Source organism: Eleutherodactylus coqui, chromosome 6, assembly GCF_035609145.1.
Source record: "Eleutherodactylus coqui strain aEleCoq1 chromosome 6, aEleCoq1.hap1, whole genome shotgun sequence".
NCBI classification, from domain to species: Eukaryota; Metazoa; Chordata; class Amphibia; order Anura; family Eleutherodactylidae; genus Eleutherodactylus; species Eleutherodactylus coqui.
The window spans coordinates 36,590,089-36,734,267 of record NC_089842.1 but is presented as its reverse complement, the minus strand read 5'-3'; the positions used below and the strand labels follow the sequence as shown (position 1 = coordinate 36,734,267).

General features: G+C 46.2%; 2 protein-coding genes across 2 annotated transcripts; both read left to right on the top strand.

The window, feature by feature from the left end:
- The first annotated feature begins 36,397 nt into the window (after positions 1 to 36,397).
- SLC25A33 (solute carrier family 25 member 33) lies at positions 36,398 to 61,510 on the top strand. Its single transcript, XM_066606597.1, has 7 exons — positions 36,398 to 36,583; positions 52,701 to 52,883; positions 53,995 to 54,072; positions 55,436 to 55,536; positions 59,082 to 59,148; positions 59,228 to 59,511; positions 60,994 to 61,510. Exons 1-7 carry the CDS (start codon positions 36,540 to 36,542, stop codon positions 61,194 to 61,196), a joined length of 960 nt encoding a protein of 319 aa, XP_066462694.1. The 5' UTR covers positions 36,398 to 36,539; the 3' UTR covers positions 61,197 to 61,510.
- An 18,736-nt stretch (positions 61,511 to 80,246) lies between these two features.
- Positions 80,247 to 110,550, top strand: TMEM201 (transmembrane protein 201). The gene is made up of 11 exons (XM_066606596.1): positions 80,247 to 80,411; positions 85,994 to 86,114; positions 88,434 to 88,628; positions 89,948 to 90,124; positions 90,396 to 90,745; positions 91,195 to 91,398; positions 101,391 to 101,605; positions 105,828 to 105,899; positions 106,606 to 106,860; positions 107,310 to 107,444; positions 110,095 to 110,550. Exons 1-11 carry the CDS (start codon positions 80,320 to 80,322, stop codon positions 110,187 to 110,189), a joined length of 1,911 nt encoding a protein of 636 aa, XP_066462693.1. The 5' UTR covers positions 80,247 to 80,319; the 3' UTR covers positions 110,190 to 110,550.
- Positions 110,551 to 144,179: the final 33,629 nt, after the last annotated feature.

The following is a 144,179-nucleotide window of genomic DNA, read 5'->3' as shown; positions in this document are numbered from 1 at the left end:
CTTCCGTGGCGGGATACCGCAACGCCCGTGGACAGGGGGCCTAAATCGACCATGAAAGTCTATGGGAGCGTTAAAAACAAACAAACAGCAAACAGGGAGGCTACATGTGCGATTGCTGGGTTTTGTTTGTTTGTTTTTTTAATACACACACATTGCCAGAAGATTGTGGAAACAAAAAAAGTGACTTTAATTTGGCAATTTTTTTTTTTTTTTTTGCATGTGCGAAAAACTGATGAGACACAGATGGCACATAAGAAGATACAAAAAAAAATGTGCAACAAGAACACACGCAACACGCAGTGAAATCAGTCCATGTTTCATGGACCAAAATTGCTTTCGCCTGTGGGAATGAGCCCTTATTGTGAAAGAATGGGATGACGTTAAAGAACTGCTGGATAGTGATGGACGGTGCTCCGGGTACAACTATATCACATGTCAGATCCAGCACAGGTCCACCCAAACAAATCGCATTAACAATGATGGGGTCCGTCCAGCTTCCGGCATTCCAACTCTCCCAGACATAATAAGGCAGCATACTGCGCTATTTTGTCTGAGATCTTCTGTGGGATCTGTGCCTGAGGCTTCCAAATTAGTCCTTGGGAAGCAGTAGTCGTACGGTTGACAGCATAACTCTGCTAAGATAATCTGAAAATCTTCCAATAGTTTCAGGAAGAAATTTACTTTTCCCCAAGATTTTCTGGTCTGATGAAACCAAGATTGAACCTTTTAGCCTCCATTCCAAGCGTTGTCTGGAGAACCCAGTTGTTGCTTCTTACCAACACTGGATAGGAGCCACAGGTAAAGTAGCTGAGCTGGATCTGAAAATAGTCAGGAGTAAGCTGGAGATCACATTTGCAGTACAATGGATGAGGCCGAAAGCGTAGTCAGGTGGAAGCCAGGAATCGTTATCGGGTAGTCACATTTGCAGTATAAAGGATGAGGTGGGAGGTGTAGTCAGGTGGAAGCCAGGAGTGGTTATCGAGTAGTCTTTGCAGGAATAGTGGAGGAGCAGGTAACGTGGAGCTTGACTAAATGGTGCTGTGAAGCAGAATAATCACATAAGGAGGGAGGGACAAGGCCAGGCTTTTATAGAAAATCCCAATCAGTGGCAGGGTGGGACCAAGGCAGGAACTAGATCAGAAGAAATACAGAACAAGGCTAGGTTTCAGCAAAGGAACTGTCCAAGTCTTGGATGACCTAGTGGAGAGAGCTGCCGACTGGAAGGCAGGAGGTTGCGGGTTTGACACTAGTCACTGCTCCTCATCTGTCCAATACTATCCCTGCAGTGAAGCCTAGGGTGGCAGCATCATGTTGTGGGAGGTATTTAGTGGCTGGGACAGGGAGGCTGGTCAGGGTTAATGGAAAGCTGATCCAGAGTACAAGGAACCTCAGACTGTGTTGTCCTGGCTGTGTGCTTAGGGCCATTGTCTTGTTGGAGCATCTACACTCCAAACTGGTGAGCGTAGTTGCACATAAGCCTGTGTGTCTTTGTCCTTTCCGCAATTTGTACCCCGTGAGTGTGAAGAAGAATTCGAAAATATATGCCTTTCAATGCCCGTGTTTTATTGCGGATTCTGCAATTAAAATTCGTTCATGCGAGACCCCTCTTTTATGGTAAATATCTGGATTTTTCCAATAAGAAAACTGATGAACAAACAGCGTCAGTTTTTAATGATTTTAGGAATGACTGTGGGGGAGGGGGGACATTATTGTATGGAACAGCTTGCTAGAACAACTATCATGTAGAAACCTGTAGCAAAAACATCGATGTCATGTTACAGCACCCTCTACTGGACATTTCTTGAAAGGTCTGTCAGAAAGCTGTCATACTTTACATTGGCCACTAGATGGCCACTTGATTTCTATTGGGCCATTCACACCTGTGTTTTTCCACTTCGTCCAATCATGACAGCACTACTGGATGTTGCCGCTTTACCTGTGCAGGAAAATGAAGACTGATAGTTTAACCCTTTAAGGACATGGCCTGTTTTGGCCCAAAGGACGCAACGATTTTCGGGGGGATTTTTATCTCCGCTCTTTTCTCACTGTGGACACGCTAAAAACGCTTACTGTTGCCCTCATCCACTCCCGGCTCGATTATTGCAACTCGTTGCTGATCGGCCTCCCCTGCACCAGACTCGACCCTCTCCAATCCATCCTGAATGCGGCAGCCAGGCTCATCTTCCTGTCCAGTCGCTACTCGGACGCCTCTGCCCTGTGCCGGTCACTGCACTGGCTGCCCGTTAAATACAGAATTCAATTTAAACTCACCACCTTCATCCACAAAGCCCTCCACAGTGCAGCGCCCCCCTATATCGCCTCCCTCATCTCAATCCATCACCCAGCCCGGGCTCTCCGCTCTGCTAACGAAACCAGACAGCGCCCCTTTAATTCGAACTTCTCATTCCCGCCTCCAAGACTTCTCCAGAGCAGCACCGGTCCTCTGGAGCGCACTACCAAAGGCTACCCGAGCAATCCAGGACTCGCAGAACTTCAGGCGTGCTCTAAAAACGCACCTTTTCAGGGAGGCTTACCGCATTCCCTAAACAAACCCCTCTGTACTCCGCCTGATAACATGCTCCCTGACCTACTGACTGCAATCCCTGCTAGCCATCATAAACCGCTCCTGCAGTCATACGGTTTCTGCCGTCACACGGCTAAATGTCTGACCATTGTCTGTGTATAACATTGCTCACTCTCCACCCCCCATACAGTGCATATCTCCAGCCCTTTACCTTCTGTATCACCCCATTACTTGTAGTATGTAAGCTCGTTGGAGCAGGACCCGCACCCCTATTGTTTCCATCAATTGATTACTATGTAGCCGTGGTTCTGTAATGTTTGTACTTTTGTCTTTCTGTATCCCCTGTCTATGTAAGCGCTGCGGAATATGATGGCGCTATACAAATAAAGTTTATTATTATTTATCTCCACTTTTCAAAAGCCATAACTTTTTTATTTTTCCATCCACATGGCCATATGAGGGCTTGTTTATTTGCATGGCACACTGTAGTTTTTATTCGTACCAACTTCGGGTACATGTGATGTAAAACTTTTATTTTTTCACTGCGCACGAACACCCAGTGCGGACGTGCGCTCCTGTAAGGGCGTACGCTTCAGCATGGGTGTGCACTGTTGCACAAGGAGTCACACTATACCGCCATGTTTAAATTCCCTACTATCTGGGAACTAGACGGTGGACTCCATTTAGCCTGCAGCTGGTTAACAGTAAAGGCTTGGCTTGCCTCAGTAGCGCCATGGACATCCGTGAAGACGATGTGGAAACCCAGCAATCCATCCTCCTGGGCAAAGTCTATTAAACATTATTGTTTATATGGCAAAAAAGGGGGCTGCGCCTCTGTGACAGACAGCAGAGCCGCCCCCGCATGTCCGAAAACTGGTGCCAATGTTCAAGTCCAGTGCTGAATAGTCTGCAGCTCTCTCCTTCTGAGTGGTGGGTAGTAGTCAGTAGACCGACCCTGGACAAAGGGGGCGCTATACAGTCCGTGTGTGACTTCAGATGGGCATCTTACTTTATATTGTATATTATGTGAGATTTCTTTTGGTCCTTTTAGCTAAAGAAGCTCAGAAGTCCAAGTCTGACCCCAAAACGTGGATTATGGATCTTGTATCGTGAGGGACGCCTCAGTTGCTAATCTCACACCTGTTGCACAATCGGGCTCATTTATCTACTGAAGGGCCACGGGTTCAGGTCTCTCCAGCGCAATCAGACTATTTCTGAGCTGGACATATCGGATGGAAAGAAGCCAACTTTACAGACAAATCCTGCAGCCACTTCAGTAGCGCTCCAGGTAGATCTGGTTTAGCTCACCTGAAAACCATCCCCTGGTATGAAACCTTCTGGTTTGTCTCGTGCGTCCATCAAAGATGGGATTCAGGTGTGTACTAATCTGAGCAATGCCTAGTGTTACCACTGGGTGGAGTACTGGAGCTGGGGAAGTTAGGAACACCTCCAGAGTAGAATTGCCCTGCATGAGGGGTTGAATTCTGCATTTTCCTTTAACCCTACAAGAATGAAAAATGATAGGGGTTGGCTCTGTGTGCGTTTAATACCCAGGACCTGTATGGCCTTTGCCTAGCGCTGATTGCCTTCTATGCTTTGCCTTATAGCCTAATAGACTTTAGCCTGATAGCCCTTATGGTTTGGCCTTATAGCCTAATAACCTTTTATGTCTTTGCTTTATAACCTTATAGCCTATTATAGCTTTGGCTGGTAGCTTAATGACTTTGGTTTACAGCCTTAATGGCTCGGCTTCATAGGCTATTATAGCTTGGCCTAGTAGCCTTCATGACCTCATGACATATAGCCTTTATGGCTTATGGTCTCACCGCCCAGTAGCCTTTATGGCTTATGGCCCCACAGTCCAGTAGCCCTTTGAACAATACCACCTGGGTGTACCATGTCGGCTGCCTCGCCTACCAAGTGAGTGGACCCGCTTACAGATTCGGCTGTCCCACCTATTCAAATATGGCTCTGCTGGGACTGTGCCAATGTGAGGACAGGGCTTTCTGTTTACTAGACAACCCCTTTTCAATAGGGCCCCTTGGGATAAAATAAACAGAAAGATCATTACCCCTCGACAGACACCAAAAGCCAGAGCTGCAGCCTGCTGTGGTCCTGTAATGTCGCAGGAAATCATGTTCTTGAACCCCTAGCATCATGGCACTCAGGATGCGAGCTCCGATGCCAGGAGAACAGGCGGTGATGCTGCAGCAGTCACCTGGCATCAACTGTCACAGGACTGCTGCAGGCTGCAGCGCTGAGTTCCAGTATCCGCGGAGGGATAAGTATATCTCTTTCATTTTACCCCAGTGAAAAGGGATTGTCCAGTAACTGGACAACCCCTTTCGGTTACCCCGCTGCTGCTTACGCCTCCAGCATACTTGCTTATTTTAGGCCATGCACTGTCTCTTGTTAATCCACAGACAGCAGATGGCCCCATTCTAGCCTTCACATGGACCCATGGGCTGTGTAAAACCTCATGGTATGTCCTAGTCCTGCCTGTTTCATGCATGAAAAAGACTGTTAAGGGGCGACCTAATAACTACCGGTATGTATAATATATCATAGGACAATACAGAGGTCTCTTCCATCATCTACTTATACCCTGGACTGTGACAAGGGGCGCCCTCTATGTCTAGACTAAGGTGAATAGATTCACCCACAGTAGCCCCGGTAATAAAAATGACCCCACAATAGCCCTAGCAGAATTAGGGCCCCCGATACCGGCCCCAGCAATAAAATAGATCCCCACAATATCCTAGTAGTATTAGCGTCTCCCTTATACCAGCCCCAGCAATAATAGTGACCCCCCACAGTAGCCCTAGTCAGCAATAATAGAGCCCCCCCCCCAGTAGCTCCAGCAATAATAGTGACCACCCCCCCACAATGCTTGTCAATGTGCAGTGTCCAGGGATGGGTGTCTGCGTGCTGCAATGTGCGAGTTGTGCTTCAGTCTCTTGTGCACAACTTGCATTACGACTAGTCTGCACCCTGCTTACGTTATAGGCATTTGTGCAATCCCTGAGGACAGCAGACCTCAGGTGTTTTCTACATATACGATTGGCTTCTGTACACCAGACCGGAAGGGCTGCACCAGCTCACCTGGCTGAGCCATACACTAGAGATGAGCGAGCACCCAAATGCTCGGGTCTGCGTTATTCGAGTCGAGCTTTTCCTAAAATTCCTACAATGGGAGACTCAAGCATTTTTGTATGTGGGATGCTGGGTCCCGAGTTTTTTTTTTTTTTTTTCTTGGTTCTTTCTCTCTCTCTCTCTCTTTCGTTCTGTCTTTCGTTCTCTCGCTCGCTCTGTCGCTTGCGCGCTGCTGCAGCGGGGAGGGGCCAAAAACTGGGGCGGGGCCGAACACGACTTGATGCTTGTTCGAGTAATGAGCACCATTGAGTACGCTAATACTCGAACGAGCATCAAGCTCGGCAGAGTATGTTCGCTCAACTCTACCCTACACCTATGACCATGAAAAAGTGTAATTGTTTTTGGCTAAACAACTATCTTATCCACCCGCACTCACGACCGGTCCCCAGCAAATGGCAGAAAGGAAGCTGCATAGACCTCTTCTGCCTTGAACACTAAACTAGAATGACTTTTTGTTTTCACTTGGGCCAATTCATGACCCAACGTAAAGGAACGCCGATCAACAAGCATGTCAGTTGGCACTTGTTTGCTTTTGTTTACTGAGAACCATGTCCGTATGATCATTGGTCACCATAGGCTGGTGGTACATCTCCAGGTTCACACGGGGAGAACTATAGCTGGTCTTAGAGGATATTTCTGAAAAACAATCAGCCAAACGATCATTCGTTGGATGATCACTGACCCTATTACACGGCCCAATAGTAAAGCGGACGAACATTTTGAGGAATGTTCATGCCCTACAGTGTAAAAGGGCTATAAGTAGAGATGAGCGAGTATACTCGCTAAGGCACATTACTCGAGCGAGTAATGCCTTAGCCGAGTATCTCCCCGCTCGTCTCTAAAGATTTTGGGGCCGGCGTGGGTGACAGGTGAGTTGTGGGGGGGGGGGGGGGGAAAGAGATCTCCCCTCCGTTCCTCCCCGCTCTCCCCCCGACGGCCCCTGACTCTTTAGAGACGAGCGGGGAGATACTCGGCTAAGGCCCTACTCGCTCGAGTAATGTGCCTTAGCGAGTATACTCGCTCATCTCTAGCTATAAGTCCATGGAGGCATTAGCCGGGCTCTGAGGATGAAGAACATTTAGCTAGATGATGAACAAGGACTATAACTGACACAGCAGCCATTATAACATGAGAAAAACATGACCTTAGCTCCGCAGCCGCTTCTGGAATAGTTTAATAGTGCAGTAATACAACAGCCTACTTCTAGACTTCCCTGTGCAGGTACCTCGGGTGTGCGGACAAATTCAGCCAAAGGTGAAGAACACTCTAAATGGTACTCAGTACAAGTCATGGTGGAAATGTACCTGCACTAAACTTGCCCCTTTACCTATAAACTGTGATGATCTTATATTCGGTCTCCAACACCCCATGCACAAGGTGTTCTGCTGTCTTGTGTATACTGGAGGAAAGCTAATCATTAACTTGGGTGAGTGCATCCAACTGCCGGCACAATGATTAATCTACCTGTGTACCTGCTGACTACAGAGGTCCCGTCCAATGTGTGAAGCCAACAGCAAATCTAAGATACAAGGAAAGCTGTCTCCACTGTTCTAAGAACTGATGGCCTATTGCGAAGGCTTCATTCACACGAGCAGATGCCTTTTTACATTCGTTCGTACACAATTTTAATTCGCATGAATGGACGATTTTCTACAATCAAGTCCCGAGCTTAATTAGCGTTTTCTCATCCATTCACACGGTGATGAAAAAATACGCCGCAGCCCGGAAATCCCTCACTCAGCATAAATCCTCGGAATGACTTCAGATGCCTAAATAGAGGCACCTGTAAGCTTTTCCCTGCATTGGATGCTGCTAAACTACCTCCCCTCCGTTTTACTCCAGCTCCCATAGGAGTCTATGGGAGCCGCCATCGTATATTGGTCGAAAGATAGAACCAGGACTATCTTTTCTGGCCGCGTGTAAAACCACCCGCCGATTTCGGTCGCGTATGTTCTATCTTTTCTGGTGCAATGTTTTTACGCCCATGTGAATAAAGGCATTGGTATTCAATGCCTCAGATAGTTGCGTTTTTCGGCCGGGTTGTTAAAACGCAGCTTTATGTTTGCGATTCTTGCAAATAAAGCCTAAGATTGGAGAGTTGAAACGATGAGAAGTGCTCATGGCCAAAAGGGTAACCATCAACAAGCAGGGTGTTCAAGCTGCTTATGTTGAAGGGCATATTCATAGGATGACGTCCTATCAGTCAGTCTCGCACCAGTTACCACGGGGGTCTTGCGTTCTTCATTGTTGCCCTGGGCCGATGTGGGAGCGGATCTTCATCTATGGGAGATACTGACTATTGAGAACGCTCTCCTTTGGCTGTTCCCAGCACTCTCCTATGTCTTCTAAGGGTGCTTTCACACGGGCGGAATTAGTCTGCAGTCCGCATTGCCATCCGCTGTGGGATGAGTTGGCATCACCGGGGCAACCCTACTTTTCATGCTTTAAGGGGTTTTGTCAATAGAAAAAAAAAAGCCCACAATACTTCTCTCTTCCCATACAGTAAGCAGGCCAGAGATTGGGGCAGGCAGCAGAGAGAAGCATGGTCAGTATAACAAGCGGGGGTCCGGAGCGCAGAATACATCAGCCAGGAACCAGAGAATCGGAAAACACTTCACTAACATCTTAACCCCTTCAGAACCAGAGAGTTTTCATTTTCTTTCTAGTTTTGTTTTTTCGCCCCCGCCTTCCGAGTGGCATCACTTTTTGATTTTTCAGTTGACGTAGCTACATGAGGGCTTGTGATTTTTTTTTTCTGGGCGAATTGTGTTTTTTTTTTTTTAATTAATGGAACCATATAATGTACAGGAAAACATTTTAAAGGTGCATTCGCATGTTGCGGAAATGCTACAGATTTTCCACCGTGGTAATATTGCAGAAAAACCGCAGCGGAAATGTTTACCATTAAGGCTCCTGCACTCTTGCGTTTTTCTTGCGCGTTTTTTTCCCACGCTTGTCAATGGGACTTTCTAATGTTAAAAAAGCATCAGATCACACAAGCGTATTCCCGCGGCGTAAAAGCGCCCGGCCAGCAAATATAGCGCCAGGCAGGAGTACGTCGGCTGCTGCAAAGACTCATATGGGAGCCACTGACATAGGCCGGAGAAGGGAGGCGGGAGGGAGTTTAGCAGTGTGACTGCTAAACTCTCTCCCCCTTCTCCCCTCTAGCTGTTTGCAATGGGCAGGGCTGAGCTAAGCTCCACCCCATCCCGCCCCCTCCCATTGCTGTCTGTGGACAAGGGGCGGGAGATTAGCTCTGCCCCGTCCCACCCACTCCCATTGCAAACAGCCAGAGGAGAGAGGCAGAGAGCCGCCTAGGAGGAGGTAAGGCATTGCGGCCTCGGCGTATATATGCGCCGGGCTCGGACTGTCTGAATGGGCACCCAAACGTTGAATTTGTGCGCTCGTTCACGCGTTTTTACGTCAGCGGGCGAACGTAAAAACACAGACGCCCATGTGAATAAGCCCTAATTCTAACCAGCGGGTTTGCTGTGGGCCCGCTGAGGAAATTCCACAGCAAAACCGCAGCATTTCTGCAACCTGTGAATGGACCCTAAAAATGTTTCACACGGGCGTATGCGCATTTGCGCTTGCCTCAGTGCCACGTATTTGCACTTGACTTTTTTGTGCATGAATCGGCGTATCTCACTGTACTTTCGGCACCCGCAGGGCGAGTTTATTTGTGCGCAACAAAGATGCAACACTTGAAATGGCTAATTTAGTCAGATGTGTTCTTTTTCCAGGGGAATTACGCAGCCTTTTACGTATTACGCACATCTGCGAACCCCTACTGACTTCTATGAGAAGCCTTTGTGTGCAAATGTGCATAAAAGTAGAGCATGTTGCTTTTTTTTTTTTTTTGTGGGGGTGCTAACGGGGTGTTGGAAGGGGACCCCCTTGTTCCCGCTGACTGTTTAGACGTGTGGTCAGCTTTGACCACTGCACCTACACAGTTGACTGTGACTATCAGAGCTAACTCTGATCGCGATAGTTACCGGTGGCTGTCAGAAACAGACGCCGGGGATGGAGCAGACTCGGCTTTCACAACCAGGAGATATATATTTACGTTATGCAGTTGGGAAGGGGCTAAGCAGGACTGAAAGACCCCAAACTCCGGCACCGACCATAGGGGAAGGATGTCTAATATAGTCAAGGCTACCATATGATTAGCTGGAGAAGAATTTGCAAGGTGCATGCTGGCCCTTTAAAAGCGCAGATACGCACGTACTTGCACCCTCCAGGCTGCTGTCTGATACGGGGCAGACACAGGAGGAGGAGACATGCCGTGGCTGCAAGGGGAGGTAAGCTGGTGGCCGCGATCTGTAACATTGACCAAACATTTCAGCCCTTTATCCCAGATCATGGACCCCATCAATATGATCCTCTGACATATATCTAGTAGAACTAGTGGTGGGCTTTGCCTTTAAGATCCTATGTGATAAACAAGTTAGAGGACAGTTACAAAGTGCAGTGGGAGGGGACGTCCCATTGGACAGAAGTGGCCGCAATGTTTATGTCTCTCCAGGTATTTGATAGTTGGAGGGTGTGCAGCTCCTCCGCCAATGGAGGAAGCAGATCAGGGTTCACACTTGTTTATAGCGCCGCAGGGTCGCGGACGTCATCATCATATACAGGTGGTTTTTTGCAGTTAGGTAAAAGTGCAGAAGGATGACCGAGACAAGAGGGAGCATGGTGGTAAAAAACACAAGTCCGCTGGTAAACAGCACTGAACCCTGCAGAAAACACCTTCATAACACGTTTATAAAGTGCTCCGAGAACCTTCCTTATGAGTTCATTCACTGACATCAAGCAGAGATATTGGAAGCCATGAGGAAAGAAAACAAAAAGTTACATAATAGTCATTATGCAGTGAATTCTACATTGTTGCCTAATCTGCTGGTGAATAGATGGATTCTGATTAGTTTTAATGGAACCTATGGCAGTTCAACTATTCTGCATTTTATATATATATATATATATATATATATATATATATATATTACACAGGTTGAATCAAAATTATTCAACCCCATCTCAAATTAGGTTTATTTGCCAAATAAACAAACTTTCAGCTCTTTGCAAAAGAAAAAAGTCGATTCAGAACAACTTGGGCTGCCTCTCCACGGGCATTGCGGTATCCCGCGGCGGAGATCCGCCGCAGGATACCGCCTCCCGGGAGCAGGAGCCGGCAATGGATCTCCGCTGTCAGCCTGTCTGACAGAGAGGCTGACCGTGGAGAATCGCGGTAAATTCGCAGCATGCTGCCAATTGCCTCCCACGAGCGGCGAATCGCAATGATTCTCCGCTCGAGGACAGGGGGAAAGCGCTGTTCATAGCAACGCTATGGAGAGCTTTTATTCAAACCCGCCCGTGGACAGGCAGCCTAAGGGCTTATTTCCACTGGCATTAGCCATAGTTAATTTCTTTTCATTTTTCAAAAGCAACGAATATAGTTGATGGGGGTGCTGATGGGGTGCAGGAAGGGGCCCCCCTCCCGCTGACTGTTTAGATCCGTGGTCAGCTTTAACTGCAACACCTAAACGGCTGCAGGCAAAGCTAACTGTGATCATGGCAGTTACCGGTGGCTGTCAGCCGTCCGGTATGGGGTGGATATGGCTCCTGAGCTCGCTTCATACACCCTTCAGGACCAAAGGAGGTTTACAGTCATTTGGCGGTCCTGAAGTATTTAAAGGAGTTCTCAGAGGTTTTTTCTTATTTTTCCAAAAACATGTTCCACAAACTGGCTTCTACCCGGCTCTCTGCATCACTGCCTGGTCCTTCATACCTAATGTTGGTTTGCAAGCCGCAGTCAGCCTTTGCATGGCATGTCTCAAGCTGCTGCAGCCAATGACAGCGATTAGCGCTGCTGCAGTCTGTAAACATGATGTCACAGGGAAGCCCCCAGAGCGGTAGCACTGGAAACAGCGTGGAGCCGGGAGAGGTGTGTATATACCTGTTTGTTATGTGCTGCTCCCCCATTGCCGCTCCGGTAACTTTGTTTCTGTGGCCTTCAGTGGTCACATGATTGTTCACCTACATGACTGCTGCAGCCAATAGGAGCCCTGCAATAGAACGTCATCAATGACCTCCCTAAACTTGCAGAAGCTTGTACATTAGAGGCTAATGTGGCTGGTTTACAGGCTGTCACCAGGCTAGAAGACCAGGGACATCACGGGTCACATACAATGGTGCTCCGGCACCACAGTAAGTAAATGTATTGAATGTACTTTGGAGAGCCCAATGGTTAAAAAAAAATAACTGGGACAACCTGTTAAGTCTAACTTTAACTAGAAAACTTGCCTGTCCTACTTACGGTTTGCCGCATGGACACCTCCGTAAATAAACAAAGCTCTGACTGACAGATAAAATATCTTTTTGTCAATTTTACTTCAATTAGATGGATGATATTTAGAGATGGACTGGGATGCAGGACGGCGCTCGTCCCCAACACCAGAGGGAACCAGGCCAGTGCTACAGGCCAAGTCACACTAGGGGTAGGCACACACAAGGAGGCCAAATAAAAGTAGGCTTTCATGAGTGAGTTCTGGCCACTCCAATTAGGCTTCAGTTCATACAGTTGTTCCCTGAACTACGCCATTGACATGGCAGTATAGCGTGGACTACGAAGGTCCAGGAGAAAGGCTTTCAGCCCTGCTTTATAACTTTTAATACGGAATGGTAACTGCTTAGTGAACACTAGAGGCCGTTAACGGGCTGCAACAATAATTAGTGTTCCTGGTGACCGGGTCGGTAATAAAGAGTCTTTGTCCTTAATAAGTCCGCAGATAAAGAAAGTCTATCCGTAACAAAACAAACTCAGCCCAGGAACCGGTGTATTTAGTCCTGGCTTTCAGGCCTACGGTAGAAACTGTTACATCATCAACCAACTGAAGTTTAGTAGTGTAGAAGGTCTCGCCAAAGAAACTGACTCTGGACCTGTTACAGAAATGTGTCTTCCTGCCCATAGGGCTTCATATATTGTGATAGACATGATGATTAGTCAGTGTAAAATGTCTATCGATTTGTACTAAACTAGACGTATTATGTGTGTTTTGTGACTTCAGCCTAATGTGGAACTCTGCTGCATAAGGAAAGAGTTAAATCACAGTGTTATATGTTATTGCTTGTATTCAATACTGAGTGTTTCCCCAGTCCTTTCCCATCCCCCACACAGAAATTTCTCCATACTAACTTCTGCAACAAAGAGATACATGCGGTCAAAACTGAAAGTAGTAGAACAAAGGACAAATGAGACACACAGTGGACTTCGGAGAGGGGTGGGGGATTCTATATGATCCGACAAATGAGAATCCTATATGTTACTGATGTAATGTTGCACGCCCATTAAAGGGCAGGTGTTATGTCTTGCAATAAAAGGGGCTGTCTGGGTGTTTCTTTCCAGAGCCATTTTGGATATGAGACTAATAACTTGTGTCTGATCTGGTCGATGATGTGTGCACACTATACAATTTGGAAGCTACAAAATACCGCGAAACCTGCTGGAGAAAACCATAATCCAGCTCAATATACTTTTTTGCAATCTCAAAGGGCAAAACCACTTTATGACTTGAGCTCTGCAGCGGAGCTACTCCGCGTTCTTTGCTTGCGCTTTACCCATTCCTCACACTGTGCAACTTCCACTTTCCAGTCATGGAGTGCTATTAGAACCAACTGCTCCCCGAGAGCCCCTGAACACCACCCTTAAAGGAACAGGCACAACTGACTGAGCATTCCAATACTAAACATTCAAAAACAGAACATAAAAGCAAGCACGCTCCCCTCCCCACCATCACACATATACAATTTGGCAAGAGAGCCAGTGGAAGATCCCACTTATTTGAGTACTTAAAAACACCATTGGTCCATGCCGCATTGATTTTAATGGGTCCAAGTTTGCTACATTACAAACTTGGACGGAATTAGAATGAAACAAAAATTGACCCTAAGGCTGGGTTCACACGGGATAGATTTGCAGTGGAAATTCCGTGCGGAATTTCTTTGCGGCTCCTAATCCCGGGATTAGCCAGCCATATGGACGAGATTTTGCAGAACTCTCGCCCACACGGTTTGGACAATCCCTCGCGGCAAAGCCGAGTGGAACCGTCGATGCGGCGCGGAATTGACAGCCGCAGCATGTCAATTCTTTTATTTTTCCGTTGCGGCCTCACTCCTCTCTATTGGGAGAGAAAGCTGCAGCGGAATGCTGGCGGCCGAACCGCTCCAAAACCCACGGCAAGATGCCACGGATTTTGAAGCTGTGGCTCTCCAGCAGAAATCTCGCAGCTTTTCGGTACGGCCAAGCCACAAGATTTTCACGGGATTTCCGTCCCGTGGAAACCCAGCCTAAAGGAATATACTTGGAAGACTTGATAAGAAAACAGAAAGAAGCAGTCAGCAATAAAAAGGATGCAGTCACAGGATGCATGATGGTGAGAAAGCAGAAGTCCTCAACGGAAGATGGGATGTTTTGGAGACATATTAGATCACATGTTTACACCAGGAGTCAATAATCTACAGCATATAATAGTAATAATAATTATAATACCCTAATATTGTGTTGGAGCAATAGCAATGTGTAGGAAACAGAGATGTGGGCTACTGTATGTAGGGTCCTCACCATGCAAGCTGCAAAGTGCTTGGAGACCTGATATGGAACCCCGGCTGGTCAGCTGAGTGGGCACCTGCTAACAGTGCTGGTATACACTGGGGTCGGAGCGGAATGTGCAAATACGATCTCTGCAGGAGCAACTCCCATTGATTTCAATGAGTGTTGCAGTTACAAACGCTCATTGAGGATAGGTCATCAGTAGTATCTTCATGCAAAACCTCTTTAATCTTCAGAAGTCGGAGATGTTGAACATCTTCCTGCCTGCGGACGAGGTGGTGCATCTAAGTATGACTTGACCATTTAAGTGGGCTTCTACTTCCATTAACTATTTGGGGGCGCCTGGGGTGAACGGGGGGTTGCACGGGGGAAGCGAGGGGGGGGGGGAGAGTGAGCTCCCCCCTGTTCCCCACTGCTACCCCCCGCTCCACCCCACCGCACCCCGAATCTTTTAGCCCGATTAGGCAGTTACTCGAAAGAAGTGATGCTCAATCGAGTAATTGCCCTAAACGAGTACGTTCGCTCATCTCTAGTTCCTGCCTAGAAGCTGAGTAATCGCTTCGATAAAGGCGGCCCCACGGTCTTCTTTTTCATGGGCCCTGATTGTCCCTAGAGAGACCCCTGGAGAGATGAACCAATCAGCAAAGCAAAACAGAAATACAGCTGAAAAGTAAACCCCAACAACTTATCTAGATGTAGCTGTACACCCAACACAGAGGAACGCCAATATTTATCTATGGAGTTGAATAAGCAGCACAGAACACAAGGAGGGGTGAGAATATAAAGCTACTCCACACCTGAGGACTAGCACAGCAATTAGAGAAGCACACCTCCGACCTTCTCCCAGGCATGACTAATCCAGCATGCACCATGCAGCAAAGAGAGACAGCACTCAGCAGTCTCTGCACATGGTGCATTAACCCTTGTCCTGCATAACTAGGCGACAGGTGTTGGCCTGCATCGCGGCCACCAATGTCTCTCATCTTCCCTGCTGGCCGCCGTGGTACCAATCATGTCACCAGTGGCTGTATCTTGTCGGTTCAAGGGCTTCCTCACACTCACAAGCAAAGAGTGTCCACTCTTCAGCTCCTTCTCTTAAAGGGCTCAGCATGCGCGTCTAACCTTCATATCCTCAGCCAATCCAGATGGGTGCTTCTTCTATTTAAGACTGTCTCTCCAGTTGCTAAGTGCCTAACAATTAATCCCTCTTGTGTGTAAAGATATTCAAGTGCTTTGTCGGTTCTCCTGCTGTTGACTCATGCTTTTCACTTAACTGTCCCATCTTCTCTACTCCTGACCTCGGCTTATTATTTGAGCACAATATCCTCTGTCTGCTGCATGCCCTGCCCCTCAGCATGTTATATTGTTATCAAAGTACTCCTCTTATCTTGACCTCAGCTCCATTTACAAATATATCCAGGGGCGTAACTATAGGGGATGCGGTTGCACCCGGGCCCTGGAGCCTTAGGGGGGCTCATAAGCCCTCTCTTCTCCATATAGGAAGCCCAGTACTATGAATAAAGCATCATAGTTGGGGGTCCTGTTACAGGCTTTGCATTGGGGCCCAGAAGCTTCAAGTTACGCCTCTGAATACATCTTTGTCTATACCCTCCAGTACTGCATTACAGTTTCTGTTTTCTGTAAGCAAAGACAAGATCCAACTTGGTGGGATTAAACGATGGAAACTAGGAAACCCCAGCTGCAGTCTGCAGAACTCGCCCTAAGACAAATCAGTTGTGAATCACAGCAGATCCACATTTGCTGTCATGACAAGCATATAGAGAGCAGAGGGGAGGAGAGAACCAGAGACTCATTCACATAAGTGCCTACTGTTAATAGTAACTGATTGTTTACTGTGTTATTGCCACTTCTATCACATTTTCACTGCTCAGTACTACTCTGGTGTGGACCCTGATGTTGATGTCTGTGTTGCATGCAGAGTTGAATCTGCAGTTTTCTCCATGTGCAGTGTATAGATATAGAAGGTTCCACTCACCAGTTCAGAAGGAGCTGAAAATCACAGATACAGCCGGCAGAGAGTAAAACCAGAGATAACTGCTGGACACAAGTCATAATGACCAGATGTTGTGTTATACTTCATGTAGATACACATGACAGATTAGTTAGAAAAGTTTTTTTTAAACTCAGGCACATTTTATAGCTCCCTTTGTGCTCCACACATTATTAGTATTACACTCCACAAAGAAATAGCATCCCCACACAGTAATAATTCCCCCATAGTGTCCACCGCAAAAAAATAATACTCCCTCTGTATCCTCATAAAGTAATAATGCCCCAAAAACTAATAATGCCCCTACAAATTATTAGGGTCCATTCTGTGCCCCCGAAATACTGCCCCATGTTCCCTCACAAATAGTACCCCCCTCAGAGCCCCAACAGGCTAACAGTGCCCCCGTGTGCCACCACTAACTAGCAGAACCCCAAAAAGTAATAACTCCCTACCAGTGTATAGCCACCAGCTCTTACTGAAACAACATGGCGGAGTGTATACAGCCCATATTGACTCCTGCTCCATCTTTTTCTCTGAACTAAAGTATCAGACGGGAAGGAGTCAGGATAGGTTGTAGACACTCTGTGATAAAGGAGCTGGACAGAGTTTTGAGGAAGATGCTGCCACTACCATGAGGACTTGTCAATTCTTCCAGGAGTGCAGAAAGTTTTACGTGTTCACTAGAGGCTCCTGGATACACCGGGAGAGTTAGCAAGTACGAACTATACTGACCAACCATTGGTCTGAGACTGCTGTCGAATGGAAACACAACTGGCATGCACTCTCCACACATGCACCTGTGGAAGGTTGGGTGTAATTGCTGAGAAGGGTAGTAGCCTAGCAGTTGTGGTGAACCGTGGAGGCACCACGGCAACGACATAAAGAGCCTAGTGCAACCCCACAAATAATGCCTAGGCAGGGCTGCTGTGGTAGGGGTCCCTCCATAGTGGCCTGCAAGGTTCGGTCAAGAGCCATCAGTCATTCTGGATACAATTTAACCTCCAGGAAGATCTGTGGTGCTGCACCAGTAAGACATTGCTGATAATTCTGCAACTGTTCAGCTGTTCTCTTCATCAAGAGTATTCGCCTGTCTTGTGTCAGTGAAACCACCAAGCATATTGCACCTCTGAGGCCAACGCCACACGAATGTATGCACATGTGCGTGCGACTCAGTGCAACTTTTTACTTACTGAACTAGTTTTTTTGTATGCATATCGGCGTATTTTACTGTACTTTCTCCACCCAAACGCATTAGGACACCCCCCTCCCCCCTATTGACTTTTATAGGGACCTTTAGTGCACATAGGTGCAGAAAAGTAGAGTATGCTGTGGGTATTTTTGTGTGACCGAAATACGTACACAAAATATGGAAATGTGAAACAACCCATTAACGTCAATGGATTGTATTCTCTGTGCCTGTGTGACTAAGGGCTCACTTACATAGACATATGATGTCCGCGTATTACATGGTGCTAAAAGCCCATTGATCCTATTGGCCACTCATACCTGTGTTTCTTTTCACACATGTAATACACATGCTGTGGGAAATCTGTCTTTTCTGGCCGAACCCTTAAAGGCGTTATGTCCCCAGATAACCCTTTTAAAGTGACTGTCACCATTAAGCTAAGTGTGCCATTTAAAGTACAAGCAACAGGAAAGCTTGTTGAGCCTCTGCGTGAGAAAAATAAATTTTCTTGTTGTGCCCCACAAAGTGTTTGTGACATTCCAGTGGGGTGCCACATCCCACCTTACATATTGGCTATTGAGTTTAGCTCCAATTGATTTAGGTTTTGGGAGTTACAAGTATTCCCTGAACCTTGATCTCCACTGCGTCATCATTCTTGGACCTGTTCTCTGGAATCATGGAGAGGGAAGGTTCCTAATTTCACTTGTTCTAGCCCTTTGTATCCTTGCCAATGTCACATGGCAGGTAGATCATGCTGATCAATGCTATATGTCTTCATAAAAAGCCGTGCCATTGACCAGTACACTTTAGAAGTTGGTGCAACACATTGACCAACTTCTCTGACGTCACTGTTGGTGCAGGTTACACAAGATGCATCGATCCATGTTGTAACTTTTGCTACAGGTGGGGTGGTCTTTATTGCATCAGATCTTTGCTCTAAGGTTTACATAAGACTATCAAAATGGGGCAATCCAGGCAGGATGAAAGTTTGCCGGACTCAATACTCCGTGAGACCAATGGTCGATTATGAAAGCATGCAGGTTTCCCAATAAAAGGGTAAATACAAGTAGACAAAAAATCACAGGAAACGGTCATATGCTTACTGATATACTGATACAGGAGGGCAGGCATATATACCATTCTATTGAGGAGCAGAGGAGAGAAATTCAAAGCTGTCTATGATAAACCTGAGAAGTCGAAAGTGAGTCTTCAGCAGGAATTAGAAAATGTTACTGTGGAGCTTGGTCAGACTGGAGAAGAAACCGAAGCCGTGTGAAGAGAAAGTCAGGTCTGCGAGATGTGCCACTGAAGGTGAGCGGGCTGAAGAAAGGGCTCGTAAGAAAGAGACTGAGGCGCTAACCTTGACATGCACCCTGAAAGTGGTGTCAGAAGAAAAGAAGGTGTTTCAATAAGTTTGCCGAGAAGTTATGCGTAAAGATAAAACACTGGTTGCCGGTTAGTTGTGTTGCTGAAAAGAAGGTTCAGAGGCTAGAGAGGTCTAGGACCCAGTTCAGACAGCAAGTAAAAGAAAGGAAGATCTTGTTGAAGAATCCTAAAAATGGAATACAAGATTGGATCAGCACCAAGACGGATGCTGTAGAGATAACTCTGGTATGAGAAAAGCTCAAATACGTGTTCTAACAATCGGTAGCAGGAATGAAGACCGGTTGGAGAATATTAGAAATGAGATAAAAACAGTGAAGTACGCCAAAGGATGCTTAGAAAGTGACCTGGGCATTACAGGTGAACGGTTTGTGGAGACTGGCAAAGTCTTGAGGAAATAAATTGCCTCTGTGAATGAGAGTAAAGGGACTGAGCAACAGAAGGAAGCTGAGAAATCCTCTGAAGTAAAAGAGACCAAAGAGAAGGCAGATGGTGAGGCTGCTGAGGCTGAGGAAGCCACTGAAGCAGAGACTGGAAAAGACGCCTTAGAAGCTGCAGCAGAAATCTTGGAAAAACTATGGCAAGATATTGCTGTCAAGTCTGGACAGTTGGAGACCCTGAAGCAAGATAATGATAACCTCAAAAAACAAACCCAGAAAGTCAAGCAATAGTTTGTTCAACAGAAAGTAGGACAAGAAGCCTATCGGAAGGATGCGAAAACCAAAGACCAGCTCATCAGTGAACTGAAAGCTACCAAGGAAAAGTTAGATGCAGAGGTAAAAGAAGCAGAAAATGGAGAAACTGGGCTCAGACTCGACAAGTGCTAAGAAGGAGAGGGAAGTCAAGTACAAATCATATGAGAAAGCAGTTAAAAAGAGGGACCCCCAAGCTTGGAGTTTTGACCCTGGGGGGGCAAAAGCGGTAAAAAGGTCTATAGCCTTTATCATGGGAGAAATATGTAGGAGTGCAGTGTTCAGAGTTGCCTACAGAGGGTTAGAGACAGCATTCTGGTACTGCAAAGAGGGTTAACACCAAGTAAGATAAAAAAGATCAGTCCCTACCACACTCAGGGGGAAGTGATAGCTCAGTGGAACAGAAGGGCTACTAGCCAGAGGTCCAGTGTGGGCCAGTGAGAGGCAGTGAAGGAGCCGCATCAGGGACTTGGAGCCTGGGGTCCAGTGCAGGCCAGTCAACCGTCAGACGTAGGAGGACGTCCTCCAGACGTCCCGGGCAGGATTAGTGACTGGGAGCCTGGGGGATGTAAACCCAGGACATTATATATGGACTGTAATATGCTGTATTGTTTGCTGTGCTGTGAATAAATGGTGGCAGGCGCCAGTTTTAAACAGAAAGTCAAGTCTCCTTGAGCCGTTTTATACGCCTGGTGCCCTTTTTCCTAACCCACTTGCCAGAATATTTTTTTTTTAATTATTTTTTTATTTTGAAAAAATAGTTTTTTTTGTGCATGAATGGAAAAACCTAAAAAAATGGAATCTTGGTATCAGCATAATTGTACCGATCCATAGAAAAAATGTATCTATGCTGTATGATTAATGAGGTAGAAAAAAAAATCAAACAATGGCAGAATTGATGTTTTTTCTTCCTGCTCCCCAAATGCAATGAATAAACCTTTTACGATAAATTATATGTACTTAAAAATGGTGCCAATAAAAACTACAGCTTGCCACACAAAAATCAAGCCCTCATACGGCCATGATGACGCAAAAATAAAAAAGTTATGGCTTCTAAAAAGTGGAGCTAGTAGGGATGAGCGAGTATACTCGCTAAGCCACGACTCGCTCGAGTAATGTGCCTTAGCCGAGTATCTCCCTGCTCGTCCCTGAAGATTCGGGGACCGCTGCGGCTGACAGGTGAGTTGCGGCGGGGAGCGGGGCAGAGCGGGCGGGAGAGAGAGATCTCCCCTCCGTTCCTCCCCGCTCTCCCCCGCAGCTCCCCGCCCCGCGGCGGCACCCGAATCTTTCGGGACGAGCAGGGAGATACTCGGCTAAGGCACATTACTCGAGCGAGTGGTGCCTTAGCGGGTATACTCGCTCATCCCTAGGAGCTAAATATCCCCCAAAAAATCATTACATCCTAATAACCAAAATACGCCGTGTCCTTACGGGGTTAAAGGAGCAGTTGTTCATGTATGGACCAAACTTAGTTTCTGCTGCTGCTTGGAGGTAACAAGTTCTTGAGATAGGCTAGATTTTAAGATCAATTCCTGAGTCTTCCCTTTTTAGACACGTTTGTCAGAAAGAGGTATTTTTTTAGAACTTTTTTTTTAGAGACATCGTGTTTTGTTTTTTGTTAATCTTGACACCCCTGTTCAATGAAATATGAATGCAGAGTATTGTACTTCTACACTTGTGCGCTCAGAGCCTATAAACCTCTGAATGACTATTGTCATTGCTCCTCTACGGTAATTTCATCCTAATAGTAGATGGAGGATTGGAGTGACAGACTGACAGCTACTATTCTGCTGATAGGCTCAGATAAGACGTCTCAGACTGACAGGTAATGACTAGTGTAAAAGTGAAGGAGAAAAAGTCTAGAATCCTTCCACGATCTGCAGGTTAATTCCACATGCTTCCATTGGATAACATTATAGGGTCTGTAAGAAGAGTAGGGATGGGCTTCATCTCTCCAGAGGCCCCTTGGCAGCTGTATGGGCTGCTTCCATCGTAGGTATACCCTTGATCCCATTATATACAACCATCACCTCCCTCCCTAACCGCACATATTATATAGGTAAATATGGATACATTACATCTTCCACAGGGGACAAGTTAAAGTGAAGTTGCTGTTCCAGGTTGTAAGTGAGTGGTTCTCTTTGAGACATTACCCTTGTCTAGAAGGACTAGGACTTGCATTGTGTTGATCACCCAGTGATGAGGCACCTTACTCCATTTGCCAAGGGTGTTGGGTGATGTGTATGCTTGTATGTTCGCTGGCACGGTCTAGCAGCCACTAAGCCCCACAAGGAGGCCGGGCAAACCTAGGCAAGACGATTGGTGAAACCACCCAAAAAAACAGCTAGGGGGAGCAGGCTAGGTCAGGGAATAGCCCCACAGAGATGCATAGCAGCACAGTTGGTATGGGTAGAAGCCTACAATCTTATTGGGTGCAACCTGACTTCTGGGGAATTTGAGGCAAACCTCACACATCTTTGGGCTCCAGTAAAAGACCGCTCTGAAAATTACAGTTGCTATTCCTTAATATCCCACTAAGTGTGAGCTATACCCACCAAGTATATTGTTCCGTTTTTTTGTGAACTGCAACAATTAAGCAGGGTGTGCCTCTGTGAGAAGTATAAACTTACTTGTTTATTCAAAAACTTATTTTGTTATTCCAGCAGAGAGCCATCCACTTACAAACTGTGTCAATTGGTTGCATGCAGATGGGGAAGACAGAAGGTTGGGGGAGGGGGGTATTAAAATGTTTGCTGTGCAACCTAGCAGTTTTCAACCAGGACTCTAGTTATTGATATTAGTAATATGATCACTGGCTACTGGAATATGTTGCAGCAAAAGGTATATGTCACTGTGTAATACATCCGAACCTTTTAGACAGTGTCCATAGTAATACTTTTATTCTGTCAATACCTAAACCCCTGAGGGTGTAGAGTTATAAAGGGATCAGTGCCAACATTACTGGCTGCCATCAGGCCTGTATACCTCAGCATACCTTGTTATTGTTTGGAATAGCATAGTAGACTTCACTATTCCATAGAAAGACCTTGGTTCTGGTGCCATATTATGTACTGCAGTTGGTTCTGGTTCTGTATTCATGTTATAAGTTTGGTCCCAGTGCTGGTACCGTAATTAATCACTGACCTGTTCTAGTATTGATACACTTCTATCTTGCTGCTTTCTCTTCAAGCAGAATACAGACTGCTCATCAATGCAATATTATATATTTATATGTACAGTACTGTGCAAAACGTTTAGGCAGGTGTTGAAACAATGTTGCAAAGTAAGAATGCTTTCACAAATGGAATTGGTAATAGTTTTTTGTCAATTAACAAAATGCAAAGTGAATGAACAAAAGAAAAATCTAAATCACATCAATATTTGGTGTGGCCGCCCTTTGCCGTCAAAACAGCTTTCATCCTTCTCAGTACACTTGCACATAGTTTTTGAAGGAGCTCAGAAGGGAGGTTTTCCAGACATTCTGGACAACTAAGCACAGATCTTTTGTGAATGTTGGCTCGCTCACGTCCTTCTGTCTCCTCATGTAATCCCAGACAGACTGAATGATGAGATCAGGGCTCTCTGGGGCCAAATGATCGCTTCCAGGACTCCTTGTTCTTCTTTACTCTGAAGATAGTTGGTAATGATATCGGCTGGAAGTTTGGGGTTGTTGTTCTGCTGACTAAATTTGGAATCTATCAAACATCTGTTTTTGAAAGAAATTCTTACTTTGCAGCATTTTCTCCGCACCGGCCTAAAAGTTTTACATTGTATAGTAAATATATAGGTCTTATTTATGGCCAGGGGTAAAGGGAGGCGCCAAAATGAATTCTGTCCCGGGTGCCATATAACTTACGGCTGGATCTGGTCAATGTCAGTATCCCTGGTGGTCTAGGGCAGAGAAAGGATTATGTTAGCATTCTTGATGATGTAAGACTGATGGGCAGAAAAGAGGTCAGTATTGTCTGTAACAGGAGGCTGAACACTTATCGCTCAGCTTCCTGTCCCCTCGCGGCCGGCTACAATGATGCAAGGAGCGGCGATATTGGACAGATGAGCAATGAAAGAACGTTCTATGGAGTGATGATTCGTGCTACTCCATCTTCAACTGAAATGGGCGTACCTGTGTGGGGCACACCTGGAGAACACCTCCCGCCTGAGTCCGGGGCATAAACCGCATGAGGATTTAAACAACAGATGCGCTTTGGTTTTTTTAATGACTTGCAGGTTTTTGATGCATCTTTTAACTGTATGTAAAGTGTACAATCATATACAGGAGTTACTGAGATACCCAGGTTATACCAGCATGCTCCATATCACTATGTACAGGAGTTACTGAGATACCCAGGTTATACCAGCATGGTCCATATCACTATATGCATGAGATACTGAGATACCCAGGTTATACCAGCATGGTCCATATCACTATATACAGGAGATACTGAGATACCCAGGTTATACCAGCATGCTCCATATCACTATGTACAGGAGATACTGAGATACCCAGGTTATACCAGCATGCTCCATATCAGTATATACATGAGATACTGAGATACCCTGGTTATGCCAGTATGGTCCATATCACTATATACAGAGAGATGTACATGCCCTGTATACATTGATATCGACAATGCTGGCGTAACACCGGTTTCACCTCTGTGCTGGAACCTCACAGATATGAGAAGAAAAAGTGCTGCATGCAGCGCCTCTACTTCTGTCCAAAAGCCGGACAGCCGGGCGGAAATCGGATGGACCCCATTATAGTCAATGATGCTGCTCGGTTCCGTCAAGAGACAAAGCCGTTCGGCTGCAGGAAGTCTTCTTTCATGCTCCCCGAATAGGACAGAAAAGTGGAATGCTCAATTCCCTGTATATACTGATATGGAGCATGCTGGTGTAACCTGGATAATCATATATGTACAGCTGCTAGAAGTCTATATAATTATATATGTACAGCTGGTATAAGGTATACAGTACATAACCTGTATATAGTGATATTACTGCATACAGGATGTATAGCTTATACCAGTAGCACATATATAATTATATACAGGACATATACAGGCTATACCAGCATGCTCCATATCACTATATACAGGAGATATACATCCATAGTGATATGGGGCATGCTGGTGTGACCTGGATAATTATATATGTACAGCTGGTATGTCTATATAATTATATATGTACAGCTGGTATACGTTATACATCACCTGTATATAGTGATATGGAGCATGCTGGTGTAACCTGGATAATTATGTGCTAATACTCTGGGAATGGTCGGCCATACTTCCAACAAGACAACGCGTCTCATCACAGATCCAACGCTGTTTTACATTGTTTTGAGGATACGGACGCTCCATGATTGGACTCACCTCGATGTTCATATTTCCTGATGCAACGTTCTAGTTCGTCCCAAAGATGTTCATTGTCAGGGGTGAAGTAAAAGGCTCATGAAGTCAGGTGCAGAAGTTCAGCCTGCCCCCCGTGCTGTTCTGCTCTTCATGCTTGCTAGCCACATCTCATCTGTCTCTTTTAGCTATGTCGCTGGATCTCTTAAGGCAGTGGTCCCCAACCTTTTTTGCACGAGGGACTAGCTTCAAGCAAGACCATTTTTCCATGGCACGGCAGGATGGGGGTGGGGCAGAGGCATGGCTTTGGGCATATGGGGGCGGGGTTACAGTGGCTTCAGTGGTAATGCTATTTCTACTGGGGCTGATATAGGAGACACTATTACTAATAGTATTTCCTATATCAGCCTCAATAGTAATAGCGCGCCCCCTGAGACCCATATACTTACCCCTTCCTCCTCGTGCAAGCGCTGCTACTCCTCTTCTCGGCACTGCTAGCGGCGCTGATCCCAATGCACACTGTGACGTCAATGTGCTGCCACACGCCTCATCTCCCTGCTCTCATGGAACCAAGTAGGAGACATCAGGGGAGGGGGGAGGAGGATTCCGGCTGCACACTGACGTCACAGTGTGCACCGGGATCAGCACCGGCCATTGTGGTGGATTATCATATTGTGTGACTGCAGCCTTATATTATATCGGGATAGCGGATGATGGATCGGGAATAGTCCGGTTCTGCTCCAGATCGGCATGGTCTGTGGCAGAGGCGTAACTTGAAGTTCACGGGCCCCGATGCAAAACTTGTAACAGGGCCCCCAACTATAATGCTTTACTCATAGTACTGGGTTGCCTATATGGAGAAGAGAGGCCTTATGGGCCACTAAGGCTCCTGGGCCCGGGTGCAACCGCATCCCCTGCATCCTCTATAGTTACGCCCCTGGTCTGTGGAGAAGTCTTGTCTAACTCATCCTGGTGACTGTGAGATATAATAACCCTGAGAAGAACGACACGAGAGCCGCTTGTTGTTACACCTTTATTTATTAGCAATAAGCAGTGGAGCCAATAATAATAATGACTTATATCCTATGTAATAACGAGGGTGGTGACTCCTAAGTCAGGTCCCCGGTCACATCTGCAGCGGAGGATCCTTTTGGATCCTCCGGCACAGATCCAGCATGACGTCCCGAACAAGATAGCTCAGTATGCTGCACTATGTCATCCGGGAAACATTCTGTCATCATGCAGGAAGCCAAACGGATCCCATTATAGTCAATGAGGTCCAATTGGCGCCGTCCAGGTTTACATGTTGTTCAGCTCCTAGGATGGAGACAAACAGAACAACCCAGTGCTGGTGTGACCCCCATAATGTGAGCATCCAGCACTTGTCATATATAACAGTTAGCATTATTCTGGGGTCCGGAGTTAGGAGCCACACCCCAAAGATCCAGAGGAAGGCGAAGAAAACCCCCGGAGAGCTTAGTCTCAGGGGGAAAAATAATTCCTTCCTGACCCCAAATGTGGCGATCGGATGTCACCCTGGATCTCATCTAACCTCCTGCTTAGTGCTGCACATAATCCTGCTCCGAGGAGCTTACAATCTAGGGAGACGGACCTTACCTCTCAATGACTTTATGACCGTATGGATACAAATGAACATGACGTAAAAAAATCAAACATCTGCCTGATGGAGAAGCTTCTCTTAAAAATGATAAAAAATGGCAAAAAATACAATAGATTGAGGGCGCATTTAGACGGTGAGTTAGCCACAATTCTTCTCACACGGACCATCAGTCCATGAGAAAACTTCCACATATGAGAAGCCTGATGGGCTATAATGAGTCCATGTGCCGTCTGTAAAATACACGGCCGGTGCAGATATGAATATACACCTGTGTGAATGGGTCCTTAAGTAGGAAACTTTGATGATGATCAGGGCAAAAATGTGTCTGGTCATTAAGAGGTTAAGGCTTACAATGTAATATCATATCTTATAATACAGAGAGGATTCCGGCCAATCAAGGCTTACAATACACTGACGTGACAAGTGAGGTCCTGCTCCTAAGAGCTTACAGTCTAAAGGAAGGAACCCTCTCATTACACACCTAATAGATGTCACCCTGGATCTCATCTACCCTCCTGCTTAGTGCTGCACATAATCCTGCTCCGAGGAGCTTACAATCTAGGGAGACGGACCTTACCTCTCAATGACTCAGTGACAGTATGGATACAAACAGGGGCGTACGTAAGGGCTCGGGGGCCCGGGTGCAAAAGTTCAGCTCGGGGCCCTCCCCTGGGCCTCCACCCCACACTCCCCCGTACCCATACCTAGATCGTGCTGCAAACATGATCTAGGTATGGGTAAAGTGTGCAAATAAATACAGTAAATCCAGGAAGATGTATAAGTTATACCAGAGAGAGATAGATAGATAGATAGATAGATAGATAGATAGATAGATAGATAGATAGATAGATAGATAGATAGATAGATAGATAGATAGATAGATAGATAGATAGATATGATGTTAGATGGATATGAGATAGAAGGATATGAGATAGGAGATAGATAGAGAGATAGATAGATAAATAGATATGATGTTGGATGGATATGAGATAGAAGGATATGAGATAGAAGATAGATAGAGAGATAGATAGATAGATAGATAGATAGATAGATAGATAGATAGATAGATAGATAGATAAATAGATAGATATGATGTTAGATGGATATGAGATAGAAGGATATGAGATAGGAGATAGATAGAGAGATAGATAGATAAATATGATGTTAGATGGATATGAGATAGAAGGATATGAGATAGGAGATAGAGAGATAGATAGATGGATAGATAGATAGATATGGGATAGAAGGATAGGAGATAGATAGATAACAGATAGATAGATAGATAGATAGATAGATAGATAGATAGATAGATAGATAGATAGATAGATAGATAGATACACATATATATATATGCACCCACCCCAGTTTGCGTTACAACACCCATGTATGAGTAGCCTGATGAGTTATAATGTGTCCATGTGCCGTCTGTGAAATACACGGCCAGCCCAGATATGAATATACAGCTGTGTGAATGGGCCCCCAGCAAGCTGTGATGATAATCAGGGCAGCAATGTGTCTGGTCATTAAGAGGTTAAGGCTTACAATGTAATATCATATCTTATAATACAGAGAGGATTCCGGCCAATTAAATTTTACAATATACTGATGTGACAAGTTAGGTCCTATATGTATATATGTATGTGTATAATAGTGTGCGTCCGTGTGCATGTATGTGTGTAATAGTGTGCGTCTGTGCGCATGTATGTGTGTAATAGTGTTCGTCTGTGTGCATGAATGTGTATAATAGTGTATGTCTGTGCGCATGTATGTGTAATAGTGTACGTCTGTGTGCATGTATATGTGTAATAGTGTTCGTCTGTGTGCATGAATGTGTATAATAGTGTATGTCTGTGCGCATGTATGTGTAATAGTGTGCATCTGTGCGCATGTATATGTGTAATAGTGTTCGTCTGTGTGCATGAATGTGTATAATAGTGTATGTCTGTGCGCATGTATGTGTAATAGTGTACGTCTGTGTGCATGTATGTGTATAATAGTGTACGTCTGTGTGCATGAATGTGTATAATAGTGTATGTCTGTACGCATGTATGTGTAATAGTGTACGTCTGTGTGCATGTATGTGTATAATAGTGTACGTCTGTGTGCATGAATGTGTATAATAGTGTATGTCTGTACGCATGTATGTGTAATAGTGTACGTCTGTGAGCATATGTGTAATAATAGTGTACGTCTGTGTGCATGTATGTGTGTAATAGTGTGCGTCTGTGCGCATGTATGTGTATAATAGTGTACGTCTGTGAGCATGTATGTGTGTAATAGTGTACGTCTGTGCGCATCTATGTGTATAATAGTGTACGTCTGTGAGCATGTATGTGTGTAATAGTGTACGTCTGTGTGCATGTATGTGTATAATAGTGTACGTCTGTGTGCATGTATGTGTGTAATAGTGTACGTCTGTGTGCATGTATGTGTGTAATAGTGTACGTCTGTGAGCATGTATGTGTATAATAGTGTATGTCTGTGCGCATGTATGTGCAATAGTGTACGTCTGTGTGCATGTATGTGTATAATAGTGTACGTCTGTGTGCATGTATGTGTGTAATAGTGTACGTCTGTGCGCATGTATGTGTATAATAGTGTACGTCTGTGAGCATGTATGTGTAATAGTGTACGTCTGTGTGCATGTATGTGTATAATAGTGTACGTCTTGTGCGCATGTATGTGTATAATAGTGTACGTCAGTGTACATGTATGTGTGTAATAGTGTACGTCTGTGTGCATGTATGTATAGTAGTGTGCGTCTGTGTGCATATGTGTAATAATAGTGTACGTCTGTGCGCATAGGTGTATAATCTGCGTCTGTGCGTGTGTATGTGTATATATATATATATATATATGTATATTAGTGTGCGCCACTGGCCACTATGGGGGACCTTATTACCAATCGGGCCACTGTGGGGTTTACTTTTACTGTATTGTCTTACAATTAATTAGAATCGGCCCTTTGAAGGCAGCCATAAGGCTGATGTGGCCCTCGGTGAAAATGAGTTTGACACCCCTGGTCTAAAGGAAGGAACCCTCTCATTACACACCTATAAGGGGATGTTCAGATGATGGAATCCAACCTCAATTGCTTTTCCTTCTGGATTCCACCTCTAAAAACCGCAGCAGAAATCCACAACTGAGTTGAGGTTTAACCCAATAAGGACCAATTACTGTAAATTTAAGGCGCCTGGTCCCAGGCTTAAAGCCCAGCCGTATGTAAAATTATGGTGGGGATGAAAGCCTCCTGTTCTGCAATAAGAAAGAAAATAACCCCAAACCGACGCCAACGAAAACCGTCGCTATATACACCGTGTAATCCAAAATCATACATATTATACAGCAAAACGTCCGAAGCAAAATGAGGAACCCGTTCCCATACTTTATTTTAACATAAATATACAAATTTAAAAAAAAATAACTATAAATGTTTAAATAATCTTTTTTTTAGCTTTGTATCCCCCCCCCCCCCCCCCCCCAATAATACTGAAAAACTGGAAAAAAAAGTCAGTAAAAAAGATATTACAAAAATAGCGCTCTGTGTCACGGAAAAAAAAAACGCAGCAAAAATAATTTTGGCAACTAAAGGAAAAAAAAAATAGGGCAGTAAAACTGCCACATGGGCAAAATCCCTAAAAAGTGTCCGGTCCTTAAGGTACAAAACAGCCTGGTCCTTAAGGGGTTAAACAAACAATTGTCGGTGGATCCGCAGGAGGACTTGGCCCTGCTCAATGGACAAATCTGCATGCGGAATTCCCAGAGCGGATTGTGCACAAAAACTGCGCCAATTCCCGGTCATGAACTGAAATGTCACTTTTGTCACACTTTAACATAGATGCAGGATTTTGGGGGCATCACAAGTGACTGCACATAATCCTGCCCCGAGGAGCTTACAATCTAGGGAGCCGGACCTTACCTCTCAATGACTGTATGACAGTATGGATACAACTGAACATGGTGTAAAGATTAAACATCAGCCTGATGAAGGGCCCATTCACACGGCTGTGTGCGAGTCAGCCCCGGTCCTTCTCCCATGGACCATCAGTCCGTGTGAAGTCGTAGCTATGAGTAGCCTGATGGGCTATAATGTGTCCATGTGTGGACTGTGAAACACACGGACAACATATACAGCTGTGTGAATGGGTCCTTAAGTAGGAAGCTCTCCCGATGATCAGGGTAAGGGCGGCTTCAGATGACCCAATACGCAGTAAGGCTCACCCAGGGCAACGTATTTCCACATGAACGAGGTTGGATTACGTACATTTGCACGCGTGTCCACGCATAGTATTGTACTTTTTGCGCAAGCAGGGCCTGTTCAAAACACGCGCACGCAACACACCCTTTTTGTAGATTTTAAAGACTATTTAGGTGAATGATGTCCAGATGTGTTCTGTTTTTCGCTCTTTTGCGCAGTGTTTCCCGCATCACCTTGCGTATTTGTGCAGCTCCCATAGACTTTTGTACGGGCCTTTGCTGGGCAAAACGCAGAAAGATAGAGCAGGTCCTGCTTTTATTCCCGTGGGGTGAAATGCACGTCCCAAACCAGTTCATGAGGACGAATACATTGAAACCGAGGGTTACATTCTCTGCGTTTGTCTATGAAATACACGGCCGGCGCAGCCTGATTATGATCAGGGCAGCAATGTGTCTGGTCATTAAGAGGTTAAGGCTTACAATGTAATATCACATCTTATAACACAGAGAGGATTCCGGCCAATCAAGGCTTACAATACACTGATGTGACAAGTGAGGTCCTGCTCCTAAGAGCTTACAGTCTAAAGGAACCCTCTCACTGCACACCTATAAGCTATACAGGTATACACTAATGTCCGAACCCCTTAATAAATGTGGCAGATGGTGTCCCACGAGGCCCCAGCAGTGATCATAGAAGACGTTCAGATCCTTCTCCATCCGATCCTAGAATATCTCCGGCATGGACATATGTGGCTCTATAGCAGACGGTGGTTGTGTAGCCGGAATACATATCTGACGTTCTTCCTCTCTCCGTCCGCCATGTGGGTCGTCCTAGTCAGCTTCCTCCATCCTCTTCATGTAGGTCTGAGCGGCTCCAGCCGTGTATGGTCTTCTATACAAGAACATCACCATGATGTCTTAGAATGTTCTCAGGTATTGTTGCCTTTGGACATCATAGAATGTTCCCAACCAATCACAGTGCAGCTTACATTTTACCTCAGCAGCATAAAAGCTGCATTGTGATTGGTTGCTATGGGCACCACACCGTTATAAACGCTGCCTAAAAGAAAATATGTCTTTGTCGCCCATAGCAACCAATCACAGCACAGCTTCTATTTTACCTCGGCAGTATATTAACCAATCACAGCACAGCTTTCATTTCTTATACTGTGGAGGTAAAATGAAAGTTGCGCTGGGATTGGTTGCTATGGCAACAGAGACAGATTTTCTTGTAGACAGCTTCCATAGTAGTGTGGTGCCGGCCTACCTTTCCATGGCCGCCCTGTATTATCAGTCACACATATGTATGGAAATATGATTTTGTTTGTTAGCCCACTACAGTCATCTTCTCCTCCTTCTGAAATGGCTGATAACAGGGAGCAATAGATAACATTTAAGAGGAGGAGATATTGGAGCACGTGATGAATCACTGGGATGATTCGGCCTCATGTTAGTGATGGGAATAATTATGGCCGTTCTGCTGACTGTTGCTGATATGTCGGACCGCACACTTATGGCGGTTTGTGTGAATTAGTAGCAGCCGGGCAAATATTTAGGTCGGCGTTCTGGACAATCCGTAAAATACGGGTTCAATTATTTGTTTAGTAGATTATTTTTGCCGAATTCCAACCACATAAATGCGTTAGATATTGTTTTCCCGTACAGACTCTGACACCCTTTTCACCTCCTTAGGCCGCGGATTTTGGTTTTGAGCCCGGCCGGTGACTCCCCGTACGGCACTTTTATGTATTGCGCAATAACCACGGAGGTTCACCGCGGTCATGCGCAGTACAGGATTTTTAAAGTTTGCTTGTATTTCCCACGCCGTCGCTTAGCGAAGACACGAGTACCGCAGCGCATCCGTTATGTTAATTGTGCATGGACTGCAAATCGGATGCCTCCATTGACATTAATAGAGGCCGCCCACTCAGATTCCGCGGTAAAATAGAACATGCTGTGATTTTTCTTCCGCTCACAGAATCAGCAATTCATTTCCGGTCGTCTGAGCGGCCTCAGGGGCTGAATTTCAAAAATCCTTTCTTAGGCCGCCTGCACATGGGCGTATTTTTATTGCGAAATCCAGAGCGGGATTCTGCAACAAATTGAGCCCGTAGCGTGCTATGAGAATCCGCATTTTTCTGCCACGAGTGGAAATCGGTTGCGATTTTCTACTTGCGGATGAGGAATCGCAGCATGCAGCGATTTTGTGCGGGCTACGTATGGCCGGCTTCCATTGAAGTCAATGGAAGCCATCCGTCCCGCGGCACTTCTGCAGTGAGCACTGCGGAAGTATCCCGGCATCCGCGTCATTGCAGAGCGTCGACGGCTACTGCGCATGCGCGACAGAGCGCGAGCCAGCACATCCGCAGTGCTGGACAGGTACGCAGGGGTCACCGGCCGGGCACTGGGTCGAACTCCGCTGCGGGAATCCTGCGTGTGGGGTCCGACCTGCCCATGCGCTGGAGGCCTTAGTGGATCTCTACGGTATACGGAGAAGCAACTGGCCTCACTTCATGTTTGTAACTTCAGTAGTTTCGGCTCTTCGAAGGAATGGGGTTCATAAATGTGCGACTCGCAACGCACAAATCTTGCGTGATTTTGCAGCCTGGCTGTTCTCACACATGCGTTCACAAAACGCTGCATTCAAAGTCACGCCATTTTACTGTGATTTTGAGCAGAATTTGAATATACACCCGGCTCTTTAGCTTTTATAGCCTTTTCCCGGATTTTATGTGTCTCAATAACACGTCTTCGGAGGTCTTATGAAGGCTGTTTGCATTGAGGCACAGTTCACACAAACCAATCTTTTTTGAAGAATAGATTTGTCAGTAACCAAGCTTTATGTGCCCTCATTTAATGGGCGAAGCACCTATTAGACCCACACTTTCAATCTTATCTCCTTAGAGTATGTTCTGAAGTGTTAGATTTGCTGTGTATCTTCTGCAATGGAAAAATCTGAAGATCTGCACCAAGACCCGCAGGAAAATCGGCATAGCTGGGATTTCCCCTCTTCATTTGAACTCTGGATCCACATGAAAATCCAAGTCAAAATTCACAGTAGTAGTGGTCCCACGAAAATAACTTATGACCTATGCACAAGATTGGTGGTCTCTGATTGGTGGAGTCCAATCACTGGAAACCCCACTGATGGTGATAGGCGAGTGCTTGTACTTGGCTATCTCTGGTGGTCCTGTTTAATCTCCTAAAGACCAGAGTATATCTAAGGACGAGGCATTTTTAAGCGATTTTATGCATCCAATGGTTTTAGGCCTAGTTCCCACAGGCGGATTTCCGCCGCGTGATCCGCGGCGTTGCCCCGCAGCTATTGGGTTCTATTGAACCTAATAGCGCAATGCTTATGGTGCGGAATTTCACCGTGGAATTCCGCCCCGTGATTTCACCCGTAATCACCCGCGGCATGTTCTATTTGCTGCGGGCGTACGCCTTCCATTGCAGTCAATGGAAGCCGTCCGTCACGCTATCTTCCACTGTAGCACAGCGGTAGATAGCGTGAAAACGCTTTCCCGCCCACCGACGCCCGCGTTATATGACGCTGCCGGCACGTCATATGACATTGCCGCGTACCATGCGCTGTACTGCGCATGCACGCTGGCACGGAATGTGGGACGTGAGGTAGCGGATCCAGAGGTGAGTATGAGGTCTCCGGGGGGGCGCCGTGATGGTCTCTGCTGCGGAATTCTGCTTGCAGAGCCCGTCACGGCCGTGGGCACTAGGCCAAATGGGCCCTTTTTTTTTTTTGGGCTGCTAGAATTATTTTTTCCGTGTTTTTACTTTTGTGACATATAGGGCTGTTTTTCTATATTTTGTTTTATACGGGGTATTATATATATAATTTTTTTCTTACCGTCTATGTCCCCCATGACGGCATTGAAGACCTCTTGGGAATATTCACAATGGGAACCCATAGCAGCAAACTGTTACAGGGGAAAGCATTCCCCTATAGTGACATTAGTCACTGTCAGGGATGAGTGGGATCTGTTAAGACCCCGTAGCTCTGCCATCCTGGGGGTCACTGGTAATTATGCATGATCACCGGTTCCTCTATTCACCACATACAAATGACAAAAGCAGTTATTAATCACTTCTGTCTTCTCATCGGGGTCCCTGGCTGTCTCTGACCGTGCAGCACCCAGATTGCTAGATTGCATGAGCTTTAAACCCATACTGTATGTTTACAATGGCAAGAGATTGAAGCGCAGTATCTTCATGATACTTGGTCCTTAAGGGGTTAAATGAGCAGCGTGGTAATGCGCAATTAGACTATATTTTATTAGCAAGCAATGCTGATATATGGGTAATTCCAGAGGGCTCTTTTACTTGCAACTGTAGGATGGATGGATGGATGGATAGATAGATAGATAGATAGATAGATAGATAGATAGATAGATAGATAGATAGATAGATAGATAGATAGATAGATAGATTAGATTAGATTAGATTAGATATTAAATAGATATTAGATAGATTAAATAAGAGATAGATATTAGATAGATAACTATGAGATACATAAATATGAGATAGATATTAGATAGATAGATAGATAGATAGATAGATAGATAGATAGATAGATAGATAGATAGATAGATAGATAGATATGAGATAGATATTAGATAGATAGATAGATAGATATGAGATAGATAGATATTAGATAGATAGATATGAGATAGATAGATAGATAGATAGATAGATAGATAGATAGATAGATAGATAGATAGATAGATATTAGATAGATAGATAGATATTAGATAGATAGATAGATAGATATGAGATAGATAGATGATAGATAGATAGATAGATAGATAGATAGATAGATAGATAGATAGATAGATATAGATATAAGATAGATAGATATGAGATAGAAAGATAGATATTAGATAGATAGATAGATAGATAGATAGATAGATAGATAGATAGATAGATAGATAGATATGAGATAGATAGATATGAGATAGAAAGATAGATATTAGATAGATAGATAGATAGATAGATAGATAGATAGATAGATAGATAGATAGATAGATAGATATTAGATAGATAGATAGATAGATAGATAGATAGATAGATAGATAGATAGATAGATAGATAGATATGAGATAGATAGATAGATATGAGATAGATATTAGATAGATAGATATGAGATAGATAGATATGAGATAGATAGATAGATAGATAGATAGATAGATAGATAGATAGATAGATAGATAGATATGAGATAGATAGATAGATAGATAGATAGATAGATAGATAGATAGATAGATAGATAGATAGATATGAGATAGATAGATAGATAGATAGATAGATATGAGATAGATAGATAGATAGATAGATAGATAGATAGATAGATAGATAGATAGATAGATAGATAGATAGATAGATAGATAGATAGATAGATAGATAGATGCTGGCACGTGCTGAAGCACATAGCACATGGCAGTGGATCTCTCCGCCCCCTATACTTGCCCTCTTGTCCAGCTGACCCCCAGTTAGTGTAATGTGACCCCTGTCTTCCAGCATGGTGATGGTGCAAGCTTCAGCAACCCTGGCCGTGACGTCACGGACAACGCCCCCTCCGTGCCCCCTTCCGTCTCTATGGCTGTGGATCAGGCGGCCGCATTCTGTAGGCACGCCCCCGTCGTACGTCACTGCCCGCACACCTCCTCCCCCCGCACTGCTCACGTCATATCACCAGCCGGCAGCGAGGAGAAAACCGGTGTCTACCGGCTAACCGAGTACAGAGCGGGAGGATGAGCGGCTGATCGGAGACAGCGGGCCTCTTCAGTCCAGCAGCCGGGGACATGGCTCAGAGCAAGGACACCTTTCTGCACCTCCTGGCCGGAGGGTAAGAGCGATCTGATGATGTACAGGTCACTGCCGGGAAGAGCTAGAATAGCCAACGGGTCGTTTAATCTGCTGGGACTTGTAGTCCCATAGCAACAATGTGTTACCATAAGGCCGGTGTTCGGGTTACTGTTATGTGTGAGAGCTGGATATCCCGGGCTCGTGTGCTACATGTGACATCCACATGTATGTAGTGTCATGTCCGCTCACGTAGTATAATGGTGTAGTATCGGATGATATTGTGTAATATTACATAGGATAGTCTAATGTATAATAGAGCAGCATTATGGAATAGAATGTAATGTATCATATAGTGTAATGTATATGGTACTAGAATATAACATATAGGATAATAGTGTAATTTAGTATCATAATACAATGAAGCAGAATAGATCAGTGTTTAATATATCATAATAAAGCATAGTGATGTATAATCTAGGGAAACCTAGTATAGTATTATGTAGTGTACCATAATGTAGTAATATATAGTATATAATAAAATTCAGTGTAATATAATAATGTGCATAGTGTAATACAACGTAGTGTAATACAACAGTATAGCTGTATATAGTACCAGTAGTATAATAAAGCATAGTGCAATACATTATGCTGCACTGTTACATTGTATTACACTATGCTTTATTATACTACTGGTACTATATACAGCTATACTGTTGTATTACACTACATTATATACACAAAGTTACATTATGCTATGTTGTATTACACTATTATATTACACTGCATCTTATTATGTACTATACCATATATTCTATTACATTATGGTACACTAGATTCTATTTCACTACATATAACATTATGCATACTACACTGTTATGCAGTTTTATTACACTATGCTTTATGATAACAGTATAACAGTGTAGTATGCATAATGTTATATGTAGTGAAATATAATCTAGTGTAATATAACGTGCATAGTGGAATACAATACAGCATAATGTAGTGTAATACAACAGTATAATAATATAGCATAGTGTAATACAATGTAACAGTGTATCATAATGTATTACACAATGCTCGATACTTCCGGTACTATATACAGCTATACTGTTGTATTACACTCCTATATACAACTATACTGTATATCACATAGCTGACTCCACATGGCCGCACACACGCCGTGTATTTTGCCCGGTGGCTCCTTGCCAGCTGATTCTTAGTAATGCGGTCAGGTGGCATCACGCTCTGTTATATACTTTGGGTCATGTTCCTATCCTCGCGTGTTTAACCCTCTCACCGCCGTTCAGTGCAGGCTGCTTCTTTTACTATCAGCCCTGAGGACACAGGAAGGAAGTCTGGGTGTCTGCAAGGTCACATGGAGATTATAGCGGCACATGGCCGGGAGGGTCAGCCATTTGTAAGACCTTTAGTATACGGTTACTGGCGCTCTGATGCAGTTTTAGTCTCCATGGTGCAAACAAAGAGGCGCTTTATTATTTATCACCGCCCGTACCGTGTGGATATTATTACTGTTACTTCTCGGTTTTTGGTCCTTCAGCCACAGTACATGTTGGTTTCCATCACAATGATTCATTTGGCGCAGCAAGCGTTCCAATAGGTTCACAGAATTGAACTGATCAGATAACGTTGGGTTAAATACAATCGCTTATTAAACTTTTTTCGAAAGCAAAACTTCTAGCCAGGTGCATTCTGGGAGTTGTAGTTCTGCAGCAACTGGAGACCTCTATGTAGGGTGGGTGCTGCTGTAGTCCCCTCTAACCCTTATCAGTAGACTGTAACCATAGACGCCACTGCCCGTCTAGTCTACGGCCTGGACAATGCTGCGGTCAGTGAGTCTGAGGGCTAGATTTTTGGGCTGTGTTCCCACTTGGCATTTTTGGTGCTTTTTATTTTTTCCCTTTAAGTGTTTTTTGAACCACATTATAAAAATGCAGGCAACTTTTAAAAACTTTTTGCGGTTCAGATACACACCTAAAACACTAAGTGTGACCGCGATCCTATACAAAGCAGGGATCACTGTGATTGGGTTAACGGGGTAGTTATGTTATGGCAAGGGGCTTCTCTCTGCCCACATGATGCAGATATTGAAGCAGGCCATATATTGGGGTAGGGGGCTTGTCTTTGACCAACTAATAGGGATGTCTGTGTTACGGGGAAGGGCCTTTTCTGGGGGTACTGGGTCTGGTCATCTTTTGTAAAAAGGGGCTTGTCTCTGCCCTTATGATGGGGGTATTGGGGCTGGCCATATTATAATGGGAGGGGTGTGTTTCAGGCCATCTGTGGTATGGTTTTTTTCTTGTTTTTTTTTTTTTTTTTGTATAGAGCTGACCCTGGTCACATTTCTGGAGGAAGATGCTTGGGGCCAGCCATGGTTCGGGGGAAGGGCTTGGTTATGGCCATGTTATGCTTGGTGGGGTTAGGAGAGTGGTGGTTCTGGGGAAAGGGGCCTGGGGCTGGCCACGCCTGGTGGAGGGAGGGGTGTTTTCTGGGGGGAGGGGCTTGGGGCTAGCCAAGCCAGGTGGAGGGAGGTGTGTTCTTCAGAGGGGTGGGAGGAAGGGGCTTGGGGCTGGCCATGCCTGGAGGGGGGAAGGCTGTTTTGGGAGAGGGGCTTGGGGCTGGCCACACCTCATAGAGGGAAGGGTGTTTGGGGGGAGGGGCTGGCCACGCCTGGTGGAAGGAAGAGTTTTTTTTGGGAGGGGCTTGGGGCTGGCCACGCTATGCTTCTTTGTGTGGGAGGCATGCTTCTGTGGCTAGTGACATATTGTGGGCACTGAGCAGAGGGGCACCTGCCAAATTTTCCATGATGTGTTGTATAGTTGTAGAATATTAATGGTACAAAAGTGCTTGATACTCATATTCAATTATACAACTGCATGTATCTTTAAGGATTTTTGCCCAGAATCCCTGCCAATCCCACAGTAAGTCTGCATCTCAATAAACTCTGTGTGAATCCGTGCCGTAGTAGATACAGCGTGGATATTTCCGCGTACGGATTTCAAATCCACATAAGGAAAAAAGTGCCATCCCACTCCTTGATGCGGATTGCACGGCGTTTCTACACGTTGTAAAGAGCTAAATCTGTATGTGACTCCCCGCCTCTACATGCATAGCTGCAGCTGAAATCCACATCGGATTCCGTCATCTGAACAGATCGCCAGCCGATGTCCGGACAGGGCAGATTCGCCATGGATTTTCCATATGGAACTGCTGCATCAAAAATTCCTGGTATTTCCACTAGCAGCAAAGTGGGGAGATATTATTATTTTTTTTAAATTTCATCCACACACTGCAGAAAAAAAATCCGCTGCGGAAATGGACCAGCGGTGCCCATTTCATACCTGTAGCATGTGCGTTTTAGCAGCAGATCTGCGATGCGGTTTCAAATGAGGGGATGAATTCTGCATCAAAAAGTCCACAGCTCAAAATCCCCACCCTTTTGGTGCCATGTGCACGGCAGCACTTTCCACCCAAGTTCCCCCTCCGTGTGGCACATCTGCTGCTTTTTCAATAGCAGCAGTGCAGATCCCACCTCTTCAAATGGAAATCCACAGCAAATCCACCCCATGTGAACACAGCCTAAGGCCGGCCTCACACGTGTATGTGTATCTATGCACACATGAGTGCAGCGGTTTTGTGCGGAACGAACGAACATTGCTTTTTGTTTTTTTTTTCCGTGTGCATCGGGGTATTTTACTGTCATTTTGCATTTGCCCCCCCCCCCCCCCAAAAAAAACCCCCCAAACATTGATGCTCACAGCCATTGAAATAGCCAATTAGTCTAATTAGAGTTCCAGATGTGTTCTGGAACGCACTACCAAAGGCTACCCGAGCAATCCAGGACTCGCAGAACTTCAGGCGTGCTCTAAAAACGCACCTCTTCAGGGAGGCATACCACATTCCCTAAACAAACCCCTCTGTACTCCGCCTGATAACATGCTCCCTGACCTACTGACTGCAATCCCTGCAGTCACACCATTTCTGCCGTCACACGGCCAAATGTCTGACCATTGTCTGTGTATATCACCCCTCACTCTCCACCTCGCCATACCGTGCACATCTCCAGCCCCTTTACCTTCTGTATCCCCCCATTATTTGTAGTATATAAGCTTGTTGGAGCAGGACCCTCACCCCTACTGTCTCCATCAACTGATTACTATGTAACCGTGGTTCTGTAATTTTTTTATTTTTTTTGCTTTTTGGTATTTCCCCTTTCCATGTAAGCGCTGCGGAATATGTTGGCGCTATACAAATAAAGATTATTATATCGCGTGGCCAAATATTTGCACGAATATGCTACCATAGTTTAAAGCTGGCCCTAGGGTGTGGCAGTTTTTTGGTTTTTTTTGCCAGATCTAGAAATGGGTTCGTCAGGGAGGAGCAGATGTCCGTCCTTCATATTCCCCATTGCTCTTGAATCCGCTCCTGAATTTGACTGATATGCATAAAAGGAAAAAAAGCCACAAAATCGCCATATGGCACCCTTCCCCGCCCCACCCCAACGTATCCTTCAGGGCGACCAGGTAGTTCACCTCCAGCCAGGTCCAAGAATGGCGGAGGTAAAGAATCTAACTCCAGACAGGCGCGCCATTCTTCCCTGAACCATTTAAATACCCAGGGGCGTGGATGGTGATTAACTCTTTGTGACTCTTGCTGTGTGCATGTGTCCCTTATGTCTTGTATACCGTGTCAGGCCGCTGTTAATACTTTTCCTAGTCGTTGGCCATTGTGTTACTCATTCATTCCTCAGTTTTGCACTTTCCATGGTCTGACCTCCTGTGCCAGTAACCCACAAGGAGCCTCATGCGATGACCTGATGTGACGGCGGCGGCAGCTGCTCCCACCCCGACGAGCAGGTTGGGTCACTGTGTGGGATCGCTTTACAAGACTCCTTTTTGATGCTTTTTTTATGCTTGTTGTACTTTCCAGTGACTCAGATGCAATTTCCGCCCTTTGCAGCTTTTTGCATTTAATAACCCTTTGTGTGCTGAATTGCCAGGTCTTTGCTCTATTATCTGCTCCTATGCACTACTGCCTGTCCTGGAAATGGGTTTATGAGGCATTAAATTCACACCTCTGCATCAATTAGTGACCTGGGATGTGTGTCACCTGAGCTTCAGGTGCGAACATGGGAATGGATGCTATAACTGGTGTAGTCATGGGATGATACAGACATAAGGAGGAATATACGGCTGCATGGATCATAGTCGTCCAGCTGCTACCTCTATGGAACATTTCATCAAAATCGACCCAAGGTCTCCTGCATGATCACATCTGAAAAGTTTGCACGTCCTTTATTGAAGCGACTCTCCAATCCTGGACAAACGATGATGGCTGCACCACTTCTCCGACTATCTGATGAATATTGTGTCTTGGTCTAAGACACTACACCTGCTTTGATTAACCAGTGCTGCCCCCATGAGCAGCGCTGGCCAGTCAGAGCAGCACATAGTGTCTTAGACTACCAATATTAATTAATTTAATGCACATTGTGCATCAGGTAGTTCGAAAAACAGTGCGGCTAGAGGCTGGTGTACAACAGTGCAAGGGGCCATAGGTTAAGGCAAACGACTATACATTACCTGTAATCCTATAAATGGCACCTGGTGCTAGTAAAGGTGCCCGCTGCATATGGGAATCTGCAACGGGTAGAGTTGCTACCTTGTGTCATTGCAAATCTCTGGCCAAGGTAAAAGGTGGCGTAGTTTAGGGGCATGACTTATCACAATGTATGCTTTTTACATCTATTATTCCAGTGCCCCAGTAGTATTGGTGCTACTTCTCAGAGGCCCCAGTAGTAATAGTGACCCCTCTAAGTGCCCTGCCCACCCTTGAACCTCCAACCAGGCAGGGAGTGCTATAACTTACTTTGAAGTTCCCTTTAGGGATGCCACTGCAGCGCTCGCAGAATATCCTCCTTTCTAATACTGGCATCGGCTGGTGGTTTCACTGGTCATGTGATAACCCTAGTTGTGGCAGAGCCCCATGGATGGCATATTGGGCTCTCGCTCCCCTTGTCTCCCCATCCTCTGCACCCCTTATTGCTCTGTCTCTGACTTGCAGGCTTTGCTGTTTGCTTTGCCTTAGTGCAGGGATCTGCAGCAGTTGCAGCACTACAACTCCAAGTGTGCTTTGCTACAGACAGAAATGCGGGTTGCAGACCATCAGGAGACTTGGAAACTCCAATATTACATGTATTGTGTATATTATGCAACTCGCATACCAATGATGTCCAGTGACAAACTGTTCTGAGCCCTTGGGGCAAGGAAAAATAATGGTCTGGATCCTTCTAGTGCACACGGTGTCCCTGTGCTTATATAACCCCCCCTCCTCTGTGTGCGGATGAGGCTTACATAACCTCCCCGCTGTGCCGCCTCACAATGGGCCGTGTACTGTGCCTGCCTGATCTGTGGTCCCCGCGGATGAGCCTGGAATATTCACCCCGCTCATGAGGATGGCTTGTGTGCAGTTTCCACGTACGGTCAGGAACATGGAAATGATGAGGAAGCTGCTGGGGCTCAGGATATCGCGTCGTCCTGTATGATTAGATGGCGCAACTGTTTCCGCTGGACCAGTAGATTTACAGTAAAAGTGCTGATGTCCCCCGAACCCAAGGGAGGGCTTGTGCTATTCCTTCCAGCCTTCTTCACACTTTCTTTATAGGAGGAGAAAAAAAAATATTACAATAGTATGCGGATTTTGGACAGCACCCCCTTCCCTAAGGGGGGAGGCCGCTTGTCTTCTGAATCCAGCTGTTCTCTGCTCGGAGCGCTCAGCTGGTATACAGCTGAGCGCTCCGAGCGGAGGATGCAGAAGACAAGCAAGGCTGCTTGTCTTCTGCATCCAGCTGTTCTCTGCTCGGAGCGCTCAGCTGGTATACAGCTGAGCTGGGTATGTAGAAGACAAGCGGGCCTGCTGTGTCCTTCATACCCCAGCTGTTCACGGAGTGCTGGTATACAGCTGTGCACTCCGTGCGGGGTATGCAGAACACAGCTGGACCACTCTATTTTTCATACCCCGCCTGTGTTCAGGGAGCAGGATACAGCTGAAACAATAGTATCAGCTGTATTCTGTTGTGAACTCCTGATAAGGCTGATCGTTCTCTTTCAGCATTCTGAAAGACAACGATCAGCGACTCGTTAACGAAAACTGCACGATGTCAGTGCAATTAGACACAACGATTATCGCTCAAGACGGCTATTGAGCGTTTTTGTTCTTGGGGAGGGGAGGGGGAGGGCTATTGGAATGTGAGAAGCTGGGTAGTCGTATCGATGAATTGCCACCACCTGGGCCGTTATGACGTGACTATTAAGGGGTGTTGGGACCAATGTCGCAGGAATGCCTCCACAACATTGTCACACATCCCTGGCTGCCCAGTCACCAGTAGAACATGTATGGGGCCATCTGGGACGCCAACTTAACAGCCTAGGAGTTTGCATGATCTAGAGGCTCAGTTACAGCAAGTGTGGAGCGATGTGCTGCAGGATACCATATGGAACTTTGTTTTCCAATGGATGTATTCAGTAGCTTGTCATCATTGTGTGGTCTGCGGTTTAGGCACAACTGGAAACCACAATCGATATACAATACAATGTCGCACCGTCCCCATCCGCAGCATTGACACTTCACTGGTAACACCCCTGTATTACTGCAGTGTCTGCAGCGGCATGTTCTGTACTGCTCTGTGCACGAGCGGGTCCAGGTGAAGACGGGATCCATTGCAGGTTTTCTGGTGTCATGTACCGCACCCTGAAGAGGCTCCTGTCCTCACCTAGTCCTGGTGGAAAACGTAAGCCACTTTCTGTTTATGTGGCTGCAGAGCGGATGATACATCTCTAATGCATGCCCGCTGCAGACAGTCGTGGCACACCACTGAGACCGAGGATGGACTGCAGCGGTCACATGGCGAAGACATGCGGTCATCGCTGCAGCCAAATAAGGACGGGTAGGGAGCAGATTAGAACTGGAACACTTGGTCTTATTGTCCCACTTCCTTTTTTTCTCTTTTTCCTTTTTGGCATACACTACCTGATCCCAGAGAACACCTATTTTATCCTATGAGGCCTGTCAGAATATGTCACTGTCAACCCAAGCCGTAATGACCTATGATGCATTATCAGCCGATGTAAGGATACCAACTTGCACTAAAGTAGATTAGGGTCCGCACATATCAGCATTGGAGGTCCTGTTTGGAACCTTCATTGCTTAATTCTGTTTCTCCCTTTCTTCCACCCCTCCTAAAGGAAAAACAAAAGTATGGATAGATGGCCTTATCAGTGCGCTTTTACCCTTTAAACAGCAGGAAACCAACCGGACCCCACTATAGTCAATGGCGCTGGTCAGTAAGCTATGACACTTGGGTGCTGTTTTCCTGCTGCCGTAGGAATAGCAGGATAGCGGTACCGTAGGGCCGTGTTGACATCCGCTTCTGTTTGCAGGTTCCGTCGCAGGTCCAGCACAAAGTACCGCTGCATGCTGGCCTTTTTCTTCTGGAACATGCCTGGTAGCTGAGCAGAAACTGAATGGACCCCGTTAGAGCCGCTGCTTCAGGAGTAACATAACCGCTGTGTGTATTAATACTCCCGCTCATCTGTGTCCTCGCTCATCGGCTTCTGTCCATTTATAAACCGCACACGCCACCATAACGGCTCATCTGTCACTGAGCGGCACCCACAACGCTCTATAATGGACAGTAGTAATTAATGGTAGTGACTAGTGATGATTGTACTGGTGGAAGGAACATCAGACCGGTCTCTCCCGTTCAAGAAGTGTCATTATGGAAATCGGGGATTTAAAAAATGTTAAGCTTGCTTTTACACAGAACTTCTCATTCAATGTAACTGTAACCAATGACTGAATGATAATTCAGCTTGTTCGCTAATCGTTCGGTTTAAACACTAGTTCTTCTTATTCACTGCTACAGAGACTTAACGAGCCTGTTAAAAAAATAATAATAAATCTTTGTTTTTAAGCACCCTTTTACACAAGATGACTTGCTGGGTGCAGGAGCCCAACAGGTATCCCAGAGATCAACGTTCTTGTGCTTCTACGCAAGAACGAACATCACTATTGAACGGAGGAGGAGCGGGTCGGGGATCGTTCCAGGCGCTCGCCTTCATTCACAGTGAACAGGCAGTAGTTAGTGGATCAACTGCCTGTTCAGACGGGTCGATCCATCTGTCAGTTTTCTGCATAAAAAAAGCTGAATGACTAACGAGAGACGAACAAATTATCGTTTGCCGGTCAGTCATGGCGTGCGTTAACACTGAACGATTTATTGGCCCGTGTGAAAGGGCCCTAAACTGAGTGCCCGAGGAAACTGAAAGTCACGCATGCAGAGTAAAACTAACTTGACTCAATTTGTTTTTATGGCAATATAGGCTTTTGGTATAAAAGCTTGCAAACTCTGAAATCCCTGATTATCTCCCCCCAACCTGAGCATTTAGCAAAGCGGCAGACAACATTGATTTTACATTGTATAGTCAATAGGTGACGGAACTGAAAGGTTCCATCTCTGTTGTCTATTTACTAGATCACGTGCCCAAGAAGTTCAGATATGACTGAGCTCCCACAATCCACTGCTTCCTTGTAAGACCGCTTTCAGATGCGCGTATTGTAAGACGTTTAATACAGATCTGCATTATGGATCGGTTACAGGTGACATTACAACCGCATGCCAGTAGAAAGTAGCAATACGGAGGCAAATGCACAAAAACTGGGTCATGCTGCACTAAATTTAAAAAAAAACTTGTGGAACATACTGCCATGTGAATTGATACGGAGCAGAATTTTGAATGCAGCTTTGGATGTGACTGGAGTAGGAAACCTACTGGAACTCAAAATCAGTACAACCTTGTTCAGCGTGATGTTTGTTTGTACGGAAGGCTAAAGACAATCTTGTGTGCAGTAATGAAAATAATTGTGTCTGCGTTGGAGGCAGCCACCACAAGCGAATGAGACCACATCCAATTTAGTAATCGGTGTGGAGAATCTGATGGCGACTCCTCGTACGACGCCTCGTTAATGCTGCTGGGGAGAAGTTGGGAATCTTTCTGTGTGTTTGCTGGAGCTGTCCATGTCTCTTCCTTCCCGTCAGCGGCAGGTCGGGACACAAGCGTCTCCTTGGGCTGGAGCAGTGTTTCATCATGTCCCTGCAGCTTGTGAGAAGTGAACTTTGTGCACACTTGGGCCGAGTCCCTTAAAGAGACCTCACAAGAGCGGAGCACAAAGCCGGAATCTGAATGCCTACAACGTAGCTGGCATGCAGTAAAGGGCAGCGCCCGCTCAGCACTGGGCTCTGTGCTGCTGAAACATTGCAACAAGAGGAAATGGCCCCCAATACAGTCACTTAGACACCCAGCTTTTCTGGAGTCCTGATTAACTTATCTGCCTAGAGCAGAAATGGTGGACATGGGTGGTGTGCATGGAAGATGGATGGGACTAATGACTGCTGTATTTATCACCCATCTTTCCCAGAAACTGATATAACAAAGAAATAGCCAGTGGAGTAGCTATAGGGGTCACAGTGGTTGGGAACGCAGCCGGGCCCCTAAGTCATGAGTGAAGAGGAGCTTCATCAGCATGCACCCCCCCCCCCCCCCCCCTACTATGAACCCCCTGTGCTTTCACTCTATATACTATGGGAACAAAGATGATCATGGTATACAGGAGTGGAGAGGGGGGCAGTCGGCGTGGAGGTAACTTCTGAGTTTCCATGGTGTGTGTTGGGGGGGGGGGGGGGGTGCAATTTCAACTTTTTGCTCCGTGGCCCATGAGTCTTTAGCTAGCTCCTAGAAATGTCCAATAGGTGTGTATTTTAGAAGGGAATACCATGTGTGTTCCTCTTCTTGTTAGTTCTCCTGACTAATTGGCTCTTGTTCCGCTTTTATGTCTTTCATTTCCCTTCAATGAAATCTTTATTATCCAGCATTAAGAGGATTGGGCCTGAGCCTCGCTCGTCCAGAAGGTCATTGCCGGTGTGACTTGAGATATTAAGAGACCAGAGAGGGAGAGTGCATGCTCAGTGCGGAGGACAGGCTGCTGTATACAGAGAATGACTGTATATTGATGCACCAAGAGTCAATCTGTTGAGTATTTCATTGCAGGAAGGGGTAGGGTAAGCGATGCTCTCCAAAAATAAGACAGATGGAAACTGGAGCGACCTTATCAAGCGGCCCCATCACCAGCCTGAAATGAATGGAGCAGACAGAGCTGGTAGAGCACGGTGCTTGGCTTTTTCTGTCTGCTTCATTGAAATGAATGGAGAGCACAGTTCCATCACTTCAATGGGGCAGCCATGGTCAAGTGCTGTGCTCGGCTATCTACCTGCGCCATGGAGAGGAATGGAGGCACTGCTGCGTGTGTGCGACCGGCGACTTCATGCCACACTGGAATATAGAAATTGGACACTGTATGTTGAAATGGGGGAGGTGACACGTGTCCCCCATTCTTAGGATCAGTGGGGGTCCTAGTGGTGTGACTCCCACCAATATATCGGTTTCACCCATCCAGTGAAAACTCTAATACCGTATACAGTGTGTAAAATATATACTTAATTTTTTTTTTTTTTTTTTTGTGCTGTTTTTGGGTGCTCCAGGTTTTGTTTGTGCTGCAGGATGTCACGCTGGAGGCTCGGGCTGCCCGGCGGATGGTAATAGACTGCTGTCCGTGGTGACAAAGTGATTCCAGAGAATGCTGCTGGGCTTAGAGGCTCTGCATATTTCGCTTGCAAATTTGGAAAGCGAGTGGCAATAATGATAATGGAGCATCTAGCTGTCTGCTGATCCCTTCCCCATTAACCCCAATCAGGGCAGATGCTTTGTTGAAGAGGTGGGCCCGTCCCGTCCCCCCCCCCCCCCCCCTCTTTTTTTTTTTTTTTTTTGCTTCACACCCATGTCGAGCAACGTTGCATGCAATGTTTTTACAAAATCTCTCTGCATCTGGTGTTTCCTTCTCTATTCACACCCGGAGTTGTATCTGCAAATTTCCTGTTGCAGTACATCAGGGGAACTTGGCTGTCAGTTGCGTAGTAAAAGGCTGGTAGGTCGTGCAGCTGACTGTGGAGACTATCTGATTCTAAGGGGAAGCAGCAGAATGTTGGATGTAACTGGAGTTTTGGGTATCATTCACAGTGTTTAATGTATACGATCACAGGTGCAAAAAACGGTATTGTGATGCCCCGATGGGCACAGAACCCAATATCAAGTAATGTAAATGTGTGCGTGCTATGTAAATGTTATTAGGATCAAACCCGTTTTGCTATGTTTACCTTAAACTGCTAAAAATGGAAAGTGGCATCCCGACATGAACGAGTCCTACGAGATAGAAGAGGAAAACATTGATTCAAATAGATGTGATGCTGCCAGCGAACGCTGTGTGCCAGGCGGTCATAGAAGAGAAGCTTATGATCTGCAATGCCATTCAGTGGCTGATGTCAGAGGAGATGATGGCAGAACGACGACGTCCTTGTGTGGCAGCTGTTATGTGAGACCTGGGTATATTTAGCCTGTCAAGTTACAAACGGATGGCATCACAAGGGACATATCCACCATCCAGACTGCCGTTGTGCCCTCTATTGGGGGTGAGGTGCCCAGTTTGATCGCTTCCTTCCTTGTGAATCAAAGGCTGCAGCAACAATCCCAAAGTTCATAGCATGCCTCTACTACTACTACTAGAGATGGGGCGCCCTCTACATCTACAGGACAGAAGGCTTCTACACCAACATAGAAGGGGGTTCTTTACTGTAAGAGCAGTGAGCCTATGGAACTCTCTCTGCGTGAGGACGTTGTGATGGAAAATTCAATAAGAGCGTTCAAGAGGGGCCTGGACACTTTCCTTGAGCGATACAATGTTATATTACTGATTACTTCAGAAGGGTCAGTGATTACTCTGCTTGCCAAATTAAAGTCAGAAAGGTGTGTTGTTCCACCCCCTTCTTTAAATGGAGAAAATTGGCTTCTACCTCGTTGGGTTTTGTTTTGTTCTTTGCCTTCCACTGGATCAACATTGGGATTCAATCGACTCAACTGGATGGACACGAGTCGTGGTGTGTGGTTTTGTTACTAATGTTACTATTAATACAAACCTACCTGGATCTGACCTGTTTTACACCACTAGTCCTTGGAGGGTTTGTATGATGGAGTAAAACTGACATACCCCCCCACCACCACCTCCGAAATGGTACTACTTTTATCCATAGGCTGGTTTCAGTATTGCAGTTAGTTAGGGCTGTAAGTAAGGTAACCCCCGCGCTGCCATATGATCTTTGGCCTCTGTGGTCGTCTCCTTGGCAGCACTGCCAGCATTCTCTATGGAGGCCAAGAAATAAGCGCTTTGCCAAACTTGAGCCAGCAGGGTATTCAATACCAGGGCTCCTGCTATTTGGTGAAGCCTGTGGGCGGTGGCTCAGCGTCGCCGCACAATCCCAGTACCACAATACTAATTGCTTTGTGTGTAAAAGACCTTTTGGAACGTGTCTTGCGAGGTGTGAAAGAGGAAACGCTGAGGACAAGACTTATGAAACCTCCTTCCAGGAATACTACTTCACTGGCAGGCGCATCGGTGCAAGGAACCATGAAATTTGTGATCATCCTCTGGAATAAGACTCGGAGGGCAAAGAACACACGAAAAGGAACTGGAAAGCTGCAGAATCATCAGGGTCACTCAAAACACTGGAGTAAAGGGGTTTGGACGTGGACTGGCGAGGGCGGACCTGGCCCAGTGGATGACTCGTGCTTTGTTTTGGACTATTAAAGCTAAAGGTAGCTGCCAGCTTTGAACTGGCAATGCCAGGTACTGCTCCTGGTGCCAGTTGACTTTCCAAGGAAAGTTCTGCTTAGTAGAGGAGGTGCACTTGTTAAGTTGGAATTCGCCTTAAAGAAGTTCTCCACAAACTTTTTTTTTTTTTTTTTGTTATGTGATCATTGCCAGGTGGCTTCTGCTCTTCACCGCTTTCATCATGTTCTGTCTGACAATGTGTGTCGTCGTCCCCCCCCCCCCCCCCCCCCCCTTTTTGTTCTGAAGCAGGAGGGTCACTTTAAGAACTCCAGGGTTGTAACTATAGGGGTTGCAAAAGTAGCAGTCAGACCCAAACTTTGGAGCTTGACGGGGTGCAAGCTGCATAAGAACACTGATATTATAGTATAGTAGACCTCCGGGGGTCATCGGATCCAACCCCCTGCTCAGTGCGGGATTATAATGGTGGGTGAAATAGCAGTGGCCCCAGTTGCAGATTATACATTGGGGCCCATTAGCATTAAAGGGGTTGTTTGGCTGGACTTGATTTAACTTTTTTCTTTGTTTTGTTTGTTTCCTTCCTGGACAACACGAAAAGTGGTGTGTTTGTGTGTTGTTTTTTATTTTTTTTTTTTATCTCCTCTCCCCTGGGGAGCTGGTGGTCTTTGGTTGCAGACATCTTGCCCCCTGTTAAGTGCAGTCCGTCGTACCCTTGTTGCACCACGCGGTGACTTTTCCGATATGAGCACATCAGTGATTCCGGTTGGGAACATTCAGTCTCGGCTTGTTTTGCACTTGTTGTTTTGGCAACTTTCTGCATAACCTTTAACCTCTCGCTTGTTCCCTCTTCCCACAATGATCTGTAAACAATGTTCCAAACGTGTTTTTATGACCTTGTGTGAATTCTTTCTCACCCTCCATATCTCTGGATGGGTCACAACTATTTTGAGAAACACTTGAAATCTTCTTGTTTAGACTTCCAAGAATGGCTAAAAATACAGGAACCTTCATGTCCTTCTAATCTCACTCATTCCCACGGCCGTATGCGGAAAACGCTGGTGCAAAAATTGTGCGAGATCTGTGCCTTGCGAGACCCAGAAATATGAACCCCATTCTTTAGTATAAGTTCATTCACATTAGTGACGTTTTCCTGCACGGCAATGCTATGAGGGAAATACATTGCCGCATGTTCTATCTTTCTGTGATATCGCCCATTGCTTTCAATAGAGCCGGCGACAGCAGTGATTGGTGGCCCGGTATCGCCCCCGCCAGTGTGAAGGAGCCCCTGCTGTATTTTCTGTATGGAAACTCTGCAGCATTGCCATGGGTAACATCTGCTTTAAGAATTCCCGGCTTCTGTTGTGCGTTTGTGGCGGATTTGGCTGCAGATTTTCTGTGCGGAATATGCAGATCATCTTTTCTAAAAAAAAAAATGTGCTGCTACTGCTGTGGATTTGGCGCTGATCTCAGCCTCTCCATCAAAGGTCGCCTGCAGATGGGCAGGTCGGATCCGGTGGCGAGGATTCTCGCCACAGGACCCTACCCAAGCGCCTGCAGGGACCAGCGCGTACTCGCCCGCGCCCGCCGGCTACGGCTGTTTGATGTGCCGGCTTGCAATCCTATGCAGACTTCCAGTGGCTGAAATTCCGCGGGAAATCCCCCCCCCCCCCCCCCCGCGGAATTTCCGCTCGTGTGCAGGCGGCTGAAGACTACAGTAGAAGTCTGCAAGTTTTCGGCACCAAATCTCCTGCTAAAATTGCCATCCAGCGGATCCGAACTCCGCACTGCAAGTCAATATCCACACTGACTTGGTGCATATTTTTTTGCAATGTGCGGATGAGATTTTGAAAATCTCCTCCACGGTCCTGTGACTGTAAATGCTGCAAATTTTTTTTTTTTTTTTTTTTTCCAGAAAACCCATGGCAAATTCATGCATTGTGAATACAACCCAAGGGTGCCTTTACATGGGGCGTAAATGCTGTGGGAAACCTGTAGTATTTGCAATACAAGAGTCAAAAAAATCTAATCCATATGGAGCAAAACCTTTCTGCACTGAATCTGCAGCATACTCGTAATTCCGTTAACTTCTGCTGCGGATTTTGATGGTGGATTTCAAGCTTTGGGATGCAAAAGTTGAAACTCGCGCTGTTTAGGTGTGGATTTGCTGCAGATTTTCAGTACAACGGCAAATACACCTCATCATGTGAAGGCACCCCAAGGCTTTTCCCCCATTTTCAATTAGGAAAAGCTATAGAATATACATTTAGCAGATTTGCCATTCAGGGATCTGAGAAAGCTGAGTGACAAATAGACTGATGGCTAAGAGGATAACTTGGGGCATTATGTTGCCACTGATCTTGTTTCTTATCATTGGCGTTGACCATCCCCTCTTCTTCTCTCCGCAGGTGTGCGGGTACAGTGGGTGCCATTGTCACGTGTCCCCTGGAGGTGATTAAGACCCGGCTACAGTCCTCAGGAATCGCCCTCCAACAAGTTTACTATTCTCAGGTCCAGCTGGGCACCCTCAGCGGAGGAGGCGTTGTGAGACCCGCCACGTCCGTCTCCCCCAGTGTACTGCAAGTTCTCAAGTAAGTCCTTGTGCCGCCCGTTGGGGTTTGCTGAATCCGGTCCGCACCGGCTGCTCTCCTTCCAATAAGCTAATTTGAGAAATAAACTGGCTGCAGCGGCTTCTTGCAGATTTCTCAGGTAAGCAGTTCAGCAAGGTACAGGACCGCATTGCAGAATAGCCGAGTAAGCTGGAAGTATGGGCCGATGCCAGGCTGAAGCTTCCACAATGGGTTGTACACTGAGCTCCGCTGATTGCAGGACTAGGTTAAAAAATGGCATAACTAGCAATTCCATAAAATGCCCGTATGGTTAACTGGGGGTAGCCCAAATACTGAACGGGGCTTCTGTATTAAAATTCACTATGCTTTCTTTGCTGCTGCCCCGTAGCTGGCAGGGTACTTGGCAGCCACTCTTCCAGGTTGTTTGCAAAAATCGGGCGGGTTCATACGAGTAATTCAAGGAAAAAGGTTTTTCTTTCCCATAAGGCCGGATTCATTGATTTCAGTGGGTTCATGCGCAAATTTATCTGTGCATTTCGGTCAGGGGGGGGGGGGGGCGGAGTTTGCTGCCCGCCGGCTTTATTTATAGCAGTCATTTCCAGTTGCACGCCGTCGGGGCATGCTGGGAGCTGTAGTTTTGCAACAGCTGGAAGCCCAGGTGACTAAGAGGCTAAACACCCCCCCCCCTCCTCCCTCCCACTAGTATAATAAATCACAAATGATCGGTGGGGGCCGATGTTACAGATATTGCATTGGGGGCCCGAGAGCTTCATGTTACGCCTGTCTTCTCGGTACGAAGACCTTCTCTCTGCGGTAGATCGTTAGCAGGAAGTCCACTTATTTCGAGAGTGACATCACTTTTGGGGAAGTTTATATTAGTATTCCGTTTCCTGGTGTGATGCATGTAGTCAGATGCCCGGGGGACATTGCAACATACACTTCCCATAATGTTCAGCAGATACATGTAAATGACTGCCATGTGAAGCATGAATGACAGGATGATAAGGCATCAGCATGGCCGTATAGCGCATATTGCTGGGTGTGAAAATTGGAACTTCTTGTACAAGAAGTGCGACACTAGTAAATATCTTATTACTGGAGTTTGATTGGATTTTTTTTTCTTTTCTTCAAGATCCATCCTTGAAAAAGAAGGACCAAAATCTCTCTTCCGGGGGCTGGGTCCTAATTTGGTCGGTGTCGCTCCTTCTAGGTAAGTGAACAAATCTCCTTTCAGAGTCTCGTTGACAGTGGATTAAGTTGACCATGAGCCCACGGTTGTTCACTTGGACCCCCTAAACCACTCCAAAAGAGGGGGGGGGGGGAATTTCTACCGCATATAGCCAATACAGCAAACCATGCCCACCTCTAGTAGCCAATGGCTGCACAGATTGCCAGCAAACTGTGTGGCCATTGGCTGCATCGGAACAAAGATCAGATTATAAAATACGTGCCGGAACCCATCTTATACCAAAAACACGACACCAAAATTAACTATATCTTTGCCATATGGTCAGCTTCAGATGAGCAGATTACAGGTACATTTCTCTATCTAGCGGGACCTATAATGCAATGTTTGGGTTAGTATATAGGGCCAGGACACTTATCCATATTACAAGTGTGTTTTAAGCTCTTCTGAAACTAACCTGATCATGATTACAGGTGCTGTCTTTTCTGATTATGTCCTTTTTTCGCTTTTCTTCTCTACCTTGGCCCTGACCACCATGAAGACTTCTTCCAGCCTCGACTAGTCTCTGCACACTCTCCCCATGGTGCAGAGACTAGTGCTGCTACCCAATCCTCTCAATACCCCCCTACATTGTATTTGTAACTCTTCAGTGACCCCACTTGGTTAAAACGTGCTGCAAGGAAAAAAATTGCTCATGTGATTAAGTCCTTCCTAAAGAATGGAGTTCATATTCGTGCATCTTGCAACACACACAACTCGCGCAATAATTCTCGCTCGTGTGAATGCAGCCTTATAGCTGAGAAAGCGGTAGTAGCTGCCCGTTCTCTTCCTATACAGGTGGATACAGCAGATGGATCAATCTGGGAACACAGCACTGCGCTGATACCAGGAGATGGCAAGATAGTTGATTCTCTTTATTTCACAAGTTCAGACGCGGTTCACCGCCACGGGCTGTCAGCTTTCAGGCCAAGCCAGTGTAGAGAAATGGAAGGACATTTAAATTCTGACGGGTGAAAATTGGAAGGAGTTATGATTGATGTGATGTCTGGTGGACATCACATTCCTGTCTGCAGGCGCGAGTGGCGACTGTCCAGCCGCGGCTGAGAGACTTGTCACTGGAGAGTGGTGACATTAATAGGGGCGGCTTGGGTGGAATGTTTAATAGTCAGGTTAATTTAACATAGATTAGTTTGTAGACATGTATCTCTCTCAACAGCCATGCTAGTTAATTGCACCGCCCCTGGATTGCATCCTCGATGGCCCCTGCACCTTTAAGACTGGCGCTCTTCTCCTGGCACGGTTTCATGCCGGCACATGTCAGCTGCTCGTGTTTGTACACAGTCTGTTCTGCAGTCGCTCATAATCCTTTCTTTTTTTTTTCCTGCAGAGCTGTCTACTTTGCATCGTACTCAAAAGCCAAGGAGCAGTTCAACGCCATATTTGTTCCTAACAGTAACCTTGTGCACATGTGTTCTGCAGGATGTGCAGGTAACTCATCAGATTACTGACCGCTGCAGTATGAGGGGCTGGGTGGGGCTGGTATGACTACCACGCTGGCCATGTCCTTGTATGACCCTTGATCTTATACTTGCTCCTAGTCACATGTTCCAGCTCAGGGCTGGCCTGAGACGTAAAAACAGCCCTGGCACACATACCGCACAATATAGCTTGTAATATCGCTCCCCACCCCCAAAGCGGTAAAATGGCAAGTGGCCAATTATGCCTCGGCTACATGGAAACTTTTTGGCACTTTTTTTTTTTTTTTTTCCCCTCCTCTTCTTTGCACATGCAAATGGCTTTTTACTTGTACCTTCATAGTTCTAATTAGTTGCAAGTTGCACCACAAAGACTCTCCATGTAGGCCAGACCTTATTAATAACTTCTCCAGGAGGAATATCTGAGATCACGAAAGAGTTGTACGGTAACTCAAGAAATGTTCCAGATTTGTTCCCATCGGTGGTACAAGGATTTGCTACAACAGATAAGTCAGGCGAGTTGTTGCTCTATAAATTAGTGATTCACAGTGACATCTCCTCTGACTGTAGAAATTCCCTTTTCTCTTCTCCATCTGGCCCAGACCGCTGTGATGTCGTTTCCTGCCAAAATCTCTTAAACCTGTCCCTTTTGTGCCCAGCCTCCAAAGCAACACAAATACAGACCCTAGGGCTTAGGTCATAGCAAAGAAAACTTGGTCCCCAGATGAGATTCCTGTACTTGCTTTCTTCACTGCAGGGCTTTACTTCAGCTCCAGGCACTGCTGCTCACTGGGTCCTAATGCAGTCAGTGTTGGGTTGTTATGGAGGTCGCTGGATGGCATCAGGACCCCAGTATGGTGGTTCTCAAAATGGAACAAGAAGTAGTATTGACTGTTATCTATTGGATATATTCGTTAGGTAATGGCTGATAAGGGAAAGATAAATGACAACCCAATGAATGTTTTAGCAGTAGGCTCTACTGATCATGGGGGTACGATACAGGGGTCTACAGGTGTAACAAGGGCATGCTTTGGGCAGAGAGTTTTAATGCAGTCTATGACTATTATTCCTGCAGGACCTGACACAAGGAAAGGGGTACTTCCTTGACTTTTTAATGACTACCCACTACTTAGCCTGAAGCATGGACTCTCCATGTGCCACATACCGTGTTTCCCCGAAAGTAAGACAGTGTCTTACTTTCTTTTTATCCCCAAAAGCCCCACTATGTCTTACTTTCGGGGTATGTCTTATAATAAAAAAAAATCATTACTCACCTCCCCCGGCGTTCTGTCGCACTCCGGCAGGATGTCGCTCGCTCCTCGTCCCCGGCGCAGCATTGCTTTCTGAATGCGGGGCTTGAAATCCCCGCCTCCAGAAAGCTAATACACACGCCGTCAGCCAGTTACAGCCATTCAATGACAGCATTGAATGGCTGTGATTGGCTGAAGGCGCACGTGGCTTCAGCCAATCGCACTATTCAATGGCATCATTGAATGGCTGTGATTGGCTGAAGGCGCACGTGGCTTCAGCCAATCACACCCATTCAATGATGTCATTGAATAGTGTGAAGGCGCACGTGGCTTCAGCCAATCACACCCATTCAATGATGTCATTGAATAGTGTGATTGGCTGAAGCCACGTGCGCCTTCAGCCAATCACAGCCATTCAATGCTGTCATTGAATGGCTGTAACTGGCTGACGGCGTGTGTATTAGCTTTCTGGAGGCGGGGATTTCAAGCCCCGCATTCAGAAAGCAATGCTGCGCCGGGGACGAGGAGCGAGCGACATCCTGCCGGAGCGCGACAGAACGCCGGGGGAGGTGAGTAATGATTTTTTTTTCTCCACTACGGTATGTCTTACTTTCGGGGTACGGCTTACATTGGCACATAAAGAGGAGGGCAGCAGAGATGTAGGAGGGGGGTAGAAGTAGCACCCACGTGGGCTCTGGCACACCTCCTGCCAGCAATTTAATTTGGCGGTGATGGGAGAATGCACATTACATCTCCTAGATACTGACCTTACAGAGAATTTTCCATTCTAGGCAGCCGGATTTCTACTTTCAGGGACAGAACAACTTGTTCATTGTCCCTCAGTCACAGGTTGATCTCTATAAATGGTCACAGATGTCATATAAACTCGGCTGCAATGGAAAATCTGCAGAGATTGCAATCAGTCCAACGAGCCGGCTGGGTTTATAGGGTGAGGGGCATATGAGGTGGAAAGGATTCTGGAGTCATGGCGGTAGATGAATGCCAGGCATGTGCAGAGAAGGTTCTATTCTGCAATGCAAATGGGAAGACGGAACTATGTCTCTACAGCGCCACCTATTAGAAAGTCATGTTCCTGCAAGTCAATGTCTGACCTTCTAACAGTCTTTGTAATCTGACTGAGAATATTATCCAAACCCGGAGTCCATGAAAAGACAGACTGTTTCAGGGTTCTTGCCCATCATCAGTGGCCTCGATGTTGGTCAGTAATGGTATAGTTTCTCTTTAGGGAGAGCGTCTATTAGGTGTGAGGAGACTTCTAATGCCATGCATGCTCCTCTGGGAAATTTATGCAAATTGATAGACGAGAAAATGCCTCTACAGCGCCACCTAGTTTTCCTCCTATTAGAAGGTACTGCAGAGACCTTGCGCAATCTTCCCAAATTCCCAGTTGCAGTTTGTCTGTACATGGTTATCTTTTCCTTCGGGAGAAGACTCTGGTTTTGGTTTATAGTCCCAGGAATTGGTAAAAGGTCTGACATTGACTTGCAGGAATGCTACCTTCCAGTAGGTGGCGCTGTAGAGGCATTGTTCCATCTTGCAATTTGCATCAATTTCCCAGAGTAGCATGCATGGCCTTAAGTCTCCGGACACCTACAAGGTGCTCTTCCTAAGGAACAACTTGATGCCTGCCTCATTCTGCACTGCATTAATGGGTTTCGGGATGCTCTGTGTAGTGCCAGTCCATAAATGACTTTTCATGCAATTTGCCTAATGTGATATAAAATGCGTCCACCTTTTTAGTGATTTGTGTATATATCCTCATCCCACAAGATTTTCTCTAGCCTTTTGCTTCGGCAAAGCCATTACGATACAGCAACCCCTGCCAGACCCTGTTCTGCAGTCCCGACTTGGTCGCCGCCGCTATCTGCAGTGCTGTATTGACGGCATTGCAGGGATGTGCCGCTCTGCAGTACATTGATCCATTTTAATAATTACAGTGGAGGCTGGCTGTGCGGCTCCGAAGGGCTGAGCTAAGCAGTTGAGGTTGTATAACCGAGATGAGAATCTGTGGCTGTACACTGCCCCCTATTGTCAAACTCGGAAACTACAAGCCCTGTTAATTACTTCTGCATTGCCTTCTTGGGGTATGGGCGCACATTGCAGAACAAATCCACGTCAAAATCTGCATGTGGATTGTGGTGTGCCTTTTAACTATTTCATTGCAATGCATTGCGCAAATTGCAATGTCCCCATTTCCACAGCAAATGGAGCATGTTGTGGATTTTGAAATTTGGCACTTCTAACCCATGACATGTAATATAATGACCGCTCTGCTCTTGTCTTGCAGCGTTTATTACGAATACAATGATGAATCCGATCTGGATGGTGAAAACACGAATGCAGCTTGAGAGGAGGTAGTTATGGATGTCGCTGTTCTATGTCTTCTCGCCACCGTTTGCATAGAGGATACTTATCCTTGTTTTACGTTATTAGGGTAAGAGGTTCCAAGCAGATGAACGCGCTGCAGTGTGCCCGCTACGTGTACCAGACGGAGGGCATCAGAGGCTTCTACAGGGGTCTCACCGCTTCGTACGCAGGGATTTCGGAGACCATTATCTGCTTTGTTATATACGAAGGGTTAAAGAAACGCCTGGAGGACCTACATCTATGCGCAACCAACGCCAGTACTGGAGAGAAGACCACCGCCAACTTCTTAGGGTTAATGTTTGCTGCTGCATTCTCTAAGGGATGTGCCTCCTGCATCGCGTACCCTCACGGTAGGTTTAGTGGATGGGCGATGCGCTGGGAGGGATATTCCCGACTTTTATATAGAGGGTGTGCGTTCAACCGCCCACGTCTTATCAGAGAGCAGAGCAGAGAGGAAGAATGGTGGGATAGTTAAACTACAGGAAAGATACATAAAAACCCGCTTTCGCAGTACTTTGCTGTAGTTGGCGGTACGCTGAATTGTCTTTAAGGCTTGGCGAATTAATTGGAAACCCTTTTGAACTCCCTTTTTAGAGCACTTCCCATTTCATGAAACTTCTGGAAGTGCACCTTAATAGTTTTTCCATCAGGTTCCTCTCCTCTATACACTTGGCGGTCATTTTTCTGCACCAAATCGATTTAGCTTTGACATACCGCACTGTTTGCGCACGCTGTTGCAGTCACATCTTGCTTCATACAGCCGCGGTGCTGCATAGGGAGCGAGAACTTCAAAAAGAGACCAAAGGCCTCGTTTAGCAAAACTATCTAGCCGTAAAACGGTCTTTGTCCGCAACAACCAATCACGGCGCAGTTTCTCTTTTCTTATATTGCTAATGTAAAATGAAAGCTGCGCTGTGATTGGTTGCTGTGGGCAACAAAGCCTTTTTTTCCCTAACTTTTAGACATGCTTGATAAATAAGGGCCAAAATTATTTTGCACTTTTTCTTTTATCTGGTGCTAATTGCATCCATCATATTGGTATATAACATGTAGGTTTGAACGGAACACCTTGTGTATCTATATGTTTTAAATGTCCTATGGGCCCCTAATGGGAAGGGGTAGATAAAGATGTAGGGATTCAAAGTATACCAAAGGAAGATCACGGTGTCATATCTGCCACCTCGTACAGAGGAGTACTTTGTACTAGTTTTGCCTGTAGTATGCCTTGAAAAAAACATGTATGACCCAGCCGAAACTGGCATTTAACCCTTTGCAATCCAATTTTGGATTCAGGGCTTCCTAGGGGGCTTTCTCTTTCTGCCATTATACAATGGCACCATCTGCTGGCTAGAGCCAGTACTGCGGTATGTGACATGCTGGAGAGGCCCCCGACAACAGAGCGGCCAGTAATCTACAGTAAGAATACCCTGCTGGACGTCTTCCGACATCGGAGCTGCACAGCCTTTAATCAGAATGTCTTTAGACGTCAGACAGTGGATTGGAAAGGGTTAAAGGGCATCTACCAGATGGAGCTCTTATTGTATGAGGTGTCTCTACCCATTAAATGGTAATCCAGTCCTCTTCGAGGAAGGGTATTTGATTTTCCATGCTGCGTAACCTCAAGTCCTACTAATTGGAGACTCGTGTAAATGAGTCTCTGGCAGTAGAAGTTGGCATCACTTGGGCGTTCTGGGTCAATCAGATGCTCCAACAGGGTAATTTGCTTACAGGATGCGAATTGGGGTATCACATGGGTGCACTGTTAAGTAGTCTATACCTGTACAGTGTTCTGCTATGACCAGCACTAACTTGATCCTGTCTTCGCTTCACAGAGGTCATCCGCACCAGGCTTCGAGAAGAAGGGAGCAAGTACAAGACCTTCTGTCAGACCGCACGGCTGGTGGCACGGGAGGAGGGCTACGCCGCCTTCTATAGAGGACTTTTAGCTCAACTTTTCCGGCAGATTCCCAACACGGCCATTGTCCTTTCAACTTACGAACTTATAGTCTATTTTCTCCGTGATAAACCCAAATAAAACGGCGAGAGCAGAAATCCACCCTGGACACTGACCAAACTGAGACTCTTGTACTGTAAAGGACGCCGGCCACTCGCCGCGCCCTTCTCATCACCTTTCTGGGAGGTTATCTCATTAACGTTAGTAGTTTAATTTGTATATTATGTTATTTTAAAACTTGCAGAGTCCTGATCCCACTGATGCTGCTAGGTAACGAGATCTCGCTCTTTAATATTCAGCCGCGGCTGGAACGGTATTTTTCACAAGTTGCACATTATTTATATCTATAAAGAACCGGAGTGAAAGAACCAAAAAGTTTCTGGACCCTCAATTGTTTCCTGAACTCCACCATCCGCGGGCCGCGATTTCCATATGACAGTGTCCAACTTTTGGGTTGAAGTAACAAATATCTGTTGCCAGAAAAAAATGCACCTTCATCTATTTTTAGATTTAAAGGGAAAGTTTGTAATTTGAGACCCTACCATTGCTTTAGGGTACGGTCCCATGTAGTGGCTGCCACGTGGCTAAGATGTGGCAAGTAATATAGCCAACAAATCTGTTGGTGCTGCAGGTCCATGAAGCTTGTCAAATGATTAAAAGGGTTGTCCAGGGTGAGGAAAACATGGCTGTTTTCTTGCAAAAACAGCGCCACCCTTGTCTATAGGGTTGTGTGTGGTATTGCAACTCAGTTCCACTGAAGTTAATAGGAGCTGAACTGCACGGACAACCCACGGACAAGGGTGGCACTCTGTTTGGAAGAAAGCGGCCATGTTTTTCTACGCCTGGACAACACTTTTGTATTTGGTAGCTGTGAGTTGTTAAAACCAGCAGAATAGTGAGTGCAGCTCTGGAGTATAATACAGGATGTAACTCAGGATCAGTACAGGATAAGTAATGTATGTACACAGTGACTGCACCAGCAGAATAGTGAGTGCAGCTCTGGAGTATAATACAGGATGTAACTCAGGATCAGTACAGGATAAGTAATGTATGTACATAGTGACTCCACTAGCAGAATAGTGAGTCCCGCTCTGGGGTATAATACAGGATAGTAATGTGTGTACACAGAGACCTGTCTTTATACATTGAGTGGTTGACGTCTGCTGTAAATAAGATTTTTCTGAGATATTTTGCTACAAGAGACTTCTATGGCAAACTCTCTGGCCCATAAATCCTTCTACTTGAAAGTTCTCCACTGCTACACAATTCCAATTTTTATCACATATGCCATTCACAAATGACTTGCAGCAAGAAGCACGTCTGATAATCCTTTAATCTGGCATGCAACAGTGGGGCGTGCTATGTGCTGGATAACTGGGCAGTGCATAAAATTCACCTTTTTAAGACAACCAAAATCTAAATCTTCTCTAATATCACTGTTTCTTGGATTAGAATCCATGCAGCCTTGAAGCGCTCAACCTGGACAAAGTATAGGTGGTCCCCTGCCTGGGGGTGTGCATGTGCAACATTCAGGACAAGGTATCCTCTCTACTTGAGAGCACTTAGGTGAATGAGGAGTCTTATAAGGCCATGCCTGCTCCTCTGGAAAATATATGCAAATAAAGAAGATGGAACAAAACCTTTGCAGCGCCACTCTGCATTCCTGCAAGTCAGCGTCAGACTCTTCATAAAAGTCTTTTATAACAAATAACTGGGAATTGAAAAGCCAGAAAACCATATACGGACAGTTTTCTTTTTTTTGCATATTTCATAGAGGAGCATGCATGGCCTTATAAGTCTCCTCCCTCACCTCCTAGGTGCTCTCCTCAAGGAGAGAGGATGCCTTGTCCTGAATGTTGTACATGCACACCCCAAGGCAGGAGACCATTTACACTTTGTCCAGGTTGAGCGCTCTTCAAGCAGCTTTTAGGTGCTCTCCCTTAGGTAGCTTTCACATGGGCGACAATCGTGGGATTTTTTTCCCCGCAATGCAACAGTGCTACAAATCACATGTATGTGAAGCCCATGATTTCCAATGGGCTCCTTCACATTAGCGATTAGGTAGGTAGATAGGTGATGGTATGTGTGAAATTCTATATAATTTCTAACAGGTGTTGTGCACTGACTTATCTGTAGCCTTGAGCCAGCGCTTCCTGGTTCTTGAGCGTCCTGGCTTAGCCAATCACTGCAGCGCTTGACGAACCAATCACAGCCATTCAATGCGATGGCTGTGATTGGTTCATCCAGCGCTGCAGTAATTGGTTATCGAGCGCCGTGGCTCAGCCAATCAGAACCAGTGCTTCCTGGAGGCAGCGTTTTTGAAACTCCGAACCAGGAAGAGCTGGCTGTAAACTACAGACAAGTGTGCCCCCACCCCCCTGAAAATTCTGGCAAATGAGCGTTACAAAATTGTGATATCACAGCGTGAAAACGTAGCAATATTGCTCAGAACATGGCTACAATATTGCTGTTGCCCGTGTAAAAGAGGCCTTAAGGAACCAACCACTGTCATAGGCCTCTCGCTAGCCAATCCAAAACCTGCTGCTCACTGATGAGGGGCAAAACCCCTGAAACAGCTGTATGTGTATGGATTCTGGCTTTTGGTTTTCAATTCCCAGTCATTGTTATAAAGAGTCTGACATTGGTTTGTTGGCATGCTATGCCAATAGGTGGCGCTGCAGAGGTATTGTTAAATCTTCAGAACAGATACAGAGGATTGAGCCCTGTAAGCTTTCAGTCCAAGGGCATCCTCAGATAAATTGGGCATTGCTATGCCTAGGCTGGGCTTATTGGCAGAACTGGTTGGGAAGCTCCACAGGCTGGAATCTAACTGGGAGGATGGGGTAGGCCCATAGGCCATCCTCCCCGGAGCACAGTGGCGTTGTAGTTCCCACATACTCTAAGTATAAGCTTGTCTTTACTGGGCTTTGGTGGCCAACGTTAACGGAACAGTTAAACAAGCGGACCTTTTGGTTCTGGGAGGTTTTGGCCTGGTGAGACGTTGGTTGGACTCGTACCGTGTGCGTTAATGTACTTGTATCAGTCTGCCATAACTTCACTGACCGCTGGACTAATTCTGCAGTGCAATCCTAAACCCTTTCATAGGAAAAGTAAAGTCAGCATGCAGGGACTTTGCTTGAGCTCAGCCACGAGCTCTTGTGTTCATCCTCTCGCTGGTCTCTCCTAGACTGCGTCCCAACTACTTTTTGAAGCTTTTGGACACATGGGTACTCAACAGCGTGCGATCACCGGAGGTGACCCTCTTAAAGGGGCAGCACTTAAAGAAAATGTTGTTCAACAAGAACCCAATAAACATTAGTAACAAGAATAATGGGAGTCACTACTACCCCACCCACCACCACCACCTACCACCCCCTTACACATGTCCCCAGCTCTAATATACACCTATCTGTATTTACTGACTGGAAACAGAAATCTGCAACTGCTACCAGGGCTTTTTTACTGTATATCGTGCTGGAGGGCTAGCAAACTGTGAACTACTGAGGAGTCCTAGATGTGAATTCCAAAACTAATGCAAGTTTATAGGTTTAAGGGTATATTCACATATCACAGAGACTCTGCAGCAATGTGGATGAGACTTCAAAGTCTGCATGTAGCACTAGTGTAAGTCCGCATTCTGGGTCCCTACCTCTTTTATGTTTGTGCTCACATCACAGTAGGGCTGTATTACATCTGGGCCAGTGCCAGGAAAGCTGTTCATAAATGCCTGGACACTTGTTTGACTTGGCATTGGGTAGCCATGAGCCACATGTGAGATGGCAGCAGCTGCGTCTACCACTTTGCATAGAGAGAATGGGGCCGGGCTGCAGTTCTCTAGCTAGAATATTGCACTTTTGCTCTTAAAGGGGGTTGTCAAAGTTAAGGGATATTCCTATCCCAGGCCTCCCATGCATTAAAAAAAAAATAAAAATCTGCAGTTACTCGTCTCTCCTTAGGCCCTCATGTCCACTAGGAAATTCGGGCCCGCCTGGATTCTCCATGCAGAATCCCGCAGCGGGACCCTCCTTTCCCGGGGACATAAGGCCTGAAAATAGAATTTTCTTACCTGTCCGGACGCTGCGGGTTCCTGTACGTCGCGGTGGATGCGCTCGACACGCCGACAGCGCACTTTTTTTTCTCTCGCTGAACTCCTGCTCTCCCGCGCCGGAGAGCAGAAATTCAGCTGTGGGTGTACCACGGGAACAGACAGCTTCCATAGACTTCTATTGAAGCCTGCGGAAGCCCCGCAGAAAATGGAGCATGCTGCGTTTTCTCTCACGTGCGGGAGAAAATGCAAATCCATTAAAATGCCATCCGCGGGTGCAAATTACAATTTAATTGCCCGAGGATGGCTAATGGATCCCTATGGGCAAAATTGAATGCAGCGGAATCCGTAATTAGATTTTTGCCAGTGGACATGGGGCCTTAATCTGTCCGCTGCCGCCAGCTATGGCCATCTGTTTGTAGATGGGCTCAGCATGCTAACAAGCTGCAGCAGCCAATGACCGCACCCGGTGATCATGGCTGAGCACGGTTGTTACTGGCTGCTATAGGCGGTTTATGGGGTGTCACAGCTACCTCTACAGACAGCAGAGACTGGAGCTAGTGGCGGAGGGCGAACGAGAAAGCGGGAAGAAGTGAGTAACTGCTGGATATGTTATTTTAATGCATGGAGGTTCCCGGGGCTTCCCTTAACTTGAACAAGATTATGCTCATGAGTGGTAGATTGACCGCACATTTTCCATCAGGCAGAAGAGACACATGTAGCAAAGCTGGGCTTGTCAATAATACCATGATGTGTAGCTGTGGTCTTGCGTAAGACTGACGGAACTATGAATCACACACAATGCTGTTCAGCGGCAATCGGAGATTCTGTCTCAAGCAATGATAATTGTTGAGCTAGGGTTCCGAGGCGATCTGACAATCGGACTGATCTTTCTCCCATTTTGGAGCATCGCACAGCTCACCAATGTGGAGTCATGGCTTGGGGTGCCATCAACATCAAAAACTGATCACCTCTAGGATGGATCACTAGTACATTGATGGAATGCCGGTATGTTGATGATGTGTGGCAGCCCGTCACTCTACCATATCTTCAGGGTGTGCCCAATGTAATCTTCCAGGAGGATAACCCGCAGTCCCACACAAGCTTTGCAAGGTATCCAATTGATTGGCCCGCCCAATGCCCATATATTTTTTCATTGGAGAATTAGTAGGACACAATTGGATGTTGAGTGAACACCCTTCCACAGCCTCGTTATGAAGATTAACTTTGGCCTACGGTCAATAACACTTGGTCAACACCACCTTAGGACAGGATTCCAGCACTCATGGAACCAATACAACATCATGTTAATGACTATCGCCCAATGTGGTGGCCACATTACTTGGAGTCCTTAAAGTAATTTAGGTGATACTCAAGGGGTATCATAGCCATATGAACCAGGTATGCCTAATTATTTTCTAGGTGCATCGGAGAAGAATGAGAAATGACACTAGTGCAGACGGCATGCGCCCGCCCAGCTGATTGGTCGGGGTCCTCGGTGACGGATCCCAGCTGATCAACTATTGACCTATCCTAAGGAATATTGGGAAGCAGAATAAAGCTATTTTGACTAGTAAATAAGTAGCGAGGCACAATAGTAATATCTGAAATATGGCTTGTATAATTCCCATGATCCATCCCTCAATGGATTGAAACCAATTGGCAGAATTGAACATGGAGAATGTATCGCTCCACTAGGAGTCTTGTGTTGCTTCATGCTCTTTTAGCCATTTGTCTCTCATTTCTGTAATTACTTGCATGCTACCTTTAACTTGCATGTTGCCTGTGTTATCTACATAGTGGCAGCATATGGCAGCATATGTCTGGATATTTGTCCAGCCTTTGTTTGAAGACTTCCATTGAAGGAGAACTCACCACCTCCCATGGTAACATGTTCCACTCATTGATCACCCTCACTGTCAAAGTTTTTTCTAATATCTAATTTGTGTCTTCTCCCTTCCAGTCTCATCCCATTGCTTCTAGTTTTTCCTTGTACAAATGAGAATAGGGCTGATCCCTCTGCACTGTGACAGCCCTTCAGATATTTGTAGACAGCTATTAAGTCTCCTCTCAGCCTTTTTTTTCCGCAAGCTAAACATTCCCAGATCCTTTAACCGTTCCTCATAGGTCATGATGTACAGACAGCTCATAATCTTGGTAACGCTTCTCTGAACTTGCTCCAGTTTGTCTGTCTAGATGAGGTCTGACTAATGAAGAGTAGGAGATAATTATCTCATGTGATCTAGACGGTATTATTGTATCTTGACACCACCAGGCCCTGCAAGTAGAGTCAAGATTGACAGGGAGGTGATGCCACCTGAACGTGAAACATTCACAGATCCTTCAACCGTTCCTCATAGGACATGATTTGCAGACCGCTCACCATCTTAGTAACTCTTCTCTGAGCTTGCCCCAGTTTGTCTATGTCTGTTCAATAGTGCCATAACACAAGAGCAAATCATCAAGATATTGAAGCAGTGAGGTGCGGAGATATTTTGGGACCCAGTTTTGCAAAACTGTCTGTAGGACCTCAAGCGTACTACTGTGGGGAGTTGGCTGCTCCCTGTGGCCACACACCAGCAATATTGCTTGCCTCGAAGTATGGAAGCGAATAAGAGCTGAGCACTCTCTTTAGGCTGCCTGCACACTGGCATGAAAATTGTGCAAGATTTGTGCCTTGCGAGACACACAAATATGCACCCCATTCTTTTGAATGGGTTCATTCACGTTAGCGATGTTTTCCTGCATGGCACCGTGACACATTGCGAGATCGTCCATTGCCTTCAATGGGAATGGTGGCAGTAGCGCCGGCCCCATTGAAAGCAATGGGAGGACTCTGTGATCCTTCGCAGCGGCTATTTCCCTTCGTTCCTGCAGTGACGCAAGGCTGTTTTCACATGAAACCGCCTCCCATCCACTGGCCTTTCACATGGTGGCGTGATATTGGGTTGTGAATCACAACCTGATATATCGCCCTCGCCAGTGTGCAGGAGCCCTTACGGGTACACTGTGGAGAAAGTGCAGCTGACCGGTACCTGTGACAACGTATGGGGATTTACCACCAATTGGGACAATATCACCTGCTTGTAAATCGTGGACCTTGAGAAAGGCTTGAGATTGTCTTTGGCAACTTTTTTCTTGACTGGAAACAATGGAGTGTCGTAAGTGGAATGACATTCCTTTTATGATCCCCTTTTCAAAGTAGGCCTGGAGCGGCTCATGCATACTAGCGTCCAGAGCAGCACACTCTTTTTTTTGGTCTAAGGGCTGTTTCCCACAAGCGTATATCGGCCGATATATGCTACGATCTGATGCATTGGCTCACATGGTGGTATTCCCCCCGACGTAAAAGCGCCGGGCGTTTTTACATTGGACCCAAAAGATAGTCCGGGAACTATGTTTTGGGCCGGACTAAGTCAGCCGCTGCATTGGGCTTCAACAGCGGCCGGAGAAGGGAGGTGAGAGTGAGTTTAGCAGCGTGACTCCTAAACTCCCTCCCTCTTCTCTCCTCCCATCTAACTGATTCCATTGGGAGGGGGTGGAATAAGGGCAGAGCTAAGTGCCGCCCCATCCCGCCTCTTCCCATTGCTGGCTGTGGACAAGGGGCGGAGCTAAGCTTCCACCCCTTGTCTGCGGCCAGCAATGGGAGGAGGCGGGATGGGGTGGCACTTAGCTCCGCCCTCATCCCACCCCCTCCCATTGGAATCAGTTGGAGGGGAGGACAGAAGAGGCAAGCCGATGAGGGGGGAGGGCAAGGGAAGGCTCAATGGCATGGCATGGCATGGCATAGCATCCTCAGCGTATATGCACTGGGGCCCATGCTGTGTGAACAGGCACACAAATGTTAGATGTGAAAACGGTGGCTGATATCCGCTCGTGGGAATGAAGCCTAAGACAGATTCAAATACCTTCATTTCTCTACATCGAGACAACCAGTTTTGGTCATACCTGTCTTTGGTGTACTTGTCTCCTATGGAACTCCCATAGTGTCCATAATTGGTAAGATATATAATCAAGCATTCCCTACACTGGATCATCTCCTCTGTCCTTTAAGGCACTGCGGCCATGAATATGCGTATCATTCCCTGAATGATACACTTTAATCTAGAATTCCACTAATTGCTGCTACAGTTGTCATTCTCAAAATGACTACAGCGCCATTTACACGGGAGGATTATCGCTCAGAATTCATCCAAAGAATGAAAATAAGCAATAATCATCCTGTGGAGATGCAAAAAAGCTGTTTACTATTCATTGACTTTTCCTTATCAGTCAGCCTGCGATCCAGCGGTGTTCTCTGCCTGTCTGAATGCTCTGCCTGAGCGCTAGCGGGTAGTGATGACATCAGTAGTGATGACATCAGTGCTCCTGCAGTCTGCTGTCCCATCTAAATGGGACTTAAAGGGGGACTTCCTGGAGTCTTAATCCATTAGTGGAGTCCTAGACTCCAGCTATCAATTGGCATACAATCAATTCGTCATTAGACTAAATAAACACCATTCTTCGAGTACCAGACTGTGTCTAATGTCTTAATGTACATTTATCCAGTACAGATCAAATCTCACAACATGCTACATTCTTTTGTCTAGGATCTGTTTGCCTGGACACACAAGGTTAACTGAGAGCAGCCAGTCCTTAAGTTATCTCTCAAGGAAGCAGGGGTGGGGGACACATTCCATTCCTTGGGCAAACTATTCTATCTTTCCAATAAGATGCATAATACACACTAAAGGCTCCTTCGCACAGACGGATTTCCGCCGCGTTCTATTGAACCTAATAGCACAATGCTTAGGCTGCATTCACACAGGGCGGATTTGCCGCGGCGACCGCGGCTTCAGAAGATGCAGCATGTCTATTTTTTTTTTTATTTCCGTCGCGGTTGCGCTCTCCTCTATGGAAGCGCCGGCCGCAGCGTAAGAGCGATCGGCCGGGCCGCTTCAAAGCCGCCACGGATTTTTCCGCGGCGGTTCTCCCAGCGGAAATCTCGCGGTTTTTGCTGCGGCCAAATCGCGGGATTTCCGACGGGAATATGCCCAGTGGGAACCCAGCCTTACAGTGCAGAATTCCACCACGGAATTCTGCACCGTAAAATCACCCGTCCTCACCCAGTCAATGGAAGCCGGCTGTCACGGTAGCTTCCGCTGTAGCACAGTGGAAGATAGCGTAAAAACGCTTCCCCACCTACCGCAGCCGCGTCATATGACGCTGTGGGTGTGTCATATGACGCGGCCGGCGCGTCACGCGCTCTATTGCGCATGTGCGCTGAAGCGTCATGCAGGACATAGGACGCCGGATCCGCAGGTAAGTATTGGGTTCTCTGGGGGGGGGGCGCCGTGACGGCCGTGTGAAGCCGGCCTAATGGTATATGTTAGTTCACTATTTTAATGCAACCGAGAGAAGCACAACATGCAAATTTAAAATTATGTATCCAAATTCTATTGCGACATCAACATGGGGGAAATAACACTGTTATATATACGACTTTAAGAATCTTTTGATCCTGCTTGCATGAATTATCGTTCATTCATTGGCCATGTTAACACTGAACCATTATTCAGTTTTGCACGCTGCAACAATTCATTTTTTGATGATCGTTCCGTGTAAACTGGCCCTTACTTGTGATCCCGGTTATTGGGTCACAAGAGACAGGGAATTGTTTGAAATTAAATTTCTTCATGGCGTGGCATTTGTTTCTGTGAAGCAGAGTATACATATATACACTGCCATGAGTAAAAACCCTTGGGGTGGTTTCACACACAACATTTTTTTTGGAAAATACAATTGGTTTTTAGAGTCAAAACCAGCCGCCGCCCCAGCAGGAAGGAGAAGTAGAAGTCCTTCTTTATAGTTTTCATTCCTTTCTGGATTCACACATGGCAGATTTGTTGCAGAAGTTTCATTTGGGCGGTGATCGCAGAAATTAAAGGGGTTGTATCAGAATCACAAGTTATCCTCTAAATGAAGCACCGCTCCCGCAAGCACACTGCGGCTCTATAAATTTCCAATGAGACTGCAGATATAGCCGAGCGGCACGAGCTCAGATATTTCCATCAGACTGATTGAAGTCAATGGGGCGGCACCTGCTCATGCTCTGCCAGCGCTCTATTCATTCTGACATCACTATGAGGGGTGAAGTGACCCCCACATTGACAGAGGGAGGGGACACAGGACCCCCGTTGATCAACAAGCTATTCCCTATCCTGGGGGTGTCAAACCCCTTTACACTGAGGGCTATATTAGCCTTATGGATGCCTTTAACCCCTTAATGACATGGCCTATTTTTGGCTAAGGACGCAACGATTTTTGGCGAATTTTCTTCTCCATTTATCAAAAGCCATAATTTTTTTTATTTTTCCGTCGATGCGGCCAAATAAGGGCTTGTTTTTTGCGTGGCGAACTGTAGTTTTTATCGGTGTCATTTTTGGGTACATTGACTATATTGTAAAACTTTTTTTTATGATAGTAGGGAGAGAAAACGCATCAATTCTGCCATAGATTTTTATTTTTTTATTTTTTACAGTGTTAATCATGCAGCATAAATAAGACAATCCATTTTTTCTGTGGGTCAGTACGGTTACAAAGATACCAAAATTCTTAAATTTTTAGGTTTTTCCACTTTTCTGCAATAAAATTTTTTTTTTTTCTAAATCGCTGCATTCAAAGTCCTGTAACTTTTTTATTTTTTGATGTACGGAGCTCTGTGAGGGCTTATTTTTTGTGAGACGAGCTGTAGTTTTTATTGGTACCATTTTGGTGTACATACGGCTTTTTTGATCACTTTTATTGCGTTTTTAGTGAGGCAAAATGCTAATAATTAGCATTTTGCCTCATTTTTTTAGCATTTTTTTTTACGCTTTTTTCCGTGCAGTCAAAAGCATGTGCAGCTTATTGTACGCGTCGTTAAGGACGCGACTATACCAAATATGTGGGGTTTAAATTTTTTTTTACGCTAATCTGAGAAAAAGCATAAATAAGGTGTTTTTTTTAAACTTATTTTTAATTTATTTTTTTTATCTTTTTTTTTTTTTTTTACAACATTTGTGTCCTTCTGGGGGACTTTGACCAGAGTACTGCCCAGCAATAATAGGCATTGGCAATACAGGACGCCAGTGTCTGGCATCCTGTTGCCATGGCGACAGGCCGGGCTCTCGCGATAACATCGCGCTTCCTCTGTGAACTCTTTCCCTGCTGCAATCTACTTAGATGGTGGCAGGGAAGGGGTTAACAGTGTGGGGCGCATCTCCGATGCCCCCCCGCTGTCGCAGCGGGACGCTGGCTGTGACTGGGTTGGTCACGATTACTACTGCAGCCACTAGGATTACTGGGACCACTACGGGGGACACTCTTGCTACTGCAACCACTATTACTATACAGTCTTATAATTATAATTGAACCTTTAACCCCTTCCCTCCCCAGGACGTAAGTTTACGCCCTGGAGCGGGAAGGGGTTAAAGCGCCAATTATAATTATAAGACTGTATAGTAATAGTGGTTGCAGTAGCAAGAGTGTCCCCCGTAGTGGTCCCAGTAATCCTAGTGGCTGCAGTAGTAATCGTGACCAACCCCATTGTGGGCGCGGTACTATTAGAAGCCCCCATAATAGCCGCAGAAGTAATAGTGTTTTCCATAGTAGCTGCAGTAGTAATAGTGACCCCCCCATTGTCACCCCAGTAGTAATAGTGATCCCTATAGTGGTCCCAGTAGTAAGTCTCACTTATATTGATGGTGCCAGTAGTAATTGTGACCCCCATAGTGGCTCCAATGATATTACCAGCTGAGAATAGCAATGTGATAGCGGCTTGCCAATGGATTTCCAGGGTAGCCAGAGGTCTTATCTCCGGATCTGGTAGGTAAGCCATCCTATCAATACCTCACATAGCGGTAAATTAAAAACGTTATGAATCTTGGAATATGGTGATGAAAATACTATTTTTTCCCAAGTTTTTATTATAGAGAAATAGTAACAGATAAAGGCAAAAACTGCATAGATTTGGTATTGCTGTAATCGCAATAAATAAAAGTGACATTTCATTTATACTGTACAGCCAAGCCCACAAACAAAAGAAACAAAAAAATGGAGGCATATTTTTTTCCCCCGTCCTCTCAAAAAAAAAAAATGTAAATAAACAATACATATGAGCCCCAAAGTGCTCCCATTGGAGGATACAACTCGTCTCGCAAAAAACATAAGGCTTAATATGGCTATGCCAACGAAAAAAATAAAACGGTCATGGAACGTGACATTGCGGCTCTTGGAACTTTTAGATGAGCAGATTCTCGTTTGAGCGAACCAGTGATGTCATCACTCGCTCGTTAGCACTCACGCAGCCCGTTTAGACAGATCAATACATCGTTGGCTCGTCCAGAATCGTTTAATCTTTCACATTTGCTGTATAAGCGAATAAGAAGGACTGAATGAGCGCCGTTTAAGGCTGCCTGATTGCGGGCGTTGCGTTTTTCCGTCCACGGACAAGTGGATTTCCGCCACGGGAGAACACTAAAGTCGCCGCGATTTTCCATGATGAACCTATCATTATGATAGGTTAATCGGGGAAAATTGCGACATGCTGCGATTTTTATACGCGAGCAGAAAATCGCGGCGGATTTCCGCTCGTGTACATCCGGCTGCTCTTTCTATAGTTATCGTATGGAAAGCGTTTCATGCGTTACCCGTGTGCAGATTATCGCCGCTGATAACGCAATGAAGAATCGCCCGTGGACAGGAAGTCTAAATGAAACGATAAGTGAACGAGCATGAATGGATAAAACGAACGATGAGCGAAAAGTGAACGAATCTCATACGGTCGTTGGCTTGTATTTAGACCGAACCATTATCGTTCACTTTTTTTTTTTTCAACTCGCATCAAACGTGTGCTGTCCGATGTGCAGGGCAGCGGATATTGCATATCCTACTCTTGTCCGTAAAATGGACCAGAATAGGGCATGCTGGGAACTCGGACAGCAACCTGGACAGAACTTGGTTGTAAACGTTGCCTGTGTGAATAGGACCTTTAGTGGAGTGAGTGAGCCATTTTGGAAGGACTGGTATCTGTTCCATGAGGAGAGCCGTTATGTGGGCGTCTCATATTATCGCCATGATTTTGGAATGTCTGGATTGGTAACGTAGTATGTTAGGTAAAAAAACACATATGTCCATCTACTTCAGCTTATTATCCCCGAATGTTGATCCAGAGGAAGGCAAAAAACAATGAGGTAGATGAGGCCATGTCATCACCTCCATCTCTTTCTCATGTTCCTCAAGGAATAGCGCTGCCATAAATCATCGTACTTGTCTCTACGACGATTAGGTAGGTCATATGTGTCATAGTGACATCTATATGAATGGCAGGACACAAGGTTTCCCAGTAGGACATTGTTCAAAACATTAATGTCTGCTTGTCTTCTTCCCATAATGCATCCTGGTGCCATTTTGATGCACATGCACCCAGCCATCCACATGATGTAGGAGAGAACAGGCCTCAGCAGACCAGGCACCTTCTTTCGGGGCTTCATGGTCCAGTTCTGATGCTCACATGTCCGTTATAGGCGCTTTTGGTGGTGGGCAGGGGTCAGCATGACTGGTCTGTGACTATGGAGCCCCATATGTAGCTGTGTGGACTGACACCTATCCATCACTGCCAGCAGTAACGCCTCAGCAATTTATATAGGGTGGGCCATGGAAAATAACCCTAGCACCACACTCTTATAAAAGCTGTCTAAATGCAAATCTCTCTGTTGCCCATAGCAACCAATCACAGCGCAGCTTTCATTTCTTGTACTGCTGAGGTAAAGTGAAAGCTGCCTTGTAATTGGTTGCTATGGCAACAGACAGATTTTCTTTTAGACAGCTTTCATGAGTGTGGTCCAGGCCTACTTTTCCATGGCCGCCCTGTACTGCAGTAGAATCAGACTAGACAGGCTAGCCTTCATTCCCCTCCATACACACTAATGGGGTGGTGCTACAAAAACAAGTTATCCCCTATCCCACATATATAACCACTGGAACCCCCACCCATCCCGATAACTGCGCTCCAGAGCATCCCGAGGTGCAGGCAGCGGGGGTCACATATAACACTGGAGATAGCAAAGCGTCCGTTACCGAAGTGTATGCAGCGGCAGTGTGCGTCTGTGACCGCTGCTGCCTCCATCGTAGGATGCTCTAGATAGCAGTTCTTGGGATTGCTAGGATTCCGGATGGCCAGAGCCCACCAATCAGCAAGTTATTGCATGATACAGCAGTCGTGCAGACATGGTGCTGCGCCATTCATATTCAGTGGGACTGCCAGAGATAGTCATAGAAAGGTAGCGTTGGAAGGGACTTCCAGGGTCATCGGGTCCAACCCCTGCTCAGTGCAGGATTCACTAAATCATCCCAGACAGATATTTGTCCAGCCTTTGTTTGAACACTTCCATTGAAGGAGAACTCACCACCTCCTGTGGCAACCTGTTTCACTCATTGATCACCCTCACTGTCTAATATCTAATCTGTGTCTCCTCCCTTTCAGTTTCATCCCATTGCTTCTGGTCTTTCCTTGTACAGATGAGAATAGGGCTGATCCCTCTGCACTGTGACAGCCCTTCAGATATTTGTAGACAGCTAATAAGTCTCCTCTCAGCCTTCTCTTCTGCAAGCTAAACATTCCCAGATCCTTTAACCGTTCCTCATAGGACATGATTTGCAGACCGCTCACCATCTTGGTAACTCTTCTCTGAACTTGCTCCAGTTTGTTTATGTCTTTTTTAAAGTGGGGTGCCTAGAACTGGACACAGTATTCCAGATGAGGTCTGACTAAGGAAGAGTAGAGGGGGATAATGACCTCATGTGATCTAGGCTCTATGCTTCTCTTAATACATCCCAGAATTGTGTTTACCTTTTTGGCTGCTACATCACATTATTGACTCATGTTCAGTCGGGAACTATTAGTATTCCTTAGGCCAAATATGAGGATGCGACCCTGTGCCCCTACAGTGACTCCTGGCTTACCTGTCCAGTGTCTTCGCTCTGCAGATGTGCCGGCTGGCGCACAGCCGCACATGTGCAGTGCAGAGCCGGCGGGCCAGCGATGACATGGATAGTGCAAGATAGGACATGCACCATGCAAGCAGAATATCGCAGCTGATTTCCGCTCGTGGGCATGGAAATGCATTTTAAATGCATGTCCTATGGGCTGTATTTGCTGCGGGATCCGGAGCTCCAAATGCTGCAGTGCAAATACACCCCTGTGCATTGGGCCAAAGTCTTTCTTTTTCACTTGTACTGCTGGTTAGCCCAATTCCTCCCATTCTGTATGTGCTTTTTTCATTTTTCTTGCCCCGATGTAGGACTTTGCATGTCTCCCTGCTAAATACCATTCTGTTATAGCCCATTTGTTCGTTTGAGCGAAAATCGTTACGTGTAAACGCGAGCTAACAACTGAATGACTAACGAGAATTGTGCCCTTCTCGTCAGTTGTTCGGTTTCAGCCAACATACAAATCATTGGCGGCTCGTTCACTTCGTGTTACGTTTAAACACTCTCTGATCAGTGTTTGGCTGATTTCACGTGGGTGAGTGCGATATCAGGCTGTGAACCCGCCATCACGTTCGGAAATATGCAATTTCCACGCGGATGGGAGTAATTTTTGAGTCAAAAACGCCTCGCATCACTTCAAGGAAGTAGCGATCCTTCAGGAAAACCGTGCATTGCGTGCTTCTCACAGGTCGTGCGGTTTTTCCCGACCCCATTGAAAACAATGGGCGATGCGTTCCACGGCAACACCCAAAAATAGGACATGCTGCAACATTTTCCCACATTGCGATGCGGGGAAAAAACGCACAAATCTTGCACAATTTTCTGGGCCGCGTGAAAGCGGCCATCACATAGAATGCGAAGCACTAAACGAGAAGTGAACGATTCTCAACGATGATCTGCCCGTCTAAACAGGCTTCTCGAGCGCAAACAATTGCGAACGCGTTAGAGGTGACGTCACTCGCTCGTGTGCTCGTTCAAACAAGAATCGGCTCATGTAAAAGCGGCACTAATCGCCGCCCACTGCACAAGCCTGTCTAGATCTTTTTGATTCCTCTATCTCTTCTCTAGTGTACTCGGCTATTTCCGTCAGCCCTGTTGAAATGAATGGAACGGCGCTATGTAACTAAGGGTGGGTGCAGTTAGCCCACAGTGAGAAGAGGGAGATATGGGGACCCCTGTTCTTGCTGCTGAGACCCCCACCAATCAGACTTCTATGACCCATCCTATGGATAAGTGATCAAAGTCAGTCTTTATACCACCCCTTTAATTCTGGTAATACCCCTTTAACATTACGTCTGGTCGACGTCCATACGTATGCGGTTCCCCTCGCCGAGACGTGCGGCGAATAAGTGTGAGAGTCGTGCAGGAATCGCTGATCCACTGACATCAATCCTGATGTGTGGGCGGCACATCCCTGACAGCATCACTGCTCGGTGCACCCAGTCATCCTCTCAATGATACCAAAGGCACGAGTCATTCAGCAAGCGAGCCTGACTTCACCCCCACATCCATCGTCACTCTGCCATCCTGCATCGCAGCTCCTGACCAGCCAGAAATCCCCAGTCATCAATCCCATACAAACCCAGCATCGGGCTGCACAGATTAACCCCTCACTGCCAGGGAAAATGCAACATCTCATCAATTGTGTAATGAAAGGTTCTGCAAACTTCTGACATACTTCATGTTTTATTTCCTCCTCATCTCAAGATCTCCGCTTGCTATCAGGAAATGGAAACAGTATTGTTTCTGTCCAGATAAAGAAACACTATGCTAACCATTTTTTTAGGATTCTTCACAGGGGCAAGATGTGACTGCAGGATGGAGAATTCTGCTTCTTTTCTGTACTGCGGATGAACCCAGCGGCTCGCTGTCGCACATGCGCAGTACAGAATTACCCCCCCCCCCCGCACCATTACTAGGCGGCAATGCGGAATCTGCGACCTTACCCTTAATGGAAGCCATCCGCATGGAATCCGCACAAAAATGGAGCATGCTGCGATTTTTCCTTCTCTTGCAGAAACCGCAATTGGTTTCCGCAAGTGTGGAGGAAGAATCAATTTCCCATAGCATACTGTGGGCGCTATTTTCTGCAGATCCACGGTAAGGACGCCCCCGCGGATTCTGTAGTAAGTACCCGCCCGTGGGCAGGAGGCCTTAGGCTACATTCACACTTGGTATTTTTGGCTAGTGTTTTTGAATCTGCATGAAAAAAAAAAGAACGTTTTTAAGAAACACTAAAAGAATTATGCGTTTTTCTGCTAGTTTGAATAGTAACCTTAAGCCTGGGTTCACACAGGGCGTAGTTGCTGCGGATTGCCGTTGCGTATCCGCACTGCGGCAAAACCGCTACGTTTGCAGTGCAATGCAGCACAAATGAGATTTGCCAAAAAGCTGTTCTCACAGTGCAGATTTTTTCCGCACAGCCGCAGTGCAAAAATGCAACTGTGGCGCGGTTTTCAAAGATGCAGCATGTTCATTCTACGGTCTTTTGCGCAGCGCTTTTTTGTCCATAGACCTCTATGGACGCAGCTAAATCCGCGGCAAAAAGTAAAAAAGAGCTGCGCAAAAAAACCGCTTGTGGATTTTTACGCACAAAAATCCGCAAGCCCAAACCTTTGAAGCAGTTTTGCCGCAGAAGCAGTTTTTCTGCGGCAAATCCGCCCTGTGTGAACGCAGCCTAAAAAAGTCTGCAGAATCCATCATACGGGGTTTTTTAACGCACATAAAAATCTAATGCAAAACAGATAAAAATAGTGAAAAATCACAGAAACACATTTAACAAAAAATAAATGCACGATCGATCGAACGGATTTTTCTTGCATTTATACAATTTTTTGGTACGATTTTCATCCGATTTTTATGCGTGTAAAAAAAAAAAGAAGCGGCATAAGTGTCCAGGCTCATCAGTTCCTGGTTTTATTTTTCTATGGTTACCATGACTACAGGCATTGCAGTTGTATCAACAGTGAGCAATCCGTTTTTTTAAATGCATCCATATACTAGAATGGATGATTTTTCTCCGAAAATCGCAACAAAATAGGACATGCTGCGATTTTTTTGTCTGGGACGGTTCATCTGTGAAAAAAGAAAAAAAATGCTGTGTGAATATAGACATCAAAAAAAACTGCGCTTTATTTCCGTACGTACCTGGCCCGAAAATCAGACGGAAAAATACGCCTGTATCGATATACCCGTGGCTCACACCTAGGGGTCCGCTTAGACCTGCCGATTTCTCCCTTGAATGCGCGAACGATGTCAGAGTTCGCTCTCGTGACGCCTGATACATTGTTCACGCGTTCAAACGAGAAATCGTTCCGTCATTCCTGTATTAGTGAATGAGAACGACTGAACAATCGGTATTTAAACAGAACGATTAATGAACGAGCCGACGCTGATTTTTATACCATCATAGAATGATCAATGAATGAAAAGCGAATGAGTAATGTTCACTTTCGATTGTTCGAACAATAATGTAAAAGGGCATTAACAGATGTCTGGCAGAAATCCATGCAGCACCCCATTTGCATGTGTGTAATGCTCTTCAGTTGCAGACATTGCTGCAGAGCTATAAGCATGCTGACTGCCACTAAGAAGACGCCAAGAACCATTATGTGCATCCTTCTCGCTATAAATAGACTGACATTCCTTTAATCCGGCATCTGACAATCCGTACCGCGATCATCATGCACAGGACTGCATTGTAATGTGCTAGCTCAGATAACAAGCTGCAGCATTTATGTTCCGCGATAATCCAGCACTGATTCTTCTTCATTCATGCCGGAGTAAAGGACTTTTACCCATCAGCCCGCATCCATCCACTCTCGCTATGCCAAGGAGTCCTTTCTCCGTACGGATGAGTCATCCAGGCCGCGCACGACCCCACTCTTCTCCGCCCCCTCCCGGACCCCGCACGATCTCGGCCTTTCACGACTGACGCCTCCAGAGAGCGGGGCCGCCCACGTGTGCGCCAAGTTCTATGCCCGCCCTCCGACGCCATTCCCTCTCCTGCGATTGGCTGTAGGATTCGAGTAGGCGTGGTTAGAACGCCGGGTTTGTAGAGTGAGCGTGTTATTGGTTGGCGGGAGGGGGACGGTACGCAGACAGCGCGAAGCACCGGAGAGGAAGGTCCACGAGATCCGGCGCCGACGCATGGAGCACGGGACTGCGTTACTGCTGCCTCTGGCCGGCCTGACCGCCACCGCCGGGGCCACCGGGCTGCTGCTGTACCGGCTGCTACGGAGGTGAGGAGGGGCCTCGGCTGGGGGCTTTGTTAGGTGCGGACGGGGGAGGGGACTTTAACCCGAGCGGTGCTGGAGCAGAGAGACTGCAAGTGCCCGAGCTCGGCGTTATTGGCGCCTTGTGCTGAGCGGAGGTTGCGTGTGACCCGCTTGGGGGCGTGCAGCCGGGGGAGGGGTGTAGATGAGGGTGGTATTTATATACGTCTCTGGTATGTTGGGGTGTAGAGTCAGATCGGGGGGGGGGGGGTGTAATATTTGCAGGGTGCACTGTTGGTATTTATGGGTGCATCCTGGGAAGGGCAGATACTTCAGTATATTTTTAGGGGTGCAATAAGTTTAGTTTAGGGGATCACGTGTATTACTGCTCGCTCACAGCTGCGTTACGGGTTTTTGTTTGCGCTTGTCTGGTTGCACTGTTTTTGGAGTAGAAAAATGGAAATGAGCGTTCGCGGTTTTTGTTCCCCCACTGCCCCATTGGTTTCAATTGGATTCAAAATAAAATGATTGCATTGGTGTCTTTAAATTTTTTTTTTTTTTCTCCGTGCGTAAGAAAAAAAAAATCGCAGTGTTCTGTATATTTTTGGGGGGTTTGTCAAGGGCTCAACTGCCCATTTTAGCCTATGGGATTGCGTGAAGACGCAGCAAATGCGCAGCTGCACGTGTATTCACTGCGTTCTCTTTATGCATATTGTCAACGGAGTGGAAAAAAAGTGAGTGTAATTTGGGCTTTTTTTTTTGGCGCGCGTGAATAATAAAGGATACAGATGCAACACATGGAAGGGAAAACAAACGCACGTGCGCCAGATGAGCACCAAAAGTGCGCCAGGTAAGCAAGCAGTGGAAACGGCGTGTTCTTCACGGAGCGGTATTGCGTGCAGCCGTGTGGATGAGGCCTACAGCAGGGATTCCCAACCCGAAATCACTTGGATAGCGTTAGATGGGTTCTCCAGATAGCGCCCGCCAGGATACCCCGGGGCTCGGAGGGGAAGCACCGATCTGCTTGTAATTGCAGACTCCTCTCTCATTGATTTTGGTGGGCGCTGCCTGAAAAACCCCTTGCACTGCGTCTAACACGGGGGGGCGAATTGCCACACAGACCCTCCGCACAGGCGATCTGAACCATTTAGGGTAGCGGCAAAGTGGATGAGATCTTAAGAAATCTTGCCCAAAAGCCGCAAAAATAATCTGCGCAAAGCCCGTGCGGAAACTTGCGCTGCGCTTCTCAATGAGGGTGATTTGTACGATAAAACCCACACCAAATGGCGCGGGTTTTAAGACAGACTTTCCGCTGCTAATTTACTGCAGAATGTCCGTTGTGGACCCAACCACACGAGCGGGTCAGATTCTGCATGCGGGAAGCCGGCAGCGGGTTTTGTCTGTAAGCGCGGCGGATAATCCTGCGTGCCTGACGTATCTGTATTGTGAGCGACGGCTCCGGAGTCTTTGTACTCTCTGCGCCTCCTTCACTCGGCAGCCTTTAGTGAGCGCAGCGCCGCTGGTCAGGTGATGCGGAAGTTTCCTTCCAGAGTCCGCCAGGTGCCCAGAATATCAGAGGTAAAATTATGCGTTATGATAAGCCACACCCCATTTTTGATAGCGGCGCCCTGCAGTTAAAAAAGACAAAAAACTACTTTTTCTCAAGGCTGAAAGGGTTGAACTCCAAAAGGAAAAAGTTTGAGGATAGATATATGAAACTGTCTGAGTTGCCCGTAGCAACCAATTAGAGCGCAGCTTGCATTTTGCCACAGCAGAATGCAAAATGAAAGCTGTGCTGTGATTGGCTGTTAAAGGGCAACAAAGACATTCGTTTTCATAAATTTCCCCTTTTTGATTTCAAAATATTTTGAGGAAGAAAAAAACAAAACAGAAATGTTTGTTTTCTGCTCTAATAACGGAATTCAAAGAGAAATCTCTGACGCGGATGGTCTCGATCGAGCCTGGTGCGTGCTGTGGTCACGTGACTACATACAGCCGCCTTCGTGCGTGTTGTATAATGTTCGGTCTGCCCGCTAACCCCCCCCCCCCCCCCCCTTGTCACGCGCCTTTTATCATCAATGAAGATCCATTCAGTTTCTGTTCAGTGAAGGATGTAATTGTCGGAGCCCCTCATTCCAGGAATCCCACCCTCCGCTGATCGCAGGATCCATAACTTCCTCGGCCACGTAAAGTGCGTTTGGACGGAACGATCATCGGTCAAAAAACCGCTAAATCGTTCTTATTCGGTGTAAATGATGTCTTGTTGATGCATAAGAGCTGCTGCCGGGGATCGGGGATGTGACAGCAGGGATCGGGGATGTGACAGCAGGGATCGGTGAGGGGGAGACTAAGGCCGGACTCGCGCCACCATAAGTGAAGTCCAGCTGTGAGCCTGGCCGTGACTACGCACCGCCGCGGGATTGTACCGCACGTCACAAATCTGGTCGCATGAGACCGGACTGAAGGTACCTTTTACACAGAACCATTATCGCGCAAAAGAGCAAATTCAAGCGCGGGTTGTTCAGTGTGAACGCGGTCACCGGCATGGGGACGGTTATTAGGTGTTTAGTTTCAGCTTGCCAACAAATAGTCCCTGGGTGATCAGAACTCGTCTTTGTAAATCCGCAGTCCATGTGGGAACGACTTGTGAACAAATTGGCGCGGAGATCCTCTTTACAAGTAATATCTCGCCAACTAATGAAGACACATCGCTCTATGTAAAAACATACAAACTACGACTTTAGTGACTTCTGAGACTACGTAAAAAAAAGTTGCTGTGTGTACGGCCTCGTACACACGGGCCGATTGGATACCACATTCGGGAGCCCGCAGCAGAATCCTGCCCGCGACCGAGAACTCCGCGGCCCTGTCCAGGCCTTCTATTTGCTTCTCTGCGGCTGTGTGTGGCAGCCCTGACCGGAGCGCTGCCGCACACCACTGTAGTACAGTGTTGTTGTTGTATTTTTGTTTTTAACCTCCTAACCGTGGAATCCGCGGCCCGTTCGCAATTCAATGGCAGACGGGCTGCGGCTTGGATGACTTCCATTGACTTCAATGGGAACCGCACTGAAATAGAGCCAAAAGGTTCGCAAAACAAATCCACATGCTTTAATTCATGTGCGGACGCCCATGCTTCCCTATGGGGGTGGCTTGATTTGCAGATGTGACCCGCATGGATTCCGCAAGTCACATTCACCTGTGGACATTGGGCCTAAAGGTAGCTTTAAGCAGAGCAACGGTCATCCAGAGAGTCACTCAGCAAAGTTGCTTTAGGGCTCACTCGCACGGGTGTATGTCGTCCGCGGTACTGAAGGTCCATTGACTTCTATTGGGCTCCTCGCGTGAAATACCAAATGTGGCATGACCTATTTTAGTGCGTGATACACGCATAATATGCAGCAATATAGGCTATGGAGATTTAACGTGCGCAGCAAATACACGTGTACACGATCACCCGTCACCCTGTCGGCGGTCGTGTTTACGTGGAACGAGTGTCCTCTGAGCACGTTCCCGGACACTCGTCGCTGCCTGTAAAGCCACTTCTACCCTGTCCCGGGATAAGGCTTCATCGGGACGGACGACCCCTTTAATTCTCTGCCTAAGAGGATAAGCCTGCAGATTCTGAAATCCCTGATTATTGGGACCTGCGCGGCCGGGCAGGATGGCACAGCTCAGACCTGGCAGCTCCGGGGCATCTGTCCTTCCAGCTGTTTAGGGCTCGGGCTGGAGACGTCTTGGCACAAGGTCTCTTTGTTTCTTCTCTTGGTGGAACAGTTGCTTGCACACAAGTGTCTGGCAGTACGTGCCTTCTCTTATTGTAGGGGGTCACTCTGAAAGGAAGACCCTGCTTTCCAGCAACAACATACAACTTTCTACGGCAAGAAAAAAGTTTTTGTAAATCTGCCACTTTGTTTCTAAATGAAAAGCTGCCTTAGTTGAAAGCTGCACTGTGATTGGCTGCTGCGGGCGACTCGGGGCCCTTTTTCATGGGTTTTGAGGAGTTTGATGATTTTTTTCTCTAGTCCCACGCCAACCTAAATTCACAGTTCTGTTGGATTCCTCTTACTAGATAGTGCATTGTGGAAGCTTCTAGTAGTCAGTTAGCGCTAATCTGTTCGATTCCGTGACTAACATCAGGGTGGAAGTAAAACGCTTCCTCTTTCCAAGAACGGCCAGAAGAATTTTTTTTAAAGCAGCTCTGGATGTGACTGTAGAAGAAAGTATGCGATGACTCAATTTGAGCAAAAAAAAGCTTGCCCCCCCCCCCCCCCCCCAAATTACTCTAGGGAATTCCATAATGTTTCTTAAGGCGTTATCCCACCCAAAGAAGTTAGAATCCTAGAATGGTAGAGTTGGAAGGGACCTCCAGGGTCATCGGGTAAGTTGGCCCCTATCTGCACAATGGGAGATAACTTGGATCTGAATGATGTAAGTTCCGGTCACCTGTGCATACCGCTGATCCATTCATTCCAGTGGGACAGCCCGGGATTGCCGGATGCCGGTACTTTATCTCCAGCAGTGCCGTTGAAACTAATGGAGTAGCCGTGCCCATATATGTCCCCCACTCCATTCATCCAGTGATGTCCAGGATTTGTATTGTCGTTGTGGGGGTCTCCGCACTGAAATGCCCTTGGATTAGATAGTTATCCCCCATCTTGTGCACAGGTGATAATTTTCTTTTTGTGAGACAATGCCTTTTTAGACAGTAATGGCTAGGGATGAGCGAGTATACTCGCTAAGGCACTACTCGCTCGAGTAATGTGCTTTAGTTGAGTATCTGCCTGCTCGTCCCTGAAGATTCGGTAGCCGCCACAGCTGACAGGTGAGTTGCGGTGGGGAGCGGGCGGGAGAGAGAGATCTCCCCTCCGTTCCTCGCGGCGGCCCTCGAATCTTCAGGGACGAGCAGGGAGATGCTCGTCTAAAGCACATTACTCGGACGAGTAGTGCTTTAGCGAGTATACTCGCTCATCCCTAGTAATGGCCCATTTACACGTAACGATTATTGCTCAAAATGAGTTCAAACGAACAAACTTGAGCGGTAATCGTTCAGTGTCAATGTGGAAAATTCGTTAGCTATTCGTTCCAAGCTTGTTAGACTCACTGGTTTCTCACTCCGTGTAAATGCTTCTGCTCAGCACTTCTAGAGAGGTGAAGCGCTGAGCGAGAAGCCTGCGAGCCGGCGACAAGTTTTTGTGTTTTTTTGTGAACATGGATATGATGTTGTATTCCACCAGTTAATGGCTTGAGAAAGACCTTAATTGGGTCGAAACGTTGCCTTTTTAAACAATGAAACAATAAACATGTTCCAGGTTGGAAAACTCCCTGAACCCGGGCATCTGCAGCTGGCTCCAGACTTCTGTTTAATCTTTATTGAAGCGTGTTATCGTCGGCCCTGATAATCTGTAACTGTATAATCACCTTGTACTTTGTGCCCGCTGCATATCTGTGATATATATATATATTACATGTGTAATAAAATGGACACTTTCATGCTTCGTTTGTGCATTCAGTTGTACATAGAATGATGACTCTTAACCGCGATGGATATGAAGAGTCTAACCTATTACATCATGGCAGTGAGGTGACCCGATTTGTCTTCTGTCCTGCAGGAAACCTCCGACCCACATGACGGTGAACTGCTGGTTCTGCAGCCAGAACACCGTGGTGCCCTATGGCAACCGGAACTGCTGGGACTGTCCCAACTGCGAGCAGTACAACGGCTTCCAAGAGGTGAGAAGGGTCCGCCGTCTTATCTGTGGCTTCCTTGCAGGCTATCTAAAGGGTGGGGGGATGGGGAAGGGAATTCCAGCATGTTCTAGCTTGCCGTCTATTACACAGGTATGCATGCCGAGATAGTTCATGGGATTGGCGGCCCGCAGAAAGCGTGCAATGTTCATGGCGTACTTGCTGTGTGCTGCACGCATGCATCTTGTGGGCGGCACGGAGCAAATCGGGGCCGTCCGAATCCGGCCGTATGGTTCAACTTCACACACTCCTTGTTCTGTGTAAAAAGTCCCAAGGAGTTAAAGGGGTGTACTAAGGTAGACTTGTCACCCACGCCTAGGTTAGGGGTGGTATGTGGGGGTCTTACCACTAAAACTCCTATCTGTTCCGGGTTTGGGAGTCTCTTGCCCCTCTTCTTGTCACTTTTTGCTCCTTGTACCCCCTGCAGTGATGTGGAGGAGCGGCGGCTGAGCACGTGCGGCGCTGCTCCCTTCATTCCAGCAGAGTTCGAGCCCTCAACTGTCTCCAGCAGTCCCATAGAAAATGAGTGGAGTGGCATCATGCATGTAGGACAGCCGCTCCACTCATCTACTCGCTGGGAGGAGGAGGGCATGAGACTCCCCGTTCTGGGGATCTCAGGGGTGAGACAACGCCAATTGGATTTCTGTTGCCTATCTTATGGAACAGTCCTAGGTGCTGAACAGTGAAAATAATGGAAGTGTCATATCTGGCATAAGCTGGGCATAAACTCTGCCCAGCGGACTCCGTTGACTATAGTAAATTTTCTTGAGGTTCCCTTTTGCTGCCCGATACTTTCCCAGACAAAACTGCACAGCGTGCAGCGCTATTTTGTCACTTCCAGGCACTTGTCTGTGCCTGCGGAGCATTTCTTGCTGGTAACGGGTTTCAAGACCACGCCTCCAGCAAAAGGGTTGCTCTGATTGGCTGAGCCGCGAACCATTCATTCATTGAGTGGCTGTGATTGGTGCATCCAGCGCTGGCTGCGATTGGCGCTGGATTAGCCAATCAGAGCAATCTCTTGCTGGAGGCGGGGTCTTGAAACACTATCACTAGCAAAAGATTCTCTGACAAGTGCCCGGAGCCCCAGAAGACAGCGCCCCATTGAAATGAATGGGAGCGTTGTACAGCGTCTGTGAGAGGGAAGCCTTAGGCTCTCTAATCTGGGACATGGCAGGGACATCCTGGAAGCGGCTTACTGGCTTGGTTTTAATTACCCAGTGAAGAAAGAGAGGATTAAGAGGTGAGGAGTGCGGTTGTACACGGAGCGTTTTGGAGGAGTGAAATCTGCAGCAGATCCACAGCATTTTCACAAAAAAACTGCACCATCGTGAAAAACGTAGACTTTTTTCTGTAACTTTGGCAAAGTTTTTTTTTTTCTAATGTGGCACAGAGTGTTAAAGGGGTTGTCCCGCGCCGAAACGTTTTTGTTTTTTTTGCATAGGCCCCCCCGTTCAGCGCAGGACAAACCCAAGGGAAGTGTTGAAATTAACTTACCCGAATCCCTTCTCTGCAACTTCTTCCTTCTTTTCCTCCAAGATGGCCGCCGGGATCTTCACCCACGATGCACCGCGGGTCTTCTCCCATGGTGCACCGTGGGCTCTGTGCGGTCCATTGCCGATTCCAGCCTCCTGATTGGCTGGAATCGGCACACGTGACAGGGTGGAGCTACGCGATGATGCGTAGAAGGGGGCGGAGCCAGAACGCCGCTCGTGCCCGCAAGCGCGTCTAATCGGGCGATTAGACGCTGAAATTAGACGGCACCATGGAGACGGGGACGCCAGTGCAGGGAAGGTGAGTATATAACTTCTGTATGGCACATATTTCATGCACGATGTATATTACAAAGTGCATTAATATGGCCATACAGAAGTGCTTAACTTAACTTGTCATCGCGGGACAACCCCTTTAAGGCAGCAGTATGCAGTCCTAACCTCTCGCTCCCGACCTTGAAGGTTCAATCCCCGCATGGTTCAGGTAGCCGACTCAAGGTTGACTCTGCTTTCCATCCTTCCGAAGGCAGTAAAATGAGCATCCAGCTTGGGGGGGGGGGGGTAATTACCTGACAGCGCTGCGGAATGAATTGGCGCTATACAAATAGCAAGTCGCTTTCCCTAATGTCATGCTCATGGCTTGTCCTGTAAGTGCTGCAAAATCTGCAGCATTTACGCCCCGTGTGAAGATATCCTTAGAAATATTAGGTCTGCACATTCTCTGTATATTGACTGCAAGCAGAGATCTTGCCAGTGAATAGCAAAAACAAAAAATATTGTCCGTTTCCCAATGTCTGATCCTCTTCTATTACAGAACGGTGACTACAATAAGCCGATTCCCGCGCAGCACAGCGAACACCTAAACCATTTGGTGTCTGGGGGAAGCACACTTGCAGAAGCTACGAAGCCGCAGCAATGGGTGAACTGCGGGACGCTGCTTTGTAAGAAATGCAACAATAATCAGAGCACCAAGATAAAGCAGCTGGCATCGTTCTTGCCCAGAGAGGAGGTGGGTAAAATGTCCTACTGGGTAATGAGAAATAAAACACAATGGCGGCTTCTTAGATCCATGCTGGGGCAGTAGGTGATATTAGCTGTGTAATGGTCGCTGCCTTTTATTTCTGGTCTCCAAACCTATAGACACTATGCAGCTTACCTGCCACCACCACTAGATTGAGTTTGCTGCATACTGGTTAATTAAGAAGTTCCATGTTCAAGCAGTAATCAAGTGCTCTCTGGTGGCAGCAGGTATCTGTCTATCTTTAATGGGTTATCCCACTTCTAGTGTTTTGCTGCAGGAAGCAGACAGTGCCGTACGTTGCACAGTGGTCTGGGCTGGTACTGCAGACAGAATCCTATTGAACTGAATGGTACTCAGCCTGCCATATCAACTAGGGCAACTGTGTAGTGTATGAAGCCGCCTGCTTTCTGCAGCAAAACATTTAGAACTGGGATATCCCATTTAATGATCTAGCTTCAGGATATGTCATAAATGTCAGATTTGAGGAGGGCAACTCCAAACAGCTTATCAGGAGGAGTGCCGGAAGTGGCCGTGGCACTTGAATGAGTGCTGCAGCATTACTTCCATTGGTCAAATGGCATTTTCGCTGATCAGTCCCGCTGATCCCCCCCGGGGGGATGGAAGAGCCAGGAGCAGGAACTGAGCTCCCGCCCCCTCTCTGCCTCCTCTCCGCCCCCCTGCACTATTTGCAACGAAAGGAGGCGAGACGGCGACGGGGCTAAGTTCCACGAATTAGCCCCGCCCCGCCTCTTCCCATTGCAAATAGTGCAGAGGGGTGGAGAGGAGGCAGAGAGGGGGCGGGAGCTCAGGTCCTGCTCCTGGCTCTTCCACCCCCCCCCCCCCCCCCCCCGCGCGCAGATGAGGAGGACGTATATCGGCTCGGCGTGAAAACCGAGCCGATATACGTTCGTGGGAATGCAGCCTAACGGTCTCAGATCGCTCATTTAATTCTTTGTGGGGCGTGTACCGTTCCGATTTGGTATAAAGATATCTTAAGAATTAAGATATCTTTATACTAAACAAAAGATTAAATGCTGATCTGGGTGATACGTTCACTGACTCATCAATGATTTCTAATTCTGTGATATAAATTAGTGCAACTTTTAAGGGTAACTAAACTTTTTAAAAACTTTTGATATGTCAGTGACATGTCGGAAGTTTTGATCGGTGGAGGTCCGGGAACTGAGGCCCCCAATGATCACTAAAACAAATGGTTCATTATATTGTAACCCTGGGATTACTGGCCGCACAGTAAGCAGTTCTGTGAGTTCGGGTCACATGTCGTGGTGTTCCCTTATGTTCCGCAGGAGCGGTATGATGAGGAGATTGAGGTCTATAAACACCACCTGGAGCAGATGTACAAGCTCTGTCGGCCGTGCCAAACCGCCATAGACAGTTATATCAAGTACCAAAACCGACAGCTGAGGGCCATCATGCTGAACCAACAATTCAAGCGTCGAGAGCTGGACAAAAGTTACATGCAGGTAGGTGCAGGCTGCGCCAAATGCAGTGGGTATATAAAGCCTTACATGAACCGCGATCCTCTAATCTACTCCTGTTGTTGGAGTCGTACCCTTTATGGGGAGAAGCTTTTGCTGCCCTGTATAGTATCTGTTGTCTATCAGGCATGGGCTGTCCTAAATCTCACACTTGTTGAACCTACAACCTCTGTTCTGCCTGCTTGTAAATGTTGGAATCGCGATTATTACGGAATCGCGTTCCATAAGTCATATCATTTTTTTTTTCTTTTTTCAGAGCAATTCCAATTCCTCATTTGTTCGGATTCCCGCCAAGGTCGTTCTCCTCCGCTGCCTTGCATTCCTGAGTTGCGTGTTCCTTGTGTCTGTGGCTCTCTTGGGTACAAGGGACCTATTCTCCGTCTCCATTAAGAACTCTACTAATTTAACAAATGAGGCCAGGAACAAGTCTCAGGCGGGAGATGCTGGCAGGCCGTCTCTCATCGAGAAGGTCATTGGCGTTCTGCCCGAGCGTACACTGGAAAACCTGAACGAAGCCTGGCACTTTGGACGTGACAATCAGATCGGCTTGGCGGTTCTCGGCCTCCTGACTTGTGTCTTTGCTATGATTCTCGCCGGACGGATTAGGTCAGTTCTTTTCTGGAACCATAATGTTGTAAAAATTGATGATCCGCAAGCCTTAGGTAGCTGCTCAGTAGTTGTCGTGGTGGGATCCCTCTTCATAGGAGGGTTGAAATGATTAAGGCATCGCTGGTGCTTCTTAGTTTCTCCATGCCTATCAGAAAACATATCGTACGTGTGTTATCCTGTGCTAGATACTGGATGGCAAAAAGTTTGAACATTGTGTGTCTCCATTGTGCGCCGTACACGTAAAATGCGCATGTTGAGCGTCATTGTACAGAGTGCACTTGGAAGCCGCACCCACTCCATAGACGGCGGGTTTCGGCTGTCTTTGACAGCTGACACCTGCCTGCAACAGCCCCTATAGAAGTGGGTACGGATATTTGCCCTATGTAGCTATCGCTCTCTCTGTTCTTCTTGGGTACTGATTAATGTCACTATGATTTTGTTTGCAGGATGCGACGTGTTGACGCATTCGCCTCGTTCCTCTGGGTCCTGGTGGCGGGACTTTATCTCTCCGAATTATACCTTCTGAAGGACTTACCGAGCTGGATGGATACAGTGAAGCTTGGCACCACCTCCTTGTGTTGCCTGGTCGGTCTCACCTCTGCGATGGCAACAAAGAAAACGATTGGTCAACGGAGACAACGTCCTCGAAGGTCAGAGCCAGAACAGTGAGACGTGGGACCGGAGTGAATGTCCTATGTCCTTACTACTGAGTCTCTGGAGGACCCTTAGACTTCTGTACTCTTCTTCTATGCCATCTGCAAGTAGAATAAGTCTTGAGGTCCTTTTTGTTTTACTTCTTGGTCTCTTCCCATTGGCTACACGATTTCATTGCAGCCAATTGGTAGCCGCCAGTCAGATGACCGGAGGGTCTGTTGCTGATGCTTGCCACTCTCTTAGAGCGTTGTCTTTAGTAGCAGATCGTTATCTTGCTAATAAAGACCAAAGCGGACTTGAGACATGTTGCTACTTCCAGATGCATGAAGAAGCTTTGTACCAGTAGTAAAAACACAGCTGGATATTTCTTGCGTCGGTGAGGGCGGGGCTTCAGTGTTAATATTATAAGCACTTTCCCTTTAAGAAAACTTATTTGCTATAACACTATTGATTGAGGTGCAGTGCCAATTACACTACCGCGTGTTCCAGATTCTTCCTGGTCTCCGTTACGGAAAAGGAGGAAGAGTGTAAAGAAACTACAGTAAATATCCTATAATGGTTAGGGCGATGTGATGCCGGATTATGGGGTGCTTTGGATATAAAGTCCAGTTTTCCAGAAAATTACGCATATCGGTGTGGGGTGGCAATTTATTTATTTATTTTTTTCAGATGCATGCATTTTGGGCTGACAATCACTTTAGCAAAAGGGTTTCGTTTTGCGTTCTGCAGTTTCTACATATCTCTGTATGTACACACTGCAGTTTGAGGCCTGATATTGCGCTTGCCAACTTAAGATTAAGATTCTCATCACTTCCGTGAAATTGCGATCCTCGCGTGCGTTGGAATCGCAAGTGGTTCCCGTTGACTTCCATGGGAAACTTCGCGCTCGCATGCACATCGCGAAAAATTTGTATTTGCGCGATTTTTGTGTGCATCGCACTAAACTCTTGCAAGAATATAGTTTATGTAACGAGCCATAAGTATTGGCAGGAGATCAGATGGTGAGGTTGGGCTGACGGCAGAGTTTCCATCTACTCTCCTGCACCTTCTTATTGCCTAATTCCGGCTAATTTATGACCGCCACAATGTATCTGATGTAAATGCAGAAGAAAAAAACGCTGAGTGACCCGCAGCCGTCAGCCCAGCCTCACGACGGATCTCTTACTGAGGGTGCATTCACACAAACGTATATCAGCTCGGTTTTCACGCCGAGCCGATATACGTTGTCCTCGTGTGCAGAGGGGGGAAGATGGAAGAGCCAGAAGCAGGAACTGAGGCTCCCGCCCCCTCTCTGCCCCCTCTCTGCCTCCTCTCCACCCCTCTGCACTATTTGCAATGAGAGGAGGCAGGACGGGGGCGGGGCTAAGGTCCGGGAATTAGCCCCGCCCCGGTCCCGCCTCTCCCCATTGCAAATAGTGCAGAGGGGCGGAGAGGGGGCGGGAGCACAGTTCCTGGCCCTGGCTCTTCCACCCTCCCCCCTCTGCACACGAGGACAACGTATATCGGCTCGGCGTGAAAACCGAGCCGATATACGTTCGTGTGAATGCACCCTCAGACTGCATGTAGGTGCTATGGAAGACAAATGGTGCAAAACTCTTAATTAGTTAAACCCTTTTGCAAAAATGATTGATTGCCATCCTGACATGCGTGCATTGATGTGGTAAATGCTGCCCGCCAAAGAGGTCCGCAGCCTTAAAGGGAAGGTAGTGATTTCATAGTTGCTAAGGTTGTAATGAAGAAATGCCTGCTCAGCAGTGACGTCCGTTTTGTAGGTCTTTGAGTAGATCTAGATTGTAGCACATTAGTCACAGCTTTATCTTCGTAGCATAAATCTCATTTTTTTGGATTGCACATAATGGATGGAGGCTGTGGTCTCTTCTTTGTTCAGCGGCTTGCAGTAGAGTTAGCAAAACTCTAAGCAAAAGCTTGACTCTTGGCCGTAGGTGTCAAGTGATGACAAAGAGCCCAGACCCCCTTAACTTACACACAGTCTGTGTAATCCTTGTTCCCTGGAGGGTTAATAAAGGTTATTTAGGGTACGCTCTAAGTGTAACCGTCATTTCATTTTTTTTAAATCTACCAAATAGGTGATTCTAAACCCTGTTTTGCGGGGGGGGGGGTTAAGTCCATTCTGTCCTTCTTTTTTTTTTAGTTATTTTCCAACAAAAATGCTCTTTTGCAATGCAGCTGGGTAAAGATGTTGCTAAGGAAATCCGTATTCGCTTAACTGCATAGCAGAACAGTGCACTGATTTTATTCCTCTCTGCTGAGATCTCGGCTGGTCTCCGTAGCTTGCCGTGTGAAGGAGAAGCCGTTGTATGCTGCAGACAGCTTCTCCCTTTCACAGCACCTGCCCCCCCCCCCCCCCCCCCCCCCCCCGCCGGATCCAATGCACTGTCTGTGTCCCAGTGCATCGGTTGTACAGTACTGTATGTCACCCCATGATGCACTGAGAGCCCCGTCAGTCTATCGGGTTTTGCAGGGAGCTGGTGCTGCCAACAGGAGAAGCTGTCTGCAGCACAGAACGCCTTCTTAAAAGTAAAATATAAAACAAACTTTTTATTATTAGTTATAATGGGAACAGTGCAGACACAGCTGGAGCGCCCTCTTCTGCTATACAGATAGGAAGTTGCTGGAGAAATTTGTACTTACCTAGCTGCAAAGCAGAATAGGGGATTTGAGGGAAAATATGTATAGAATAAAACATTTGCAAAAATGCTTAGAATTGCCTATTCTGTAGATGTAAAAAAAACCCAAAACTTAAGTTTTCCTCCAAGGAGGGAACAGTCTGTCTTCCTGACACTTCTCTTATAAAGTAACAATTCTGGAGCATCTTTTCATAGTTGGTTGTGCCGTTCCTCCTAGGAACTAATAAATTGACAACTGGTCATTAGCATTCTTCATGTTAACGGCCGTGTCCCTACATTCTCTAAGGTCCCATTCATACAGGCGTATGTGCTGTGCGATATCTTGACTGACTGCCACAAAAACGCACGCAGTGGAATCGGTCTGTGTAAAATTGCGTACACCCTTGTGAATGAGCCCTGGGGGGATGAGTACATGCTGCAGTAACTGCATGTGGTGGAACTCTACCTACTGTCACCAATTGGCGCACAATTTTGCTGGTAGCCTGTCCTTCCACCCGAAACCTCATGCAGCCATTGGCAGGGGGACTGTGATTTGGCTGCATGTGACTACTGCATTCTGGTAACCTGTCGAGTCAATGCTGAAAGCGTCGGTGATCAACGGGGCGTCTCGTTATACTAGGAGTTACCAATCCACTTGTCAATTTGGTTATGTCTCCAGGGAGGGACAGCCCAACGGACGTCCAAGAACACATGCTCCAGTATTGCTTTTCATTGTGTTATAAGTAGAGATGACTGAGCATACTTGCTAAGGGCAATTACTCGATCGAGCATTGCCCTTAGCGAGTACCTGCCCGCTCGGAAGAAAAGATTTGGCTGCCCCCCCCCCCCCCCCCCCCCCAACTCACCTGTCACCCGCTCCGGCAGCCGAACCTTTTCTTCCGAGCGGGCAGGTACTCGCTAAGAACAATGCTCGCTCTTCTCTAGTTATAAGTATTAAATTGGACAGGCCAGGAGAGCTGAAGGTTCCTTTTTTTAAAAAAATGGAGGCTTCTCTTACACATGCGTTCACAAAATGCCGCATTCGAAACCGCAACGTTCCATGGTTGACAGTGTTTAACAAACCCTATGATGTGATGAGTAATGAGGTGCGCAAAAGTGCACGAAAATTAAGTAGACAGCATTCAAAAATCAGTGTTGGAAATGCAGCTTTCCAGCGCTAGTCTGCGAAGCCCCATTGATATCCATAGAGGTGTTGTACCACGATTAGAGCGGCATCTGAAACGCCACACTAATTGCAATTAATAGGTCTGTGTGAGAGCGACCTAAAAGCTACTCGCTGGTAGCAGAAATTAGAAAGCACTTAATTGTAAAAAGGGCAAAAAAAAAGTTCTTCTTTAACCAACCCCAGCTGGCACTACTTCTGGGGGAGTTCTAACTTCTTGTTCTCATTGAGGGGTACTACCCCTATACTATATGAAGGTTTTAATTATTAGCGTTTGACATATGTGACCCTTTTTTTATACGTACACAAATTAAGCACAAGTGTTTAATGACCACTAATGATCTTTTATCCAGTTTTGGTCTGAGGTAGGTAGAAGTCTGTGTGATTTATATTTATTTATTATCTATTTAAGCTTTCCTTGGTGTACAGCACAATATAAGTGTGAGGGGCGCCGGGGGACTGTTCTGCCCTTACGGTCCCACTTGTACCTAGCAAACCCAATCGCAAATGTAACGTCCACCAGCAGACAATTGCAAAAAACGTAATGTCTATAGCCCCTCCTTTTTCATATATATCATCTATAACCTCATTTAAAGGGTTCCAGTACTCTGGTTTGATGACCCTGACTCGCTGTATTGGGGTGAGATATACATTTTTTTTAGAACATATCCACGTTTAGAAGCAGTGATAAAGCATAGCTTGGGGAAAAAAGTGTAACACTCGTGCCACGTGAAAACTGCTCTCCAGTTGCCCGCTGGGTGTTTCTTCAGCAGGCGAGTGTTCGATCTCGGTAACCTATTTTATTTAGGCTTGATTGACATAGTTGATTACTGTATTATCCACTATTCTATGCATAGGAGACGACAAAATGCCTGAAGAAGCACCCAGGGGGTAATTGGACAGTAAATTGCATAAGCGCAGGAGTTCAAAATGGTAACTGTATATGTCAAAAGTATTAATCAGTCGGAGTCCCACTGCTGATCACTAGATTAGGGGTCTGCACCACTCACCTGAGTGCTGTTCGCACTTGGCCGTCTTCGCTGATTTTCGGCTTCTCCTGATGGCTGAAGACTCATAGAGGTGTATAGAACCTGTCCGCTGAGCGCTGCAGCCTCCTCATTCTAGCAGTCTGCCGGGGTCTTTGCACCCCAGACCCTCACTGATGAAAACTTTTGACATGTTTCTCTGACACGTCAAAAGTTTCTGAAAAGTGTAGTTGCTGGCTCCTCGACAGCTGAAGGCGGATACATGGACGTTAATAGACATTTCTGTGCCTGCCTTCAGCTGCTGAGGAGCCGACAGGCAAAGAGACCCAGCACTTGGTTGCTGCAGCCCCTTCATTTCAGCGATCGGCTAGGGTCTCGGCACCCGGACTCCCACTGATTTTAAAACTTTTTTTGACTTTTGTGTTAATTTACTCAAACTTTTTCAAAGTTTTTATTACTGCTGCTATACATAGACGTGTTCTGAAGGAACACATACTAATTTTTGAGGTTTGGGCCTTGTCTGCATTGGGGATTACAGAAATGGAGAATTGCTGTTCACATCCCACACTTGCGAAAGCTCAATTGTAGCGGAAATGTGTTGTAAATGTTGCAACATTTGCAGATAGCACTTACAGCAGCGATGACTTGTTCATGATCAGTTGAGCAATAAGCTTTCTTGTTCTGTCCTGCATCCACAATGAGCAAGAATTGTCATGAGTGCTTGGAAAGGTAACCAATTGTAACGATTGTTACTTGTCTGATTGGTGCCATCAGGCCTAGAGTCAGCCTGTAGGCGCTTTTACACGGCACAATGTGTTGGCGATGATGCCTCACAGGTCGTCCCAGCGATGATCGATCTTGTGTAGAGATGAGCGAGTATACTCGCTAAAGGCAATTCCTCGAGCGAGCATTGTCTTTAGCGAGTATCTCCCCGCTCGAGACAGAAGGTTCGGGTGGTGGCGCGGGGGAGCGGTGAGTTGCGGCAGTCAGCTGGATGGAGGGGGGGGGGGAGGGAGAGAGATCTCCCCTCCGTTCCGCCCCGCTCTCCCCCGCAGCTCCGTGCCCACTGCCGACACCCAAACCTTCCGTCTCGAGCAGGCAGGTGCTCGCTCGAGCAATTGCCTTTAGCGAGTATACTCGGTCATCTCTAATCTTGTGCTTTCACACTGGCATGAGAATCGCCAATTAAATCCAAGTGAGCCGGGGATTCTTCCAGGCGGCCTCATTCACACTAAGCAGTAATTCATAAGTGAACGTCTGCCTGGTAATCGTTCAGATTCTCACCGGATTGCAAAAATCCAAATGATCCTTCCGTGTAAAACACCCCAACTTGGAGTTGGTGAGCCAACTTTGGCATCCTAGCGGACGGAGGGCTATGTACTATTAGTTTTGGTTACTTCTAGAACTGTTTCTCTCTGAGTGATTTTGTTCTGTCTCCCTCCTTATGTTATCCCTCCCTGTTCTGTACAACTCTTATTATGTATGATCCGTGTTGGTTTGTGCCTCACCTTCTGCTCGCTGGCTGCCGTCCATTCATACGATGCTCATGCTTCTATCATGCTGTACACGATTGATCATTTTCTGTTCTTTATATGATATGTGAATGCTTTGTACCCGCAGCTGATTTTATGTTCAATAAATGGCTACGTAGCCGATGACCTGACTCCAGTAGCCGTGCTTTCATATAGAATGTCTCGCTGCTTTGGGGGTGGAGGGGCTCCTTGCTCTCTGTTCTGGCACGTTTCATGTTTGTCACTGTTCATTCACCAGCATACATCGCACATGTAGTTTCCCCATAGTGATGCATTTTAATAACCTGTATTAATCCAGCTCAATGCAGCTGTGAACCTTGGCCATTCCGGTAGCTGCATAGAAAGTAATGTGGAGTAAACATGTGAGAGAAGAAAGGATTAGAGAAATTGTAAGTCCCAAAATCCACCTCCGGTCTTGCGACTTGGCATAGCCTGGCATTGCATGGCAAAGGATCGGCTTAGTCTATACTACTCAATGTGTTCTGAACTTGGAAAGGGGTACTCCCATCCTGCAATGTGGGCCAACATCTCGTACCCCACCAATCTTGAGGATAAGCGAATGCCATTAGATTTGCATTTCCCAGCACACTGGTGCCAAGTAAATGGAGCCAGCTACAGTTCCCTGCACAGCAATATGGTCATTAGTTTTGCTTTGCAGGGAAAATCTACAGGCACTTGGCTCTAAATCAACCTGTGGCCCCTTCATTCTTGGGGTTTTTAAGGGTTTTAGAAGTCAGGCCCCACCAATTGGAGTGATGGCATATCCTAACACTATGCCATCATGGGTAAACCACCTTAAATACCTGTGGTATAACCACCCAATATACTAGTAGAGGAGGTTCCTGAGTCCACTGTTCCCCATTGGTTGGTTACTTCTCCATTCACCACTGAGGAAAGCAGCCATTGGGGAATATGGGTCACTAGACTTCCATTCTCCTAATAAGTTGGGGTCCTAGAGATGGGGCCTGAACCTGTTGGGCATTTATGGGTGCCCTCTGTGGATATGCCATAAAAGCTGAAGTAGTAAATTGCCTGCCTAATATTTATTTAAAGGGCTAAATTCTGTAGGCCGGGTCTCCTCCCTGGCAGGTTTGCAGCTTCATACAACATTGCCATCCGCTTCCATGACTAATTATCACCTGAATCACTTTAAGTTGGCCGTATCCAGAAAATGATCGTAAGATTGATCCAGAGCTCTTGCAGCGGTGGCCAAGTATGTCCCCTGGTGATGTACGCTCAAAAACAAGCACCTTCTACTCATCCAGCCTTATAGACCTTCTGCATGAACTAGGCTGAGTCATGAAATAAGTTAATTCCGACTGCCGAACGCAGAGCAGGTTTACAATGTGGGACCTTTCACACAGGCGTGATAATTCCTCCGGGACGCATCGCAACACGCTGCCGTATTTCACACTAAAGTCTGGAGGTCTTAATTGCGGATTTTGATGCGGAATTGCAGGCAGATTTCGGCCATTTTTAAATTCCGCATCAAAATCCGCAAGTAGCCGGGTGAAATTTGCCGCTTGTTGCCATGCGTCTTGTGGGCTAATTCCGCCCATGTGACGGGTCCTTTACACAGACAATGTTACAAAACCTCATGATGCTGTTGGAAGGATGTGAGAAATCCTACAACGGAGCGTGATGAAACACAATTGTAGTGCTTAAGGCCTTCGTTCATTCCATTCTGCTGGCTTTACTCGTTCTTTCTCAATTGTTCCCCTCCAACCTTGCTTATTCTTGACTCTTACATTATAAATGCTTTAAATCCAGGGATTTGGAGATGAATACAGATGTGAGCACCATTCTACATGGAAGATGGGGAGTACAAAGTAGGGGACAAGTTCTGGTACTGTGTTAAGGCCCTTTTAGGCAAAACGATTATCGCTCAAAAGCCGTCTTTTGAGCGATAATCGTTGTGTGTAACTCCACTGACATCGTGCGGTTTTCGTTAGGCCGCCGCTCATCGTTGTCTTTTAGCGTGCTAGAAGACAACGATGAGCCTTATCGGGGGATTCACAGCGGGATAAGCTGATACCATTGTTTCAGCTGTATCCCGCTCCCTGATGACAGGCTGGGTATAAAGAACACAGCGGTCCAGCTCTGTTCTCCATACCCTGCTCGGAGCGCTCAGCTAGAAAACAGCCGGGTGCTCCGTGCAGAAACCAGCTGGATGCAGAAGACAAGCCGGGCACTCCAAGAGGGGAATAGCTGGATGCAGAAGACAAGTGGGGACACCCCGCTTGTCTTCTGCATCCTCTGCTCGCAGTGCAAGGTCATCGCTTAACGTTTTGAGCGATAATCGTTGTCTAAATGGGCCTTTAGCCAGTAGATCAAAATGTTGGGCCTCGCAGTAAGAGAGAACAACAAAACAATCTTGTAGATTCTACCTTTTTAATGGCTAACAAAGAAATGAGTGCAAGTTTTCAGGACTACTTTGGGCCTCTTCATCAGGCCCGTAATACCAGCCAAGTAACCTCAAACTTTCCTTTAGTCATTGGAGGGCACAAGATTATCGTTCTCTGTAAGACAAACAGTATTTTAGAATACTTTTTGTTTTCGTGTTGCATTGCAAACTACTTTCTCTCCACTTGATGGGTCATTACATTCAGCAGATATTAAAGCCCTGCTTATACAAAGGGCATTACTGGTTGTAATAAAGCTTAATCATGGTAGAATTCAGAAGTTCTACTACTTTCTGATATACTTTGTGTTCATTTTTTTAAAAATCCTAAGATATATATATATATATATATATATATATATATATATATATATATATATATATATATATATTTTTTTTTTTTTTTTTTCTTTTTGTCAGACGGCAAAACGCATTCTTGATGACAACCAGAGGCTCTAAACCCATCCCGATCATGTGCAAGTCACACGGGTGCAGAGCTCATGCTGTCTGCCAACAAGTTGCACATCTATATACGTTGCAAACTTGGTCTGTCCTGCCTTAAGGACTCCATGCCCACCTCTGCTATGTGCCTTAATGCATATAGATGTTTGAGTCCAGCTATATTAATGTACGGCGATTACCTTCATGTAGTATTCCGGGTGAGGCACTGGCTCCTAATACTTATTTGTCTGGACACTCTTGAATGCAAGTGTAAAGCCTGTTCCCATCTGCCCCCGGTTTCTTTCTTTACAAAGGGCCTGTGTATTGCAGTAGCAGTTGTACGTGGCAAATGTGCTCCATGTCTGCGAGAGCCTTGCTTGTAAATGGGGCCGTACAGCCGCCCACCAGGCTTTTTATTGAGCGAGGGTCAGCTGCTGGAGACAGGTGACATGTAGGGAGGCTGGCACGGCAAAGTCGGGCTCTCTGCGTTCTTGCATTGCTCAGTGTCTAATGTAATTGTCGCAACTTTTTTTTCTTTTTTTGCCTTTTTTTGCTTTTTTCTTTTAGTTTTATAAAACTTTTTCTTAGTAAATCATAATTTTACAAGAATTGGCCTTTCTGCTATATTTGTGTTTTTTGTTTTTTTTTGTTTTTTTTTATATACCTGTTCTTGATCTCCACATTCTTTGCAAGATCTCGGTTGCAGAATATATTTTTATATAATGATTAAGCATCATTTTCTATAAAACCCGAACCCCTCTCTCTCCTGCGGTGCTCAGCTTTGTAGTTTTTGTTCAGCGTCCTCCTTCCTTCTACAGATACCTCTCTGGGGATTCGATGTCTTCCTACGGGCGCTTGAACTGTATAGTTCTTCCAGACCAGCCTACTCCGTTGCTGTCCACCCCACCTGGTCTAATGCACCTGCTGAGCCAACCGGCCTATCGCTGTGAACGCAAAGCTTCGCCGTCATCTCTGCCTGGACGTCTGAACCGAGCGCTGTCGCTTGGCACCATCCCTTCCCTGGCGCGAGCAGGTAAGTCCTGTCCTATAGATTGATGGGAGAAATAATGTAAGGAGTTTGATAATGAAGTTGTCTGGAAGCTCAGGGCCAATAGAGGACCTGATGGGGTGGTATAAACCCACCAGATACCACCTTCACCCATTGATCCAATCGGAAGTAAGGCTATGATGTGTAGTTGCTTCCGTCCTCCATAGACTTCAAGTCTGTGGTGCATCATGGGAGCCCTCTTGTAAAGATTTTTGAAAGTTCTGCAGCAAAATCCACTGCGGAAATTCTGCAGCATGTTTGCCATGTGTGATGCCCGTAGCCCCTAGTCAGTTTCATTGCAGCTGTTGTAATGGCGGAGCATCATGGGGGAGGGGAAGCCAATTTCCTCTGTAATTAATTCACATTCTAGTTCAGCGTCTAAGTGGATTTCTCCGACCTCTCAGCTAATCTGCCTTGTTCTGACACCGTCTGAGGCTTGTGCAAAGATTGGATGGAATTCCTGGTATGTGCAGGGCCACTTAAGAAACAGGAAATGGGGGGGATTGTTAACCCTGTAGTGACCACTGGCGTTTCTGTAGATCTGTGTTACAGTGCTATATGTTGTAATTTGGTCCTATAATAAGTTACCCTGTCATTCTGGTTTGCAGCGGTGTGCATCAGTTAATGACATCGCTGCTCGGACAGATGAGGACAGTCTGGATTTAACTGTTGCGGGAAATTTCGGGCTGCTGGATGCTTTCCTGCAGCCTAGATTCTGTTGCAGTGTGCTGCGTGGGCCAACTGGGGCCGTCCAGCTCCTAGGAGTGGACTATATTAAAGAATTATTGTGGAACTATAAATGTTCTGAGCTATACAATAATTTTGGGCAGTACAATCCTTTCGAGGAGATTAATTCTCCCTGCTACCGTCAGAGGTAAGGACCGTTGTCTTTAACCCATTCCCGCTCCAGGGCGTAAGTTTACGTATGGGTATTTCACGCAACAGGGCGTAAACTTGCGTCCTAGGTATAGCGTGAGATCATAAGCGATCTCGCGCTATCCGGCAGTGGGAGCTGTCTGTCATGTAAGATCTATGGATATCGTGGCACGGGAAGGGTTCACAGAGGGAGTACGCTCCCTCTGTGACGTCATCTGGCGCTCGCGATATAGCCCGACTGGTTGCCATGGCCAGATACCGGCCCTGATCGCTGTAGCAAGTATTAAGGCATTGTAGGGCAGAAGTCCTGCAATGCCTTATCATAGCAATCATCGGTGCTATGGTGTAAGTCCCCCACAGGGACACAAAGGGTGTTTTAAAAAAAAAAATAAATGAATGAATACCTAAAATAATGTCTAAAAACCAAAACCCTTTTTAGGTGCTTTTTCTGATAATGGCATAAAAAAAGTAAAGAAAAATTAAAATCCCACATATTTCGTATTGTTGTGTCCGTAACAACGGGCACAATAAGTTGCACATGTTTTTTATCCTGCACGGCAAAAAGCGTTTAAAAAAAAAACACTGAGGCAAAATGCTAATTTTTAGCATTTTGTCTCCCAAAAAGCGCAATAAAAGTGATTTTAAAAAAAGCCGTATGTACCCCAAAATGGTACCGATAAAAACTGCAGGTCGTCTCGCAAAAAAATAAGCCCTCACAGAGCTCCGTACATAGAAAAATAAAAGTTACAGGACTTTGAATGCAGCGATTTAGAAAAAAAAATCCAAAAAAGGGTTTTTATAGCAGAAAAGTGGAAAAACTTTAAAAAAAAAATAAGAATTTTGGTATCGCTGTATTGTCATTTATGCTGCATGGTTAACGCTGTAAAAGAAAATCTATCCTCTCCCTGTTATCATAAAAAAAAAAAAAAGTTTTGCAATAGTTTATATACCCAAATATGGCACCAATAAAAACTACAGTTCACCACGCAAAAAGCAAGCCCTTATACGGCCGCGTCGACAGAAAAGTAAAAAGGTTACGGCTTTTGAAAAATGAAAATCCATCGAAAATTGTTGCATTCTTAAGCTCAAAATAGGTTGTGTCGTTAAGGGGTTAATAAAGGTGAGCAATGGGGTGATATTGTAACGTGTAGCTATGAGTATAATCTCCAGAAATGTACACAGCCAGATATTTAAAACTAGACTCCTCCATAGTCCATTCTCTCACTTGTAGGGGCATAAAGATCTACAGAGGTCAGAAAATCGCCCAAACCAATCAATAAGGGTGGCTTCACGTCTGCGTCGGGGGAATCCCTGCAGCCAAACGGCTCCATCTTACGACTGATCCGATCAGCGCTGAACAGGCCCCATTGTCTATATTTGTTCCCCTTCGGTTTACGCCCGGTTTGTCTTCTGGTATTTTGAACCGGATCTACAACAGAACCTCCTACCAGAAGTTCCAACACAGATGTGAAATGGGTCTAAGAGATCTGTCTAATGAGGAGGACCTCCTTGGGTCGCGGAAGAATAACACTCTTATCTTCTGTGATTAGACCAATATGATCCTCTCTAGATCCAATATTAATGCCCTTGTAATTAGTCTGGTCGGATAGCCAGTCGGTGGCCACCTCAATCAGTAAGGGTTAGAGTGAGCAACCTTCTCTAGACGCTCTACTCAAATTGAACATATCCAGCGAGTAATCAGTTTACCAGAATATTAGCCTGGGGTGTGTTATATATAATGGATAGCCACTTAATAAATCCCCAAATGTCTTAAGATTTTCAATAAGTAGGGCCTTTTGATGGAGTCCGAGGCTCTAGCGGAGTCTAGGGATGCTAATGCACAATCACTCTGTTTCCACCCAATTTGTCAGACCTTTATCCTCCAGGTATAAAGCCTCACTTGTCTGGATGTTTAATATTGTGTATAGCTAGATTTAGCCTAGATACTAGGATTTTGGTAATTTTATAGTCTGAATTCAATTGAGATGAGCCAGTACGACCTTCACGCTTCAGGATCTGTCAGGTTTGATTTTTAACACTATGGTGACTTCATTAAATGAGTCTAGGAAATGGCCCTCTGCGGAGATTTTCTCATAAAAAGACAGCAACTGTGGAATTACTGTGTCACTATATGGTTCACAGACCTCGATTGGTAGGCCATCTGGACCCGATGCCTTTCCCTCGGATATGGATGACAAGGCTTCTTCTAATTAATCTGGGGTGATAGGGGAGTCTAGTAAAGAGAGATGATCCTCGGAGAGCTTTGGGAAGGTAATAGTGTCCAAATAATCTCTTATCTCCTCCATACTGTGAGTGATATAAGGCGCTATAATATAGTAACATAGTATATTAGGCTGAAAGACATGCTGATCCAGAGGAGGGAGGAGGGGGGGGGGGGGCTCTCCAGCATGTCACATACCGCAGTACTGGCTCTAGCCAGCAGATGGCGCCATTATATAATAGCAGAAAGAGAGAGCCCCATAGGAAACCCTGAATCCAAAATCGGATTGCAAAAGGTTAAGGGGAAAAAAGTCCCTTCCCAATTCCAAGCTTGCAATCGGAATAATCCCTGGATCACCGACCCTTCAGAAGTAATCAGCAATATGGCGTAATCTTGCTCAAGAAAGGCGTCCAGGCCCCTCTTATAACTTTTTATCGAGTTCACCCTCCCCACGTCTTCACTGCTCTTACAGTAAAGAACCCCCTTCTATGTCGTGTAGAAACCTTCTTCCTCTAGACATAGTCGCCCCCTTGTCTAAAGCGAAGTATATCTTGGAGTTTAGAAAGTATAGTAATGGCAGAGGTGAGATGAATACTGATGAAACATATGTGCCAGTAATTTACTGGATTGGTTACCCAGCTCAAAGAATGATAGTTTGCAGAAAAATAGGCGGCAACATGCTTCGTGCACCCCACACCCGCTTCAGGGGAGGAAGTAGAAAAGGAGATGCCCTCCGCAATGAGGGCTACAGGTGCAGGCGGCGGGTTACAGAAACAGCTTTTGCAAATGCAAATCTGCCCTCCGGGTCTGTTTGGGCTCCCATCTAAGGGAATTTCTAGAATAGGACGCACGGCACATGTGAGGTCTGTGTGTTTTTAACAATGGTCAGCAGGAGTTTGTTTTTCAAAAATTTTGGAAAATCCCTTTCAAGTGAACCTTGTAATATCCTGGTTACTTCCCCACTGCTGTCATCGTACTCGTCTGCTCCCTAATTGTATTGCTGTCACTTGTGGCTTTGTATCTTTTTATTTATTTTTTGTCTTTCAAAATTTTACGCTGCTTATGGGCTTCATGGAAAGTTTGATAACTCGCCCTGTACTTGTTTCCTAGATTCTGGATACCTCTTCAGTGGGAGCCGCCCGGCTTCTCAGTCTTCGGTGCGCAAAGAGTCTCCTGGTTCAGGTAAGACGAGATTGGATAAGAGTCGTGAACCTGCAAGACTGTAAAGAGAAAATCCCATCTCTGTTTTAACCCCTTGCAATCCAATTTTGGATTCCGGGTTTACTAGGGGGCTTTCTCTTTCTGCCATTATACAATGGCGCCATCTGTTGGCTAGCGCCAGTACTGCGGTACGGGACATGCTGGAGAGTCCCCCAACAACATAGCGGCCAGTAATATACAGTAAGAATACCCTGCCGGACGTCTTCTGACATCGGAGCCATACAGCCTTCAATCAGAATGTCTTTAGACGTCAGACAGTGGATTGGAAAGGGTTAAAACGCCTGGAGAAACCAAGGTGGCCGCACCGCTTATCTGACAGCCTGAAGCGCGCTGTACGCTAGCATGCATCGGCAGTCTGATCTGACTGGCCAGCGGTGTTCCTGTTCAATACACAGCATGTAGTTCGAGAAGCGGTGTGGCCGTCTGTTTGTCCAGGCCTGGAGGGTCGCTTTAACTCCAGCACTTTCTTGGTTCCTGTGAAAGCTGGGAGGCCACCCTGGAGCTAGTTAGCTATTTAGTGATATATATCTGTTGGGTCTTTTTAGCTTATTTAGTCACGACGGTGGCGGCCATATTGGTTGTCGCCCAACTTTCTAGAATCTGATGCTACTTTAAAGAGGGAAAAAAAAAACTTATGTCACCATTAACTTTCTTTCCTTCTCTTCAGATTATTTTTCCCTGCTGTCTGGAAGCTGTGCCGTCTCGCCTCTGCCATCTCCAACGCCATCAATAGCTGGTTCTGCCACCTCTAGCTCTGGCTCGTTCCTCCACAGGCGCCCGTTAATCAGCCCTGCTCGCCTTAACTTGCAAGGACAAAAACTCGGCCTCTCGCTGAATCGGGCGCCCACTCGGACCAGCTTTGATGATGTGTATCACCCAGACAGTCTCTGTTCCCATGAGATCCTTCCCAAGTTTGCACAAAGTGAGTTTCTTGTTATTTGCGACACGTTTATGAATTCTTCACCCGTGTTACCAGCATGCAGCTGCCCCTTAGGAAGAGATGGGTGCAATACTGGTAATCCGTAATACAGCAGTCTGTTTCCAATATCATTGGAGCAGTTTAATAAGACGTTTGCTCTGTTAGTGCCCTCTATTCCGCCATGTAGTTCCCCAGTTATACTCCTGATTTGAAGGAATGCTGCCATCCAATAGGTGGCGCTGCAGAGGTTTTCTTCCATCTCCCTTATTTGTATATTGCCCAGAGGAGCATGGATGACCTAAGTCTCCTCACTCACCACCTTGGTGCTCCCCCAAGTGACGTTACCCCTCCTGATTCTGTCTGTATTGTATGCAACAAAGTTATGGAATTCCCAACTCTTACTTTGCAGTCTCTGCTGACTGATGTGCATTGTTCTTCATTCCACCTTTCAGACACCATGAAGCTGATGACAGAAGCTGGCAGCATTTCCAGTCATCAGACCCCCAAGAGGGACAACTCTTCTCATTCCTCCGCCTGCCAGGTGGACTCCACCACAGCGTTCCTGGAATCTCCATCCAAGTGGAAAAGTGAGTGGCTTCTCCCAACTGCTGCTCAGTTATCATTGGAGCGAGCTAATGCAAGTATACGCTAATGTCTCGCCCGGGGGTCCCGGGATACGTCTCACCTCTTATTTATTCCAGCATGCTTCACTGCAGAATGGAGGGCATGAGACACCCCATTTAATTCCTCCCTTTCCCTACCTCTAATGCACAAGTGCAAGCATGCTAAGCCCAACTTCACAATGCCTGTTAGGGTACCATGTCTGATCTTCCCGTTATACCATAGCCTGTGATGTAAAGCATTGTGGGCAGTGAAGTATTTGCACTAGCTAGGTCTATAGAGTTGCACATCATTTTATTTCCCCTGCGCCTATGAAAACTGTGTTGCATAACTTTTTTGCAATTGGAACTATTGTGAGAACTGTTCCGGCTATGTTGGAAGTAATCTACGTGTATACTGCTAATACATGAGCCTTTAAATCATTAACTCACCTTCAGCATCAGACAGGGAAGTGTCAGTAAATTTGATGCTGCAGCATATAAATACAGCCTTTGGTTCAAAAACCGCATATGCAATTGCAGCCCAAGTCTATAGCGCTACTTATTTTCGTTATTTTCCTGCAACCTAACATAAAAGTACATGTTTAGATGCGTTTTTCTGCTTCCAAAACCGAATTGTGCTAGAACGTCCCAATGCAGGTATAAATGCACATCTATACCATCCCATCTTAGTTCTGGGTTAAAGTTAGAGATGAGCGAGCGTACTCGGTTCGGGTGTTTTTGCACTCGAGCACCGCTTTTTCCAAGTAACTGACTACTCGGATGAAAAGATTCGGGGGGGGGGGGGGGGCGTGGTGGAGCGGGGGGTAGCGGTGGCGAATGGGGGGAGCTCTCTCTCGTCCCCCGAATCTTTTTGCCCGAGTAGTCAGTTACTCGGAAAAAGCGGTGCTTGAGTGCAAAAACACCCGAACAGAGTACGCTCGCTCATCTCTAGTTAAAGAGAACATGTCGTGTCCTCACTAAGTTTTGGTGCTGTTAGGAGGTATGACAGGGAGCCAGGTGATGTGTTTTTTTTTTATACTCCACCATTCCCACGATCTCGCGCTATTGCCTTTCTAAGATTGTGCAGTGCTGGAAAATCTGACTCTTCAGTCCCCAAGTCCGTGTGTGTGCTTCTCCCATAGACTTGTATAGGAGAGCATGGAACTCTGAGAAGAGTCAGATTTTCCAACACTGCGTGATCTATGGCGGCTGACGGCACTGGATGGTGCTAGCATAAAAAAAAAATAAATGAATCACCCGTTCCCTGTCATGTACCCTAACGGCACCATAGCTTTGTTTATGGTGCTGTGGGGACGTGACTGGTTCCCTTTAAATAAAACCTACTTCCAAAAACTGCATGTGCGTCTCCAGCACGAAGAGGTTTCCTGGTTTTAGACTTCTAATGCTTAATCATTGTAGAAATAAAAAAGTTATGCAACTTTTTAATAAACTTAGTGTTTCAATTCCTTCTATTTTCAAGGTATTTGCTGTCAGTGAATCAGAACACTTTACATTCACAGGCTGCAAACCCGTTCAGGCTCTCAGATGAGAAGTGGCCACGATTGTATCAAGTGTAGACAATGCTCTGTGAGCGAAGCGCATCAGCTGCACAAATCTCTCCGGCAGTTTGCTACAATGTATCTGAGCTAAACATTGCAACTCCACACTGATACATTGTAGCAAACTATGGCCTTGTTCACATCTGTGTTGGAGGCGCTGCTTGAATTCCACTTAGATTTTTTTGCACTTGCAATGAACAGAAAACTTAATTTCTTACGGATTTGTGCAGCTGCTGTTATGTTTAGCTCACAGTATCCCCTACGTCTGCTGAGAGCATGACTAGCCAGCTATGTACAAGTTTCCTTGCCTCTAAATGCGAACTGTTCTTCACTGACTGCAAACAAATATTTAAGGTGGCTTCATATGCAACAACTTATATGCTCGACGGTCGTCCCAATGACGTATTGCTCCTGTGTAGAGATGAGCGAGTATACTCGCTAAGGCACATTACTCGAGCGAGTAGTACCTTAGCCGAGTATCTCCCCGCTCGTCTCTAAAGATTACTGGTGTGAGGCCACGAGCAATCAGACATTTGTCCCCTATTCTATTAGTAAGAGGATAAATGTCCATTGTAGGATAGCCCCTCTACACTTTAACCTAAAATCCCCCTAAAGTGGTTGGACCAGAATTTCAAGTTATTCCCTACCACACCGCTGAGGCACCCCCTTCCCCCCGCCGATCTCAAGAACAGGGGTCCTCACTATGCCCTCCTCACTATGGCGTTAAAGCTCTTCCCACAGTGAGAAGGGCACTAATTAAAACATTGGTCTTGCAAGCGCAGTCCTGCTTGATTCACTTGCTGCTGGACTCCTGAGATATTTCAATGGGGCACTGACCACGGCTAGCACTTTTTTCATATGGATGAAAACTTTTTTCATATGGATTTCAACCCCCGCAGTATCATGAGAACGGGACATGGGAGGTCCGTTCCCAAAATCGGTGGAGGTCTCAGTGGTGAAACCTCCACAAATCTGCAAGTTATCTTTTTGATAAGGGAATTACTTCAAATTCTGGTACAACCTTATTAGCATCTTAAGGATTCTTAAAGATCTCATTTCCTTTTCTTTACCCCCAGGTTGTGGAGGGATGTCGCTGACCGGTGTCTTCTTGGCCGTGAGCTTCACCATGAACCTGGTGATGATTGCGTTCTTCTACCAAAAACTTCCGTGACCTCATATGCCGTCCTCGTTTCACTTGGTGCTCCTGATCCTGACGCTGCCTGACCATCTGGGTTTTTTTTCCTCCTGGTGTCGCCCATCACTGGTGCTCTCTGCTGACTCCTGGCCACAGGGTCATGACTACTCCAAGACACAACCATTTTGTTCTATCTCACTGGACTCAGGGCTTCCAGCCCTCTCCACCCGGAAGCTGCTGTTGACCATGGCAGGTGGTGTGGACGGGTGCTCAGAAATTTTTTTTTCTGGGTGGAGCAGATGTATTTTATTCACCTTGGTTTGGTGAACTGTATATAAGATGTTGTGCTTTGTGTTTTTATGTTTTATGTTGTCCAAATACAAAAACTTTAAAAATATCCCAGCGGTTTTGTTTCTGTCCTGTCTATAAGGCCTCAACGGAAGGGTCTGAGCTTCACGGAGATTTCCAGAAGAACAACCAAATTACAAAGTGCCCATGCTCAGTCAGTTGGTTTTAACCCTTTACAATCCAATTTTGGAGTCAGGGTTTCCCAGGGGGCTTTCTCTTTCTGCCATTATACAATGGCGCTATCTGCTGGCTAGAGCCAGTACTGCGATATGGGACATGCTGGAGAGGCCCACGACAACAGAGCGGCCGGTAATATACAGTAAGAATACCCTGCGGGACGTCTTCCGACATCGGAGCTGTACAGCCTTCAATCAGAATGTCTTCAGACGTCATACAGTGGATTGGAAAGGGTTAATGCTAATTTATGGGGAGACCTGTAGTCTCTGTCAAGATCAAAATTGTTGCAAATTGCACAAAAATTTTTTTATGCATTTATATTAAACTTTTCATGCTCATCTTGACAACGACAAAAAAAAAAGTGGGCATAACTAAGGCTCGTAAATTGCGTCATATTTTTTCTGCATGCCCCTGTTTTACAGATTTGCTGCAGTTGTACCAATTTCATGCGTTTTTATGAAGGAATTGTTAAATGAGGTTTCTGGGACCATAATATTAATAGCTTATCCTTTAGGGTAGGACCTGAATATCGCATTGATGGGGGTCTGACTCCCCTGTCGTTCAACTGATTGAAGGAGCTGCGGAACTCTGACGAGAACTGCTTACCAGATCCAGCGCTGTAGAGTATGGCCACTGCCTAATAGACAGAGCTTAGTTCTTGGTAAACCATGAAGAAGCTATAGCATGGTCCTGACCGCTGCTTCCCCTTCACACGTTGGGCGATCAGTGTGGATTTTTAGCATTGGAAGATCCACGTTAAATTCCGCAGCAGACTTCATTCGTTAAGGTAGGGAAATTGGTGTATTGCAGAGCGAGTTAAAGGGATTCTCCCACAAGCCAAGATCTTTGACAAAAAGCATAGCTTTCTAACATCATTAAACAAAATGGTAAAGGAGAAGTGTTAAACTTTTTTCAAACTAATTCCTAGACCATTCTTTGGCTTCAATATCTGTTTGCATCACACCCAGACTCCTGTTCTAGATGCCAGGCCCGTTCACAAACCTATGGCATCAAAGTTGCCTTTTTACAAACCTTGTACATTTTTGGAAGAAAGTGGTTTGTTTTCCCGTCTGTCCTGTGCTTGGAATCTACCTTCAGACCTCATGTCCACAGGCACGCACGGTGGATTCCCGCAGCAGTTTCCACCCGTGCCTGCAGCCATGTGGGCAAAAATGATAGCATACTTTTCTGTCTGGACGCTGCGGGTCTCGCCTCAGTCGCGGTTGGATCTTCTTTCTTCAGCATGGTGGATGTGCTCGGCACGCCGGCTGCGTGCATGCGCCATGCACACTTTTCGTTTTTTTTTTCTTAAATCTCCTGCTCTCCCACGGATCCGTGGCACAGCACAATGACCGCTGCGGGTGTGCTGTGGGTCGGGACGACTTCCATTGACTTCATTGAAAGCCGTCCATGCGGGAGATCCACAGGAAAATGGAGCATGCTGCGATTTCTCCCCCCCCACGCAGGGATTTTACAATTAAATCCGCACGTGAACATTGGGCCTCAGATTAGAAGTCTTCATTTTACTTTTCCACTCTATACCCTGCTTGGATTTAAAAGGGTGGTCCGGGACTTTTATATTTGATGACTTATCCTCAGGATAGATTATCAGTAGTTGACCAGCAGGCGTCCACTGCTTAGATGCCCATGAATCGCCTGGCTCTCTGTCAATGCCTACAGCTCTGTTAATATTGCAATAGCCCAGTTTGGTACATAACCACAGCTGCCATTGAATTCAGTGGGAACTGTACTTGCAGTACCCAACTGGGACACTGAAATATGGACAGTGCTATCTGTTTCCAGCACGGTCTGCACTGACAGTGGGCCTGGTGAACAGCTGTTTGGCAGGTACCCCAGGAGTGGGCTCCCACCGATCAATTATTCATGAGGATAAGTCATCAATCGTAAAGTCTTGGACACCTTTAATTGATCATGGCGAAAGTAGGCAAAAGAATGTCTCTCCCTCACTTCATAAAACTCTTGTCGTAGCCCTGGAAGTACTTCTTTTTACTGGCTAGTCCCTAGTCTGCCCACAATCTCTGAGCTCATTCATTACTCAGCAGTAATTATTTGCGTTTTGGACAGTGGTAGAAATACACAGATTCTCGGGCAAAAATGTTTTCTCAAATGGAAGCCTTCATTATTTTTAGAGTATTTGCTTTAATTTGCATAATACCCAAATATTATCGTAGCATTCTCAATCAGGTATGCCAAAGCTATACAGTGAACTGCAGAAGAACTTGGACGCCACGCAGGAGTGGTTGAGTCACAGTTTGGAGTTCTTCTCAAAAGTATTTCCCTATTGCATTATTTATAGACAAATCGGAAGTACATTAACCCATTAGTGTCAGGCAGCACCCTATATTCATCAAATCAATCATTTTCAATCTGTATGACTTTTTTTTTTGCCAGCGAAGCATCTTAAAGGTTAATATATGATGCATGAATTTATTAATCTTAACCATTTGCTGCTCACTGAGCCGGCACTTGCTGTAGTAGATGGATGGTAGTTCGGGAGAGCATGATGAGCAGGTAGCCAGCTGGGTGACAGGAGGGGTAGAAGAAAGAGCAGCAGGAATGCTAGTCCTGAACTGGCACACCCCAACAAGTTTGCAAAGTTGGCAGATGAGGGGGATGCTATTACAGAGTTAACACTGCAGCACGACATGCCCTCTGACCACCAGGGGGATGACTGCTCTAGTAATGAGGGAAACAGGAGTGCAGGGCAGGCTAGACAGGTTCTGGTAGTGGGGAACACAATTATAAGGGGGACAGACAGGGCAATCTGCACAAAGCCTGGGGATTATCGAATGGCGTGTTGTCTTCCTGGCACTCGAGTTCGACGCATCGCGGATCAGGTTGATACCAATGACCGTCAGAGGTTGGTGGAAGAGCCTTAAAAATTATTTCAAGGATCTAAGCTCAGGGCAATGTCCTCTAAGGCAGTTTACTTGGAAATACTACCTGTACCACCAGCCAGACCAGGAAGGCAGATGTTAGATTAGGGAGGTGAATAAGTGGGGAAAAAAAGAAAACGTTTAAATTGCTACAACAAGGCAGCGAAGAAGCGCTAAAAACATACAGGAGAAAAAACAAAATATGCAAGAAAAAGATAAAAATGGCAAAGGAGAAGGCAGGCAGACTGATTGCCAAAGAGAGCAAAAATAACCCTAAACTATTTTTCAATTATATAAACGATAAAAAGATTTGCACTGAAAGCACTGGCCTTTTAACCAATAATGCAGGAGAAACCATAGAAGACGATGGGGGAAAGGCGAATCTATTAGTTTTTTTTTTTTCTCAAGTATATATGTCACATGAAATGCAAGGGAATAAAATAACCCCCCCCCACACACACTAAATATCACTTGCCTAACGCAGGAGGTAGTGCAGAGCCGGCTAAAAAAAAAGATTAAAATTGCAGGGCCTACACCCAAGGGTGGCAAGGGAATTAACCCCTTCATGACGCGGTCCTTTTTTTCCCTCCATTTTTGTCCCCCCCCCCCCCCCCCCAAAAAAAAATAACAAATAAAATAAAATCATAACTCCTTTATTTATGAATCGACGTTGCTGTATGAGGGCTTGTTTTTTGCGGGACGAGTTGTATTTTTCAATGGGGTTATTTAAAGTACCATATAATGTACTGAAAACCTTTTAAAAAATTCTAAGTGGAGTAAAATGAAAAACAAAACGACATTCTGCCATCTTTCAGTGCGTCTGGTTTCTACGGCACACAAATGGCAACAAAAGCGACATGATAACTTAATTCTATGGGTCAGTACAATTCCTACGATACCAAACTTGTATAGTTTTTGTTTTTTGTTTTTTTTTTAAACATTTAATTTTTTTCAATTATTTACTTTCTGCAGTCATCTTGTGCACGCAATAGCTTTTTTTTTTTTATATATATTTCCGTCATCGTAGTTCAGCGATGGCTCATTTTTTGCAGGATGTCCTGTAGTTTCCGTTAGTACTAATTCGGAATACATACAACTTTTTGATCCGTCTTTTTGCGTTTTTTTTCTGGGAGACAGGCTGACTAAAAGTACATTTCTGGCGTTCTTTATTTTTTTTTTCGGACGATGGTCACCGTGCAGGGTAAATGTGCTACTTTGATAGATCGGACTTTTACGGACGTGGCGATACCAAATATGTATTTTTATTTTATTTAGACTTTTTCATTATAGATATGGCAAAAGGGAGTGATTTTAAACTTTTACTATTTATTTTTTTTTTTTTTACAATTAAAAAAAAACTTTATTGCGCTTTCTTTTTAACTTAAAAGTAAAGTCCCCGTGGAGGACTACAATATGCGATACTTTGATCGCTCCTGCAGCATGACGTAATGCTGTAGCATTACGTCATACTGCATTCTGACAAGCAACCTATCAAGCCACCCCACGGGTTACTATATAGTTATGCTTAACCCCAAGACTTCAGACAAGGCCAATTATAGTTCTGTCCACAAAGCGTTCCTCATTCTGATTGCTTCTTATACAAACTTCTGCAAAATTGCAATAACCTAAAGAAACAATGTATTTAAAGCAATTTATATCATTCACTCTAAGGCCTCTTTCACACGGTGATGCGTTTTTACGCCGGCCGCAATGCATGGACAAGGAGGAGCTGCAATTAAAAATCTGATGGGGTGTGTTTAAAAAAAAAGAAAAAAAAAAAGCTAAAATGTTGAAAAATAGAACAGACAGCTCTCGAAAATTGCAGCGTTTGTAACGCAGGTCTAAGAGGTCCCATTTAAATCAATGGAAGCATTGTACCAAAGAGAGACCTGGGTCAAAAATAGGGACTGTCCCTCCATTAGAGGGACACTTGGGAAGACTGACCTCTCGAGCTTCCTCTCCCATAAGATATCACACAATGTATCTAGCACATCTGCAGCACATCTGATGTCCTAACCGCCTTCTGTCTTGTCATAGAATCATAGAATGGTAGAGTTGGATGGGACCCCCAGGGTCATCTGGTCCAACCCCCTGCTCAGTGCAGGATCACTAAATCATCCCAGACAGATATTTGTCCAGCCTTTGAACACTTTCATTGAAGGAGAACTCACCACCTCCGGTGGTAACCTGTTCCACTCATTGATCACCCTCACTGTCAAAAAGCTTTTTCTAATATCTAATCTGTGTCTCCTCCCTTTCAGTTTCATCCCATTGCTTCTAGTCTTTCCTTGTACAAATGAGAATAGGGCTGATCCCTCTGCACTGTGACAGCCCTTCAGATATTTGTAGATGGCTATTAAGTCTCCTCTTAGCCTTCCTTTTTGCAAGCTAAACATTCCCAGATCCTTTAACCGTTCCTCATAGGGTATGGTTTGCAGACTGCTCACCATCTTGGTAACTCTTTTCTGAACTTGCTCCAGTTTGTCTTTTTTTAAGTGCGGTGCCCAGAACTGGACACCGTATTTCAGATGAGGTCTGACTAAGGAAGAGTAGACCTCACGTGATCTAGACTCTCTACGCTTCTCTTAATACATCCCAGAATTGTGTTTGCCGTTTTGGCTGCTGCATCACATTGCTGACTCATGTTCAGTCTATGATCTATTAGTATACCCAAGTCTTTTTCACATGTGCTGCTACTTAGCCCAATTCCTCCCATTCTGTATGTGCTTTTTTTCATTTTCCTTGCCCAGATGTAGGACTTTGCATTTCTCCTTGTTAAATACCATTCTGTTAGTCGCTGCCCACTGTTCAAGCTTTTCTAGATGTTTGAATACTCTCTCTCTGTTTCCTAGTGTTAGCTATCCCTCCTAGCTTTGTGTCGTCGGCAAATTTGATCAGTTTCCCATCAATTCCCTCCTCCAGATCATTTATAAAATGTTGAACAACACTGGGCCCAGGACAGAGCCTTGTGGTGCCCCACTTGATACATTCTTCCACTTAGATGTGCGGCCATTAAGACCACTCTTTGAGTACAATCACTCAGCCAGTTGTGAATCCACCGGGGCTAAGTTCTGAGAATTAGCCCCGCCCCCAGCCCACCTCTCCCCATTGCAAATAGTGCAGAGGGGCGGAGAGGAGGCAGAGAGGGGGCGGGAGCACAGTTCCTGCTCCTGGCTCTTCCAGGCTCCCCCCCCCCTCACACGAGGACAACGTATATCGGCTCGGCGTGAAAACCGAGCCGATATACGTTGGTCTGAATGCAGCCTAAGAGAAAACCGATACAAAATAGGAATTTAAAAGTTTGGCCTTCTCAACATCATTCTTAACAAATTCACCATTTTTCATCTTGTAAGCATCTAATAGCATCTTTGATTCTTCTTTTGCTTTTGACATTCCCCCCCAAATCATTTTTATTGCTTTTCACCTTTGTTGCCAGCCTCAATTCATTATTAGCCCGGAGCAGGGAGGGGTTTTTAACCCTTCCTGCCTTCTGCTTCCCCGATATACAGTGCTCAATGAGACCTCCTGGGATGCCTTGCTACTGCAGAGCTGGAGGGTCAGACTAGACTCTGGCAGCTCTGCAAGTGACTAATCTCACCACAGGGGTTGCTTTCCCCTGTAACTAGGGCTCCTATGGACGCCCCAGCTACAGTGGGAAAGTGTCAAATAAAGAAAAAAAATATATATGTGAATGTCCGCCAGAGGTCTTGTATGACGTCATGGGGGACACAGATAGTAAAAAACACAATTACATATATAAGTAAAACAAAACAACAGAATAAAACAACAATACATACATAAGAAAGAGAATAACACAAAGCAGACGCCAACAAAAACCGTCGCCGTATGCGCCCTGTAAACCAAAACCATACATACTATATATCAAATTGTCCGAAACAAATAGAGGAACCCATTCCCATACTTTATTTTAGTGTAAATATAAAAATGTAAAAAAAAATTATACGTAAATGCTAAAAAAAATGATTTTTTTTAGCATTTTACCCCCAATAAAACTAAAAAACGGGGGAAAAAAAGTCAGTGAAAAAGATATAAAAAAAATAGTCCTATATGTCACGGGAAAAAAACGCAGCAAAAATAATTTTGGTAGCTAAAGGAAAAAAAATAAAGCAGTAAAACCGCTACATGGGTAAAATCCCAAGTGTCTGGTCCTTAAGGGGTTAAACGCTGCACAAAGCAGCTCTGCCATAGTGAAACTGCTGCACTTACAAACGCAGCGGTTTTCCTATCCTCTGTATGAGAGTGGTCTAGGTCACTCAGATTTGTGCATTCAGCGGGGATCTGAGTGATTAATAGTCAGTGTAAGGCTGCCTGCAGACGTCCGGGTCAGATCCCGCTGCGGGAATTCTCGCAGCGGGATCTGACCGCGTCCCTGCAGTGACCAGTGCAGCTCTCGTCTGCTCCCGCAGCTGCGGCTCTGTGATGTACAGCGCATCGGCTGAACGACAAAGGATTATTTGTTTTCTTCTTACTCCCCATTCAGATCGGCCAGTGTGAACAGGCAGTTGTTCATCAATTAACGACTGCCTGTTTACTGTGAATGGAGGTGGGCGACAGCAGCGATCCCCGTTCTCCTCTGCCTCCATTCACTAGCAATAATCATTCCTGTATAACAGCACAGGAATGATCATCGCTGGAATGGTCTGTCCGGCCTCTGCGCCCAGCAGGTCATTCTGTGTAAAACAGCTCTAACTTATTATTATTATTGGCTCGGGTTTCTTGAAATATAAGCCCTAGCTGCCAGAAAAAAAGAAGAGAAAAAAACCACCTAGAAACGCTGTCCGGGGCTCCGCTGCGTCTTCTCCCTGGTCCCTGACACTGTTCCTCATCATCTCTTCTGGACAGGGATTGAAAAATCCCTCTCTCCTGGAAGCGCTGCCTCTGATTGGCTGAGCGCTGTGACACTTAGCTAATCAAAGCCAGCTCTCAATGAACCAATCACAGCCATTCATCGAGTGCTGGCTCTGATTGGCTAAGCGTCACAGTGCTCAGCCAATCAGAGGCTGCGCTTCCAGGAGGCAGGGATTTTTTAATCCCTGTCCAGAAGAGATGATGAAGACCAGTGCCGGGGACCGGACAGCTCTTCTAGGTGATGTATCTTTTTTGGCAGCTAGGGCTTAGTTTAGGGCTTTGACAGTAGGATTTCCTACTATAACGAGATAAAACAAAATCACTGATTTAACCCCTTCCCGCTCCATGACGTATAGGTACGTCATGGAGCGGCGGGGTATGTATAAAGAGAGGTTGCGGGGCAACCTCTCTTCATGCAGTGCAGGAGTCAGGTGTTTATTACAGCTGACACCCGCGGACAATAGCCATTTCAATGCTGCTGTCAATTCTGACAGCAGCATTTAAATCCCCCAAACGATGTTCAGGGGTCCCACACGCCCTCCCCCCGCGGTGATATCGGGGAGCCGTACAGGTGTCATGGCAGCCGGGGGCCTTCTGAAAGGCCCCAGGGCTGCCTTAACAGACTGCCTATCAAGCCATCCCCGTAGGGTGGCTTGATACACTGCCTGTTAAATGGCAGTATGACATTATGCTATAGCATTACGTCATACTGCAGGAGCGATCAAAGCATCGCTGGTTGTAGTTCCCCAGGGGAACTTTAAAGTAAAGTAAAAAAAAAAATCAATAAAATTTTTTGAATTGTAAAAAAAAAAAAGGTTATAAAAGTTTAAATCACCCCCCTTTTACCATATCTATTATTAAAAAATCTAAATCATAAAATAAAAATATGTATTTGGTATCGCCGTGTCCGTAAAACTCCGATCTATCAAAGTAGCACGTTATTTTGCCCTTGCTCAATTACGTCGACGGAAAAATAAAAAAGTTATTGCGGGCACAAAATGACGGCAGAAAATAATTGAAAAAAAATTAAATGTCTTTGAAAAAAAAAAGAGTAGTACAGTAAAAAAAAAAACCTACACACGTTTGGTATCATAGCAATCGTACTGACCCATAGAATAAAGTTATCATGACGCTTTTGTTGCCGTTTGTGCGCCGTAGAAACAAGACGCACTGAAAGATGTTGGAATGTTGGGTTTTTTTTCATTTTACTCCACTTAGAATTTTTTTAAAGTTTTTCATTACATTATATGGTACTTTAAATAGCACCATTCAAGAATACAACTCGTCCCACAAAAAACAAGCCCTCATACAGCGACGTCGATGAATAAATAAAGGTGTTACGATTTTTTTTAAAGGGGATGATGGAAAAAACAGAAATGGAAAAAGAAAAAGGGTCCGCGTCTTTAAGGGGTTAAATAGGATTTCAGTGGTTTTGTTTTCGCTATCAGGATCTCTCAACCGTGAATACTACAGCTGAGAAAAGATAGGACCTGTCCCATCTTCCCCGCAGGTAGTGAATACATCATGTGGGGGATAATCGGGCAGCAACCATCTTCCCGCTCAGTGTAAAAAGCCAGTGAAGGGGGAAAAATCCCCCTTGTTCAGGCGCAACTAGGCTCCATAGCGGCGGGCATAGATGCGCCTACAGCAGTGTGCTTGGGCCCTTGAAGGGGTTGTCCCACTTCTAGCTGATTCACTGAAGGGAACAGACAGCTACATTGAAGTGAAAAGGGCTCCACTTGTAGCGCCAATCCAGACCGCTGTACAATGTACTTTTCAGCAAAACAGCTACAAGTTGGACAACCCCTTTAACCTACGACATTCATTGCCATTTTTTTACCATTTTTAAGAGAAGCTTCTCCATTGGGCAGATGTTTGATTTTTTTACGTCATGTTCATTTGTATCCATACGGTCATAAAGTCATTGAGAGGTAAGGTCCGTCTCCCTAGATTGTAAGCTCCTCGGGGCAGGATTATGTGCAGCACTAAGCAGGAGGGTAGATGAGATCCAGGGTGACATCCGATCGCCACATTTGGGGTCAGGAAGGAATTATTTTTCCCCCTGAGACTAAGCTCTCCGGGGGTTTTCTTCGCCTTCCTCTGGATCTTTGGGGTGTGGCTCCTAACTCCGGACCCCAGAATAATGCTAAGTGCTATATATGACAAGTGCTGAATGCTCACATTATGGGGGTCACACCAGCGCTGGGTTGTTCTGTTTGTCTCCATCCTAGGAGCTGAACAACATATAAACCTGGACGGCGCCAATTGGACCTCATTGACTATAATGGGATCCGTTTGGCTTCCTGCATGATGACAGAATGTTCCCCGGATGACATAGTGCAGCATACTGAGCTATCTTGTTCGTGACGTCATGCTGGATCTGTGCCGGAGGCTCCAAAAGGATCCTCCGCTGCAGATGTGACCGGGGACCTGACTTAGGAGTCACCACCCTCGTTATTACATAGGATATAAGTCATTATTATTATTGGCTCCACTGCTTATTGCTAATAAATAAAGGTGTAACAACAAGCGGCTCTCGTGTCGTTCTTCTCAGGGTTATTATATCTCACAGTTACCAGGATGAGTTAGACAAGACTTCTCCATAGACCATGCCGACTAACAGACCGAGACTATGCCACGTAACACATCACAAGACCATAAGGGAAACTCCGCTGTGCTGAACTGTTGGCACAACACACTCAGGTAAAGGGCGTTCCCCATCATCCTCCGCACCCAGGTACGTCCATCTGATGTGAAGACGGAGCAGCATGATCCATCACACGATGTTCTTCCATTGTTACAGTTCCTATACTACAATACAGTCTATCACTGCTATCAATACAATATAACGCACTGGTGGCGAACGTACGGCATGCGTGCCAGAGGGGGCACTCAGCACCCTCTGTGGGCATCGTGTGCCGTTTATTACTAGTACTACTAGAAAGCCAGAGGGCCGCGGGGCCGGGCTGCTCCCCTCCCCGTCTCCACGAGCGCCCGAGGACACATGGAGCGTGAGGGTGCGGCACGGCCCGTGGTGACGGTGGTTTATCTGCCCATGTAGTGCACTACAGCGGAATTTGGCTGTGTAGGGGTTAATGTTACATTATAATGAATACATCTATGTGAGGAATATTTGGGTTGTATTGCAGGTGTACAGAGGCAGGAGGGGCGACGCTCCTGAGAATACATCATTAGATAACATTACTACACGGCAGCCATGCTTGGGGCTACTTGCTCCACTGAACCTCCTTTTCCAGGGAACTGTAATTCTTGAGAAATGATTGAAAAGCGACAGAAATATGTTGAATATTTAAGATACCTCAGTCATCAGAACCAAAACAAGCAGGCCTGGTCACCCATAGCAACCAATCAGAGCTCAGCTTACATCTCTGAAGCTGCTGTGGGGAAATGAAAGCTGCTCTGTGATTGGTTGCTAAGGGTGAGGGGCCGGCTGAGCTTTTATCTGGTGATGACAACATGATTAGATGGTCTTTGTATTCGCCGGATGAGGCTGGCGGTAGATTTCTATACAGGCGACAGAATGTATGTAGTTTTTGGATGTGGGCATTATAGGGTGGATTTGTGTTATAAAGGACAATACTCAGATTGGATAAATGGCTGCCAGACAAAGATAGAAGCGACCATCCCGTTCTAACGTGCGAATCAGCTAAATTTACACGTTACTTAAAAGGGGCGCTTGACGCAAAACCAATATACTTAGGGCTGAAGGGTCGGCCGGCTGCACACGAGCCGGTCGGATTCACATGCAGGAGTCCACGGCGGGATCGGACTCCAACGTCGGTCATGCGCAGTACAGAGGTTTTTTTATCTTTCTTTTTCCCACGCCATAGCTTGGAGATCACGCGGCGATACTCGCGGCCTATTCGCAATATCCATTGCGGATGGGCCGCAGATCAGACGGCTTCTATTGACTTCAATGGAAGTCATCCATGCGGATACTGCTGAAAAATAGAAAATGCTGCGATTTTAAATGCTCTTGCGGAAATTGCAATTGCTGTCCGCTCACATGCAAATGTCCTATGCTTTGAATGGGTGCAGAATACCGTGGATAGTGCGTGCGGGTGATGATTGCGGATTCCGCAATTCAGATATGGTCATGTGCCACTGCCTAAGTATAATCGTTCTGCCTAAAAGCACCCTAAGGACTCCTTTTCACCGGCGGATGCATTTTTATGCGTGCTTCAGTGCACCGTATTTGCAGTATGAACGCAGCTTTTTGGGCGTATTTTACCGTACTTTTTGCGAACGCAGAGCATGTTCATTTGCGTGCAGCAGGTTAACAAGCCCTGATTTATGGCGCCATCACACAAGCCTATATGCAAAAACCGTCGCCGAAGCACAGTACTATGCACAGAGACACGCATGCAAAATGCACGTGTCTCTGCCCTAAGCCTAATGAGGTCCAGATGTCTTCGTTTCGATGCATTTTGCGCAGTGTTTTACCTGTCCCCTTTCATATTTGCGCACCTCCGTAGACTTCTATGGGATCTCAGCTGTGCAAAATGCAGGAAAATACAGTTCTATTTTCTGCGTTTTGTGTGTGCAGATTTTGCGCTTACAGATACCCATGAAACGTGGTGAAACGCCCCTTAAATGGCTAATTACGGTAGCCTAAACAGTTCCAGATCTGCGTTCTCATCATGGAGTTGCGCAGCGTATTTCACATCTGAGCACGCATTTGCGCTCCTTTCATAAACTTCCTATATTTTTGCAGCTGCGTTGATATCAATAGGTTCTATTCCCAGCGTATTGCGCATGCGAATTTTACGTGCACAAATGCGCACATGTGGAGCCCTGAGGGCCTTTTTAAACTGTGTTTTCACGAGGCAGAATTTGCTCTAGCGGACATACTACAGAAGATCTGCGGCGCAAAATCTGCGTCAAGTGACACCATTTGGTGCAGATTTTGACACGGATTTTGGCGTTGAGGTCACCCCCTCTTCTGAGGAGGCGGGATCCGCATGGAATTTCTATTGCCATAATTGATTTAAGATCCACACCGCAGGTCAATTTCTACACGGAAATTGCGCGTTCTTATTTTGTAGCGTGTGGACGAGAATTTCAAAATCTGTCAAATCTCTAAAACGCCGAGGATTTTCTTTGTGGAGAGGCAAATGAAAAATCAAAAGCAAATCCACCCATTGTGAGCACGGCCGTAATTAACTGCATGCTGCCCGTGAAAGACACGAGCACGCAGCAATACGCAATTACATACTGACCTGCTGCGTGCCGCCATTCCCTATACACTACCTTGGGGTGCACACGTGTAACATACACAACGATAGGACATGCTGCGATTTTTATGGCGTGTGTATTTTGCATTGCCCAAAAACGGATGTGCACTTTTTTTGTGATCAAGAAAAAAAAGTGTTAAACTACAAAACTTTATTAGGAAAAAAAACTTTTACAGTGAAACACGGATACACTTTCATATACAAATGTTTCAGATTAAACAGATGCAAATATATGGCGCAATTTAAAAAATGTAAATGTATGCTTATAATGCGTGCGATATTACAGCTTTTTTTTTCATGTTTCTTGAATATATGAAATGTAGCTAGGATGGACTTTTAATATGGAGCCAAATTAGTCCGCGCCGACATTTCTGCGCCACAATGTTATGCCTAGGGGACGTGAATCCTGCACCTGTTAATATCTACGCAACTTCAAAACGGCAAGATTCAATTCCTCAACAGAAAAGCTTTCCGTTGCTGAATTAAGAACGCCTTGCGAAAGTGTTATTGCGAGTTTCTAGCTTACAGGAAATGTAATTCCGCAATAAAAATCTATGGGAAAAAACGCAAGAAATGCCACAATACGTTCCGCAGAACACATTTTGCAGTTAAAACGCGACAAAAGCCGCACTCAGGGCCTCTCCAGATGAGCGTGATTTAGTTGATAATCGCGGCCGCGTAACGAGATGTAACAAAAAAGTTGATTTAAATGGTTCCATATTCACTAGCGGTATTCTCGCTATTTTTTTTCAAACTTGCGTAGAATAGCGCAGCGTTTGAAAGGTCCGGGAGAAAAAAAACTGGTTCACTGCGTCGTGTGATTTTGCCCTCATTGACAAATCCGCTGGGTCTTGCGACAATTTCTGTCCAGTGGAAGAGGTCCCTTATATGTCCCAGCTGATAATGGATGTGGATGATCTGCAACCTCTGTCTTTAGACCACATATACCAGCATGCCTGCACACTAGTACAGACCACTGCGGAAGGAGCAGCAGAGCAGTAGTGCCTAAAGGACTACAATACCCAGCCTCCTGTACTTCTGTACATCCCAGGGAACACTCCAGCACTTGGTGGGTTAACAGCACTGATACAACGTAACCAGCAGCGGGTCACACTGGAGTCAGCGGTGACCTCTCACTGACTTGTGGGCGGTGTCCTCTGCTTGTTTACATTTAGGGTTTTATTAACATATATGGGCGTGGTTTGAAGGCGCTCGACCTATAGAGAGCATGTAGGTGTGGTTAGCACGTGGTGGGCGTGACGAGCAGCTATGGAATACAGTGTGGTAGGCGGAGTTAGGCGTCTAGTAGGCGTGTCTTGTATACACGTGTGTGAATGTGACAGCGAAGTACCGCAGCAATCGCCCAGGTGATGATGGAGCCGGCCCCGGAGTACCAGGCGATGGAGAAGCCGCCCTACTCGTACGTGGCGCTGATCGCACTGGTGCTGGAGCAGAGCCCCGGCCGGCAGCTGTCCCTCAGAGGCATCTATGAGGCCATCGCCCGCCGCTTCCCGTACTACGCCCGGCAGCCGGGGAGAGGATGGCAGAACAGCGTCCGCCACAACCTCAGCCTCAACCCGTGCTTCACCCTCCTGCCGCGCCTGCCCGGGCACAAGGGCGGCCTGTGGACGCTGCAGCAGCCCGTGCACGACATGTTCGAGCAGGGCAAGTACCAGAGGAGAAGGCGGCAGAACCGGCAGGAGAACCGGAAAGCCCCCGAGGAGAGAGCTGCTCCACCGGCTTTCAGGTACCAGGACCCCGCCGGGTACTACCTACCGCCCAGTCACTACCCGCTCCTCGGCCCCCCCTGGGGGAGCCCTCTCATGTACCCCAACCTGCTGTACCCGGAAGCGGTGCCAGGGGGCTTCCCGAATGAGGTGCCCGCTGCCCACTACTGGGAGCAGGAGGTGCAGTACCGTGCCAGGATGCCAGCCCCGGGGCAGGAAACGTACCCGTCCCTCCTTCGCACCCTCCTCGCCGACTGACCACTGCCAGGCGCACCCAGGCACCTACCTCTGATCTGTGATCTGCTGTGTCAAGCACCTACCTCCTGCAGACTGCCATCTCTATACCCTGCTCAGACACAATGCTGCCCCCTCTGATTCATCTGATGTACCAGCTGGCATCTGCAATTGCTGACTTTCTGTGCCCACTAGCTCTAGCCCTGACAACTGGTATCTGTGACCTGCTGTGCCAAGCAATGCACCAGAGAATCTACCACCTGAAGGCTGCCATCTCTATGCCCTGCTCAGTCACAGCGCTGCCCCCTCTACCAGCTTAATCAGCTACTGGATTTAATGTGCCCACGCTTGAAACAAGTCACCTATCAACTGGCATCTGCAATTAGTGACTTTCTGTGCCCTGACAACTGGCATTTATGACCTGCTGTGCCAAGCAACGCACCACAGCATCTACCTCCTGCAGGCTGCCATCTCTATACCATGCTCACAATGCTGCCCCCTCTACCAGCTTATTCATCTACTGGCATCTCCCAGCCAGGGGCCCCTTTGATTCACAGCCTGGCATTGCAATACATCATCTGCCTGGCATTGCAACTGTACCAATCGCAGTTGAATGAAACAAGTTAACTGGCTGCAGTAACTGACTTTCTGTGCCTACTAGGTCTAGCCATGCCCTGACAATTGGCATTTCGCACTGAGCTTCTCATGACACCTGGCATCTATGACCTGCTGTGCCAAGCAATATACCACAGCACCTACTTCTGATCTCCACCTGCAAACTGGTACATCTATGCCATTCACTTTTTTCATTTGCTCTGTGTACCACTATAGCCTGGCATTTAACTGTACCAACCACAATAATGCAGCCATGCCCTGGCATCTATCACTGAACTGCTCATGCACAACACCTGGCATCTATGACCTACTGTGCCAAGCGATAGACCACAGCATCCACCTCCTACAGACTGGTAACCGTATGCCCTTACTCATTCACAATGCTGACACCTCTACCAGCTTATGTGTCTGCAGTGCCATCTGACTATTGGCATCTCCAGCGAGGGACCCCTTTCTGACAACTTGCATTATGTTCTTTTAATTTAATGCCAGGGATTTGCAGTACATCATCTGCCTGGCATTTACCTGTACCAACCTCAGTAATGCAGCCCACTGTCCTTCCTACTATTTAATGTGCCCACTAATGAAACAAGTCACCTGACAATTGACACCCGCAATTACTGACTTCCTGTGCCCACTATTTCTAGTCATGCCCTGATAACTGACTTCCGAGCTTTTCCTACCTGCTGTGCCAACTGATACACCCCAAGACATGCCATCTGCAGTACCCCATGTTTCCCTGTGCCTAGTATATCTAGCATGGAGCTTCTGCTTTGCCCCCTGTATCATCACTCCCATCATCCGCAGTCCTGACCCCGGAATCGTTGATCCCTTCCTACTAATGTGGCATTTGGATGTTCACTCACTGGCTGCCCACTGTCCTGTGCCAGTCAGTGACCTGCATTCTCTTCAGTTCTATATGTGGCATCAGGGCATTTATCTCCTTTAACCCTTTCAGTCATTGACATTGCCCTCATGACATGGCTACATACAGTATGTCTTCTTTGCACTTAACCCTTTCATGGCCCATTTGCAATCTGAACACGACATGGTAACTCTGCAGGGTCATATATTTGGGGTTGGAGACTAAGTGGTCTTTGCTTGACACATTAAAGGGGTATTCTGGGCATTTAACTCCTTACAGTATTGATGATCTATCCTTAGGATCCTTAGGATAGGTCATCAACGGTTAATCGGAGGGGACCACTACTCAGAACCCCCAGCAATCAACCCATTTCCACTGTGACATGAGTGGGGTGAAATATCAGGGCAGCTTCAGTTGGCTGCACATTTTTAGGTCACATGTAAAGCTTAAAGGAGTTCTCCAAGTTATCCAAAAAAATGGAAAGAGGGCAGGAAACAGTTAAAAACATAAAACTAAGTTATATTCAGCTCTCTGGTCCGCCACTTGGCCGAGGCTGCTGCTCTTGTCCGCATCTCTGGTCTTTTTTTACAGCCTGCGGCGGTGGCGTTCTGTATATACATGTGACTGCTGCAGCCAATCGGTGGTCTTGTGCCGTATACCGCTGGAGTCAGTGATTGGCTGCAATACTCGCGTATAGACAGACTGTTGCCAAAGCAAAGAGAGTCCAGCGATGAGGGCGGAAGCAGCGGGGAGTAGAACTTAAGCCCCTCCTACACGGGAGGACCGTCAGGCACCCAGGGAGGATCAGCGCTCGTGGAGGCGAAGCGCGCCGGTGATCGCTGCGGCCCGTCCGCCTATATTCACAGTAAACGATAGATGAACTACGGCCTGTTTCCACGGCACGATGCAGCGGCGGACCAACGGGGATTTTATCGCCTGCATGAAAGATCTTTCTCACATTACAATTAGCGTGCAAGCCGCTCGATCCAACGAGTGATTTGCGCAATAATTGTGTCCTGTAAAAGGGGATTAAGTTTGTTGTTTTTAGTAGTTTCCAGTTTTTTTAGATAAATTGGAAAATTGCTTTAAAGGGAACCTGTCACCTCGGAGCAGCGCCCCCTCCCCCACCATTGACTTCTATGGGGAGCTTTGGTGCGCAGAAAAGAAGAGCATGCTGGGGTTTTTGTGAATGAAATGTGCGTGCAAAATACGGAAATGTGAATGAACCTATTGCTATCAATGGGCTCTAATCTCCGTGTATTGCACCAGTAAATACACCTGCGTAAGGCTGGATTCACACAGGGACATTCCGCGAGAATTCCTTCCTGTGTGAACGCAGCCTTAAAGGACCTCTCCTACAGTTCGGAATCGTCCGCAGATGCGCAGTGTGTTTGTGTTTTTATCTTCGGAATGCGTTCGCCGAATGTCTTGAAGAATTTCTAGAGTTTTCGTATTTTACACACTTTAATTGTGGCATTACATCTCCTGTACGTCAGAAATCCGCAGCAGCAATTCCGTAAGACGTCCTTAATTCCGTAGCAGAAAACTTTTCCCTTGCGGAATTTAATCTTGCGGATTTGAAGTCGCACAGAGTTTAACAGGTGCGGAATTCAAGCCCCTTAGGGCTTATTCAGATGACCGTATATCGGCCGGGTAGTCAGGCCGGCCGATATACGGCGTCTCTCTCTGCAGGGGGAGGAAGCTGGAAGAGCCAGGAGCAGTGCTGTGAGCTCCCGCCCCCTCTGCACTATTTGCAATGAGAGGAGGTGGGGGTGGGGCTAAGTTACGGGAATTAGCTCCGCCCTGTCCCGCCTCCCCTCATTGCAAATAGTGGAGAGGGGGCGGGAGCTCAGAGCACTGCTCCCAGCTCTTCCAGCCTCCTCCCCCTGCAGAGAGGGACGCTGTATATCGGCCGGCGTGAATACCCGGCCGATGTACGGTCGTCTGAATAAGCCCCTTAGAGATAACATTGTGACACAGAAGTGTCCGTGCGGACCAATCCCGTCCCGTGTGAACGGTCCCTGATAGATGGTCGGTCTGCTGCACCTGCATACAGGTGGGGGGAGCTTGATGCGGCGTTTACACTCGGTTTTGTTACTTGAACATGTAATTCTCTATTTTTGTAATAAGTAGTTATATTGTTAGTTTTCTATAAAGTGTTATTTTATACAATGTTTATATGAAAAGTTTTGTATTAAATGTTTTATCCAACTTCACCATTCTGTCTCCTTAATTTATTGTGTAGTGTGGGAGGAGCTTCATGTCCCTAGGATAAAGGGAGGACCATCATCAGCCAATGAGAACTCAGCACAAGACAAACCCACAGACTGTGATTGGCTGATGTCAGTTACGGTTTTGATAGATAGAACTCTTTAAAGGGACCCTGTCACCAGAAATGTCTCTAGTAACCCGTCAGCTTGGACTATCCAGTTGGTTCAGGGCATTAAACACGTCTACTTGTCACCCCAAATTCATGCATTTATTCTTTGTTGCCATGTATGTAGGCTCTCCAGTTATTAAAGGGGTTGTCCCGCGCCGAAACGGGTTGTTTTTTTTTCATAGACCCCCCGTTCAGCGCGGGACAAACCCAAGGGACGTGATAAAAAAAAAAAAAAAATTTTACTTACCCAAATCCCGTCTCTGCAGCTTCTTTCTTCTTTGCAGCCAAGATGGCCGCCGGGATCTTCACCCACGATGCACCATGGGTCTTCTCCCATGGTGCACCATGGGCTCTGTGCGGTCCATTGCCGATTCCAGCCTCCTGATTGGCTGGAATCGGCACATGTGATGGTGCGGAGCTACGAACTGATGCGTAGAAGGGGGCGGAGCCAGAACGCCGCTCGTGCCCAGACCAAAGAGAAGGAAGAAGACCTTTCTGCACAAGCACGTCTAATCGGGAGATTAGACGCTGAAATTAGACGGCACCATGGCGACGAGGACGCCAGCAACGGAGCAGGTAAGTGAATAACTTCTGTATGGCTCATAATTAATGCACGATGTACATTACAAAGTGCATTAATATGGCCATACAGAAGTGTATACCCCCACTTGCTATCGCGGGACAACCCCTTTAAGGCGATGCTTGCCACACCCCGAGTCACCATGTCAGCAGGCTAGTCGTGCCCCCCCCCTCCTCTTAGCCTGTCTCAGCCAATGACTTCAGTGCTTGTATTGAAATCCCATACACCCGCCGTGCGGTCCTCTGCCCCTGTCTTCCTCGCACATGTGCAGTGGAACCGAGTTCACGACTGGATCAGCGTTACAATGTGTCACTGCAGCCCAGTATACCAGATCGCAGCAAACGTTAACCTGTTCAGGTGAGTTTGCTGCAACTTGCTACACCTGGCTGTAATAAAGAACTGAAGCTCCAATCCAGCCATGAAAATCCGTGCCCTGTCTTCCTTCCGGGGCCTGCAGAGTATGGCCGGCTCTACACAAGCGCATGCGTATTTGTGTACGCATGAGCGCCGCATTTTTGCTAAATGAATGCTGCTTTTTGGTGTGCACCAGAAAAAAAAAAACACCAATACTCCCAGTCATTGAAATGGCTAATTAGTCTAATGAGTTCAAGATGTGTTCTTTTTCCTGTGCAATTACGCCGTTTTTCACGCATTTCCTAGGGTATTGCGTGCGCATCCCCATTGCCATCTATGGGGACTTTTGGTGCACAAGAAAATAGAGTATGCTGTGGTTTTTTTCTGGTGCAACTGATTAGCGCAGGAAAAACACGCATGTGAACGAACCCATTGAAATCTATAGGTTCTATTCACTGCGTAATGCGTACACAAATTTTGTGTGTGCAAATACGGCTGCGTGAAGCCGGTCTACGCTGGTGAAGTCAGCTCCCTCTCCCCCCCCCACTCCCCGCTGCAACCCCCCACTCACCCACGGCACCCCCCGAATCTTTTCGCCCGAGTACGGAAGTACTTGAAAATCGCGGTGCTCGGGCGAAAAAGGGGCGTGGCTGAGTAGGCTCGCTCATCTCTATTCCCTATAAATGATTCCTATGTAAAGTATAAAGTTTGCACTTCTACTAAACTGAACCTAAAAACCAATTGGCGCTCCAAGTTTGGATCCGTGGAACCACCTGGGGGCTAAATTGGACTGAGCCTGTGCAACGTGTATGGAGCCGGACAGCCGCTTATAGATCTATATTACGCACCCACAGGCAGACTTCGGCTGGCCCACATGGGAACCGGCGAGAGCAACGCTGGGCCCCGAACCCCCCAACCTCCAGCTGATACAAGACCCTACATATAGCATCTCCACCAGCCTATACGTCATACTAATGATAACCTTCGTATGCTGATCTATTTGTACAGACAGACTGGCTGAGATGATATATATGTAGGCCTATTGGGCAGCCAGCCAGTATCCACAAGCTGTATTGGTAACCCCTTAATAGCGCAGCCTTTTTTTTTTTTTCATTCTTTTTTTTTCTCCCCATTTTCAAAAAAAATCAGCTTTTATTTATCCATCGATGTAGCTGTTTTTTGCAGGACGAGTTTTATTTTTCAATGATGCTATATAGAGTACTGAAAAACTTTTTAAAATTCTTAAGTGGAGGGGAATTCTTGTTTCTACAGTGTAACTTTATTCTATGGGTCAGTATGATTACCAAGATACCAAATTTATACAGTTTTTTTTAAGTTTCTTTTTTGCTGTATTACTTTTGGGCCTCATGTCCATGGGCGGGTCGGATTCCACATGCCACTTGAATTTGTAAATGTTTCATTGCTAACCCTTTCCAATCCACTGTCTGACGTCTAAAGACATTATGATTTAAGGCTGTACAGTTCCGATGTTGGAAGACATCTGTTGGGGTTCTCTTACTGTATATTGCCAGCCTTTCTGCTGTCGGAGCCTATCCAACGTGTCGCCTCATGCAGTACTGGCTTTAGCCAGCAGATAGCGCTGTTGTTAAACGGCAGAAAAAGAGTAAGTCCCCTAGGAAAACCAGGATCCAAATTGGATTGGAAAGGGTTAATACAGTATCATGCAGTATTGCACTATGCTGCATTCTGATAGGCAGTCTATTAGGCCCTGCAATCAGTCCAAGCGGAATGGTGGAGGGGGGGGGGGGGGGCATACGGGACCTCAGAATCCCAATCAGGGCATTTAAATTCCACTGACAGCAATATTTAAAGGTTATCAGCCACAATCAATGTTTACACTGTGGCTGTTTTGTCAAGTGTTACCTGCATTACATGGAATGGGATTGGCTCCCCATCACTCTCCATACAAATCCCAAACCCCAATGACGCACCTGTATATCCCGAGGAGGTATGGGTGAGGTTACATGAAAAAGCAGAGTATTTGCATGTAGCAGTACAGTGGGCCCCAGAATGCATTTCACTGGTGGGTCCTTGGCACCCCAGTCCGATGCTGCCCACAGGTCTTGTGTGCCACTCTATGGTGCCTTCATAAAAATGCCATATTCTCTATCTGTGGGGTTAATAGGTTTTTGTAGATGTCATTTGTTGTTGACCAAACACGAGACATCCTGGAGAAATGGCGCTGAGACGGAACGCGGACATCCGTGGATTGTGCGTGTGAAGGCGGCTCCAGGTGAGGCCGTGTGCTGTCTGTGGATTCCATGAATGGGATATGAGGCTAGTCCCATCGCCAATATTTTGACCAGTGTGAAAAAAATCACATGTCCTGTTTTCGGTACGGACGGGTGATCATTTGCTGTTCCATGCAAGTTGCACACGAGTGCCATAGCGAGACCGAAAATCGCGTGAACGGGCGCACAAATCTGCCATTTGTGCACCAATTCAGGAGGCCCTGGTCCGGTACTTATAAGCGGAGCCTGGATTGCCATCAGACGGTGGGAGACAGTTTAGCTCTGCCCCCTCGCCTGCCCTCTCCCATTACTGGCAGCCGACATGCAGCGGAGAGGTGTCGGGGAGCTTAGCAACTAGCTCCCGCCCCATCGCATTGCAAACAGCCAGCAAGGGGTGGAGAGAAGGGGGTGGACACCCTGCTAAACTCCCTCCCACCTCCCTTCTCCGGCAGCTCCCACAGAAGTCAATGTGAGCTGCCGCTGTTTTCCGAACACTGCGTCATTTCACTGGAAAAAGGACGCATCTGGAACTCAGTAGATAAATTAGCCATCTCAATCGGTGCGTGCCTATGTCCCGTGCGCAAAATCACAATAAAATACGCAGAGGTGCACGCAAAAAAGCTTTGCTTATACCCCAGATACGTGCAATTGTGCATGCGTCTATGTGAAGCCGGCCTTAGGAGCTCAATGCATAGATGCTCTCATGTTCTTACTATTCCTTGTTTCCTTTTCTCACCATTTTCAGCATTTCTACTTGCTGTCAGTGACTGGAAACATTCTCATCCTGGTATACGTAGCAGCAGTCTGTCACCAATCAATGCATTAATATTCATAGTCACTGCTGCCCTGGCTCCGGCTGGGCTGATGGACAGTCTTTCTGTGTTACTGTGCATAGGGAGAGACCTGTCAATCAGCAGTAGGCCTGCAAGAGAGCAATGAATATTGAAAAGTTGGACAATTTTTCTGTATAGTTTCTGTATCACTTTCTCACAGTTTTCAAGATCTCTGCTTGCTGTCATTTGATAAGAACCTTCATTGTTTACTCCATTGAGAAGTCTAGGGCTGCACTGCAACATCTGTCTCACAACATAATGAAAAGTTGCATTACTTGCTGGTGTTTGATGGTCTTAGAAGGGGCTGTTAAACAGCAACTAACAGGTTGCAGGCAAGTCGGAGTCACAGGCAACTCACATTGATGTATGCAGTAGAAAAGTACCATTAACCCCTTAATGACATGGCCTATATTGGCGTTGAGGACCAAGCGATTTTTGGTATTTTTCCATCTCCATTTTTCAAAAGCCATAACTTTTTTATTTTTCCGTCGACGCGGCCATATAAGGGCTTGTTTTTTGCGTGGCGAGCTGTAGTTTTTATTGGTGCCACTTTTGGGTACGTAGACAATATCGTAAAACTTCTATTATTTTTTTATGATAACAGGGAGAGAAAACGCATCAATTCTGACATAGGTTTTTCTTTTTTTATAACAGCGTTAATCATGCAGCATACATGACACACTAAATTTTTTCTGCGGGTCGGTACGGTTACAATGATACCAAAATTGTTATATTTTTTTAGGTTTTGACACTTTTTTGCAATAAAAAGCCTTTTTTTTTGGAAATCTTTTTTTTTTCTATAGCTGCATTCAAAGTCCTGTAACTTTTTTATTTTTCTATGTACGGAGCACTATGAGGGCTTATTTTTTGCGAGACGAGCTGTAGTTTTTATTGGTAACATTTTGGGGAATGTACGGCTTTTTTGATCACTTTTATTGCATTTTTTGTGAGGCAAAATGCCAAAAATTAGCATTTTGCCTCTGTTTTTTAGCGTTTTTTTTACGCTTTTTGTCGTACAAAATAAAAAGCATGTTCATCTTTTTGTACACGTCGTTACGGACGCGTCAATACCCAATATGTGGGGTTTTAATTTTTTTTTACCTTTTTTTTATGCTAATATTAGAAAAAGCATAAAAAAGGGGTTTTTTTACATTTGTTTTTTCTTACATTTTTCTTTTCTTTTCTTTTCACTATTTGAGTCCCTCTGAGGGACTTGCAGCACTGTGCCTATGATCGCTGTCATAAGGCATGGCAGAGCTGCTGCTCTGCCATGTCTTATCGCTTATACAGCGATCATAGGCAATACAGGACGCCATTGTCTGGCGTCCTGTTGCCAGTGTGACAGGACGGGGTCTCCCGATGACATCGCAAGAGCCGGCCAGAGACACAGAGGGAGCGCGATCCCTCTGTGAACTCTTTCCCTGCCACGATCTACTTAGATCGCGGCAGGGAAGGGGTTAACAGCGGGGGGCACATCTCCGATGCCCCCCCGCTGTTGCAGCGGGACGCCGGCTGTGACTGACAGCCGGCTCCCGCTGTGGGATAGCGCGAGATCAGTCAGGATCTCGCGCTATCCCGATGACGTACCGGTACGTCATGGAGCGGGAAGGGGTTAAACTGTTGCTGAAATACAAGGGGTCCCAAAAGTGTGGAAACACCCTTAGAGCTCTTTCACACGAGCATATATTGGCTGCGTTTTCACGGCCAGCTGATATACGCTGCAATCTCATGCATTGGATTCCATGAGATCCATTCAGATCACATGGCCGGATTCCTGCTGCGTAAAAGCGCCCGGCCGGGCTAATATAGAGTTGGGCGCTTCACAGCGGGCTGAAGAGATAGTCCTGGAACTATCTTTCTGGCTGGAATATGTCAACTGCTGCATGGACTTCTATAGGAGCAAATGACAGCGGCCGGAGAAGGGAGGTGGGAGGGAGTTTAGCGGTGTGACTGCTAAACTCCCTCCTTCTTCTCTCCTCCCCACCAGCTGTTTGCAATGGGTGGGGGCATGGCTAAGCCCCGCTCTGCCCCTCCCTTGCTGGGGCGGTTGCTTAGCTCCGCCCCCTCCCATGGCAAACATCTGGAGAAAAAAGAGTGGGGGAGGCAACGGCATTGCAGCCTTGGTGTATATGAGCCGAGCCCGTGCCGTCTGAACAGGCACAGAAATGTAAATTTTTTTTTTTGCCCATTGACGCGTTTTTACGGTGTTAGCGGGCACACATAAAAACGCCTACGGCCGTGTGAGAGGGGCTTTATACAGTAAAAATAGTTTGACAGATAGTTATACCGTTTTGCATACAAGCTGTGGGGTAAGGGGGAACCTGTTAGGCCGTATCACCAACATGGAGGCCATTGTGAATGTCGCCATCTTGGATTTAACTCTAGTGGAAGGTAGGTCTGTTATATATCAGCTTGGTAGGGAATTTCACCAGAAAAACAATGGCGTGCTGCACTTTAACATAACTTTATTTGTACTCATGTTAACACAGCGATCATTAACCCTTTGCAATCCAATTTTGGATTTAGGGTTTCCTAGGGGGTTTTATCTTTCTGCCATTATACAATGGCGCCATCTGCTGGCTAGAGCCAGTACTGCTGTATGGGACATGCTGGAGAGGCCCCCGACAACAGAGCGGCCAGTGATATACAGTAAGATTACCCTGCCGGACGTCTTTCGACATCGAAGCTGTACAGCCTTCAATCAGAATGTCTTTAGACGTCAGACAGTGGATTGGAAAGGGTTAAAAGCAATGTGATGGATAGCATTATGTCTAGCAGAATGTGTTTGAGCTCATTCTTATGTCAGGTGAATGAATCACATACATTATCAGAGCAGATTGCAATCAACGCCACCTAACCAGATCTCCCGTTACCCGCAGTGCACTGGCCAAACACCTTCCCAAATTCTGAGAAAAAGTATATATCGCCAAAGAACCAAAATCCGGACGACCAAAAGCCATTACTGATGAAGCATCACATCCACTGTCCGGGCCTCATTCATCAGGAACGGTTTTTCATTCTACACCCTTCAAAAAGAATCCCGCCCCTAGAAGAAGTTGTTGCAAAACTCAGCATGCAGTTACATCTCAGGCTTTATTCACACGTGCGTATATACGCAACTATTTACCCGCAGAAATACGCCGAGTCAGATGAATGAATGAATGAATGCATTAAATCCAATGCATTCTTTCTGACGGACGGCATATTTATGGGGGAAAATAGTCGCAAATATACGCTCATCTGAATAAAGCCTCTAGTAGATATACAAGTCGTTAGAGTTGTGTAATTAGATGAACGGTCTTGTCACCCGAGGCCCTAACAGTGGTTCCCCCCATTGGCCTTCCGTGGCTGCTTAGTCACCAGATTTATCAGCAATAGAACATGCATGGGGCCATCTGGGACTTCAACAGCCTACAAGATGCATAATTAAGAGGCTCAGTTACAGCAAATGTGGAGCGATGTGCCGCAGGATACCATACGGAGCCTGTATGCCCAACAGGGTACTAGAGCCTCCATGCCTGCCCGTATCACAACTTGTATCCAAGCTAGAGGCAGTACAACAGGGTACTAGAGCCTCCATGCCTGCCTGTATCACATCCTGTATCCAAGTTAGAGACGATACAACTTGGTACTAGAGCCTCCATGCCTTCCTGTATCACATCTTGTATCCAAGTTAGAGGCAGTACAAAAGGATACTAGAGCCTCCATGCCCACCTGTATCACATCTTGTATCCAAGTTAGAGGCAGTACAAAAGGATACTAGAGCCTCCATGCCCACCCATATCACATCCTGTATCCAAGTTAGAGGCAGTACAAAAGGATACTAGAGCCTCCATGCCCCCCGTATCACATCTTGTATCCAAGCTAGAGGTGGTACAACAGGGTACTAGAGTCTCCATGCCTGCCTGTATCACATCTTGTATCCAAGCTAGAGACAATACAACATGGTACTAGAGCCTCCATGCCGGTCTGCATCACATCTTGTATCCAAGCTAGAGGCGGTACAACAGGGTATATTTACGGACGGCATATTTACGGAGGAAAATAGTCGCAAATATACGCTCATGTGAATAAAGCCTCTGGCAGATATACGAGTGATTAGAGTTGTGGTGTAATTAGATGAACGGTCTTGTATCACATCTTGTATCACATCTTGTATCCAAGCTAGAGGCGGTACAACAAGGTACTAGATCTCCATGCCCACCCCTATCACATCTTGTATCCAAGCTAGAGGTGGTACAACAGGGTACTAGAGTCTCCATGCCCACCCATATCACATCCTGTATCCAAGCTAGAGGTGGTACAACAGGGTACTAGATCTCCATGCCCCCCTGTATCACATCTTGTATCCAAGCTAGAGGCGGTACAACAGGGTACTAGAGCCTCCATGCCCGCCTGTATCACATCTTGTATCCAAGCTAGAGGGGATCAGCTCCACAATAAATGATCCTTTTGCTCTGATACTGTAATCACTGAAGTTTTATCAACATTACAATCCGGCCTCTTTTACACGGGCGACAGCGATATTGCCTTGAAAAAATCGCAGCTGTGTTCCTGCGATTTCTGTGCGATGGCTGTGATTGGTTCATCAAGCGTTGCATTGATTGGCTGAGCCGCGGCGCTCGAGAATCGATTAGAGCCAGCGCTTCCTAGTGGCGGGATTTATGAACCCCCTAACCAGGAAGCCGCAGCTAAAGACTGCAAACAAGTGTTGTGGAGCTTCAGGAGGAGAAGTGCGGTGGAGCGGACAGCGCCTGTTAGGTAATGTATTGTTTTGGTTTTTTTTCTTTATTGCATCTAGGGCTTATTTTAGGGACATAGGATAGGATTTCCTACTTTAAAAGTTGTATCATACCGCACGAAAACCACGTTTTCGTGCAATGAGATGCAACTAATGGAAGGCTCCATAGGGACACATGGGCTATGAAACCTTGCAAATCGCAGCTGTATAGAGCGTGCCGTGACTTTTTTCCTCGCAATGTAGCCGCCTACAAAACATCACTAATGTGAAGGAACCCATTGAAAAGCACGGGCTTACATACATGCGATTTGTCGCATCGTGAGAAAAGCGTGCGGTTTTATTGCTCCGTGTGAAAGCATTGATTGGCTGGGATTTGTGCATTGCGTGATGCATTGATTGGCTGAGCCAGCGCTTCCTGGAGGCAGGACTTATGAACAACCCTAACTAGCAAGCGGCGGGGGTAGAAGACTGCAAACAAGTGTGCTGGAGCTTCAGGAGGAGCGGACAGCGCCTGTTAGGTAATGTATTGTTTTTTTTATGCATATAAGGCTGGATTCAGACGACCGTATAACGGCTCGGTTTTCACGCCGAGCCGATATACGGTGTCCTCATCTGCAAGGGGGAGGGGGGCGGAGGGGGGGATGGAAGAGCCAGGAGCAGGAACTGAGCTCCCGCCCCCTCTCTGCCTCCTCTCCACCCCCTCTCCGCCCCTCTGCACTATTTGCAATGAAAGGAGGCGGGACGGAGACGGGGCTACGTTTCAAGAATTAGCCCTACCCCTGTACTGCCTCTCCCCATTGCAAATAGTGCAGAGGGGCGGAGAGGAGGCAGAGAGGGGGCAGGAGCTCAGAGCACTGCTCCCGGCTCTTCCAGGCTCCCCCCCTGCAGAGAGAAACGACGTATATCGGCTGGGCGTGAAAACCCAGCCGATATGCGTTCGTCTGAATCCAGCCTAAGGCTTATTTTTGGGGTAGGGCTTATATTTCAAGACCACCCCCCACCCACATGAAAATTCCAGCAAAAGAGCGCTGCAAAGTCATGAGAGTTTGTAATGTGACAAAATCGCATTATCACCATGAGAAAAAGCAGCGACATTGCACAGATCACACCTGCAATATGGCTGTGATTTTCTCGTGGCGATATCACTGTCGGCCTCACAGAGAAAAAGTTGCATTTGATTTCGAACACTCCTTTTGGAGAGTGATGTTCTTTGTTTGTTTTGTTTTTACAATGAGTGTATGTAGATGCTTCCACACGTTTGAGGCACAGTATACAACTAAGTTAGATTTTCTGTGACTTTTGTGTTGCAATTTCAATGTGACGCCATTGACAATCATTAGTTGCAGCATTGCAGTGTGGCACTCATTGTGATGGATACGTTGTGGTGGATATATTATATCATATGTGTATCACAGCTATCTCTTGTAAGGAGCTAAACCCCTGTGTATCCTTCACATGACCTTTCAAGTAAGCAATGATTGTCCCTATTAAATCACAGCAAGCAGAGATCTTGAAAAACATTGAGAAAATGATACAAAGTATCCTGGAAAATTGTATAAGCTTTCATTATACGAAGAACAACATTTAGGGCTTATTCACATCTGCACTAAGGGTTTCCGGTTTCCCGCTTCCGTAATGGAATCCAGTAGCCAAATGGATCCATCTTATGGCAGCATTGAATAGCACTGAAGTTCCTTTCCAGCACTTTACAGGATGAAGTAGCACTGCAAACGTATTTTAACGAAATTCAGGAGCAGAGGCTTCAAACGGAACCTCTGATGCTGATAAATTGGAATATCCCAATATGTGGTCTCTTTCCTGCTCTTTTCAAGCTGCATTTCCAGTTGTGAACACTAGATGGAACCCTTTACAAGTAGATAGTTACAATGTTACAAGTGGCATTAGCAAATAAGGGAGATGGAATAAATCCTCCACAGTGCCACCTATTGAAAGGCAGCATTCCTTCAAGTCAAAGTCAGACTTTTTATACAAGCCTTGTTACAATGACTGGGAATTAAAAGCAAAGCCAGACTCCATGTACATACAGCTGTTAAGTGCATTAGAAATCACAGGGATGAAATGGGACTATCTATACTGCAAGCTTTGCCTCTAGCTTCGCTGTATAGTGTGTTCATGTGTATATAGATGTATACACAGTATCTTCTTACATTAGCTCCATAATATCAGGAAAGTGGCTGCAGATCTACATCCACCTTAGGGCTTTATCATATCTGCATTAGGGCTTTCGGTCTCTTATTAAATTTTTCAGTTTTTTTTCCCCATTGATTTCTCTGATTTTTCCAAAAAATGTAATGTTTTCAGTTTGCTTCTGTTCCGTTGCTGCAGACAGAACTATTAGTTTCGTAAAAAAAAACAAAAAAAAAACGGAAATATAACGGACTGGCAGTAGGTCTGACAACATTATATTTTTTTGAAAAATTATTTAAATCAATGGGAGAAAAAAAGGAAAAGTTTAATTCCGTCTTAATTCTGTTTTTCTGCTCCAATGTTCGAACAGAGAGACAGATGGGAATGAGCCCTACTATATTATAGAGAAACCTGAATTCCTTTCTTAGGGTGCCCACCCACTAGCGTTTTTTTACTGCGAAATTCGCAGCGTTTTTTTTTTCTGCAGGGGTCTTTGGGCTATGGGACATGCAAAGCTAAAATCGCGATCGCGCAAAATCGCGATATCGCGGTAAATCGCGATTTTGCGCGATCGCGATTTTTACATTACAAGTCCCATAGACCCCCTGCAGAAAAAAAAACCTGCGAATTTCGCAGTGAAAAAAAACGCCAGTGGGTGGGCGCCCTAAAGACGAATTCTGGGACTTTTAAAAAAAAATGTCTCTATCGATAACGACAGGTCATCTATAGATGATGTCAGATCCCTGCCGATAAGCTGGTTCCCGGGCCGCTGTCATTGTGGCCAGTACAGTAAGACGAAAGCGCTGACCATAGCGCAACGGCCTGGGTTGATACTTCATGCACAGCTCCTGTTAACCCCTTAAGGACCAGGCTGTTTTGTACCTAAAGGACCAGACCCTTTGTAGGGATTTTACCTATGTATTACTGTCCTATTTTTTTCCCTTTTAGCTTCCAACATTATTTTTGCATTTTTTTCTCCTTGACCTATAAGGCTATTTTTTAAATATCTTTTTTATTGACTTTTTTTCCTTTCTCAGTGTTATTGGGGGTAAAAAGCTAAAAATATGATTTTGTTTAACATTTATAGTTCTTTTTTTAAATTATTATATTTACGCTAAAATAAAGTATTGGAACGGGTTCCTCCTTTTGTTTCGGACATTTTGATACATGATATGTATGGTTTCGGATTAAAGGGCGCATAAAACAACTGTTTTGGTTGGCGTCGGCTTTGAGCCCTTTTTCATTTTATATATATATAAATAGAAAAAATATTTGTATTTTATTCTGTCATTTTTTTAACTTATTTTTGTAATTATTTTTCTTCACTATCTATGTCCCCCATGATGTCATTCATATAAGACCTCTGGGGGTCATTCACATTGCCTTTTTTTTGTTTTGCTTACACACTTTTCCACGGTAGCAGCATTCATAGGAGCCCCAGTTACAGGGAAAATATTCCTCTGTAGTGACAATGGTCACAAATAGAGCTGATCAGGGTCTGCTACAACCTTACAGCTCTGCCTGTAACAGGAGGACGCGGCGGTCACGTGATCGCCAGGTCACGTAGTGGAAGAAACACTTCCGCTTCTTAGTACATAGCGCTAATTGAGCTCTATGTAACTGGAAATGGCGAAGGTAAAAGCGGTTAAAAACCACTTCTCCCTTCTCCTTCGGGTTCTCGGCTATGGCTAACAGCCGAAGATCTGACCCATTCCTACTTGATTGCAGGAGAAGAGGTTTTAATCCTGCACCGTACATTTGCTATCGGGCAGGATTAAAGTCCAGGACCAAGTGCAGTATCTTTACCGCTCTTGGTCCTTAAGGGGTTAAATTCAATGCAATACCAACCCATGCAATGCTCTGCGCGATCTACTTTCTGTGCTGAACACATTAACAGAGGCCCCAGGAATCAGCTGATCAGCGCGGATCCAAGCGGCAGGTCCACGCCGATCATCTATTGATGACTTATCGGTTATCAATAGACAAAACCCAGCTGCTGCAGCAGCATGTAGGTTGTCAGAGACCGGCCAACTCCCGAGCCCTCTCCATTAACCCTGTGTGTACATGTCCGGCAGATGTCACCAAAGGGTTAATCTACTGCAGGATGGAGAACATTTTATGGAATCTGGTTGGTGGAAAAAATATATTGCGTAACATGTGGTCCCATAATGTTTGCTTTGCCTGAGATCACCATGCTCCGGAAGTAACCTCGCGGCCGTCCACTGGTTGTGTCTGATACCACAGTTCAAATCCATTGAAGTGAATGGAGCTGAGCTGCAATACCACACACAACCTGTGAACAGGTGAGGTGCTGTTTTTGAAAGTTAGCGGCCGAGTTCTTCTAATGTTCTCTACGTAGTGGATTTTGAAGTCTTTATTGTTTGTATTCATGACCTGATTTTTAAGGCAGCAGAGGTTATCTCGGTATTACCGGATGCTTACTGTTAACCCCGCAGATTAACCACATAGCCGCGCCACAAAGCATTCACAGAACTGCCTCCCACACGGGTGCAAACAACAACAACAAGCAGCAGCTCTCACTGCAAACTACACACAAGAAACCACCAGTAAATACAAACCCCTAGATCGGAGCTCGATCAGTTTCTGGGAAAGTTGGGTGACAACCAATATAGCCGCTATTGCCGGTCAGTCATGCGCTAAGTAACCACCTATGATTGGTTATTATAGTTAATCACCGTGCAGATTAGCCATTCAGCAATCCGGACAAGCTGGGTGACATCCCTTGTGCTGTTGTCCCAGACTCATATACACAGTCGGGTCCATTATTTTGACCACCTCATACTTCGTACATCGGCAGTAAGGACGTGATGTGTGGTGGGCTTGGTGGGTATATACGGTGTGTGATAGGCCATCTGCTCATATATCACTTGTTGTTGCCAGGGGTAAAAGGGGTCAAAAATGGGTAATTGGCTTTCGGGACAAGGGTAGCGGTATTTCTCAAACAGCGCAGTTTGTGAAGTGTTCGCATGCCGCTGATGTGAAATTGTATTGTGAGCGGACAAATGGCACCACTGGGAATAACCGACGTGGAAACTGCGGAGCACCACGTGCCATTAGTGTGAGAGGGGAACGTTGGCTACAAAGGTGCACAAGGCCCGACCGATACGCTACAGTGGAGCAGCTCACCATCAACATGAACCAGGGGGCTACCAGGTGTGTCTAAAACAGTTCAGTGAACTGTGTTTGGGGCTCCGGAGCAGACGGATGGTCATTGAACCTATACTAACAGAGGTGCATCAGAAGAACGGGCTTCAATTTGCACGGCAGTATCAGAATTGGACCACTGCTGATTGGCAAAGGGTTGCCATCTCCGATGAGTCACATTTTCTGCTTCATTGAATGAATGTGCGTTGGCGAGTCTGGCGAGAAACATCACAGAACAATCACTCTCCAACCACTCTCCAACCACTCTCCAGCCACTCTCCAACCATTACTGGAAGAACACAGCCGGTGGCGGCAGCGTTTTGGTCCCGTGAATTTTTCTGTGGCATTCTCTGGGCCGCTCATCCATGTGGAAGGCATCTGAACTGATTTGGTTATGGATTAATCATTGCAGATCACAGACACCCATACATGCTGATTGTCTTCCCAGGGGCAGATGGGATCTTCCAGCAAGACAATGTAACATGCCACATGGCTAGAAATGCCCGATAGTGGTTGGAGGAGCACGACCAAGACTTCCAAGTACTTCCCTGGCCCACAATTCCACAGATTTAAACCCAATTAGGTA

Coding starts and splice junctions, on each gene's coding strand:
- SLC25A33 (XM_066606597.1), top strand. CDS start 36,540: ATGGCTCAGAGCAAGGACACCTTTCTGCACCTCCTGGCCGGAGG. Junction 54,073..55,435: donor GTCGGTGTCGCTCCTTCTAG/GTAAGTGAACAA, acceptor TTTTTCCTGCAG/AGCTGTCTACTTTGCATCGT. Junction 59,149..59,227: donor CGAATGCAGCTTGAGAGGAG/GTAGTTATGGAT, acceptor TTACGTTATTAG/GGTAAGAGGTTCCAAGCAGA.
- TMEM201 (XM_066606596.1), top strand. CDS start 80,320: ATGGAGCACGGGACTGCGTTACTGCTGCCTCTGGCCGGCCTGACCGCC. Junction 80,412..85,993: donor CTGTACCGGCTGCTACGGAG/GTGAGGAGGGGC, acceptor TCTGTCCTGCAG/GAAACCTCCGACCCACATGA. Junction 86,115..88,433: donor AGTACAACGGCTTCCAAGAG/GTGAGAAGGGTC, acceptor CTTCTATTACAG/AACGGTGACTACAATAAGCC.